Raw genomic sequence first — 144,179 nt, forward strand, 5'->3', positions numbered from 1 at the left:
TAAAAATATATATTAAATACAAAACCCTAAGATCTAAAGCATATAAAAAAATGGATTTAGCAAACCCTAACACTAAAATCAGGTTAGAGTTCACTCAACAAAATCTCGATAACCACCAAGGTGGCATCCCATGTGGTAAGCGGTGTCCTGTGCCAAGTTGAAGGCCGAGTTTGTATCTCTCTGACACCGTTTGCCACGAACTTAAGAGATATCTGGTAGAGGTCGGACTAACCCCAACTTACCTTAAAAAAAAAACAATAGTAGAGAGAGAGATAGAACACCTTTAGTAAGAGACAACCATGCCCCCAGTGGAGAGTAATGTAGAGGGGGAGAGAGCGCAACGCAGGAGGATGGAGAGCACAATTGAGGAGAGCTTTTCTCTCTCTCTCTCTCTCATTAGCGTTCAGATGCCAGCGTTCTAGGGGGCTGAAATGGCGTGGGACTCTCCACGTGCCCATTTAGACACTGCCAAATGTGGTGCCCGCAAGTCACGCATTTGCGTGGGCCCCACGTTTTGCAGGGCGACGAACATTGTCGTCCCCGCAATCAAACACTCCCTAAATGAGACGGACACGAACAAGATTGGGATGCGCGGAATCTTGAGCGGCTCACTTCTTTTGCTAGTCCTGGATGAAAGCCCCGCGTCCAACCCATCCCTGGTTAGGGATGGCAGTGGACCGGGGGACAACGGGTTTTCGCTCTACTCTACCTCGCCCCGTTTGGACCGGGGATGAAGGGTATGAAACAGGGATGGAGGCAGGGATGAAGGTTAAAATCTATCCCTGTGCGAGGATGGAGGCAGGGATGGACTTAAGCATTTCCCCGCCCTGCCCCGTCCCCGTCCCATCCCCAATCCTTTAAGGGATGACTATAGACTAAGGGGAAATGGGGCCCTGCCCCGCCTCGCCCCCATTTGGACCGAGGATGAAGGACATGAAATGGGGGTGGAGGTTGAAATCCATCCCTGTGCGGGGATGGAGGCGGGGATGAAGGTTTGGATTTTGAAACGGGGCGGGGGTGGAGACCTTGTCCCCCGCCTCCGCCCCGGTCCACTGCCATCCCTATCCCTGATTCCCTGGTATGTTAGCTGTCTCGTGCGTGTCAGTAGCGGATCCATGCGGACTCAGACCCGACCCATCCGAAACGTGGATGATCTCGTAATTTATCGTAAAGATGGAGGAGAGCTTCCCAGGTGGGTAAATGTGAAATTAGGGCATTCAGCGGTGGGGGGCGTTCTCTTTTCATTTGCCGCTCTCAGAGAGAGAGAGAGAAGAGAGAGAGAGAGAGAGAGAGAGAGAGGTACGTCTCCCTATTTCTATTTTCCCTCTTCTTCTTCCAAAAAATTTCCATGATTCCTCTTCTTTTGATCTTTCTCTTGTGTTGTTCATGTGAGATTCATCAAGATATGTTATCGGTTCTCTTTTTTCTCTTTCCTTGTGATATGTGGAATAGTAGCTCTGAAAATGTGTGTCCGGACGTCCTTTATTGTTATGGTTTTGATTCGGATGTAATCTAGTGTAAAACCCTTCTCGTGCATCATAAACCCTAATTTCTATGGTACAACACATACGAAGCCCAACCAGCAAGCTGTATTGTGACCCCTCGATTTATGCACTCCTTTTTCTTTTGGATGGAATGATTGATGTGTTCTATTGACGGGGATTACCCGAGCTTTTGGATGCGGTCGATTGTGTTCTGTTGTGAAATATTTGGTGTTGAGATTCTCTTGACCATGTCCATTTTTGTCATTGATGTTTTTTCTAATATATCAATTAGCTTTCTTTAAGTGGATGTTCAAGCTCGTGCTTTTTGGTTTTTAGCACTCAAACAGCTAAATCTTTGCCATGAAACATATCGTGATTGTTGTGTGTAGTAGTCACTTTTGGCAATTATTATTCTTTTTTTCATGTCATGTGACAGAGTATTTTGGTGTATCAGTTGTCTTTTGCTTCAAATTATGGTTCTTCAGCAGTTTTTGATCTTATGTCCCATCCTAAATGATGTGTGTATCACCAGTAGTAGGAGATTGCATATATAATATAGCTAATTTCCTTACTCAAGATAATTTTAAGATGCAGTGCAAGTGCCCAATATCATAAATTTAGAAATGATGGAATAGAATGAGATAGAGAAGCCTATAATATGCCTACCCTTGAATGTTGGTAACATGGCACAAATTGTTGTTTAAAAGTTCAGTAATTGATGCCATTATGAGAAATTGCATTTTTCACAACAAAGTGTATAGCTGGATTTTCAAAATGGGGATACTGTGATGTCATTTTTCCATTTTAAATCGCAACATTATCCTGATTTATTGTGATAATATCTATCAGAATCATTTTTATTTTTCTTAGTTCTGTAATTTAAATATGTTTTATCGTTCCTAATTTCTTTATACTTTTTACTTTTTTACATTTTTGGCAACAAATGTATTATCAACTTTACTCTTTTCTTATCTATTATTTTTATATGTTAATGTTTTCTTTTTAAAATCTTGATATGTTCCAATATTTAAACAAACTACAATATTCCAAGAAACAGGAGAGCTATTGTGTTTCATGTGTTGCATATATTTGGCTTGCAATAAGAATGGATTATGGATAGTATCATTGTGTATGGTGCTATAAAAAAACAGCAACATGAAATGAAGTGATTATGAATTATAGATATACTGTGAGAATATTGTCAATAATTGTTGAACATAACCTGGATTAGTTGATTGTATAATTCAACATATTAAATTGTGATTGGGGAGAAAGTAGTAAATCACTTAGTGTTGGCATGTTTTGTGAAGTTACTAAGGTGAGGTGTAACTATAAGAGTAAGGCTGCTGAGGGATTAGGATTTAGGGCATGTTTGCAATGCCCTGTGATTGTAAATCACAATCACCATACTTTCTCAAGGTTAGTGGAACATGAAAAGTAGTAATGATTGTGATTGCCATCTGTGATTGTTCTTGCCTCTTTTTGCCTTGAAACTTGTGAAAGTAGATAACGAGGTTGGCCTTGTGTTCTACTTTCTCGGCTTCTACTTTCTCACCTGTGACCAAAACAAACATGCCCTTGGTGCAAATCAAATGCATTCTCCTAGCAATCTACTTGCAAAAGCACCATTTATGTTTTCAAGCATTGGTAGGTTTTCTTATGGCAGTAATGCACTAGATAAACTATTATGTGGTGTTTAATTTTTTGTTTGGACAAGGATAGAAACTCAATTCATGAAGAACCTGTATGTTGGGGATACTTTATTTTGGCTGTTTCCATGCTATAAATTTATCACCTCCAGGCATGAACCATGCACCTGATTGTCAGGTATAGGGCCCACATGTCCAAGCAACATGTGAAGGTTGATGCAGAATTTGGACATGCACTCTTCATTAGCCTGAGGTGCATTCCTTGAGTTAAATCTGTAACCAAATATTGTTCAGCAAAGACAGGAGTGACCATGACCATTGGGGGTCCTGGTTCATTGACACCCTCTGCTTCCTGCTGCATTGTCCATCAAAACCTCCATGTTGCAGTGTCAGTGAGCGATGAGTGGCAACAAGCTCCAATGGCTGTGGGCTAAAGGGGCAAGAGTAGAATCCAAGTCCAAAAACACTTAAAAAACATCTGATGATGGCCTGAGACAGATGGTTTTCTGTCATTCATGACTGGGTTTCTTTTGTCTTAAATCAAGGGGCCATGATCAAGGAAAAGTTTCTTAAGCTTACCTTTATCAAAACTGTGTTTGGTCCAAGCTGGAATACAACCTTCACTTGGACCTGCATTAAATAGCATTGTGTCTCAAGTTTAAAAGTCTAAACCCTAGCAGGATTCGTGGCTCATCCATTCTTATAATAGAGTTCTAGATTCTGGTTTAGAGTGCAAAACATTGATGCATGGATCCCACATCCTTACCTTCATATGCATTCTTAGAAAACTATTTTATATCTGGAATGGACACAGAGATATGCTTTCCTACATGATCTTGGCTGTCAATGGATAGGACGGATTTGGGATACACCAGGATGTCATTAAGAAACAATTAGGATCTAGACATGGAAAAGGGAATCTTAGCTCAGTTTGTGTCATTAGGGTCTGACACGTCTCATCTTCTCTTTAAATTCCATATCTTACAAAAATCTTCATGTTCACTTCTATTCAATTCAATCAGAGATGGTATCTTTACTTAGACATGGTGATTAAGGATCTATATCAATTTGGCATGCCATTCATGAGATGGGTCCGGATCTACTTGTCCATGCACCATGTGAACCTATTCACAGCCCTACCCTAATTTGATTAACTCTGATCCCACCCGCTAGGTTAGCTCCAACTATTTTGCTTATTATCTTTGGGTCACTATATGATAGCACTACAGTTGTGTCTAGTTGATCATTTTAAATTTAAATTTTGATTCCATTCTCAGTCCATAATCTTTTCTTATGTTATTTTCCTATATATTACAGTATCATGGAAAATTTTCTCAATTCATAATTTCATTGTGTTTCTTTATTGGCAGTGAGCTATAACAGTTTCACTTTACAGGGCCTTTAGGTAGTCGATCAAGATGAAATATAACCCAAGTAAGTTTCTAGCTATTGTTCATGGTACTTGCTAGTTGAGCTTCTCTTCTGTTATGTTATGGAATGCCGATGCTTATTTTATTTGGGTGCTCAGGAGTCACAAGCTCTAGAAGGAAGTGCCGAAAGGCCCATTTCTCTGCACCTTCAAGTGTCAGACGCATTCTTATGAGTGCACCTTTGTCACCTGATCTTCGTAACAAATATAATGTAAGATCTCTCTCTCTCTCTCTCTCTCTCTTTGTGTTCATAAATGTTTTGTCCTCCAATGTGGCTGAACAGGTTTGTTTTGTTAAAGGTTAGCAAAGTATCCTCCATATATGCGACAATAAATCACTGTGTGTTTCCCTGATGTACATCATAAACACGACTCAGAAAATATTTGAAGTAAAAACATGTGTGTGTACGTGTCATGTTTTATTTTCTGTGCTGTCAAAATCCAAGGCATCTTTTAATATCTGACATATAACATGAAATAATTCTTATCATTTTTGTGTTTCATTAAGTGAAAACTGAAGATGTTTTCAGAAATATTTTTAGGGTATGTTTGGTTGCATCCCAAGTGATTTGGAATCACATGAAATGGAATCAAATGTGATTTGAAGTCATATGATTTCGAATCACATATTCCACCATGTGATTTGGAATCAGGAGATTCACTTCAAATATGATTTCAAATCACATTCCATTTGTTATTTGCATGTGATTCCAAACCGCATGTTTGATTAGCTGTACAAATGAGATTCATTCTCATTTGCATGAGATTTCTTTTCACATGTTTGGTTAGCTGTGTAAATGAGATTCATTCTCTCATTTGCATGAGATTCAAATTCTCATGTAAATGCAACCAAACATACCCTTAGTTTTTCATCTTACATTGAACCAAGAAAGCAAGTACTTTGGAGTTTGTTGTTAAAACCAGTATAGTTCTCTTTATCTTTTATTGTGGTGGCATGCGTTTTTGGTCAATGATATTAACTGGGTTCTTCAAGTTATGGCCAACATTGACTTTTTGTCAAACAGTGTCTGCAAGTAATGTAACTCAGTTTGTGATTGTTGTTCATTAAACCAAGGTAGCTAGTAGTACTTAGATTGAAGGAAGTTCACTTTTTATGCCAAGATGGTTCTCTCTTGTTTTTATTTGTCGAAGTTGATGTCATGCCTTCTTGATCATTTTTTTAACTGGGTTCTTCCAGTTGGTCGGTATTGATTTCTTGTGATTCTGAGTGTACAAGTAAATTTTCACATTTGAGTTATACTTTTTGCATTTAGATGTGCAACCAAGTAGGCTGCCTTTGACTTTTTTTAGTCTTTTTCAAAGATAAAAATAACTGAGTATAGAAAGAAATAAGTAATTAATTATATTCTCGATGATAAAAATATTACCACTATTGAATTGAAAGTGTAATGGCTGCTCCCTCAGATTCTCTAATATTAAATGGATAGTTATTCCATTTTTCTTTCAGGTACGATCTGTTCCTGTCCGAAAAGATGATGAGGTGCAGGTTGTCAGGGGGACATTCAAAGGAAGAGAAGGGAAAATTGTTCAAGTTTATAGAAGAAAGTGGGTTATTCACATCGAGCGCATTACAAGGGAAAAGGTTAATGGTATGCCTAATAAGCCTAGAATTCATGTTTATTTTTTATTGATAAATTTAATTTGTAGTGCAGTCACTCAAAATTCTGGCAAATGTATTTTCTTGGCATATAGTCCTTGAATCTGCTCAACTTCTTTATGTGTAATCCGTTTAAGGTTGATTACTGTAATTGGACATATCCTTCATAACATGAACAAGAGCAGCAGTTGCAGATAAGCTCAAGTTTCCTTTCATACCATTTTGTATGTGAAACCACTTCATCTCTCTTGAGTTTCCAAAGTCTTCTTTTGTTCCATCTCAGTTTGATTGTTGGACCAATTACAACTTGCTGGTACAAGCTTCTTAGAATGCTTTGACTATAATGCCTTAGTGACTCAACTATGTCCAGTCCTTTCAAACAAGGTTGTCTGATCTGAATGGTCCTTATAAAAAGCTTTTCTTCCTGGCTCATGTTCCCATCTAATAGGGCCTTTCAATGCCTATTTGTACTTGGTACTTATGGACACTACAATTGCAATTTTTTAATTTGAAAACTGATCTTCTCTTAGTAGCTGCAGCTGGCAGATTATCACAATCATGCATTTACCTTCTCTCTTGGTAGTCTACTCGTCTATGTCACATAGGTGCGAGTGCGGGTGAGGATGTGGATGTGGATGCGGCACATTAAAAAAAAAAACTTGGGGTGCGGGGAGGGTATATATATATAATTTTTAACAGTTTTAAGTTAACACTAATGAAGTAAAAACAATTATCACATCATCAATTCATCATGCATAAATTCATGCAATAAATCAAATTAACAATCTACAATTTCTATTCCTCATCAATAAAAAAATAACACTACACTGGTGAGGAGGGACAAATATATATATATATATATATATATATATATATATATATATATATATATATATATATATATGTGTGTGTGTGTGTGTGTGTGTGTGTGTATTTATATTATATATGATATAGATAAAACTGGATTTGGTTAGGGTTAACTGAATCTACTTTTGGACAGAAGTGGACCTCAGTGCGGTTGACTTCACCTGATACAAAGAAAGTCATGTCCAAGTGTCACACCCGAATGGGTGCCGGTGTGATGCCGGTGAGGTGCCCTGTTAGAAGTGTTGGCTGCTTTGAGGGGGTAGACTAAATTTCTTACAGAATGAGTATCAACCTTAATATAACATACAGTTTGATAGATTACCAATACTAGTAAAAGAAAATGCTATGATCGGTTTGTTTGTCTCCTCTGTCTGGGGATGTTGACACCCCCATAAGGGCTAAACTCTATAAGGCATGGAACAAGGGAATATTGTAGTTGATTGTTGTCATTTTCGGTATTATGCAGTGTTCGTTAAATATCACAACCTAATTGTGCAAATGTAGGTACTACTGTGAACGTTGGTATTAATCCTTCGAAGGTGATGGTAACAAAGCTGAAGTTGGACAAGGACAGGAAGGCGCTACTGGAGAGGAAGGGGAAGGGCAGGGCTGCAGAGAAGGGAAAAGGCAAATTCACTGCTGAAGATGTTGCCGCATCCCTCCAGGCAGTTGATTAATCTTGGCACAGCCTCCTTTTTTGTCCTTTGATTTTTGCTGTAGCTCTATTGCACAGCAAGAGAGAAACAGTAACTTTTGATAGGTATCGAGTCAAGTTGGGGATGATACTTCTGCTATGCATGCATCGGATGTTTTTGGTACGCTTCTGCTTTTATGTTCTTTTTTGGATGATACGATTTGTGATAGCTTCTTTAAAACAATTTTTTCTTTTGATTGACTTGTTTCCTAGATTACTTTTTCGAATAGTCTTTGGCATTGTGTTCACCAGAAGGAAAGCCATGTGAGGGCCTTTAGTCAAGGTGGCCAGGTGGGTGCAGCTAGGTCGGATGTTCCCATCTTGGCTGGGGCATGCTCCTTCGCCTCATGAAAAGGCTTTCAGAGTTATGAAAATCATCTTGACTGGGTTTCAATATGGCCGGAAGACCTGTGAATTATTTTTCTATGGGAAAAATGTGATATAGGACGACTATTAGGCCCGCTTTACTATATGGTACGGAATGTTGGGCTGCCAAGAGACATCATATTAAAAAAAATGAGTGTAGCAGAGATGTGTATGCTGAGATGGATGTGTGGAAATACAATAAAAGATAAGATTCGGAACAAGGAGATACGTAAGAAGGTAGGCGTGAAAATAAGATAGAGAGAATCGTTTACGGTGGTTTTGGACATATTCGGCGAAGGCCTAATGATGCTCTAGTTAGAAGGATGGAGAAATGGGAAAATATATTAGTTAAAAGAGGTCCGGGTAGGCCTAGGAAGACATGGATGAAGGTGATAGAAAGGATATGAATGCTTTGAAACTCACCGAGGACATGGCATTGGATATAAATGATTGGAGGAGAAGGATTCATGTGGAAGACTCATAATGATTTTCTTTTTTGGTTCATATCGCCGACCCCAATTGTTTTGGGATGAAGGCGTAGTTGTAGTTGTTGTTGTTGGAAAAAATGTGATATGGTTCGAACCCCAATATTAACTTTCCTAGACAATTTTCTGGTGGGAAAAATATTCACATGGTTTAATTTTGGGCGGATAATGTATGTTCACCTACTCGAAAGCTATTCGACCAACTAGGACGTGTGTAACTAGGACGTGTGTAGCGTGGTCTATTTATCACCTGATATGTTTCCAACCACGTATGTTTGAGATTTATTCCTGTTGGATTTCAGCCACTTTGCTTCCGAGATTGCATCTTGATATCTTAGGTACACAAGATCTGAAGCTTATCTGGTACGACATGGGCCATTTAATTTACGTGTATTGTAAGAAGCATTTTAATAAGCTTCATGCTGTGGGGGTGGATCCGTTTGATAGAGGTGGTACAGTATCAGACACGCAGCTTGGTGTTGCAGTTTGATGTAATATTTAGCGAAAATTCCATTTAGGGGCTAACCTTTTGCCCTTAATTTCAAATATGGGTCACACGTTTCACATTTGGGCCAAATTTTTTCTGAAAACTGTCAAACAAGGGCCTGCATTTATTATTGTCCTTTAACTCAGTTATACAACAGTGACTTTCATCATTAAAGGTTCACACAGTTTACTTTTTCTTTTTTTTATGAGCATAATAAGTACATGGGGTCTTTGACCGTTTCCAAGAAAGTTTTGGCTCATATTTTGAAATTTAGAAACAGGTAGCCCATATTTGGAATAATGGGCAAAAGGTTGGACCTTTAAAATGGAATTTTCCAAAATGTTTATTTAGAGACCTACTTTTTAATCATAATTTCAAATACATACCTTTCTTTTCTTAAAACCTCAATATAAACTTGCACTTTTGATAATTTTTCAACAGGGACCTACCAACCTACCATGACCGTCCCTTACCCTCAACCACTTAAGTTCATTTAAATATTTTTAAATAATGAAAATATCCTTTGCTCTTTTTACCCTATCAGTTTACGACTTTACTCTTTTTTCCACTGTCAGTTGACGACGTAAAAGACAAACTTTGGCTGGGTTATTGGACCAGCACGATCATTTAGCAAAATATTTTTCAAGATCTGAAACCTATATTTGTGAGGAGGATATGTGTGCTTGCTTGATTGTACAGCCGACTTCTCCTTAGGACTTAATGTCCAACTATCTAAGTTTGAGAAATCTTAAGATAAGATGGGGTAACTTTTGCTTAATACAACAATTGGGTTCTTTAGAGCTTTGGGTTCTTTAGAGCTACGTGAAAGCCATGCTATACTCATAGTATAATACATGGAATGCACAATGAAAGATACAAAGAAAATTTTGAACATGTATACAAGACTAAAATATGCATAAAATTGCATGGAATATGCATTAAGTTTAATATAGAGCTCATGTGAATAAAGGATTAATGCAAAAAATGGCATGATTTTTTTTAAATGTTGATCCAGAGTTCTTAGGATAATAATATCAAAGATCATGTCCTTTGCTTTTGACTTTTTTTATTTTGATTTTTTAAATATTATTATTTTTTATCTTGATGCTTTTTAGTTTTTGCAAATGGCAAGTATAAGAAGTACAAGAAAAGGTATTCTTCAACATTCTCTCCTTAACAAAGTCTAAAATCGCATTCAAAGTTCAAGAGCTTATCTAGGGTTTTCAAGATACCAGATTTAGCTTGATTTTCTGTCATTAACACAAGAGGTTGGAAAGTGGACAAGTATTGACACTCGAAATGTGATCCATAGCTCTAAGATTCTTGTGATGTATGTTTTATGCTATCGACTCATGATCTTGATGATATGATTGTTTTATTATTATGCATCTATCAGAAAATGCATGCATGTGACTTTTGGGTAATGAGTGAGCGACTTTGAGCGAGAATAAGTGAGCAATGCTTTAAAACTATGTTTCAAACTTATCAAACCCAAAAGTTTAGATTTTTTATTTTTGAAAAATCAAACATGCGTTCCAAAAGTGTGCCACTTTCATCTTGATCCAATGGGCTTTTAGTCTATATTGACTTTGAAATTTAGCTATATTTATATTCTTCCTCCTTTCGAGATTATCACAAGTCAATAGAACTAGCTTACCATCATGCTCCTTGTTGATCTGAATGAAAACTCAAAGATGACTAGTCATAGGTGCTCTAAGTTATAATTCATAGTATTGGATTGCTATAATGAGCCCTACAAAGGTTAAAACTCTACCAGACAAGAAAAGCACCTAGGGAATTTTTCATTGCCCTTGAAAAAGAACAGATAACAAAGATAAGTCCAAGTTCATCCTAAGCCAGATCACTTCTGCATGAATTTTCCAAACCAACAACCTCCTCATCGTTTCACTTTTAAGGCACTTTTTTTCTTTTTTATTTTTTTTACTTTTCTCACATATGACACTTTTGGCTCTTTTCACTATTCAAACCATTGTCATTGATCTTAAGACCTACTAATAACTTACAATCTAAGGGTATGACAATGTTTTTTCTCACTTTTCCCACACTTAGTGCTTTTTGGGTTTTTTCACCTCTATGGTTTGGCTACTATTAAGGTCCACCAAAGGCTAGTGACTTGGAATTCGTTAACCAAAGAAAATTGAGAAGCAAGGTCAAACATGTGTCTTTTCAATGATAACATGTTCATTTGGATTTTGATTTTTATGACATCATTCCTAATCAACCTTCATAAGAGAACATTTTCTTAAGACTTTAGGGTTGTCTTTCAAATTTTCAAAATTGACTCAATCTTAGGGAATAAACCTTTCAAATACATGACATTAATTGAATAAAAAGGGTTTCAAATAAGATATGTCATACAACATATGGTCCTATTAGGATGCCACTTTCCAAGGGATGTGGATTAGTACAGAGATTTCATTAAGAACCAAGGCATTGGCTTAAAATGATTGCCCAATAATATCACTCACCCTTGTATATGCATAGACTCTTCTAGGTTTCTAAAGGCATCTTCAAACAATTTTCAAATATAATATTTAAACTCACAAGGATACTATTGATCATACACTAACTCGAACATAATTACAATGGATGGGTAAGAATGACTATATGCAATGCTTACTATGTAATCATGCAATTTTATTATTTATTTATTTTTTTTAGAAAATCGAACTCATAAAGTGATTCCTTAAATGAAGTTTGAAAGAGAAGCATCAATTTTTTTTTCATATTTTCTCTTTTGTTTTGGATTTTGGATAAAAACCAAAGACCTTAACAAAAAAAGGATTAATTAACACAGTCTCTTAAATCCCCATTCTCAAACACAGAAAAGTTAAAGAAGTTGTGACATCCCAAAAAAGAAAAGTAAAAATATTTTTGGATTTTCACATTTTTCTACTTTTTGAGATTTTTCAAAAATTTTCTTTTTTTGTTTCTCACATAACTATTTACAAGATCTAGGCTTGAGTTAGTTACTTGGGGTTTGGGCATACAAACCCAATTGTTCATCTTTGAGTGATCCATGATATGCCCTGACTGTTAATGAAGATTCTCCGGTTACAGGAAGACATCCAAACCTAGGGCTTAAAGTTCTAAATTGAAAAGATTGGATCAAACTAAAATTTCAAGCTCACTAGACTCTTGGGGTACTATGGGAAAAAAATCCATTATTGGGGATTGATCCAAGTTATTAGGAAGAGAGTTGAGACCATTGGAGACATCAATGAGCCTTTGGCCTTTCATAATCTACAGACGAGGAACCATTAGAACCTTTCAAGTGTGACAAGGCCTTTATGCTCAAATGTCCCATGTGAGGCTTCATTATAATATTTATATTTCTTTTGCTTTTTTTTTATTCCAATGTCATCTCTGTCATGCCATATCTAGATTTTTAAGGGCTTCTAAATCTTTTGCTCAAGGGCTAACCCCATCTTCTTCTTCATCTTTCGTGACCAATCTTGCCCATTTAGAAATTCAATATATGGGTCATTTGGCTTTCTTTTCTTCACTCCTCTTTCGTCAATCAACCATGGATCATTTGAATCAAGAGGTGCCATTTCATAATTCGACTTTAAGAATTAACGATCTCTCAAGTAGCCCAACCTGGCAGAAACTTCGTAATACATCCTCTAAATCTACTCTAGATTTGGCATTTCATAATTCAGACTTTAAAATCTTGATGATTATGACCACAAAAAAGGTTTTGCTGGTTTAGTAGATTATCCTCCAACATTTTGGATCAACTTCCATGACATCTTTCATGGGTTTATCTTCATGTTGATCAAAAAAAGGTTCTTCTTCTAGGTATTGGTCCAATTCTTCTTTCATAATGGAGATACTAGGTATATCTTTTTTTGAAAAGATATTTGATAGATGGGTCATGATCTCTGGTATTGGAGTAGAGTAATTTGAGGATTCTATCAAGAGCATAAGTTGATAGTCAACTCCTTCAAGCATGGTCAAGTTGGAGCAAACAAAGAGAGGTGAAAGAACTTTCTCTTCTTAACCCAGTTGACTTTCCTTTTTCTTTGAATCAACCTTAGTGATAGGTATCATGGTCCACTTTGGAATGACATGCACATATTTCAACTCTACATAGATTTGTGATATAACTACCACATTTCTTCTTGGGCATGGAGTATGTACTTCTTTAAACGCCCCAACAATATTAACTTGTTGATGACCAAGAAAAAGGTTTTGGTATATTCTAATATTCTAATATCCCCATTACCTATCGGTTTATCCTCACTATTGAACTCGAGCTCCCCCTTATCAAGATAATCTTAAAAAATATGCCTCAAGATAATGCATTGTTCTGTTTTATGACCTACAACTATGTGAGATTTACTGAACTTTGAGAGATCCTTGCCCTTAGCTTATGGAGGGTTTTGCATTATTGAAAGTAATCATGCTTGATTGCAATAGAAAATCCAATACTTTTGTCAATGATTGACAAAACTTTGTGAACTTTCTTTCTTGGGTCCAATTTGGATTGTAATGCCCTTCTCAGCTTATTGTGGCTTGTACTGACCTTGTGGTTTTTAGATCAAGTATTGAGACGATTTAGATTGGTTTTGATCCCATCGTGAACCTTTTAATCCAACAATGATTCAAATTTTTTTATTCATTGTCTTTTTCAAACTCAATCTTAGGGATTATACCTTCATAAAGAACCCTCTTAATTTTCATCTCAATCAGACTAGCATGATCAACTAAAATTGAAGAAGCTCTTAATATCTTTAAGGGCCAAAAGGCCTTCAAGATGTTGTGCAAATTTTTTCATGATAATTGTTAAAACATGTGGTTTCATCTTATTGCACATTGATCCGTATCTGTATTTGCTAATGAAATTGTGAGCACTTTCGTCTTTCTTTTACATCAAATCATATAAATGACTTATGGTAAAAAGTGCATCTCTGTTGTACTTGAACCTTATTAAGAATAAAATCATTGCATCATGAAACTTTTGAATCACCCACAGGTTCAAGTTAACAACCAAGCAAGGGCATCACCCTCTAAGCTTCTTGGGAACCAAGATATTGGGATCTAATCATTCTTTCTATGCTCATAGCAATCATTCAAGAACATAGTCAAATGAACCCTTGGATCTCTTGACCCATTAAATAAGATGGATTTTCTTAAGATATTATCAAACATTTTATCATCTCCCTCTAAGATACGATTCTCCAGTGTACTATTTTGATTATCACAAACTTACTGATTTAACTCCCAAGTCATATTCTCCAAGTTTTTCATCTTTTGGTCCTGATTAGAAGGTTCTATTTAGATTTAGTGAGGACTCTCCCTAATGACGTGAGACCTGATATGGCAGGTTTGAGCTTGCACCTCTTGTTTTTCTTTTATTTGTATTTAGGCTTTGCTGTCCACCAGTTTTTGTTGGAGTTCCAACATCAATGTCTTCCTAACATATATTTTACTATTTATATCTCCATTGGTGTTCTTGTTTCAAGATCTAAATCCATCTTGGATTTGTTTTTCCTTTCAGGTTGAGGAATGTGTTGGACCTCCTCTTCTTCTTTATCCTCTGATAATTTGTGAGTTCTTCTAATTGATCATATGGCTCCATTGGGGGAACTACCTCCAACTCTTAACTATTTAGATCTTCTCCTGACTCTTGGATCTTGTGATCCATGGCAACCTAGTGACTAGTCCTGATTGACTCAGTTAACTAGATTCAAACTTAGACTTGGGATCCAGGTTACCCAAACCTGGGTTATGCTTCTTATGGTATGAATTCTTGAGATAATCCACTTGGGGTCTTCATTTAGATTTTTAGTCATAGGTATGGGTTATAGAGCACACGAGTCCAAATAAGATAATCAACACACATCCAATTTTTGAAAAACCATGCTTCTTATGTCTCCTCGAGATCAATGGATATATGAGGCCACTCTACATGGTTCTAATGGGCGAGGTTTCTTCTTTTCAAATCTTTTTCGAATATACCCGAGCTAGTACTCTTGGCATGCATGAACAAAGTATCCAACTTCTTGGATCCACCACAAATATATCCAAGCTAACACTCCTAGTCCAGGTTGAGGGATTCAAATATCCTAATAGTAGGATATAAAAGGACTTTCTGAAAATCTACCCGAGCAAAACAAAGGCTCTTAATAATAGTCTTACAGAGAGAGGATAAATCTAAAAATAGAGCAAAACATAGGCTCTCAATAACAGTTCTAAGAGAGAGGATAAATCCAAAAGAGAGCAACACAATGGCTCTCAATAAGACTCCTAAGAAAGAAGACAAATCCAAAAGAGAACAGGCTTGGATCATACAAGCTCCCAAGAAAGATGATCCCTAAAAACTTATTGGGGGTTTCAAATTTATATCCAAGATCTATGCGACATACAATGCCCCAATGAAAATTTCTAGGTCTAAATAGTAAAGATTCAAATGAACAAGCATGACCCAAAATAAAACTAACCTCATATCTCAAAAAATTTAATATTTCAATGGATCTAAGCTTTTGAGATTTGGACCTTTAAGCTTGAAACCTAAATAGGCCATATGGAAAAATGAGCCTAGCTTTTGGGGTAGTCGAATTTCATGAAAATCTGGATCCCAACAAGAAATAAATGGTTTTAAAACCCAAACCATATTGGGGTTCAAGGTCCAACTCCAAAGACTCTTCTTATTTGGAAATCCAATAAACATACCCAAAAATCAGAACAATGACAACAAGCAAATTGGACCCAAGTAACTGACTTGAGACCTCGAATCAAAGGATAGAACTTGCCCCAAAAATTTCAGCCAAGAGATTGCACCTAACTTTTCTATTCTGACCAGATTTAAGAATGATAATTACATTTTCAGGAAAAGTGGCCATTAGAGAAGATCAAAACAAGAGTTTTTTAACGGTATATGGTATGTTGATGAGGGAGATACGCCACTCGAAAAACTTGCTTTTTTTTTCTTTCTAAAAATAGGACAAAAAATCCAGATCTGATTGTTGATCTGCATATTTGAGAAAGATACATAGCTTTTCTAGAAAAATAATCAGCAGGCTGAATAAACTAGAGGAAAAGACCTTTCTAACGCACCAAAATTTGCAAAGATATGATATCTGATCAGGGAGATATGCCTTCGGAAACTGAAACTATTTGAACAAAATGGATCCCATTTGATTGATGGATCCAATTTTAAGTCTAAGTATGTAAATGGATCCAATTTGATTGGACCCCCATTTCAAATCTAACACATTATTTTTGGATAAGGATCTTAAAATAGGACCTAAAGTCATAACCAGATAGAATATGATTGAACTTTCATATTCACTTGGATCGAGATTTGTGTCCTTTGCTCGGTTCTCTATTTGAATCCAAGTATAGTCCGATTTGTTTGTTGATTTTCATGTGTAGTGTAAGTCTTGATTTCCACATTTTTTTATACGTAGACTAGTATTACAATAGAAAAACTAGGATCCAGATTCAACCGTGCTAGTTCGGATCTGATTCGGAGTTGGATTTGCAGCCTAAACTGGATTTTAATTCGGCTCTCTGATCACGGTGCTTGTACCCGACGTATTTTCGTGGCACGGGAAAATCATTTTACTCTTAATTTCAAATATGAGCCACACTTTTTTAGAATTCTAATTATGAACTAAACTTTTCTAAAAACAATGATTCTTTATTGGTTTCTTGTATTGTCCTTGAAAACTGAAAAATACTCATTATCTTCTTAAAAAGACAAAAAAGTAAACAGTTTAAACTCTTAATTATTCCACAAAAAAAACCTGAGTTAAGGTCACTGATGTAATTGGGCTTGTGATAAAAACCTGAGTTAAAAGACAATATTAAATACAGGCTCTTGATTATTCCACAAAAAAAAAACTATAGGCCCTTGTTTGTCCGTTTTCAGAGAAAGTATGTGTCATAATTGGAAATTGATAAAAGTAAGGTCTATAATTGAATTAAGTACAAATAGTTGGACCTAAATGGAATTTTCCCTATTACTCACTACTAGAACCGAACCTGTCAGACGAACCGGTTTTTTGGTTTCCGTATCTGATTCATAAACAGCATTCCGTACCGTTCCGGATGGGCACCCTTGTCTTGCTGCGATTACTCCGACTCCTCTCTTCCTTCTTAGTTCTTCCCCTTCGTCTTCGCCTCTCTCGCCAAGAATCGTGGTCTTGTTCGTCACCTCAATTAAACGCCATTCCCCCCTCCTCCGATAAACGAAGCGTTTACCCTCTTCGTCGCCGCCGACGAAGAAAATGAACGAGCCGTCGGCGACGTCGGCGTTGCCGCCTCTGCTGCACGCGCGGCGCGAGCCCTTCGAACACGGCCTCCTCCCGCTCTCCAAGCTCATCTTCAGCGACGGCACCCAAACCCTACTCCCCCTCCGTGACGAGCTCCTCCGTCGGTCCTCCCCATCCGACGGCCCCCACGGTCCCTACCGCATCGATGCCGCAGCAGTCGCCGATATCTTCCAGATCCAGCCCGACAACGCTCACCTCGTGCTCGACACCTTGGCCTCCGTCCTGCCCGATCCCGGCAATGTCAAGCCCACTGATCCCCTCGCGACCGCCAAGGCCGACGCCGTCGGCGCCCATGTCTTCGACCTGATCCTGTTCCTCTACATTCAGTCCTACAAGCGGCTTCTTCCCAGGACGCACAAGGATTCGGCGTCGGTGAACGACGTTTGGCCGTCGACCTCTGCCTTCGATGGATACTTGTCTGTGCTTTCACCTCTGCAGGTCGGGAATTCGCCTTTTTTTTTTCTTATTACTTGGCTGCAAGATGCTTCGTTAGGGTTCTTGGATGTTCGATTGGTTTATTCCCTAAACCAATTAATGCTGAAGGTTTTGATTAATATTTCGCTTTCTTTCTTTCTTTCTGTTCCTAGATTTATTGCTAATGACAACAGTTTCAGCACAATTTGCATACTAGAGTTACTCAGTGAAACTACATTCCGATTGTTGAATTTCACCCAAGCATGCGATTTTTGTGAAATTCTTGGCTAAACAGAAACCGATTTTGAGATTAAGAATCGCTGGCCTATTTCGTCACAGAGACATACAAAAATTACAATGCGGCACAAATTCAGGAACTAAGGAAGTTATGATTTTTGGTAACTTAGTTGCACGAATGTGATCTGTAACCGTGTAACGTATACTATTTGCTACCGAGTAACTTGGGCGGTGAATTTTATTTGCCGACCTAAACTCCAATTCAGAAAGCTAATACAGAACTGAATGAAAGATGCATGAAATGTTCGTGAAAGCAACTTACCTTAGAATTCTTGCTTCAACGAGTAATCTACATTGCGTTATTTGTGGACATATGGTTACTGTTCTCATTGCAAATTGACTTGTTATGCATCTTATCAGATATAAAGACAATATGCTGTAAGTTAGAGGGACTTACCTCCCCTTTATCTCAGCTGGTTTTTACATAGTGGAGTCGGGAATTATTTTGACTTATGATGATTAGGGATCACAAGAAATTTACCTATAAAAGGAAAAGAATGAAAATTTTGTTGCCAAAAATACGTGCTTGTTTAGACATTTGAAACACGGAGCATACACACATTACATGTTGCTAATTCTTTGTGCGTGTGCTATTTATTTTTGTTATAAGCATGTGTTCTTTGCACACTTTCATAAGGATTCTTCCATAAGCAAACGGGCAGTGCAAAAGGGAGAGCAAATTGAGTTCATCAAAAGAAAACCCACTGCCCCATTTAGTGCTTAAGCAAAGACCCATTGTGCCTAGGATATCATCGACTGTGTGATCTGTAATTTGCTGATTGTCGTAATTGTCAGTTTGCCCCTATTCTTAGTAAGCCACCGTTAGCACTTGTCACGTGATTGACATCTGGTGGATGTGCACTTGTCTACCAGTATCTCCACATTTTAAACGGCATGCTTCTTTAACATCCTCTAACAAATTGCACGCACTTAGGGCTCCTGATATTCCAAGCAATCAACCAATTCCATAGATCTCTGGTCAACATGTTTTGTCTAGTCATGCAAGAGGCTATGGTGACCACCCCTGAAAGAGAAAGCTGCACTCCAAAATGATCTCTCTATTTTTGATGTTGTAGATGAAGGGCCTTTCATGTGCAATCTAGGAGCTTTAATTATATGTCTGGGTGTCTTTATGGGAAAACTCATTCTTGTATTACTGCAAAATAGAAAAGGAACTAACAGTCATGTTAAACATCACTCAAAACTTTGGGAATTCCTTCCATGAAAGACAAGTTACAAACCAGTAGCTGTTATGGAAACTTTGAATACACTTTTTCTACAGTGACCTATTCTTTCCATAAAAGCATTTCTGAAAAAAGGATCCTAGACTTTATGGAATTTTTGCAGACTATAGATGGATGTTTGTTGAAATTGTTAAATACTGATATGCTTGTTTATTTGCAGCTTGTCAGATCAAGCCGTCGATTTATGCCGTCGCAGGCTGATGAAGAGGCTCATCAGTTATCTTATTTACAGAAACACTTGCCAAATATACTCGCACTTTTGGCAGAGCCTGCTGAAGAAGATGATGATGAACCACTGGTAGCTGCAATTGCAATTCTTTTCTGCTGCTTATGTATTTATTAATTTTCATATCTGCATTGTATTGTTTGAATTTATAAATGCACTTTTTTTCCCATAAAAATCAGTTATTTATGTGTTGATTAAGCTATGTCACTAATCTCATTTTCGGATTTTGCTCGGCAAGGGAAAATGTTAGGAGATGTTGAATATGCAAAAAGAGTGCAGTGCATTTCAATGAGATTAAACCCATTAAGAACTTAGAACTTTACTAGTGCTTGTTTATTCTGTGCCTCTGCTTCTAATATAAAAATAATCTCTATTCATCTAAGATATGTCACATGGACACTTCACATACAATGCATGAAGTCAGCATGACATGGCACACCACAACCCTTCATAAATGCAATTAAACCTGTTTCAGACAGTCAACACAGTGTCATAATTATTCATTAATTTCGTCTATTTTCTTTTACAATCTTGATCCTTTTATTTTGTGATTAATTGCATCACTTCCTTTTGAAATTTGCTTTTGATTGCAATATATTTCTATTTTTGACATGAGTTCATTATTTAGTGTTTATTAATTGTAATAGCTTAGCATTTTAGTTAAAAAAATTGCACTTATTCATGCTTTATTGCTTTAGACTTTACGTATTTATGCAGATGTGCGCACATTATATGTATGTGTGTGTGAGATGTGCGCACATTATATGTATGTGTGTGTGACCAACTGACCATTAGTACCTGCTAATCTTGGAAATCATCACAAACATATAGGAGTATATAAAAACTCTAGTGTCTGCCCCATTTAAAAGTGGGGTTAATACGAGTCAGATAGATTTTTTCCTACTTAGAAAGAGAGATAGGGGTTGTTGCATCGATTGTAAGGTTATACCGGGAGAAAGTGTAGCTACACAACATAGAGTCTTAATTTTAGATCTTAGAATTAGACAATGCCGCAAAAGGGATAGACATAGGATAGATCCTAGAATTAAGTGGTGGGCACTGAAAGGAGCTAAACAAGGAATGTTTGTAGAGCAGGTAGTTAAGGAAGCTGATTGGTGTCTCGAGGAGGATTCAGAATCAATGTGGAATAAGATAGCGGGTGACATGAGAAAAGTGGCTAAGGAGGTATTGGGTGAGTCTAAAGGCGGTGCACCACTAGGTAAGGATACATCATGGTGGAACGAGGATGTCAAATTAGCTATCAAGGTTAAAAGAGAGTGTTATAGAAATCTAAGTAAGAGTCGTGATAATGAGAATTTTGAGAAGTATATGATAGCAAAGAAGGAAGCTAAAAAAGTAGTTCGAAACGCGAGGGCTAAGGTATATAAGGAGGTTTATGACAAGTTGGATACCAAAGAAGGCGAGAAAGATATTTATAGGCTTGCAAAGATGAGAGATAGGAAATCGAGGGATTTGGGTATGGTTAGATGCATCAAAGATGAAACACAAAGGGTTTTAGTCAAAGATAAGGAGATTAAGGAGAGATGGAAAGATTATTTTGATAAGCTATTTAATGATAGTCATACTCAAGATCTTGGAAACTTCTCCTTTCCTTTTCATGAGATAAATCGTGACTTCATGCGCAAGATTCAAAAGAAAGAAATTGCAGAGGCTTTGAAGAAAATGAAATCAAGAAGGGCAGTTGGCCCAGATGGTATACCTATCGAGGCTTGGAAATGCTTGGGAGAGAAAGGTTTAGACTGGTTGACAAATCTTTTTAACTTGATTTGGCGAACAAATAAGATGCCTAATGAGTGGAGGAAGAGTACTTTGGTGCCTTTATATAAGAATAAGGGTGATATACAAGATTGCACAAACTATCGTGGTATAAAACTCATGAGTCATACTATGAAACTTTGGGAGAGGGTGATTGAGTCTAGGTTGAGGAAGGTTGTCATGATAACAGAGAATCAATTTGGTTTTATGCCTGGAAGATCAACTATGGAAGCTATACATCTCCTTAGACAACTTATTGAAAGATATAGAGAGAGGAACAAAGATTTGCATATGGTTTTTATTGATTTAGAGAAGACATACGATAGAGTACCTAGGGACGTTCTCTGGTGGACAATGATGAAGAGAGGTGTTTCTCTCAAGTACATTAGTATAATTAAAGATATGTATTGTAGAATGAGATGGGGTTGTATAGCCACCTGTGAGTGTAGAGAGAGAGAGGGGGAGAGAGAGACGGCTGCACAATAGAACTCGTTAATTGAGATTAGGGCTTCTCTCTATATTAAATAGAGAGAGGCAAAACAGAAAAATTACATCTAAGTCCTTATGAAAATAATATTTCAGAAAACCTCTAATATATGAGAACTTAACCAAAAACCACCTATTCTCAACACTCCCCCTCAAGCTGGAGCATAGATATCTATCATGCTCAGCTTGTCACGACATCTGGAGAAATTTGGCCTAGCAAGAGGCTTTGTAAAGATATTTGCAACTTGGTCTTCAGACTTTAGGTGTTTTGTAGTGATATGACCAGCTTGAATCATATCTCTTACATAGTGGCAATCAACCTCAATGTGCTTTGTTCTCTCATGAAAGACATGATTGTTTGCTATATATGTTGCCGCTTTGTTATCGCACATCATGATCATTGGAGAGGAAACCTTCACCTGGAGATCATTAAGAACAGTGCGAACCCATATCAATTCAGCAGCTGTTTGGGCCATAGCCCGATATTCTGATTCTGCACTTGACCTGGAAACCACATTTTGTTTCTTACTTCTCCATGAGATCAAGTTGTCTCCCAAAAACACACAAAATCCTGTGGTAGACTTTCTATCTACAACAGATCCAGCATAGTCAGCATCAGAATAGGCTACTATCTCCAGAGTTCCACCTTTCCTGAACAGTAACCCCTTTCCAGGAGAGGATTTTAGATATCTGAGAATCATTATGGCTGCATTCCAGTGTACCTCAGTTGGTTTGTCCATGAACTGGCTAACTTTGCTTACTGCTAAAGCAATATCTGGTCTGGTCACAGTTACATATAATAACTTCCCTACTAGGGAGCGATAGCTTTTGCTATCAACAGGTTTTGACCCTTCTTCAAACAACTGAACTTTATGGTCCATGGGAATATTTGTTGGTTTAGCTCCCAACATGCCCGTTTCCTTTAATAAGTCAAGAACATACTTCCGCTGAGACAAAACCATCCCTTCACGGCTTCTAGCAACTTCTATACCCATAAAATACCTGAGTGAACCAAGGTCTTTTGTAACAAAGTGTTTTTGAAGATGAGCCTTTGTGGCTTCAATAGCTTTCACATCATCTCCTGTAAGAATGATGTCATCCATATATACCACCATAACAACTATGCCAAAGCTAGTTTTCTTTATAAAAAGTGTATGATCTGTTGTCGATCTATTAAAGCCAAAGCTTGACATCACTTCAAACAACTTTTGAAACCATGCACGAGGACTTTGTTTCAAGCCATAAATCGCCTTTCTCAATCTGCACACCTTCTGACACTCCCCCTTAACCTCAAAACCTGGAGGTTGTTGCATGTAAACGGTCTCAGATAGATCCCCATAAAGAAATGCATTTTTCACATCTAATTGACACAAGCTCCAACCATGGTACCCATCCGTGCCACAAGAGAAAAAGTTTCAAAGAAGTCAATTCCATATGTCTGAGTATACCCTTTCACGACTAATCTGGCCTTGTACCTGTCAATAGAACCATCTGATTTGTACTTTATTGTATATACCCATTTACATCCAACAATGTCAGCATCTGCTGGGGAATTAACTAGATCCCAGGTATGCTGAGAGACCAAAGCTGTCATTTCTTCTTGCATAGCCAGCTTCCAGCGATTATCGAGTGCTGCCTGGTGATAGTTCAGAGGAATGGTTTCAGCAGACAAGGCTGAAATAAACGACTTCATTTGATGTCCAATTCTGGCATGAGAGACATAATGAGATATGGGATATAAGGTGCATTGTCTTGTCCCCTTTCGTAGAGCAATAGGCCTGCTATCATCATCCTGAAGATCACTATTGTCAGTAGAACTTACCTCAGGAGAAGAAGAAGATGAAGGCTCTTGCGGACATGGAGCTCTACGCACATATACCAATGGCGGATTATTAAATCTGGAGGAGGATAAAGTTTGGTTCGGTCAGGAGGGCACAAATTCCAAAGGAAAAGGAGGGATAGGTAATGGAAAAGATTCAGCTGGATCAACCTGCAGTGGGGAACCAGAACTAGAGTAATATGGAGAAGATTCCAAGAAAGATACATCCGCATTGACATACTCTCGGCGAGAAATAGGATCATAACATCGATAGCCCTTTTGATTTTTTGGATAACCGATAAATATGCATTTTGTAGCTTGAGCGACTAATTTATCACGGTCAGGGCCAAGTTTGTGTACAAAACAAACACATCCAAATATTTTTGGTGAGAAAGAAAAAAGTGGGGCATCAGGTTTTAGGATATGTAATGGAATTTGATCACCCACAGAAGACGAAGGCATGCAGTTGATCAGATAGCAAGCAGTGGTAATCGCATCACCCCAGTATAAGGCAGAAACATTTGATTGAATTATAATGGTCCTGGCAACATCAAGGAGGTGTCGATGTTTTCGCTCAGCCACCCCATTTTGTTGAGATGAATAGGCACAGGAAGTTTGGGGTTGGATGCCATGATCTTGGTAAAATTGTAACAGACCTTTTGATTTAAACTCGAGAGCATTATCAGTGCGAACAATCTTGACAATAGATTCAAACTGAGTTTTTATTTCAAGAATTAGAGATTTGATAAGACTTGGAACTTCAGATCATTCTTTTATTAAAAATACCCAGGATAACTTAGAGAAATCATCAACAATAACAAGGTAATAACGACACTGAGTCCTAGTAGGAATCTTACTAGGACCCCATACATCTGCATGAAGAAGTTCAAAAACTTTATTACTAGACTGACTCTGACTCGAAGGGAACGAGCTTCGATGATGCTTGCCCAACTGACATGCTTCACACTGAAATGATGTGGTGGAAGGAATCTGAGGAAAGACCGACCGAAGCTTTGACAATGAAGGATGACCAAGACGACGATGCCACTGAACAGGACTGAATGAATGTTCCACTGCAGCATGAACAAAACCCATTGGATGATGTAGGTAGTAAAGTCCATTTTCTTCATAGCCTCCACCAATCTTCTTCCCCGTCAGCAAATCCTGAAAATGACAACCCATTGGATCAAATATTACTCTACAGTTTTGTTCTTTTATAAGACAACTAACAAAAAGTAAACTTTGAGGAAAGTTTGGAGCATAAAGAGCATTTTTCAACTGTAATGAGGAGGATATAGAAATATTTCCCTGACCAACAACCGGGGAGGAGCTCCCATCGGCTAATGAGACTCCAAGTTGAGCCTTAATGACCTTTAGATCTGAGAAAACACGTGAATTTCCACACAAATGTCTGGATGCACCAGAGTCAATAACCCACTTACTATCATTCGGATGGAGATGATTTCCGGTTGAAAAGGCAACCCCAACTATAGGAGTGGGGGAACTCAAAGGTCGAAGAGCAATCAACTCATCATATTCCGCACGACTAAGGGTGATACTACTTTCATTTGCAGTGATAGTCTCTGGTGCATTTGTTGCCTCAATAGTAGTAACATTTGCTTTAGGGTTATATGACTTGGATGAAGAAGAGCTTGGCCGACCATGCTTATCCCAGCAACGATCTTCTAAATGTCCAGATTTTCCACAGAATGTACATTGAAGCTTTCCTCTGCCTCCCATACCACGTCCACGTCCTCGTCCTCTGATATTTTGAATATTTCCACGCCCATAACTAGATGGGACAACAAGAGCAGATGACTGAGTCACAGGCGGAGATTGTGGCAGAGAGATCGCAAGCCTACTCAGACGATTGTAAGCATCAACAAGAGTTGGAACATCTGAAGCAGTCAACATTTGAACTTTTGCAACAGAGAAATCTGAAGAAAGACCTGTAAGAAAACGAGCGACCATGGTTTGTTCTTGATGATCCTTTTGCTTCGAGCAACAAAGAGGCATGTGAGCATTAAGTCTTTCAAACACAGCTTTGACAGAGGCATAGTACTGGGCCAAGGTCTGATCTCCCTGTTGCAAGTTATATATTTCCTGTTCAACTTGCAGGATCCGACTCACATTCGTTTCTTGTGAGTATGTATCACGAAGATTGTCCCACATTAGTTTGGCTGTATTATAGTAGATCAATCCATCAGCAATATGGGGTTCGACACTATTCATGATCCATGACATAACTATGTCATTATCTTCATCCCAAGTGACATATTTTCCCAATTTCTCAGTGGGTTTGCCTTCCAACAAAATATGTTTTCGACAATGTCCAGATACCGACATCATAAAAGTTCTGGACCACCTGGCATAGTTGGTTTCATTCAACCTTACAGAAGAGCCATATGAGAAGGGGTTGGCAAAAGCCTTATACTCCCCAATGTGTTCCAGTTTGGAATCACATTTCGAATTTTCAGCCATACTGAAAAAAAACAGAATACCTCACTTGAACAGCAAGTGTTCAAGAGGATTTTTTTCTTCAACTCAGCAGGAAACCACACCTGCTGTTTCCACAGCAAACAACAACCCACACACGAAATAAAATTTAGTCCAGCAGGAAATCACACCTGCTACTTTCCACGACACAGAAACTTAAGCTACCATGTTTCCAAAAAAAAACTCGACACAGCAGCCACATTCTGAAATAAACCAATCCACTGAAACAACTAAATTTCAGTTGATGTTGATAGCACAGACATCACGAACATTGATTGGACCAAACACATCACGATAAATGAGAGACTGCAGTTGCAAACACTTGTTGTTCTCCAACATATAATGCACGACATCCAGTAAGTATCACAAGTAATCAACACAGAAAAGGAAGTTCCATTCACGGCAGAATTCTTGATAACACGCAATCAGCATAGGCGAGAACTCAACAATCACGGCAACACATAAAAAATAATTTCTGCTGCTCCCAAACAGCAAGAACACACCTCGACAAGAACTTCAACACTCACGGCAACACAAAAAAATGTGTAACAGCAGGAACACACCTCGACAACTCACGAACAACAACAAAAAATCACGTCATAGTAGAAACCAGTCTCGGCACCACTCGGTCGCAGTGGATCTTCTCCTTAGATCTGACGACAGATCTGGGTAACATCCCAGATCTGCGATCAGATCTTCCCAGTCAACCCCACCAAACCTGATTTTTAAAAGGCTGTAGGGTTGTTGCTCTTCGTTGATGAAAAAATCAGTCCCTGTTGATGAACATCATGCTCCCACGATCGAAGGCTCTGATACCATGTAGAATGAGATGGGGTTGTACAGCCACCTGTGAGTGTAGAGAGAGAGAGAGGGAGAGAGAGACAACTGCACAATAGAACTCGTTAATTGAGATTAGGGCTTCTCTCTATATTAAATAGAGAGAGGCAAAACAGAAAAATTACATCTAAGTCCTTATGAAAACAATATTTCAGAAAACCTCTAATATATGAGAACTTAACCAAAAACCACCTATTCTCAACATGTATGAAGGAGTAGTAACCAATGTCCGCACTTGTGGAGGGGTGACAACCAATTTTCCGATAACGGTTGGGTTACATCAAGGATCTGCTTTAAGCCCTTTCCTATTTGCGATAGTGATGAATGAGCTTACGAGATCAATTCAAGAAAATGTACCGTGGTGTATGTTGTTTGCTGATGATATTGTTTTGATTGATGAGTCTAGAGCTGGGGTTAATGCTAAGTTAGAATTATGGAGACAGACATTGGAAGCTAGAGGTTTTAAGTTGAGTAAGAGTAAGACTGAATATATGGAATGTCGGTTTAGTAAGCAACAAAGTAGTGATGGGAGTTTAGTGAAGCTTGGTGAGCAAGAAATACCGGTGAATGATTATTTCAAATATTTGGGATCCATGATTCAAAAGTATGGAGAAATTGATGGAGATGTAAATCATAGGATAAAGGTTGGGTGGATGAAATGAAAAAGTGTAACTGGAGTGCTGTGCGATCGTAGAATGCCATTGCGGTTGAAGGGAAAGTTTTATAGGACGACTATTAGACCCGCTTTACTATATGGTACGGAATGTTGGGCTGCCAAGAGACATCATATTCAAAAAATGAGTGTAGCTGAGATGCAGATGCTTAGATGGATGTGTGGAAATACAATAAAAGATAAGATTCGGAACGAGGAGATACGTAAGAAGGTAGGTGTTGCACCCATTGAAAATAAGATGCGAGAGAATCGTTTACGGTGGTTTGGACATATTCGACGAAGGCCTAATGATGCTCCAGTTAGAAGGTTGGAGAAATGGGAAAATATATTAGTTAAAAGAGGTCGGGGTAGGCCTAGGAAGACTTGGATGGAGATGATAGGAAAGGATATGAATGCTTTGAACCTCACCGAGGACATGGCATTGGATAGAAATGATTGGAGGAAAAGGATTCATGTGGAAGACCCAAAATGAATTTCTTTTTTGGTTCATATCGCTGACCCCAATTGTTTTGGGATGAAGGCGTAGTAGCTGTTGTTGTTGTAGTGTCTGCTGCATGATGGTCACCAATATTCTCAGTTGTCAATGTTTGTGTTGGAGAAGACAGATAGACTAAAGGGGGCTAAATGGGCCATCCTTCTAATTGAAATTTATCCCTAATTGGAAGGGAATCTTCCCCCATTGAATATTGTTGTGGCTGTTAGCCATGCTTTTTGGGGTCTTTTGGAGAAAAAATTGCTGGTCATGAAGTTGTCATGATTCATTCGTAGATTGAAGACCATGAAACAATGGATTTTTCAAGCTTCCTCCTAGTATGGGTGAAGAACATTATCTTGTACTCAGTGAGTAATGTGATGGAGGCGACCTTGGCCATTCGGGGTTGCACATCTTGACAAGTTGAAGATGAAAGGCAAATTAAGACCTATACTGGATGCAGTGCCCAAGATTCTTAAAGAGGCTGGAGAGGTACAATGAAAAGGCAAGAAAAAGAGCACATAGATTAGCAGAGTGAAAGAAGGAGAAAAAAAGGAATTAGGCGTGTGGGTTACAGGAAAGGGTGTCTGTGGATAAACTGTCTTGTACTTAGTTCTTCCCGACCTACAAAAGGAGTCCTTATTACCTTACATCCTTCTCTGCCCTTAGAGAAAAACAAACATTCGAAATATGATTTTACACTGGCAATAATCTCTGCTGAACAATTTATCAGTCAATCAAACTTGGCTTTAAATTTACTTGAGAAGCCACATTAGATACGTGTCATGCATGAATCTGAACCATCAGTCTCAAGCTGGGCCTTCTGAGATGTGCAACTCATGACCCTTGTTATTTTGAGATGGAAAATGAGATTTATTAAAGGGTTGTTTAAGTGTGGGAAGTTGTGAACTGAAAATAAAAAAATGAAAAACATCATGTGAGCCAGTCAACATCCAGACTGGGTAAAGATAGAGGAAGAAGGATATGGAAGAGGAAGATGCAGTCAAAAGAGAGGACAGGAAGGGCATGACAGAAGGCAAGAAAAGCACGATGTCAATACCTTAATGGATGAGAGAACCAGGCTCTGGTACCATGAAAACTGGTATCATACATGCATGAAGGTAGGGAAGAAGAAGAAGAATAGAGAAAGTAGTCCAGCCATGCAACCCCTTCTTTTGTTAATGGAGAGGGATAACATTCAAAGCATGTATTTATTGAGTGCTAATTTAGGTCAAGCCATAAATGAGACATACATTTGATGTGATATATTACAAGGATACCGTTAGTGGTGTCTCTTATGACCTAGATACTATTAATATTAAAATGATGCCATTGTTTTAACTTGAAGTACATGTATAACCTTCAACAACTTATCTAATTACTCCTTAACAGTTACTGGGCAGATTCTGGTGCATGCCCTAATGGGTCAAATATTTGATGTGTTGACAGCCCTAGTCCTTGTCTATTATCCTTATGTGCGCTATTTATATTGTATGCTATGTCACATGGACACTTCACTTAGCATGCGTATCTTGTATTGTCACGACACGTAACAATACTTGGACACTTCATGGACACCACACAACTGTTCATGGGCATAGTCAAAACCTCTTTCACACATAGTCAACATTGTGTCATTAATTTTATCTATTTTCTTTTATTCGTATTTACTTGTGTAGTATTCATTTGAGTTCTTTATCCATTTCAATTTCAACTTACTTTCATTATTTGATGTTCCTGATTGCAGTGATTTAGAATTGTAAAACACACGCACACACATACATCTATCTGTGTGTACAGCCATGTCCTAATTTTTGAAAATTATTGAATTGTATCAAGTGCATCCACGTCGAGTCCTGCTCCTGCATCCATATCCATGTGACATAGATTGTATGTGAGACAGTTGTATAATAATGTCAGTAAAAGGGTATATTATGACATTTATTTACAAAGTGTTTGTATATGACTCATGGTCAGATGCAGGGTGTGCATGATTAACGGATCAACACATATAAATAGCATGATAAAGCCATTAACGTTGGAGTCCATATCGCATGATTAACAGACCATCAGTATCGTGCAGAGCCATCCTCATCAGTTTGATAAAAGTCTATCTTCCCCCACCGATATGACAATTTGACAGTGCTGTATATTTTATATTGATAGAATAGAATCATTGTGAAAAATGTGTCCAGTTGTGGTCTTTGTCTTCAAGATACACTCTATCTTGGGCCAGTACTCCTTGGAAAAGCGGAGGTCATAGATCAATTCTTTGATTTTGGTGATCGTTGCAGGCCTGGGGAAGCTAACAATAAAACTCTTTCCCAATGTTATTAAAAATGCGCCTCTGCCCAAGGTGAGGCTCTTTGTGCCTTGAGGTGCATGCAAAAAGTGCAAGGGGGGTAAGGCACATGCCTTATGGGTTATGAGGCGTGCACCTTGGGGCGAGGCGTGCCTCAGTGTGAGGCACACACCTCGGTCAAATGTGTGTCAAAGCCTTCTTTCTCGCCTCTCCTTTCTAGACTTTACCTCTTCTTCTCTCAACTGTCTTTTGATTCTCCTCTTCTCCCTTGTCTCTAGTCTCTCGACTGTCTCTCCTCTCTCTCGTCTCTCGACTCTAAGAACTAGTAGAAGAAGAAGAAAAAAAATTATTCTCTCTCTCCACCGACAAATTCTAAAAAAACTTATGGCATAAGTTTTTTTTTTAATGCTAGCTGTGCTGGAAATGCAAGGATTGAAAAGTACATGAATTTGCATGTTAATCTCATATTTTTCGGTATTTATTTGAGATTTTCTATTTCTTACTGGTTGTTGCTTCATTAATAAATTATTTATTTTATTTATTTGTTTTTGTAGATATTTTTAAAGGTTTTTTTTAAAACAAAAATTTGAGGATTACGCTTTACGCCTCGAGGCTTAAGCCTCGCTTCAGTTTTTGGTGGAGTGCTACGCTACGCCTCAATGCTTCTCACAATATTGCTATTTCCTTCCAAGCTGATACTAGAAGTTCAGGGCACGAGGTAACTCTCACCTCTCAGCGCAATGCATTTTGGCTAAGCCTATTGTAAAGCATAATGCTAGCTAGCATATCTCACCCTTCTCGCCTATCGCAGGCATCCTTCACTTCTCTTGGGAATTCTCTAAACTACAGTGGTAGGACCTCGCAAATTGCGAAAGCAACTAAAGATAGTTTCGAGCAGTGGCATGCACAATTGAAACGAGCAGTGGGATGAAGTTAACACTTGCTTGTTTTGACTCTCCACCTTGACCATGCAGATCCATCTTTCTTTCCTTCTCCCTTTTCTCTTTTCTTTCTCGCTCTTTCTAATTCTGCTGTTTGTTAGTCACTAATTCAACATTGTATCCTATGTAGTCAAAAGCACTAATCGGCTCCTAGTCAATAGACCCATAAAAAAGATAGTCGAGGACTAGGCGGGACTAGTTGTTACAAAAAAATCAGAAAAATACAAAATTTACAATGAATTGCTCAAAATTAATAGCAGAGATGTAACTAATATTAATCAAGAATAAGCAGGTAAACAAAATAAAACATGAATAGAGAACCATAAAATGTCAAAGAATCAAAAGATAATAAATAATAAATAATATATATATATATACATATATATATATATATATATATATATTATGCAATGTATCGTATATTTGTACATACATAACTGATAACAAGTATACATACAAATGCAATACATACAATACAATAAATAGGCCAAACATATGATGTATGTATGTATGTATGTATGTATGTATGTATGCATGCATGCATGCATGCATGTAGTTAAACATACAAGTTTATTGTGCAAAAAATATTTTATACATACACACACACACATATCTTTCTCTCTCTCTCTCTCTATATATATATCAAGAAAGAAAAAAAGAAGAAAAAAAGAAAAGGAAGAAGAAAAATGGAAAAAGAAGACAAAAAAAGGAGGAAAAAGGAAAAAAAAGGAAGAAAAGAAGCAGAGAAAAAGAAAAAAAAGACCCTACTGCCTAGGTGCTTGGGCCTAGGCAGTAGGGCCATGCCTAGGTCGATTAGACCCCTAGTTGGAGCCTAGTCGGTGCTTCTGACTACATAGATTGTAACAAAGTACAAGAATCAGAGAAATGATCCACATGAATGAATTGATTCCTATATTCAACATTAGCACATGATGTTATATCTCTCTCAGCTGAACTTTTCCTTTGATGGCCTATAATAGGTTTCTCTATTTCTGGTTTGAAGGTGTTATTATCTAAATCTTTAGGACAGATTTCATTAAATTGGTCACTTTGGATGGATTAGGATAGATTTCACTCAATTGGTCACTTTGGATGGATTAGGACAGATTTTTCTAAATTGGTCACTTTTGATGGATTTATGAGATTTTAATTGTATTCTTTAATGTTGAGTATTTTTGTGTCAATGTGTTCAATTTGTTTCTGGGAGATTGGCTGAGGATTCCCAACAACATGTGCTTTCTTAATATATTTTTTTCTCTGTAAAAGGTGAATAGCTTCCAACAGGATTGTCCGCATAGCTTATTTTGTTTTATAACTTTGTACTCTGAACTGGTTTGGGGATTTTTAAGGCAGTCCTCTTCTCATTATCTTCTTTCCTTTTCTGCACACATGGACACCACATGTGATGTTATTGATGCAAGTCATTCCAAGTTCAAATTATTCACAATGTTCTGTTTAGTTGTTGGTACTTTCTATCTTATCCAATATCTTGTATTCACTATGATACTTTTCTTATTTATGATTTGGTAACATCAATTGCTATTGGTGGTATATAAATCTCCATTAAATTGGATTTCTAGTCCCAACAACATGCACATTTTCTTCACATTGGTTCACTTTTTCATAATCATATACTAATATGTCTAAAATTTGGAAAACAGGAACTTGCTTTAGATGCAATTGCTGATCATACTTCATACTAGGGTGTTACCGAGAGCGCCATAGGACATGGGGAAACGCGCTTTCCTGAAGCGCATTTCGGAAGCGCGAAACGTGATACTTCCGAAACATGTTGAGAAGCACAAAAAAAATTGAGAAGCGCACTTCCCATTTAGGGGAAACTCTCTTCCCTTTTTTTTTCATTTTTTTTGTTTTTCTTTCTTTTTTCGCTTCCTCCTCGCTGCTGCCTCGTTTCCTAGGTCGCTTTTGGTTCGCTTCCTACGTCGCTTCGGGTTTACTTCTCTTCTCGCTTTCGAGACGATTCCTGGTTCGCTTCTAAGTCGTCCCGTGCTTCCCGCTTCCTAAAATTTTGGAAGTGCCTCGCTTTCTGCTTCCACTTTTCGAATCGCTTTGCGCTCCCGCTTCCCCGATTGGTAACTCTGCTTCATACACAAGCATTGCCTCTTACTTGAAATGAAAACATGACTTCGTGTTCAACAATACTTTTATTGTTTGCTCTAAAAAAGAAATAGTGAAATGAAACTAGGGGAATAGATAGTGGCAAAAGTTGATTTTGACAAGGCAGAGAAATAAGGATGAATGATAATGGTGCACTGAAGATTGTCATCTATCTTATTTTCTGGATTATTGTATGTGGATGGAAGGTTGCCAAGACTAGAAAAAGAGAATAAAAGAACCGATAAGCGACACAAGAAAGAAAGAAAATAAAACAGGAAGATGCTGCCATTGAGAAAAAGGAAAGATCATGTACTTGATAGAAAGTTTCAAGATGGATAGAATATGTTAGGGATCTAGACCATGTCTTAATCCTCAGCAGATAATTAACGTGAATGGAAATGTGACCTCCTCTTCAGTTACATTGTATTCCAATATCAATACTGACGATTGGCATCTTTGTGGGCTTAGTGATTGTTAAGCACAAAGCAATGATAAATTAACAACCTGCCAAAACAGAATACCTTCGATACTTGAGTTCATGAAACAGCATGAAAAAAAATAGCCACCAAAAAGCAATATTGGTCGGTGGTATGGATTTTATGTGGCTGGTGAATGATTATTTTCAGAATAGAAATCAGTGAATTCTACTTGGTTACTCTGCCATGCTTAATACTCTTTTAAGTTCTATATGAGTGGACTTACAAACTAATGTTTTCTCTGCATATTTTTAGATCTCTTGTCATTTCTGATGCTGTTAAAAGATTTTATGCAGGTTTTAAGCTTGGAGAGGTTTGAACACCTTGGCTTGCTCCTTCAATTTGGGGAAAATGGGTCAGAAATCTCGTTGAGCCAAGCTGCACCCTTCTTTGCAAATTCAGATCCAGATATGCCTGCTGTTCCTGTTCCTGCTACACATGTTCATGAATGGATTCTACAGAATATTTGTGCATCTCTGGAACATACTGCTGAGAAGCTTCCAAATAAAGAAAATGGCCCACTAAGTGCCATTGATCTGGATGTTACTATGACTGATGCTTCAACAAATCATCCTAAGGGCAGTCAGAATTCACTTTTAGCTGGAGTGTCCATGAATAACACATCTGCACATTCCAGAGGCCAGACATTTATCGAGGGTATCTCCAAAGCTTCGGTTGTAAAGCAATCATGTGACATTAAAGGCTGCTCAGTCAAGGTGATACAAACTACATTTTCACTAGTTTTCTTAGTATCCTTCTTTTGGTTGGTTTGACTGTGCAGACAAATTCAGACACAACTATATCTAAGTCATTGTTGACACCTGCCTACTGCCAAGAAAATGTTAATGTTCACGTGTCATAATGAATACTTTTAGGATCTGTGTGACTAGCATTAACAGACTAGTGCCAACCATGTTCACAATTTACTGCATTTATCAGTTAATTAGGTCCAGATATATGTAATGTCTCATGTTTAAATGCATATTAATATGTACACATGTACATGCATTTGTACTCCATCCATCACTACATTGACTATGTAAATATGCATGTTTAACCAGCTTTCCATTTGTAATATTTCTGGCATGATGGTCTGGCTATTAATTTCAAGATTCACTTCCAATAGTCTCATCTGTCATTTCTCAGTAACTTCTGTTTTTTCTTTTGTGTTCATTCAAATGGTAAAATATCTGTTTATCTATAAGAAAGAATAGTTCCTGCCAGGCAATCCTTCACCAAAGAGCAATATTATGGCTGTGCAAGTAGTATAGAAGGACTTTTTTTTTCTTTGGATCAGTGTTGTGAAAAGCGTTGAGGCGTAGCGAGGCACTCCACCAAAAACCGAGGTGAGGCGTAAGCCTCAATTTTTTTTTGAAAACTTTAAAAAAATTATAAAAAATATCTAAAAATACAAATAAATAAAGAAATGCTTTATTGATGAAATAACAACCAATAAGAAATAGAAAATCTCAAATAAGTACTAAAAAATATGAGATTAACATATAAAAGTAACTAAAAACTGATTACATAACTGGAAAATATATGAGATTAACCAAAAAAAGTTAAAATATTCTAAGAAACTGATTACATAACTGAAATAACTGGAAAATATATGAGATTAACCTACAAAAGTTAAAATATATGAGATTATTCTAAAAAATATGAGATTAACATATAAAAGTAACTAAAACAATGATTACATAACTGGAAAATATATGAGATTAACCAACAAAAGATAAAATATACTAAGAAACCGATTACATAACTGAAAAATATATGAGATTAACCAACAAAAGTTAAAATATATGAGATTATTCTAAAAGATATGAGATTAACAAAACTATAAAAGTAACTAAAAAACTGATTATATAACTGGAAAATATATGAGATTAACCAACAAAAGTTAAAATATACTAAGAAACTGATTACATAACTGAAATAACTAGAAAATATATGAGATTAACCTACAAAAATCTTGTTGTAAAGAATTTTTTTTTGCGCATCAGGCTTGCGCCTTGAGGCACAGAGGGCCGCACCTCAAGGTGAGGTGCGCCTTTTGCGCCTCAAGGCGCGTTTTTGATAACACTGCTTTGGATATAAAAGGTTTATGTTCATCAGATTATAGGTCTCTCTTTTTGGGTTTCATGGACTCCTTGGCATTATTGAATGGAACGCTCTTTTGTTGTCTGCCTTCTGGAGATGACAGAAATCCAATCATTGATCAACCTTCATATTCCTTTCTTGTCTGGAAAAATTTCTGGAGGATATTTTGTTTCTTTGGCTGGCAGGAATGGACTCTAAACTAGTTGCTTGGGGACACTTGTTGGATTCTGATTAGGATGCCTAATTGTTTTTGCTAGGGCAACATGTTCTCACTCTATTTTCTATTCTCACGTTCATTTTCCTAGCATATGATTTAACTTCAGAGTTGTTTCCAGTTATTTGATGCTCTTCTTTTCTACCCTATGATTCACCTGTTTTTTTTATGACAAGGAACCCTCGCCCGAGAACCGGGTCACTTGATGGGCCTGCCACCCTGCGAGGCAAACCCCGGGTGGGGTCCACGGCCCATGATTCAACTCTTTGTATGCCAGATGCTGTTACTTTGTCTTTTCTATTTAATGAAACAGTTGTCATAATTCACCTATTTCGTTGGCTGAATGATTTAAAACACCTATATATTGTGTAAGGATGCTGAAAGCCTAAATCATGTTGTGGATTGGACTAAGTGGATTCGTGCATTTCCACCTATTTGGTAGAAGTTACCATCAGTGCAAAATGACGCCCATCTTTGAAACCTAGATGTGGTCCTTGGCAATGGGATACGCTCTCCCACTTATTTATCATGGTCAGTGAAGATTTATCTATCTTCATAAGGCAGTCCAAGTATCTTTCTCCCAAGTATAACATCATTTGCACAACTCCTAGATGCAGATGACTTAACCTTTAATCGTGATAACTGCCAAATATGGCACATACAGTAATCAGTCAAATCATTGAATAAATTCCCAAATTCAGGATCAATATTAACAAGTGACAATCAGTCAAACCTTTGAATTGCTTCCCACATTTAGGATCAATATTAACAAGTAGGGGCACAATGTTATGATGCTAGAGTAATAAGTATGTTTTATGCACCTGTTGTCTTGATCTGCATGAATGCCCCTACTTTGCAATGAATGGGTCACTACCTCTAAGCATTTCTCATATAATTTTCTTTTTTCGTTTTTATGTCCCCAAAGGCTGATGATATTAATTTCTTCCTATTTATAATAAGCAAAGCTCTAAATTTGTTAATGTCTTACTCTGGAGAAGTATTGTGCCTTTGCATTTTCTTGATCTAGTACTTAAACATATATCCTTGTCAAAAAATGTTTGTTCTGCATATGATTGAATTGATTCTTGTGCTTGGATAATTGACTAGATTCTTTCACATTAAGTTCATTAGTCAAAGTGTCAATGATTGGATTAACCATTGTTTTCAAATAGTCAATCTATCCATTTTTATACCACCTATCTACTACATGGCAGTTTTTTGTAGGTCCATGAATCATGTGCAGTTATTTATATTCCAGTTCCATTTGTCTTATTCCTTCACCCCTTTGATAATGTAATTGCGATATTCTCCTTAAAATTATAGTGTTGCCTGTGTTTATTGACTTCAATTCCTGCAACAATTCTTGAATTTTTCTATTGCAGGTTTTAAATTGTCATGATTCTGTGATTTACGTACTAGCACCATTAAGATATGCCATTGTTAATGGATGTTCTGATGCTACTATCATTCTCGGAGCCATTGGTAAGGTATGTTTTACTAAATCACGAATTTCTTCTTTTTTTGCTTCCTATTTTTTGTTCCAATTTCTTCACGATGTTCTGCCTGTTATGAGTTAAAAAATATATTAGGGACTTATTTGCTATCCTTTAATATGCTACATTGTTATTTTATAATATTTCATAGCATTCTTAGGCTCATACAGAATTTCTTGAGAAATGAGCATGCACGTGCAGTTCTCATGACCTGTTTGGCATTACCGTAACACTTTTATAATTCCCTCAACTAAATGGATAACATTTTGGTATTAAAGTTGAGACTTGGGATGTTTAGATTTCAGAGAGGGTGTACCTCTAAAATTTGGATCCTTTTCATGCCACCAGGAAGTTGGTTTGAAAATTCTGTTGGACTAGACTTCTTCCAAGTGCTGAAGGTAATAATGATCTTCTATGCCTGAGGCATTTTATGGTGGTATCTTTTGATGAATTGAGTGTCTGCTGGAAGAGTGGGAAGTGGATGGTACCTGATGTCACTATGATACCTTTTCCGAATTTGTTATAAGGGAGGCTTAATGATATAATGGCTTCTCTGTTGATTGTTATAACATCTAGATTGGATGTTTGGCTGCTTCAATCCAGCTTAATGGAAGGAGCTGCTCACAGTTAACTTGTCCTGGCTTGTTTCTTGTCTCATTCAAGCAGGGCTTGAGTTGGTATGGAGATGCTACTTAACAAGCTAAGCTTGTGCATGTCCAGACTCTACTTCATCGAAGCTCTTGCTTATTACAAACACACACATTTACGTGCGCACACACACAAAGGCATATATGTGCAATGTTACAGGCTAAATCACAATACCACCTTGAGAGCACGGGTGATTTGAAGGAGTGGGGATCGACTTGGGCCAACATGCATGTGGGAGTAGGGTGCTCCGGAATGGACGGGTTTGGGGCTGAGCACCAATGCATTTGGATCATGTACATATATGGGTTAGGGACCTGGGAGGTATATTGAATGAAGATTTTATAATGGGAGCATGGGGCATTAATGTAAATAGGTTAGGATGGATCGGTTTATGGGTCCAATTAGGTGAGTCCTAAAGAAGGGCTAAGAGGCTATAAGTAAGCCCCATGTAATTGGCAAAGGCATCAATGAGAATCTTGGCCTTTAGACTTGGAGGTTTCCTCCTTCCTCCTTAGCACACTCAACCATCCATTTCACTCTCGTGTGCCCATCGCTTGGTCGATGTCTCTGTTGTCTCCCTTGCCGTGCATCTTCCATGGCATACACCATCCTCCGTGTGCATTGTCGCCATGTACACTCCACCCACGCACACCTTCACTTGGGTACTGCGTTTTCCCATCATCTGTGCAGCAGTCGATACCCATTCATCCCAATCTAGGTGGCACGTATCAATTGGTATTAGAGCAGTGAATCTTTGGCAACCATGACGAGTGTAGGCTACCAAACATTCATTGTTGGAGATGGAGCTCTGACTGCATGCCATGATTGGGAAGATGATGCAGTTGAAGGTAGATTCTATTAAGGAGGAAATCGACACCATCATTGCTGCTGTTGAGGTGAACTACGCATTTATGGAAAAACTACGGAGCAAGGAGGTCGGGTCATTTGATTGTGTGAAGTTGGACACCATAAATTGTGCGCTCGAATCACTCCATCACACTCTCACGGGTGTGCCGATCATGGAAATGGAGATGGTCATAGAGTGACTACAGGACCATGGAGATCTGGCTGCAAAATTCTGAGTTTGAGTGGAGGATCGCTGCCCACAATGTGTTCGATGAAAGGCTTGAGAAAGAAGAAAGAGGTGGCGTGAAAGGACTCTTGCATTCAGTAGCATCCAGCGATGCTCCTGCGCATCCTGCTCAGCCAAAGTCGAACAACAGTTGTGGAAACCAGGAGCTGAGTGCAACCGCCCTCCAGGCACTCAATGCAATGCCACTGCAGGGAATGAAAGGTGCTGCACTGGACAGAGGTCTAGCTAAGGCAGATCATGAATCAGTGATGATTAATTTGGCTGCTTCCTTGAAACGTCTGCAAGTCGCGATCAGGCTGCTGAGAACATCACGGATGCCATATGGCATGAGAAACACCTTACGTCACAGCCACTTGCTGTGTGGTTGCAGGTGGAGAACTTTTGCAGAGGCAAAACACTTGGAGTGTTTGACCCAGGGGGAATAAAGAGCATATTGGCTTTCCAAGCCCCTACACACAGCACCGTAGGGATCTCACACAAACTGTTCGATGGGATGCTCAAAGCAAGCAGCGAAGAAGCATCTATGTAACTCTCGAATTCTGCTGCCTACTGCAACATTAGAGATTGCTATGCACAACTGATTATGAGTAGTAATTTCAACCCAAAAGGACATTGGGTCACCCACCATGTGTTCGGATTATTGCCCCAGCAGGTGGAGGGATCAGCCAAAAACTGTACTGACCAACGGCCTCTACTGCTAGACTGCCTCCTGCACACACCTTCTGCTAGTGCTTTCTTGGTCCCTACAGATAGCCACCTTTATGTGCACTTTTGTAACAGTGCTGCCTTCTTGCGTTGGGAAGACAAGCCACATACAGGAACAAGGTATGTTTTACTGCAGCATAGCACCTGAAACAGGCTCAACAATGACATCTCAGAGTTGCGCCGAGCTCAACTTGATCAGAACTGAGCTGGATAATACACGGTCTTCCTTGTTCACATGAATCCTAGTGACACTTCTACAGCAAGGGGTGCAGATGACTCTGATAGGGTGCAGTAGAAGCAGGAGTGAATGGCTGTTGCAATTACTATTTCACTGAACCCCGCTCAGGAACTGCCTCACAATGAGGCCACTGACCGCAGGGCACCTGTTCTTGGGATTGAAGTGCCGAACGCCACTTCTTTAGCCCTGGTTCATATTCCAATTGAGAGCAGCACCACTACAAGAGGAAGACCCGAACCAAGCTCCGTCATTGGAATGGCACAAGCAATTAGGCCACCTGCGGCAGAGACCTTGCTGCTATGGCCACCTTTAATGTGGCAGCTTCTGCAGAAGTTTTTACTCCAGTTAGCACAGGGACCACTATCATGTGATGCTCTTAAGTATGCCCAGAGACAACAGCAACTGTCACACTCTCCCATTTAACAGATGCAGTCCCAACCTAACGCCTCACTGAAGATGCTAGCAACTCCACTTGGCATAAGGAACCTCACAAAGCTCATGCTCTGCATCTATTCACCTTGCACCATCACATGCACTGAGAATAACTATGTAACTGGGACCTGCCATTTCAGTCGGCATACCTGTTTCGACATGCGTTGAAATGGGGGTGGGTACCAGGGTGCAGTACAGGTACGCCACGGGTTTGGTTCAACACAGACCCAGAACCTTGTCTTAAAATCTCCCGTGGTCAAACCAAGGTCAAAGATGGCCCCACCCCACCTGATACAATCCCCCCCCCCTCAACTCTCTCTCTCTCTCTCCTTGGTCTCGTCTTCCCCTTCTCTCCCTCTAGTCTCGACTTTCCCCTTCTCTCTTTCTTGATTTGCCTCTCATCTTTATCTCCTCTCTCGATTTATTCGCCTCTTTCCCCTCTCCATCTCCCTCTCGTCTTCTTCCCCCCCCCCCCCCCCCCTCCCCCCCCTCTCTCTTGGCGACAACAAGGTCACTTGAAGGAGCTCACCTCTGGCTGGCGGTGAGAGGTAGGAGCAACATCTGTCTCTTTTTTTTGTTTTAGGCTGTTTTCAGTTTATATTTTCATATATTCAGTTTATATATTCAGTCTATATTTTAGTTTATAATTTACATATTTTCAGTTTATATTCAATTTATAATTTATATTTTCAGTTTATAACTTTATATTCAGTTTCTAATTTTCACTTTATATTTGTAATTTATAATTTAGATATATTCAATTTATATTTTAGATTATTAGATATATTCAGTGATTCAGTTTGTATTCAATATATATTTTAGATAGATTATTTAGATATATTCAGTTTATATTCAATATATAATATATATTTTAGATATAGCATATATATTTAAATTATATTCACTTTGAAATATAGATATATTCAATTTATATTCACTCTTCATTATATATTTTTAGATATATATTTAGATTATTTAAGTTTATATCAGTTTACAAAGGTGAGTTCTTGATTTTGTCATGTATGATTTGTTGATTTATTCTTAGGTGGTATTTTTGCTTTGAATTGTTTGATTGTATGATAGGATGACTGATAAAGGAAGCTGCAAGTACTAGTAGCAATGCGACAACAAGCTCAACTTGTGCTTCTAGTTCGATATCTGAGGTTCAGCCACTGTGGGTCCACGTAACAAAGTTGGGTAAATGTCCTGTAGAGGGGGGGGGGGCGATGTGCAAACTAGGTGTAATTTTTGTAAATTGGAGTTTAGTGGATCAAGCCCATCTCTTAAGTAGTTAGGAAAGAACAAGAAAATGCTAATAAAAGAAAGTTTATGGTGGCATTGAGTTGTATTAAATATCACTATTTAGCCATAAGAGTGATGACGTCACTGATATCAGTACGAAGAGAAGAAAATTAGATGTTAGCCATAAAATAATTAAAGGCTCGTTTAATGAGCATGAAAGGAAGGAAATGTATAAGAAAGGGAGCAGATTCCTTTTTTCAAGTTCCATACCATTCAACCTAACTAGAAATCCTTATTGGAAATATCTAGTTACATCCTTGGCAAATTTTAACTTGATTGGGTATGTGCCTCGCAGTTCTGAGAAGTTAAGAACAATCATTTTGGGAGAGGATAGAGAAAATACAGATAAATTATTGAAATATAAAAAGTTTTCTTGGGCTGAAAGTGATGTTTTTATGGTGTTTGATGGGTGGACAAATATACAAAGGCACCCTTTGATAAATTTCATTGCAGCTTTAATAAATGAGCCAATGTTTTTAAAATCAATAGACACATGGGGGTACAAGTGTAAAACCCGTGTTAAAAAAAAATAAATTTCCTTTTAAAAACACGTGGACCCGGGTCAGACCCGACCCGGATCCGTAACCCGGTAGGGTTTTAAAACCCGAACCCGGGCTGCGCTTTATAAAATAGGGGAAACATGAATCGTGCCTAGGGCACGATTCTTGCAATTATCGAAGGGGAGGAGGGGGGCGGTTACAGAAGGCGTAACCGACCTCGTGTCTCTTAGAAAGAGGGGGAGGGGGTTCAGTGCGATAAAAGGGGAGTGGAGAGGCTCTCACCCTCTTCACTCGACCATCTTCTCTCTCTCTCTCTCTCTCTTCCTCTCGACCCCCCTCCCCCTTTTCACGGCGCCGGAGCAGACGAGGTTGGTGGGAGCAGTGTTCTCTTTGCTGCAGCACAGTCAAGGCTAGGCCTACCTTTCCTCCCGCTGCATCATCCGCCTCCAAAGCGTTGGCTCTAAGGTACGATTCTCCCCTATGAATTTGGTGAGAAATCGAACTCCGGTTCGATCTTATGCCCTTTTTCTTTGGGTGAAATTGGGGAACGACACACAGATCGTCCCCATGTCTGATTTCTCAGGAATTGCATGTTTGGGTGAGGTTGGTTGAATGCCAAACCCAGCCGACTGGGTCGGTTGGGTCATAAAAAAAAGAAGTTTTATGATCCTAGGGCATAGGTCGGCTGGCAGCCAGCTGAGTGATACTCAGCTGACTGCTAGAGACAGGGGATGCGCAGGCTCAGCTTGCACTCTGCTATGCCTTGTCAGGCCCAACCGGCTCAGTCGGCTGGTTCGGGACAACGTAGTACCAAAAAAAAAATTTAGGTTCAAGATCCTAATATTCTTGTTTGGCATTGACATCCTTGACTCGAGTGATATATTAGTCATTCCCTTTTTAGTATGTTTCATAAATTTAATCAGCCTATGTGTGTTTCCAAAGTGGTGATTTCTCTGCAAATGAAAAATCTGAATTTATGGGCTTACGTTAGGAAACTTTCTGTATGTAAAAACAAAAGCTATGGGTTGGGTATAGGTAGTAGGATTCCTTTTGTGTTAGGACACATGGATAAAACCCTGTGTAGTTTCTTGCATCTTCTGAAATAGTCTAAATGGAAGTAGGGGGAAAACTCTACATATTATTATGGACACATCTGTGTTTGGTTCACTGACGAAGTGACTATGCATAGGAAATCCATCGACAGGAAATAATTTTTTGTTGTAAGGTTAATAACTGAATTTAATTATCTGGGTGAGAAAACTTCTTTCCCGAGTATAATCTGAGACGGAATACCCTATGTCTGTGGGGCTACCTGAGGCAACACACATTGACAGAATGTAGTCGGAATCATACCCTGTTAATGATATGATACTTTTCAGCTTATGTAACCAGTGCCTGGTTATGTGACTAGTGAAATCTGGGATTTTAATCTCTCTATGCATGATAAATTTCAAGAACATGTGACTTGCATGCACTTTGATTTCACATGTTAAGATTGTAAGTGCTTATATGTTTGATGTGGCATGTTTAAGCCTTATTCTATGATAAAGTTTGCTTTAAGTGCATGGGCATATATAAAATCTATGTGTGTTTTGTATATACATGCACACTTGTCCAACTTGAGATGATTCGTGGATAGGAGTATGTTTGTGAATTGGTCACATAAAGGTACATGCACATGAGTATCGAGCACATGCACAGGAATGCGACATATCATGTACATGGTTAAATTGACATATACAAATATGCATTTGGAAGCACGTTGACATCATTGCATACATTGTAAGTTATTATGGTGTTTGCATATGGTGCATCGACGATCAAAATGAATCATCGCAGGCCTGGAGAGCCTCGAGCATTGGTTTGCTCTTTCTTTGGTTACTTTTAAAAGCATTACAAAAAAAAATCATATTTACTTTTATTGCATTGTATTGCACTATGCTATGTGTTTACACGGGCTGGAGTCCCGTAAAGGTCCCCACAAGGGAGGATGCGGGTTTTCACTTTACTTTTGCATATGGTATTGCAAACTTAAAGAATTGATTTTAATAAAAATGTAAGAAATAAGAACAATGTAACATATGTTCTGAGATCTTCCATATGGAGAATGAAGATCTTAGAGATTCGGTCTTGGGGAGACTGTGAGGATACAAAAACTCCGTGTGCTTAAATTTGGTCCTCTGAACCTGATATTGATGTTCTTTCTCCTGGCCACGATTTTAGGAAAAGTCTGCCACTTTATCTGGGGGTTGTGTGTTTGTCACAACTGTGATTGTTTTGGTACCAAGGAAGTGACACTTGTGGGCGTGGGGTGTTCATTGTGTCCCCGACATTAGATGTGGAGGTCTAATGTTCCGAAGGTGATTGAGTCGAGGGCTAATTTGGAACCCAGTAATAAAATACAAATTGTGTGCTAAGCTACTTTGAAAACCTAACTTGACTTTGGAGATTTTACCCGTTGTGTGTATCCGCGGGCGATGGTAATTAAAAAGAGGAACTTAAATTGTATGCATTTAATAGGACATTCATATGAAAACATGAACTTAAATGAAAGACAATAAGATGTTCATACATTACACACAAATCATGCATAACCCTGCTATGCATTAGGACATGCATAATTTACTTCTTACCTTAAATGTTATATGTTTTTGGATGGGTGATGGTTAAATTTTAATGCATGTGGAATACCTTGCTTACTTAAATTAAAATACTTGCTGTTGATTAAGGTTCTGATATACTTAATAAATGTTGCATGAATGCTTAAATTAGTTTAAGTAATTGTCAAAATTGCATTCCTCTAAAAATTTGCATAAAGTTGTACCTGTGTTCTTTATGCTCACTTATTTTCATTAGAGGGATCTGTACGCAAAATTTCACGGGTGTCACACACTTGCTAGATAGATCACAGATTCACGTTGTGGCTCTACTTTTGTTTTCTTTTCGTTTCATTTAGTTGTTACTGCACTCTGAATAGTTCTTTATGCAATTGTCTTTAGACTTATTATTAATATTTCAATAAATGATTGATGGTTTGGACGATAAGTGTAACTTTATTGTGGTGTGTTGTTATCCAATTGGGAGTGAAACTGTAAAAACCCCGGGATTTCTGGGATGGTTTCTGCAATGGTTTAAAAAAAATCCGCGTTTTTAAGGGGGTGAGTTGAGGTCGTTACAACAAAGATGCAGAATATATAAAAAGATTTTTTTTAGAATGTATCATAGAAGTTAGAGAAGACAAAGTTGTTCAAGTCATTACTGACAATGCACTAATATGGAGAGCAGATGGTATAGCTATGGAGGTTGAATATCCTCACATATTTTGGACTCCTTGCGTGACACAGTTTAAATTTGGCTCTTAAGAGTACATGCAATCCACAAATTAAGGAACAATATCCTATTGCTTATAAGTTGTGTTCTTGGATTTAAGAGGTAGACAATGACATTAAATTTATTAAAAACATTAGATATTTTGTTGTAAACCACCAGAGGGCACTAACTAATTTATAATAAACATTATGATATAAAGTTGTTGATGGTTGTCGAGACTTGTTTTGCATCCGTCATTGTTATATTTAAAAGAATTAAAGAAATAAATGATGCACTATGTAACGCCCCAAAATTTTAACCCAAAGTTTGAGGATTTTTTATAACAGCGGAAACAACTAATAATATGAGGTTAAACATTCCAAAACATTACAGTGGAGAGCACGCCAAAACGTTTATTGCATTTCACTATCAATGAATAATAACATCAGAGTCTGAATGACATAAAAATGAACTCAAACTATCCCGGGAACAGTAAATCCAAAATCTCGATCAAAGCCTCATCCCGCAATCGCTTATAAACTCTATTCTTCACCTGAAAAACGGTAAATTTATAGGAATTAGACTACAACTGTCTAAGTAGGAATTACTGTAATTTTTCTTGTAGGTATATCATGTGTGAAGTATGTGATGTGGGCGCTGTGTGTGATTTTCAGCATATACAAGAACAAGTAAAGAATCACGACAGTTTATGAACACTAACTAACAGGTAACAACATTAGCAAAATTTAACATCTCATAACCACAAATTTCATTGCATGCTAAAGTAAATGCCCACATGTCAAAAGTAATTGTTTACGTGTACAATTGTAAATCTGTCACTACCTACTCACATGTGATACCTAAGATGATCTAATTCAAATGTTTATCTTTAATTATCCCGCGGGTACACGTGGGCCAAAACAACCATTTCAGAAGAGAACATTTAGGGGTTTATTATTCATTGGTGTTTTATTAACCCGAATATTCTAACTGAAACTATAAATCATAAGGGAGCGGTCAGTGACCGAGAGAACCTCCCAAAGGCCCAAAACCAAAACATGATGTATCCCTAACTTCTGTAGAAGAACAATGAGCTACCACCTAGGACACGCTGGTAGTCCGGGTTCCCCAACTTCGAGGACTGGGGACCAATGAGTTATTTTCGCTCGAAACAATAAAACACATGTCCCCAGAGTTTTGTACCACCTACCCTTTCCAAGGTAAGCCCGAATCTGAGTAGGTTGATTTTTTCATTTAATTAAATTTTCCGAAGTACATGGGCGTTACTTCAAAATTTACTGCTATAGTAGTAGATCCCCACCCTTTGTGATTTTACAAGGGTATACAAGCCAATTTTTGTCTATTTGATTGCACACACCCACTCATAGTGCTCCGGTACATTTAAACCAGTCAAGCACGGATGCCACAGTACCTTTAAACCAGTCAGACTTACAAAATTTAAATTTAAGTTTTTCACCGGTGTTATTTACATTGAGTGCAAGCTCATCAACCCAAGTACCCACATCAGGTACTCAACCCATAATGCCCATTAGGCAAGATTTCCCAAACACCCACTATTTGTAGTTCATTAAGTCCATTCTTGGTTCTATTTCAGTATAATATGCCAGTTCTAGTTAACATAATTGAGCATCCCCAAATCAGAACATGCAACACAGTTGCTCGGGTTAGAGAACACCCGTAGAACCAGGTTCTGCGTTTGCACAATCCTAACCCCATACCAATGGAATATGATGTAGGACTCGCATGCTTGAAACCATTACCTCCCCCTTCCCCCCATCAACAATCCGAAATCCCCAAAAGCAAAATCACTACCCTTACCGTCAGAAGGTAGCGATTTAGGGCCTACTCAGTACTTAAAACCCAAATCGCTCCTTTTCTGGGGTTTTTTCAGCCATCCACAACCCATGCTCGACCCACCGCATACCCGAAAGAAAAAGCACAGAAAACCTACCTCGTTCAACGCTCTGCAGGTGGCTGTCACGAGGCGATGGTCGTCGGTTCCGGTGGCCCTACCGCTTCCGACGATGGAAGGAAAGGTGGTTGCCGCGGGTGGGTCACGCGAGAAGTCGAGAGGAAGAAGGGGAGACAGAGGGTAGAGGCGAGAACGAGAGAGAGAGAGATAAGAGATGAGAGGCAGAGGAGAGTGAGAGAGACAAACTCAGGGTCCACCTTTGTAGGGGAAAGCTCGAGAAGAGAGGAGCTCTCCTCTGGCTGCTGTGCTCCGCCCCTCCCTCTTTCAATTACTTGGGCGTGTGTTAGGGTTCTGAACCCTAACACACCCTCTTATCGGGCAGCCCGTATCGGGCCATACGTTTTTTTTTTCTATGGGGCTCGGCCCGGGTTCAGACCCGAAACCCGGAAGCCCCTTTAAATTGGATCCGCGCCACCCCTTGTGATGTGGATCCACAAATTGGATTCAAATGGATCCAACTGTGGATCCTCGAGTTCGTTGTGTATATATCTTTATTATATGCACGTTTATATATGGATCCTGGATCCGAAATACGAATCCCACACCCAATTTAGAATATATATATGCTTTTACGGTAATATTTAAGTAAATAATAATAAAAAAATGAGGTTATTACACACTATTTCAAATGGTCACTGGTAATGATTGGATTTTCTATCATCCTGATGATGTTGCAAAACCCCAAGCTATCAAGAGATGCATTGTTGATGACATGTGGTACGACAATGCGATTTATTTTCTTGAGTTCACATAGCTCATTTGGAAGATGTTGAGGGTTGTTGATCAAGATGTTTCTATCTTTCATAGGGTTTACGAGATGTGGGATACCATGATTGAGACAATGAGAACTATAATTTTTAAGCATAAAAAAAATCTTGCCCTTGAAGACTCAACTTTTTATGATCATGTGTACAAAATATTGATAGCACGATGAGACAAAAGCAACACTCATCTGCAGTGGATGGCTTATTCATTGAATCCAAAGTACTATGAAAAAAAGTGACCAAGTGAAGGTGTTGGTCGAGTGACACCACATAAGAATTCAGAGCTATGTCACATGGGTGCGGGGATTCGACACTTCCAAAAAACCCAGGTGCGGGGGTGCGACAGGGGCAAAAATGTAATATATATATATATATATATATATATATATATATAAGGGGGGTCCGGGGGTTCCCCCTAGCGCGGGTCCCGCTGCGAGGTCAGCGGGCGGGGGTCCAGGGAAGCAGCGCCACCCCCCCCCCCGCAAGATTTTTTTTTAATTCCGCAGCCCATTTCATAGGGCAATTTTTTTTTTTTTAAAATCCAAAAAAAAGGAACGAAATGACCCTGGGTGCGGTCAACGCATCCAGGGTCAGGTTGACCGTCGAGTCACGTCGACGCGGGTGCGACACTCTGCTAGTCGAATCTCTGTTACATAGATTCAGAGTTCACAAGAAATAAGGTTTTATGTTTTAATAGGATCTTTCGAAATGCAGAAAAAAATATGAAAGTGCATAGTGAGTTTTCAAAGTTTTCTATGAGACTATTTGATGGTTTAGAGGGGTTGATAGATAAAATTGATGATTATCCTCTTACATGGTAGGTCACATATGGATGTGACTACCTTTTACTTCAGCATCTTACTTTCAAACTACTAGCAAAGCCTATTACATCTTATTGTTGTGCAAAAATTATAGCACATATGCATAAATTAACAACATTAAAAGAAACAAGCTTACTAGCAAGCAAGCAAAAGATTTGGTGTTCGTGCATTCTAACCTCTAATTGCTTTCACGAAGCAAAGAAGAACATAGGTATCCAAATTATAAATTTTCGTGTTTACTTTTTACATTATGTATATCAAGTTTTATACTTTTATTTTAATTTTTTTGCAGACGAGGAAGCAACAAGTTTTGTGATGTTAATGCTAAAGATTTTGATTTAGAAGGGGATCATAATTTTAAAACTCTGAACATAGAATTAAATTATTGTAACGACCCCAACTCGTGCCCCTTAATTACCTCGCAAACGGCAGGAAAATACTTCCCGCAAGATGAGGATGCACTCATAGGTGACATCACATCGAGAGCCTTCTCAATGCTAGATAGAACTAAATCAAGTAAACTCGCAAACGATGAGGATATAAAACTGTGGGTCGCACTCGAATCAAACATTACACGTGCAAAATTATCGACAACTAAAAAGATACCTTCGATCAGGTCAGTCTGATCACCTTGCGTGGCTGCGGTAGCAGCGTAAACTCGCCCGTTGGTCTTACGCTGACCATGCTGCTGCGGCGCTTGCTGCTGTTGTCTTCCCCGAAATCGTTGGCCTGTTCGGGCAGTAAATTGTAATGTGCCCAAGCTGCTGGCACAAGTAGCATACTCCCTTGAACATCGGACAAAAGCCCAGAGGATGGCTCTTGCTGCACTGTCGGCACACAAGTTGGGCCTTCTTTTGTTGCTGCTGCCTTTGCTGGGGTCGACTCTGTTGGGTCCGCTGCCTCTTACCTCCTTGAGTCTTGCTGCCCGCAGAACCACCTCTATTGCCGCCTCTCCGCTGCGACCCATCCCTAAACCACTCCCACTCCTCGTTCAGGACTGTTGTAGACTCTATTGCGTCGCTGAGGGTAGTAGGTCGACTCATCATCACGCAGACTCTAAGTCCGTCCTTCAGCCTGCGAACGTATTTGCTCGCCCTCGCCTTGTCATCCGCAAAAAGGTTCGGGCAATATCGCTCTAGGCTCCTGAATTTGGTGGTATAGTCCACCACAGAGTTACCGAAAGCGCCTAGGATAATGGGGAAGCGCGCTTCCCCGATACGCGCTTCGAAAGCGCGAAACGTCGGGCAAAATATTTGCCCTAATCCTCTTCGCAACCCTTTTCATCGGGCAAAATATTTTTTTTAAAGTCTAAAAACTGGACAAAAATGACCCTGGGTGCGTTGACCTCACCCAGGGTCGGGTTGATCGCACCAGGTGCCGCAGCGGCACGTGCACCCGCGTTGTGTCGCGTCGATGCAGGTGCGGCACCTGGTTGGCCGAATCCCTGTGACAGCCTTTCAAGAATTTCTCAGATAGAAATTGCATTTTTTTAGGGACATAAACTGTACAGGTTTGGGTTGGATGGTCAACCAACCTGAATCTGTTTAATTGGATTTGTTGACTCTCAAAAGTGATAAGTTAATCCCGCTGGACTAGGTGCCCTGATGTTCACATTCATATTTTAATAAAGCTAGATCTAGCTATGTTTACATGTAAAATTATGTCTGATTATGATAAATAGATAATAGGATACAGGTTCAGTAAAATCTTTCTTCATCTGACTTTGAGTATGAATGTGTGTTTCATCAAGCTACATTCAATTATGTCTGACCAAAAATCCATCAAAATTCCACCCATGTACTTTCTTGTCAATGGTTTTTGCAAGGCCTCCATGACTGCTAGAAACTTGCTTATGTAGTGTTTGAATGATGAAAAGATTTGAGATATCGTTAATTGAAACCTCAGTTGAAATGATTGGTTTGGTTATCCATGTACCAACTGACCATCATCCTAAGATCATCTTGTTATTGTTCTAATCCTATAAATAGAGTTCATTGATCTGTTGGTTCTGTATTTCTTTGAAATCTGGGGCTACTGCACCTATTGTTAAACAAGGACGTAAGAAGTGTCATTGCAACTTAAAAATGTTGTTCTTTTCCCATTGTCATTCTTCACGATGCACAATGTTTTGGGTGCATTTTTAGTTTCTTTACTCCCAGTTTAATGATGATATTAAACTGGAGTTCTGCCTTTTTCTATCAATTTGATCAAACTACTGGTCTATATTCTTGAGAAAAAAAACTGTTCAAGGCATCTGAGTCCTGAAAAAATGTTGTTCTATATAGATTTAATGAACACCCTGTCTCATTGAATGCTCGGCCTTGTTTCAAACTTTACAGTTTACACATGTTTCATTTGCTTCTTCCCCTTATTGTTTGGATGGTATATTTGCGGCTCAAATTAGTATTTAGGCCTGCATTTTATTTCTTTCCAGGCTGTAAGAGTGGAGCACTGTGAGAGGGTACAAGTGATTACAGCTGCAAGGCGCGTGTGCATTGCCAATTGCCGTGAATGTGTGTTCTTTCTAGGAGTCAGTCAACAGCCTCTTATCCTTGGGGATAACCATAAGCTGCAGGTAGAAACACCTCTGACTTGGTATTTATGCTAAGCTCATCCTTTGTTAGTTTTATCTAGTTCTGATGGATTATCCTCTTACAGCTCTAGTTTCTGAAATTAAGATTTTAATGTTTGCCATTTCTTCTGGGAAGCATTACAAATTATCTTGCATACCACATCTATGCTCATGTCCTTACAGCCAATCTAAGTGGGCATCTGCGTTGTCTGATTTGTTAATTTTATACATAGCTATTATCTGTATTTGTTAATGTTCTAGTAACCAGACTGGACCAGACAGTGAACCTGTTTAACTGTGAACAGGCCTTAAATCTAGAGAAGTCATGTGTTAACCTTTTTCTCGTAGAAGCCTATGTCCGTCTTGTTGAATCTTTGAAATAGTGAACCATCCAAACCTAGGGCTGGGAAACGAGATGAGCTGGTTGCTGTTCAGCTTGGCTCGACTTGTGAAAAGCTTGACTCATATAGGCTTGTTTTATATATTATATATCATAGTCACATATATAGGTGATATTTTGAAAATATAGCGATAGTATAACTGTAAATTCATAAAACGATATTAGAGATAAAATCTTGCGATATTTCGAAAATATCAGAAATGTTATATACATCGTGATAATATCATGATATTATCAATTACTTTTACTGTTTTTACTACATTTTATATCTTAAATATGTTTTTTATTTTATATTTTATATTTTATATTTTATATTTTATATTTTATATTTTTTACTTATCTCTTTCATTACTTTTTTACTACTTTTCTATATCTTAAATATGTTTTTTTTTAAATTTTTTCTTTTATATTTTTTACTTATCACTTTTATTCTATGCATATTCTCTTATCTAAACATGGCATTTTCTTACTTATTTATGATATTTTTATATTTTTAAAAAATTTAAGCATGAAATTTTTTCTGATATTTATCAACTAAACCTATATTATCATGAGAAATTTCCTTGTTGAGATTGATATTTCTGACTATGTATTATATATTTTATACATATATTATATATTTTATCACTAGAATATGAGAACTGGAAATATGAGAACTAATGTGTGAACCACAATTTTTATGAATTTTTTATTCTTCTCTTGAATCTAACCGTACGGATGTGATCTACATGCTTGGTTTCATAAAAACACGCTCTTGAATCATCCAATTTTGATGCATAAATGAGATTTTGTTAAGGCTTTAAAATCAATGGCTCATATTCTTCATAAATATTCAAGCATTCAAAAATCATATTTTTTCATCGAAAATGCACGATCCAGTGATTGATTCCTAGCAAATTCATCATGCCAAGCACATCCACATGGTTGGATTTGCAAAAAAAAGTGTTGGAAATGCCCATATTTCCAGTTCTCGTATTTTGGTTCTCATATTCTAGTGATTATATTATACCTATTATATAGGTTTTATATATGTATTATATATAATGTATATTATGCATATATTATATATAATATCTATGTTACATGGGTGCGGGTGCGGGGGTATAGCACTTTCAAAAACCTTGGGTGTGGGGGTGCGGCAAAATAAATAAATAAATAAATAAATAAATAAATATATATATATATATATTATATAATTTAAAAGTTTTATCAGTTAACAACATTAACACTAATGAAATAAAAAATAATGATCACAATATCTGATTTAACTGAGCCATTTGCAGTTTCACAGTCTGAATTAGTTCATACTTACACATGCATGACTTAATCTTTGAGACAAGCATATGACTAATGGCAGGATCAACCAGGTAGCATCCTTCGTAAACGTCATAGCAGTGGCCCGAAAGCCGCGCAACTGCGAAGCGTCATCCGTCGATTTCGACATTGAAAACATCAGTGCAGGAAGGAGAGCTGTTTCGACTCCCCCCCCACCTGAGCCAACACATACCAAACATTTGAAAGCCCACATAGTGGCAAGGGAACCAACAACGACAGAACGCTGCAGCCACGCCGACGTCGGGCCCCTCCCCGACATTCTAAGAGGGAGAGAGGGAAGACGGAGAGGAGAGGAGGCGAGCAGAGGGAGTTAGAGAGGAGAGGGAGTCGGGGGCATACCTGAAGAGGTCCGACGGAGCGGTTGGTGGCGGCGGCGGAGAGCAGAGGGAGTCGGAGAGGAGACAAAGGGAGGATTAGGGCAAAAAATTTTTGCCCTAATCCTTCCCTTTGCAGCCCATTTCATCGGGCAGATTTTTTTTTTAAAAAAAAATCTAAAAACTGGACCAAAATAACCCTGGGTGCATTTACCGCACCCAGGGTCGGGTTGACCGCACCGGGTGCCGCACCTGCACATGCACCCGCATCGTGTCGACGTGGGTGCGGCACCTGGTTGGCCGAATCCCTGTGACATAGTATAATATATATTATGCATATATTATATACATTATATATATTAGCAGATCTTAAAAAAACAATTAAACAAACAATCTTTTTAGAAAATGAGCCAGCTCCTGATTAGGGATGGCAGTGGACCTGGGGGAACAGGGCCCTGCCCCGCCTTGCCTCGTTTGGACCGGGGATGGAAGTTAAAATCAAAACGCGTGCGGGGATGGAAGGCAGAATTTTTAGACAGGGCAGGGGTGGAGACCTTGTCTCTCCCCCCCCGCCCCGGTCCACTGCCATCCTTACTCTTGATGGCCTTGTAAAGCTTGGCTCATTAACGAGCTCGAGCTTGGCTTGACTTGTGATAAGCTTCATAGCTGAGCCCGAGCAGGGGTGTACCCTTAACGAGCCAAGCTTGACTAATTCGGCCCGTTTACCAGCTCTATCCAAACCTTATGAATTGAATTTGGGGGGGGGGGTTGATACATAAACATAAGAAATTAAGTTTTTTTTCTTTTCATTTGGAGACTGGAACAAACCAAACTTTTCTCATAAGAGGACTGTGCAAGATAAAAAACCCTGAAATTGGGAAGCAGTAGAATACCATGAAAGCTGAGAAAACCTTAACTCGGTCAAGAGAATAGGCTTTTTCTTAACATCAGAGGGTTCAGATGGATAGAATCAGTATTTTTGAAAGAAATTTGAAACTTGTTCTTGAAAATCTGAGTTGCAGCCCTTGGCAATGGTGGTTACAACAAAGAATGGCCCTAAACAGTCTATCATAGGTGAGGGGGCCACTTCATTTATATAAAACACCCTTAAAGGGTAATTACATGAGGCATGAATTGCAACCTTCCATCAATAAGAAACATTACCAAAACAAAATACAAGAAACTTAAACTGCTACTCATAAGTGAAAACCAGGGAGAGAAGACCAAAATACCCTTATGACAAGTAAAGTTACAACCCTTCCATCAATCTTAACACTCTTCCTCAAGTTGTTTATCATTTTTAAACATGTATAACATGTCTTTTATATAATTATGATGTTCCTTTGACAATTCTTTGGTGAAATGTTTGCAATGTGTTCTGTTGTGATGAATCTAAACTCTAGTGCTTTTTTTTTTTGAAAAGAAAACCAAGGAATATTGTTAATAAACAAGGAAGCTGATGCAGGAGCATCAGGATCTGCACCCCACATTTAAGGAGTGGGAGCGTGATCCAAATCCAAATTTTTGATCCAAAATGCAATACCAAAGTTACCCATTCCATTTTGGGACCTAAGGGTATTTTAGTAATTTTACCCACAGTAATTTTCTGAGGATTTTGTATAATATATCTCAGAAAATTTATTTTTGTATTTGGTTCCTATTTTGCGAATTTTAGAACCTCAAACAATACTGTAATAATTTTATTTTGTTTTATTTTATTTTTTTCAGAAATAAAACACTAACTATGCTAAACTCACTAAGACTATATATATATATATATATATATATATATATATAGGGATACGCAAACTGAAAGAACTAAGGGCAGTTTGTGGAATATATATATATATATATATATATATATATATATATATATATATATATATATATATATATTGGTTCGGACGGTAGAATTGGTTCTCAATGACGAACAATGTCGCTACCCACGCTAATGCTGATGCAACCACAACACTGTTGAAGACAAACAGCCACTAACGGTGTTAAAATGTAAAATGTAATATATATATATATATATATTATATTATTATTATGTATATTTTTTGCATTTTTATTTTATTTATTTTTCTGTTTTTTATTATCTAGTTCAATTAGAACTAGATTTAATAAACTGGTCAAGTCCCAACTAGGACTTGACTAGCTCATAGTTGTTGGACCCTAGTCCAACGGCTATATTTAGAGCCGTTGGACCCCCAACGACTCTATGGAGAGCTCTAAATGAGCTCTCCTCCTCTTCTTCTCAAATGTGTATAAATAGGGGTCATTCCCTTCACTCTTGTATCAATGCTTTTTAAGTATTTTGTGTATGAATAAAATATTATTTATTTTTTGAGTGTTCTTTCGTTTATACCCTTTCAAGGGTCCATCTTGTAATGTCTCCAATCAACACCTCTTTGTGTGTTCTTCGTGCATTTATAGAAGACCATCATTTCATTACATGGTATCAAAGTCGTGGAATCCTTAGATCTTGAAGTGCTTTTACCTTGATTTCCGCGCCTCATTTGCAAAAGGTGTTTCATCACCTTGTTCTTGGCTCAAGAAGATTAATTTGAAGAAAGGAGGACTTGTGCTACAAAAATTTGTATTTTACCGTCATTCTTATTCTCTTATCTACTCTTTTCTCTCATCTATCCCTTTCTTACCCTTGTAAAACATGGATGACAATTATAAGATCACCATCATACTCGTTAAGCTAAATGATACTAATTATATAATGTGGTTTTCAATTATGAAGCACCACATTTGGGGAAAAGGGTTATGGGGCATAGTGGATGATTCCGATTCGAAACCTAAACTATCTTTCACCAAAAAAGGTGATAAAGAGGTTCTTCTAACGGAAGAGGAAAAGAGCAAGGCGTTAGCCACTTATGAAAAAAAATGAAAAGAGTAAAGGATAGGGCATGCAAAACATGCTTTAGTCTTGCCAAGTTCGAACATGCCGATAAGGCTTGAGAATATCTTAAAAATATGTATTCCCTTAAAGATATTGTGCATGTGTGCAAGCTACAAGACAAAATTCGGACAATGACTCAAAAAGATAAAACCCTTCGAGAATATTACAATGAGTTGTCCGAACTTTAGGAAGAATTGACTCTTTTATAGCCAAAATGACATTGTCCCGAAGACATTGAGCTCCGTAAAAAACAACTTGATATAGAGCATTTTTATTAATTTATAAACGGTTTAAGACCAGAATTTGAGTTGACTAAATCGTCTTTTCTTCATTCAGGAAAAGTTCTTTCTATTGTTGATACTATAGAGGAACTAACTATGGAGGAAAACGAAATTAAAAAGAATACTCCGAAACCGGAAGATGATTCTATTCAAGCTGTGTCTAGATCGGGTAATCATGTGCGCTTTTACTGACCACCTCACTTCAATAGACAAAATGATGACTTTGACAAGAGAAAAGTCATTTGCCACCATTGTCCTGAACTAGGGCACTATAGGCCTTAGTGTCCTAAACTTATAGAATTGAGAGAAAAGAGAGCAACAATTGTTGGATCGAAACCCAAAGATCAAGATGCACCAGTTTTTATGGTTCAATTAATGGAGATTCTCCAATCTCTTATCAAAGGAGCTTCCTCCTCATCTGAAGCCTCAACTGAAGCAACAGTTTTGTCCTTCTCCGATCCAGTTAACTTTCCTTGGCTTCTTGATTTCGGTGCTTCCTTTCATATGACCCTAAATGATAATAGCTTATTCGAATGTTTTAAAAATAAGTCAAGTGTGTCAAAAGTTTTTACAGCTGATGAAACCTCTCTTGAAATAGAAGGAATAGGAAATTTTGAAAGGGTCCATAAAACTAAGAAATTTTTTATTGCAGAAGTTAGATATATTCCTAAACTAAATTTAAATCTTTTATCTGTTTTTCAAATAACTGATTAGGGATGTAATGTCTTCTTTTCGTTTCATGGTTGTTGGGTACATGATCACCAGTCAGAAAAGCTGATTGGGGAAGGCCATAGAGAAGGAGGACTCTATTACATGGGTTTTTTGGAATTGCCTAAGAATGATTTTTGTTATAATATTCAGAAAATAGAGTTGGATTTGTGGCAGAAAAGACTTGGTCATCTTTATATGGCCAAAATCCAATATTTTCTTAATCTTGAAAAACTTTGTAATTATGAAAATTTTACTTGTAAAGATTATATTCTTGGCAAAATGAAAATATAACCATTTTTTTATAGAACCTTTATTTCTTCTAGACCACTTAAATTAGTATATTCGAATGTTTGGGGTCCTCCACCAATTATTTTGAAAGGTAGATTTGTATATTATGTCATTTTTGTTGATGATTTTTTTAGACATACTTGGATTTACTTCCTTAAACATAAATAAGAAGTCTTTTCGTACTTTCAAACATTTCATAACATGGTTAAAAATAAATTTTAAAACGATGTATCCATTTTTCGCACATTGCGAAATAATTTATCTCCCAAGAATTCAAAAACTATCTAAGTTTACATGGCATTACACATCAAAGGTCTTGTCCATACACACCGCAACAAAAATGGATTGGCCGAACGTAAACATCATCATATCATGGAAACAACTAGGACTTTATTAATAACTAATCATGTTCCAAAGGAATTTTGGGCAGAAGCGGTCCTAACTGCTACCTATCTTATTAATCGAATGCCATCTTCTTCCTTGAAAATTTTACTTCAATTGAAAAAATAGTGAATCTTTTTCCAGATTACTCTAGATTAAGAGTATTTGGATGCAAGTGCTTTGTTTTCACTAACAAAAATGACAAACTCTCTCTTCGTGTGATTCCCTATGTAACGCCCCAAAATTTTAAACTTACGAACCTTTCAGAAAACAGGCAAGAGACTAGAAAAAATCTCTTTCCTTTAAGAGTTTATTTATATAATCAGCGGAAGATAATTCTTTTGTTTAATTTAGAAAGGCAAGCTGATAACTTTGGGCACGTTAGCTAAAAGAACCAAAACTCACTACACATGATACTTGCAAAACACTTGGAAAAACCACTTTCATTTAAAGTTCCCAAATAGTACAAAATTTGGATATCCAAAAGAAAATCCGTAACAAAACCCAAAAATGTCCAAGACGCGAGCTAAGAGTAGGAAAAAGAAAATCTTGAAGCCATCTTGCCATCGCCCGTGGTGTACCTAATCATCACCTGTACCCATAGAATGAGTTAGTTTCGCAAAAAACTAGTAGGTGCACAAGAGAGACTACAAGAAACTGAATTAAGAGCATTTAATTTAGCATGTTAAGCAGTTTAAAGCAGATCAACAAGTAAGCAGTTCAAAGCAGGTAAGCAGTGCAACTGTCAAACGCAATATGACGATTCATTTGATCGTAAGTTGTGAACTACCACGCAACTAGCAAGTCTTATGGCCCATCAACCAGTGTGAACAGACTTATGTTTCGATATTACTGGCCTGCGGGTACGCGCAGACAAATCGTAGAAACAACCGAGACTAGTTCAGACGTCTATTATTATATGTATTTTCAATAACCCGAATAGCTAGTTGAGTCCGCTCCTAAGGGGACGACTTTAGCCGAGAGAGGATTCCTCAAAGGCAGGTACTTGGCAACGGATGCATCCAACTTCTGCAGAAGTCTATGTGATCTACCACCTAGGATAATGTCTGATAGTCCCTTCCCCTAACTCCAATGACTGGGGAGGCCAGATCTTTGCCCGTAGGGTGGTTATTAACAACCTGTCCATTGGAGTGTGTACCGCTCTGTCCTCTCCATTGACAGACTACAAGAAGCGAATGAGTGCGTCAGGGGTAAATTAACTGACGACTCATTCTATATGCTTTGGTCTTTTGACCAAATGAGCATCTTACCTGTGAAGGCGATCCCATTTTTATGTTTTTACAGCATTATGCATTTAGCACTGTTCGAGGTCGTACGACCGTCTCATCCGATCATCACAGTACTAGTACTAGCGTCTAGTGCACGATTACAAGTACTCTAGGATGAAAAGGTTATAGTTCCTCAATAGGAGCCTCAACAAAAGTGTTTCATAAAGATGTAATGTTTCTCAAACTTTATTTTTGACATTATTTATCTTTTGAAACAACCAACAGCTTCTGCCAACATTTGGCATGTGATTTTCTAGAATCTCATCCGCTATCGTGGTATCTACATGCCTCGCATCACTCGATACCGGCCTCGATGAATGGGATACAAGTTTCTCAACAGAACTCTGGCTAAGAAGTTCGCTCAAGCCCCAATTCGGGGTTACCCGAGATATGTTGAATAGACGAACAGAATCAGCCAATCACATCCTTTCAAATACTTCGATTTGGGCAGTCTTTGATGCTTTTGCGCAGCTCCTTAAATTCTCAAGTCTACTTTTCAGGACTGCTCACTCGAAAAGCCAGGATCCCTACTAGGGATCCCTCTCCTTAGACGATAATGCATCGTTAAGCTCCCGACTCAACTCTTGTCGCAAGAGGGAGAGTGGTAAATGCCTTTTGCATCCTCCACGATGATGTCTTTTATAGAACATGCAATGAGCGAAAACCTGAGCATCATCTACAATGGCAAGACAGTAACAAAACATTTGCAAAAGCAAGAGCCTGGGCGCAAAGCGCGACGACAAAGAAAGACTGCAAGTTGGAGTGCAAACGCAAAGCATGAGTGAAAAGCGCGACGACAAAAGAAAGACATGACAGAAAGTAAAGGACAAGGATCGTGAAACTGCGTCATTGAGTTAAATGCGTACTCGTATAAATATATATATATATATGCATATATATTTATTTAATTATCCTTTTTAGTTAATTGAACTCAATTCAATTGTCCAAGTCCTCCGTACAATTTTTCCCTACCTTGGGGAGTTGCGAGCTTGTTGGCGTTTGCGGGTGTAAGTGATTAACGGGTCAGGTTGCGGGCGGGATCCGTCGTACGAGCTGCAAAAGCATGACGTCAACATGCTATCTCAATCAGAAAGGTAGAGACAACAGGGGCGTTGCCGCTGTCCTGACGTGAAAGAAGCAGAGGCAGGAGCATCGTGCCCCTGCGAACCTGCTGAACGCGAAAGAAGTAGGGGCAGGGGCCACGAGCCCCTGCTGTCAGCAAACAATGGGAAGGCAGGGGGCTGCACCCCTACCTATCGACGGTTCAGGCAGAGGCAGGGGTTGCGCCCCTGCCTTCCGAAAAATCGGACAGAGGCAGGAGCTGTGCCCCTGCCTTCCGAAAATGAGAGTAGGCAGGGGTTGTGCCCCTTCCTGGCAAGGTGGAAGAGAGGCAGGGGTAAAGCCCCTGCGTAACCAAAAACAAGGGAGGCAGGGGGCTTCACCCCTGCTTGCCGAAATTAGCGGAGGCAGGGGCGACACCCCTGCCTACTAGAAGGAGAAGGCACAGGGAGGAGGCTCGACCCCTCCCCCGCCAAACTGAGGGTGCAGGGAGGGGCTCAACCCCTCCCCTGCAAAACGAGTGCACAGGGAGGGGCTTGGCCCCATCCCTGCCAAAGGGTACGCAGGGAAGGGGCTCAGCCCCTCCCTTGCATACAGGGGGTACAGGGAGGGGCTCCGCCCCTTCCCTGTCGCTGGAAGGTGTAGGGAGGGTCACAACTCCTCCCCTAAACAACGAGGGTGCATGGAGGGTTTTCGACCCCTCCCTTGCCGGAAAAAGGGAGCAAGGAGGGGCTCAACCCCCTCCTCTGCCGTAAAAGGGTGCATGGAGGAGGCTGGGCCCCTCCCCTGCTAAAGATGGTGCAGGGAGGGGGTTCGACCCCTCCCTTGGCCGTAGGGAGCACAGGGAGGGCTTGCCCCGACGGGGCTCGACCCCTCCCTCGCCAAATATGGCACGCAGGGAGGGGCTCGACCCCTACCCTGCAAACAGAGGCATCGGGAGGGGGCTGGGCCCCTCCCTTGCAAAACACATCGCAGGGAGGGGGATCTGCCCCTCTCCTACGATTTAACGCAGCAAGGAGGGGGCTTTGCCCCTCCCTTGCGATTGAGGGAGGCAGGGAGGTGGTTCAGCCCCTCCTTACGCAAACGGAGAAGTGAGGGAGAGAGAGACGGAAGGAAAAGGAGAAGACGAACGAGGGGAGCGTACCTGGGGGTTGCCGGAAGAAGCTCGCCGGAAAGGAGCCTGCCAGAGGAAGGGGAGTCGCCGGTGGCCGCTACTCGGCAGATGCGAGGAGAGGGGCGGTCAGGTAGAGAGAGAGATGAGAGAGCGAGAGGGGAAATGGGGTTTCTATTTGAATCCCCTCCCCTGCCTCGTTGTCTTTAGAAAGCACGAGAGAGGCGGTGGCCTCAGGTTGGGTTCGTGTCCGGGTCCGGATATCGAACCAGATATCCAAAATTCGCCACAACGTATTAAATATTTTACTGTTTATGCAGCTACGTCCCACAGATTTTTGGATCTAAACTTCAAACAGCAATTTCTAATATTGAACCTCTAAACAGAATCACAAATATCAGATTGTATTGTGCCACCAAATTTAGTCGGAGTAGATTTTCCAAGAACACATGGAATACTAAAATTTAATCAACATAAACCTTTTGTTTCTTAGGATTAGAACTCACACAAGTGACAATGCACAAAAAAATTGTCAAGGAACCCAGGAAAATGACTGATATATGACTTAGATTCGGTTCCTATCAGTCCTAAGCATGCAATCACAAGAAATAGGAAAAGAAATGGTTTAGCTCCCACACCCAGCCACAAGTTTGTCTTCATCAACGATGAGTTGTGGTTGTTCCAAAACAAACGACCCAACGAGAGACAATGTAGCAACAATGGAACACAGCAAGAGGATGGCACCCTTTATTAGAATATGGATTGGATATGGATCCGATAAAGGATCCATATCCATTCATGAGTTTTGTTTTGTATTCTAATGTAACATGTGTTACTAATGCAGGGCACTTTTGTCTTTGTAAAATGATTGTAACCCTATTAAGACTAATGTAGCATTACTGCAGCCATTAAGTTAATGGTGGCTGCCGATTTCTGAAATCCATGTAAACAAATATTTATTTAGTTGTCACCTAGAGACCCACAAAACAATATAATTATTTAAAATAAAAAGATGAAAAATTGATAACATTGACAAACTTAAATGTTTCAAAATACACAGTCAAAACATGATTATAATATTTTAAACATTTAAAAAAACAACATAATTTATCAACCTTGGTGTCTCACCACCTAGGTACTCGCTAGGCACCTAGGCACTCCTAGGCGGTGGCACCTAGGAACTCCTAGGCGGTAGACTTGTGCCCAGGTAGCCTAGGCAGGATTTTAACTACATAGGCATTACCCCAGCATCAACATATATTTGTCTCTAAAATCAGTAGGAGATCATAACCAGCATGTTGGTTATTAAAACCACCTTGATTTTCCCTAGCAAATCCATGATTTGCATTCCATTTGTTTCAACTAAGGTTTTTATGAACCCTATACCCATATCTTCCAATAATCAGCTTCTACTGTGGTGTATTGTAGTTATTCCTCTAGTGGCCATGATTACCATGGCTAAAGTCATTGCAAATGTTATTATTATTATTATTCGCCATAAGCACTTCATGGTCATTGAAATGAAATAAGGTATCATATTTCTTCTTAGCTGAGAACAATGATTCATATTGAAGCAGCATAGTTCTCAACTCTACAAAAGGCTGCTAGCATGGAGGTTTCATGGTCATACTGATTACAAAACTTCTATACTCATCTCCAGGTTCTTAAATGACATAATATACTTGAATTTGAAATTGACTATTAAATTAAGGCAAGCTGATCACAAATAGATTTATATTGAGCCATATACATAGATATAGAGTTGTCTCCCTTTTGGGAGTGTTCAACTAGTCTCTAAGATTCATCGTATTTGTTTGTGATACTTAAGCACATGATGCGTTGTGCAATTCAGTCCATTACTCATAGATAATGAGAATGTCTACCACTTGGCTTTGCGGAGGATCACAAATTGCAACAAGGGACAAACCAAGCACTTGTGTGAACAAAGAAGCAAGTCAATTAGAATAGAGACAAGGAGGAGAGGTGAAAGAGGGTGAACCCCACTTGGATTGGTTTACATCGCACTGCTGCAGAAAGATCTACTAGACTGGATGAGCAACCATCTCTAGAAAGGGATAGTGCCAAGCCACGTTACTTGGACTTGAAACTCCACTCCCTTTTGTATTTTAGTTAGATCATTACCTTACCAAAAGTAATTGGCCTTCATAAGCTTTCCTTTTTATTCGTGATTGGAGCATGATTGCAACCTTCCTTTGCTTTGTTATTTTCTTAATTTCCATCATTGGTGAAAGAAGAAGCAAGCTTCTATCTGGCCTTTGTACCATTAGTGGAGTGGCTTTTTTCAATCAAAAAAGGAAGATGGAACAAGGCAAGGGAGTAATCATCCCCTAGCCAGTCATATAGAGTGTGGAGCCTGCCACTGCGTAGATAGAGGCAAGGACACATTCAAATAGTATGGAATTCAACCAACTAATCAATCCTTAGTCTTTTGCCAGGAAATCATCATACTTTGGGTTTTCCATGATCACATTGCTTCTTTTTGCTTGCTAAAGAATTGATGTGGAGTTGGGGTCCCACTAATGTGACTCTTGAGCTTAAGATACTATATGTGAGGGATGATGATTGCCTTACATCCAAAGAAATTGAAGAAGTTGACTTGATTTCCACCTTGGGAAATGGTGGGTTTTGAACATTAAGGGCTGAGTTTGGAGCTGGAACATGTAGGTTAAGGGCATTAATGTTGAATTGGTTATCGTACTTGATGATAATGGGTCCATCTCAGAATAAGATATAGAAACAAGTCAAGTGTATGAAATCAAGAACACCAAACAAGATAATCTATTAGAATATAGAAAAGGAACATAAAAGAAAAGCAATCAGCTGCCAGAGATGGTAAAACAAGGTGTTGTCAACAGTTGGCCAAACAAGAGAGAGAAAAGAAGGGAGAATAAGAACAGAAGATATGACAACACAAAAAAGGAACAAAAAGGAGGAGAAAGAGAAAAGAAGAAGCAAAGAAAATGGAGAAGAATATAGAGATGATGGATGGACCCATAGCTGTCAAGAAGAAGAACCAAGCTCTGATACCATAAAAACCAAAGTTGAAGACATTGGCAATGGTGGTAACAACAAGAAATGACACCAATTGATCTATCGTAGTTTTTTTTTTGGAGGGGGGTGGTGATTTGGGTGGGGAGCGGGGGACCTATTGATATCATTTATGTGACAAAAAGATAATTACAATGAGGTTACAAATGTAAATGATAAACTACCGCCTGACACCAGTAAGTAACTTGACCAAAACAAATACAAAAAACAAAAATAGCAAAACCACCACTCATAATCGGCAAACAATAGAAATGACCGAAATTCCCTTAAGACAGAAGTGGATTTTTAATAATGCCGTTCATCAATCTTAACAATTTTCAACAGAAATTAGTGGGGATTTCACAAAAAGAGACTGCCTTTGTGGTAGATGGCTACTCTCTCTCTCTCTCTCTCTATATATATATATATATATATATATATATATATAGCATAGCTGTACGCTAATTTCTCACTATGTCTCATGGATCAATCCAGATCGACCTTGTTGGACCATATTTCAACTGAACTTTCAGCTACAATACTTCCCTTCATTTTCTGCTTTTTAATAAATTGTTATTTATCCTTCCTTTCTTCCTTTGTTCCTTAAGATCAAGGCCATGCTAAGCAATTGTTTCATTTTGTAGGTTGTGCATTTATGGTTCCTTGCCATGTTAGTGAACTCCTCTGTCTTTCATTTGAGTTATTCTTTATGTAGAGCAATTTGACTACATGTTTTAGTGTTAAACACTCTTAACATCTCTTTTTGTTATTTATGATAATTTCTGCTATTCTATTTACTAGCATCTTCTAGTTGAAAGCACTTGTTTGTAGTTTCTGAAGTTATGTGGAGAGTTAGTTATATTTGTGTTGTTTAAATGGATACTTGGTGACCTCCTTTTGTGCTGAAGGTGTCTTTAGAAATAAGAGTTTGGTGTTTATGAATGTTGTGTAATTGTTGCGTCTTCCTGAATATCAGGTGGCTCCGTACAATACATTTTATTCTCAGTTGGAAGAGCACATGACTGAAGTTGGCATCGATTCAAGTATTAACAGATGGGATGAACCTCTAACACTTGGAATGGTTGATCCACATGATTCACTATCTCATCCAGCGGGGGTTTCAGATGTTCAGGCTGAGTCTGCCACCTGCCTTGATCCATATCAGTTTACAAATTTCTTGGTATGTTGGTTTAACATTTTTTTGCATCAGTGGTTGATAAAAGATCACCTTAGTAATAGAACAACAGGTTTCCAAACACCAAAGTAATCCTACTCTTAATTGAGACTGTTATTTGAACATTCCCTCTGTTTTGGGGAAAAATGACTATTTAACCTCATGATGTATCTTATTTGCTTCCACACACACAGACGACTACACTCTTCTGGCAGGTCCATATTTCATAATATGATAAATTACTTTGCTTCTAGTGTTTTCTTTCTGCTCCTGCAGTTCCTAATCTGACCCTCCATGTAGTTCATTGGATGTTTCCTGATGTGAATCTATTTCTCAACCATGACAAATTGACAAAGTAAATAAGGGTTTAGGGCTTAGGAGTTTTGTGGTTTGATGCCTGACACTCTAATGCCAACAACGTAGAAATGTGCTGTCAAGTGCCAAAGTCTAGTTCAACTGCTTCTTGTATCATATCCCATTTTTTTGGGCCTCTGGCTGATGGGTTCTTGGCATTAGTTAACCTTTGCAGAATCTTAAAGCTTCTGAAGAAGCTGTACTTAGAAATATGCATAATTTTATATTTTGCATAACTGCTCACTTATCTGTGGATCCAGTTTTTTATCATACCGTAATATATGTATTGTGATAATTATCATATAATATCAGGACAAATCTGATTTGTACAAAATCCTGGAAATTTCCTGGGCATCAGGGTCAGTCTGATTGTATCCACTCCTGAATTCTATCCTACTTGGTTTGGAGTCAATCCAATTAATTGGATCCTTGATTGCAATCAACTATTGTTACCATAGTTTATTTACTTATTCAATATTGAGGTAATTTAGTTTCTAGCAACCACAGTGAAAAATGTTGCAATATTTTTTATATCAATGTGCTACTTACAGGACATTTTAAACTCCAATAAAATTGTGATATAATTGAAAATATTGCAATTTTGTTGCTAATACAAATAATTTGGACGAAAAATGCAGTATATTCTTTTCTATTGGTAATTTATCTGGAAAATCCCATTCATATGTTTCTGTTATTTATTGCTTTATCTTGTATTTTTATTTTGGCAAATTTTCTGCAATAAAAACCCAAGAAAAATTATACGTTTTGGATATCTCTTGAGAAATTCATGAATCATGGCCAATAAATTGCCGTTCAAGGTGGCTTCTACATAAGCTGTAGGATTTCGTTCCAGTTAACTTTCAGTTGCACCTGTGTGTATGCCTTTTTTTCAAATTAAAGAAGGATTTGATTATTTTGGTATTTGTTCAACTTTATTCTGTCAGATTCCTAGATGGTTTGAAGGTGAATTGCCACGATCTACAAAGCAAAACCCATTTCCATTGCCAGAGACTTATTTGTCATCACAGAAGAAAAAGGTGAATTTGCTGGTTTATTGTCAACCAGGGTTTGCTAACGTTTGACTGATTCTTGTTCAGTTTGGTTATCGATTTTCATGTGTATGTGTGTGTGTAGAGTAAGGGGTGGGTGTGCACGCCCATTTTCCATCTGAGTTTTCAGATGTTCTACATGGTCAATTTAGTGGGAATTGTCTTTTGGATTGTCTGATTCGGAAATGCAAGCAGGTTTTTTGAGGGGTTTAAAAAATCAACAGCCCATAATTTTTTTTTAAATTTCAAGCCTTAAAATATTTTATTTTTTCATCGAAAGAACACAATCTAGGGGTCAGATCCCAGCAAATGGGCCATGCTGAACACATCCATGCAGTTGGGATCAGTGCACTTGAGGCATATATATATATATATATATATATATATATATATATATATATATATATATATATATATATAGAGAGAGAGAGAGAGAGAGAGAGAGAGAGAGAGAGAGAGAGAGAGAGAGAGAGAGAGGTGGTTGCTGCTAACCACTTTTCTCGCTAACCACCATGCTAACACGGATTTCAAAGGGATTTTCCATGTTTCTCTTAGATCTGTCTGTACATATGCAGTCTACATGCTTTATTTTATAGGAATCATCTCTTGGATCATCCGATTCCGATACAAGATAGATCGACGGTTTAAGATTTGTCCTAAATATTCAAGGTTTAAAAAATCATGTTTTTCATTGAAAAAGCATGATCCAACTGTTGTCTTCTAGTAAATTGACCATGCTGAACACATCTGTACGGTCAGATTTAAGTAATACATGGGGAAAGCACTTTGAAAGCCCGGTTAGCATGGTAGTTAGCAGCTACCACCTTCTCTCTCTTTATATGTATATATGGGGCAAATATCTGGTACTAATAAAGATACAAAACTATTGAGTGCAAATCACCCTTTCTTTTCAATTTTTTTAAAATAAAACCTTACAAATGTGATCTACATGGTCTGTTTAGTAGGAAATGAGTTTTGAATCACGTGATTTTGGCATGTAAGCTGGTTTTTGAAGGGATAAAAAAAATCAATGGCCCACAATGTACCAAACTTCATGACTCAAAAAGTCATGTTCTTATGTCAGAAAAACATGATCCAAGGTCTGATCCTTATCAAACAAACCATGCTGAACACATCTATGTGATTAGATGGAGTTGATATCGCTTACCTATGATTTCTACCTCAATAGTTCTGGACCTTACTTAGAACAAAATATTTTCTATACATATTTACATATCTGTACAGAGACACACATAGACATACACACCAACACCCACCCACCCACATACACACATGCAACACAGATACTGGTAAACTTCTACTAGAAATGTTTTATTAATTAATATGTTATTCTCACTGGAAAAAGCCTCTTTTTTTTTTTAAAAAAAATTCGTATTCTCGTTAAAACCATTTAGTCCAGACAATCGTCAATCCATAATACTATTGTTTCTTTTAACTAAGTGTGAAAGTTGTGCCTCAATCAATAGTGGGATAGTAGATTGTTGCATCAACGAGTTTTCCTGGACTGAAATGTCAGACTATTGAATCAAATCTCAAGATTGTTGATGGATGGAATAATTTTAAAAGAGATTCTATTAAAATTATTAAAAGGTTGGGCTAACTTTTGGATGTTTTGAAAGAATTATCCATTTCTTCAAGATTACCTTTTCTTGTTTTCAAGAACAATAGAGATTGAAATTGTTGCCACAAACTTCTTAGAAAAGTTAAACTAAATAGAAACAAGAAAGAGGAAGAAAGTATTAATTGTGAACTAGTGTTTCCTTCTCCTAGTGTGTTATTGACATGCGTTTCCTATTTCATATTATATGCCTTGCTTTATGTGATTCCATAATGCTTTAATATTATGAATGCATGCTTTGTATTGTTATGTTGCTGATTTGATAAATATTTTTTCCCAGTTTCTTGTTTTAGATGATATCAAACACGCCTTAAGAAATTCCCAACTTGAGGACAGCCGGAAACGAGAACTAGCGAATGCCCTTCACATATACTTCAAGGATTGGCTCTACTGTAACCGTTCCATTCTCTTTTATTCTTTAAGCTTACAAGTAGATAGCTTTTACTTAATGATGTTTATACATTAAAGTATCAAATGTCGTTTTGCAAAGTTGCATGTTAAATTCAATGTCAGTGAGATGGAATGGTTGAAACAATGGAAAGGGCATGGTTATGTATCAGTTCTATTTATCTTTTCTCCATTTCTCTTACACTGCACTTACCATTTCAAATTTGGTGCACACCAACAAATACTTTTATATGCATCTTTGGATGTCTCTGACTCTGGTCCTGTTAGTGCCTTTTCATCACTGTTTCAACCGCTTTGCTGGATATTGTTCTTGCTGCTATTTAATCAGGAATATGGTCAAATTTCAAAGGTGATGGGTGTATCGCGGCTTTAAATTTATCTTTTATCAGCCACTAATGAGATGGAATTACTAATAAGTGTGAAGAAAATATGCAAATGAACTTCAAAATAGCCATTTTGAACTGGAGAACTTTGTCCAGTACAGTTATATGAAGTTCAAGCAGGAGTTACAAGGGATTGTTTCACACAGAGTGGTCGCATGTGTTTATTACTTTGGGATCATGGTTTCTCCTTCTGTATGCTTTCTATTTGATGGTCTGTGAGCTGGTTGCTTGATGCTGTAGTCACCAATATTACTGACTTTAAATTTTCTTATGTTAGTATTATGAGAGCTTCAAAAGCTTTAAAGATATTTTTTGCAGGAAAAATCAGAATACAACAAATTGAATTTCCCAAACATTATTGCAAATTATTGTGAGGGATTTGCAAGATTCATTTTGTTTACAGCAGCAGAAGAAACTCATAGTCATTGCAAAATTTTCTAATTTTCTAAAAAGTAGATCTGTTTTCATTTTTTTGGAGAAAGTACCCATGTTTCAATATTTCTCTTGAGAAATTGCCTCCCCTATGTTATCTCAATGTTGATTCTGTAATGAATTAATGGTGCACGAATACAATGCCAACAAAGGGCTACACAAGTGCACAACAAAACAGTGGTCTCTAATGGACCGATCACAATCTCATAAAAGAGATAAGGAATATGAACTACACAATAACACAAAGGCACAAAAGCCTATAAGAATAAAAAGATCTTTATAAACTTCACATAAAATGCTTCTAAGAGCATTTCCTACAAGAGTAGAGTGAGGCTCTATTTATAGAGCTTCACTTTAAGGGAGGGTGGCAGTCCAACAGTCGTTGGACTGCCTTCCAACGGTCATATTTATGATCGTTGGAGGGCAGTCCAATTACTAGTTGGACTGCCTCCCAACAGTCATATTAGCATTTAATACAAAAAGTAAAAATAAAAAAGAGAAAAAGTACAGTTTAGTCCCTAATGGACTGTACTAAATACATGTTCTTAAAAAGACTAAAATACCCTTAATTGATATACGTATATCAGTCAGGTATATACATTATTTTAACACTCCCCCTCAAACTTATGGTAAAATCACCGAAAGTTTGTTAAGAAGATACAAGAATATGGGTAGAGAGAGAGAGAGAGAGAGCTTTGGTGAAGAAGTCCGTAATCTGAAACTCAGACTGAACATATGTCAAAGTAATTGTTCCCTTCAAATATTCTTCGCGAACATAGTGGTAATCCATCTCAATATGTTTCGTTCACGAAATATGTGATTGCTAGCTATATATATGATGCTTTTGTTATCACAACATAGTTTTGAAGGTTCTGACATATCAACACCCATATCTGAAAGTAGTGTTGTCATCCACACGACTTCAGTGGTTGTTGTAGCCATCGCCTTATACTCAACTTCTGTGGAAGATAAAGACACTTTCTGTTGCTTTTTGCATCGCCAAGAGATGAGGGAATCACCTACAAACACACAAAAACCTGTAGTTAAGTGATGATTATTGGGATCACCTCCCCAGTCAGAATCAATATAAGCAATAAGATTTAGAGATGATGAAAATGATAAGAATAACCCTTTAGATATAGTTTTCTTGATGTATCGAACTATTCTTAATACTACACTCATGTGAATCGATGTGGGTGCATATTGAAATTGATTTGCAGTGTGCACAACATGCACAATGTCTGACCTGATAATGGATAAACACATTAATGATCCGATAAGTTGTCTATAAGGAGTTGGATCATCTAATAACACCCCATCTTCAGCTCTTATTTTTTGCATTTATTACTTCAGGAATATCAACATATTTTGTGTCAGTGATTCTTGTGCGCACAATAATATCAGCTGTAAACTTGATTTGAGACAAAATGTACCCTTTTGGCGAGTAGACTACTTCAATTCTTAAAAAATAACTCAAAAAATCAAGGTCAGTCATATCAAAAGACTTTTTAAGCATAATTTTAATTTCTTCAATTTCCTTCTGATCATTTCCAATGATGATCATATCATTAACATATAACAGGAGAATGATAAGTGAGGTACCTGTAGATCTTACAAAAAAGGGCAATGTCAGTGTAACAAGTTCTAAATCCAAGATTCAACACAGTACCACTAAATCGATCATATCATGCTTTAGGGGCTTGTTTAAGTTCATATAAAGCTTTTTGAAGATGAAGAACCATACTATTTTCAATAGTCAAACTTGGGGGAGGATCCATGTACACTTGTTAATTTAAATTTTAATTTAAGAATTCATTTTTAACATGTAACTGATATATAGGTTATTTTCTAATGGACGCTACTGTAATTAGAGCCCTAACTGTGGTCATACGAGCTATTGGGACAAAAGTTTTCTCATAATCTATTCCATATTCCTGAGAGTATCCTTTTACAACTAATCTTGCTTTATATCTTTCTAGGGACCCGTCACTTTTTGTTTAGATTTTAAAAACCCATTTATACCGTATTGTTTTCTTTCTTTTGGAGAGAAGTTGAATTGTCCAAGTATGAGCCTTATGTAATGCATCTAATTATATTTCCATGGCTTCAACCCATTCTTTTATGTTTTTAGTTTAGTTGTAGTTAGAGGGTTCATGATATGAATGAACTGTTAGAAGACAAGTCCTATAGTTTGGAGAAAATGATTCATAAGAAACAAATCTATTTAGAAGCTTATGCAACTGTTCAGATTTTCTAACACTAGTTTCTTCAACATTTGTTTGATTATATCTTTGAAGCGCATATGGATGCTCCCCATTATCTCGTCTAGAGTATTATAGGAGATTATGAAATGATTCTCTTTCTTCACTTGAGTCATTAATAGACTCAAAATTATCAATATCATTATCAATAATTTCATTATTTGATTTAGGTAACAAATCAAATAAGAAAGCTTATTCAGATTCTTTTTTAGGTTTTTCAAAAGCAAATCCTTTTTCATTTTCAAGAAAAATAGCATTTCTAGAAACATAAAGTTTATCATTTGTTTAATCATAACATCGATAGCCTTTTTTATTTTCGGCATATCCAAGAAAAACACATTTTATAGCTTTAGGAGAGAGTTTGTTATATTTTTCAAGAAGCACAAAACATTTACATCCAAATACCCTTAACCTTTTCAAGTCAGGAGGAATTTTAAAAAGTTTTTCAATAGCAGATTTGTTTTCCAATGTTTGAGAAAACATTCTATTTATTAGAAATACTGTGGTTAGAGCAGCTTCGGCCCAATTTTTTTTTGGAATTTCTTTTGAAATAAGTAAGGTCCTAGTAGTTTTAATATTGTAATGATTCTTTCTTTTAAAAATGCCATTTTGTTGAGGGGTCTTAAGGCAAGATTTTTGGTGTACAATTCCATGTGTTTTTAGATATAATTGAAATTCATTTGAAAAAAGCTCTCCCCCTGAGTCGGAGCGGAAGACTTTAATATTTGTTTCAAATTGATTTTTAACAAGATTATGAAAGTTTTTAAAACACGAAAAAACTTTAGATTTGAGTTTTAGGAAGTATATCCAAGTATGTCTACTAAAATCATCTATGAATGTAACATAATATGAATAATCACCTTTTGACATAATAGGAGCGGGACTCATACATCCGAATGCACTAATTCAAAAATGTCATTAGACACGGAGGTTCTCGATCCAAAATGTGTCATTTGCATTTTTTCAAGTATACAATCTTCACATACAAAATCTTTATCTTTACAAAAAAATTTCAAATATAGAAAATGAGATAATTTGGATATACTTGAATGTCTTAATCTTTTATGCTAAAGATCTAAATGAATGTCTTTGACATGATTACAAAAGGAGTTTTTAGGTAAACACAAGGAATCTATATAGTAAATATCTCCTCTTCTATGGCCTTGCTTAGTCAGCTTCTTTGACTGGAGATCCTGCAGCCAACAAGCCTTAAATGAGAAGAATATTTTACATCCACAATAAAAAATTTGAGATACTGAAAAAGGATTTAAATCCAATTTTGGAATAACCCTCACTTTTGGGACAAAGATTTTTTTTGAGATATTGTTGAGGTTTCCTATGCTTTTAATTTTTAAAAAAGTACCATTGGCGGTTGATATATATGAAAAATATGAATTAGTGTAATCAGATAATAAAGACTCATTCTGAGTCATGTGAAAAGAGGCACCCAAATCCAAAATCCAAGAAGACTTACCTGGAGGAGGACATGGCAGTGCCGGATATAGGAGTGACCTTAAGAATTTATGAGACAACCTCTGCTATTTGGGCAATAGTCAAATCATTGAAGTTGCCTCCTTTCTTTGATTTTTGAGGTTCTTCACTTGGCCACTTTCTTAAATTTGGGACAATCCAGTTTTATATGTCCTGGTTCCTTACAATGATGGCAAATGATTTTACCTTTGTATCATCTTCTATTATGTCCTTCTCCATTGAATTTCTTCTCAAAATGAGGTGGTTTATATGTTTTTACAATTTTTTTGGGTCTTGCCATGGCAAGTACCTCATCATTAGACTTGTGCATTACAAGTCTTGTTTCTTCTTGGCAAATTTGAGCAAGAGCCTCACTTATAGAAGTAGGCGAGGTCTTATGAAGCGAAAAAGACCTAACTTGCTTAAATTCCGACAAGTGGCCATAAAGGATTTTTTTTTCTCTTTCTATTTGGGATCTTTGTAATGAAAAGAGGCGGAAACATCAATAGAACAAAAGGCACTCTTTAAGAGTGACCACTAGAGCCAAGCACACAAACACCAAATGTGCACACACAAAACTCTCAAAAATAGAAAATGACTTAAAGTCATAAGTTGGATATTATTGAAGAAAAGAAGAGAAGGGTGAAAAACCCATACCTTTACAAGGGGGAACCTCCTCTTTATATAGAGGAGGAAAGCAATAAAGGAGGACCATAAAGGGGGCTCCCTTCTAGTCGTTGGGAGCCCCAACGGTCATAAATATGACAGTTGGGGCCCCAACGACTAAATAGGTGGGGCCCCTTTATGGTTCCAAAAAGTAAAAACAGAAAAATTAAAAAGGAAAAAGAAAAAGGGGAAAAAAGAAAAAAGGTAAAAAAGAAAAAAGTACATGTGGAATTACCAAAACACCCCTATCAGGTTTTTGGTTTATACAAAACAGGAAAAAGCTATATTATTATGTATATATACATATATACGTATATATACTTATATATATACGAATGTATATATATATATATAAGTATATGTATATATATATATTTATATATACATAATTTAACATGCCCCCTCAAACTTTATGGGGAGAAGACCGAAAGTTTGCCAAGAAGAAACATGAATCGTGGAGTTGGGAGCGCCTTGGTGAAGAAGTCAGCCAGTTGATACTCTCAAGTGACATATGGCAATGTGATGGTCCCTTTGAGATATTCGTCTCGAACATAATGGCAATCCATTTCGATATGCTTGGTCCGCTCATAAAAGGTGTGATTGCTGACAATGTATATCGCTCTCTTGTTATCACAACAGAGCTTGGTGGGAGTGGAAATGGGAACGCTCATGTCACCAAGGAGACTTCTGAGCCACACAATTTCCATAGTTGTCATCGCCATAGCCCGATATTCAGCTTCAGTAGATGATAATGAGACCTTCTGCTGCTTCTTGCATCTCCACGAGATGAGAGATTCTCTTAAAAAAATGCAAAGACCCGTAATTGAGGTACGATCATTGGGATTTCTTCCCCAGTCAGCATCAGTAAAAGCAATCAATTCAAGAGATGAGGAAGAGGATAAGAAGAGTCCCTTAGAGATGGTATTTTTGATATATCGCACAATTCTCATTATGGCCGCCATATGAACCGTAGTAGGTGCGTGCTGAAACTGGCTCGCTGCATGAACTGCATGAGCTATGTCTAGACGTGTGATGGATAGATAGGTGAGGGATCCAATTAATTGACGGTAGGGGGTTGGATCTTCAAGAAGAACACCATCTCCAAGTCTTAGTTTCGAATTGATAACTTCGGGAGTCTCAACTTTCTTTTCATCAGATATTCCTGATTTGGTACAAATTTCTGCAGCTAACTTCATTTGAGATAAGATGTATCCTCGCACGGAATAAGCCACTTCAATTCCTAAAAAATATCTCAAATAACCAAGATCAGACATATCAAAAGTATCTTTTAACATAGACTTAACATCACTTACTCCCTTTTTGTCATTCCCGGTGATGATCATATCATCAACATACAACAGAAGCATAATAATGAAGTCACCTGTCCTTTTAACAAAAAGAGCAGTGTCAGTATAGCAAGAAGAAAAACCTAATTTGATTAATACATTACTAAACTTGTCATACCAAGCTTTAGGAGCTTGCTTAAGTCCATATAAAGCCTTTTTTAATTTTAAAACTTTTCCATCTAAATTCATACCTGGAGGCGGTTCCATATAAACTTCTTTATTTAAATTACCATTCAAAAAGGCATTTTTAACATCAAGTTGAAAGATTGGCCATTTTTTAATAGAGGCGATAGCAATAAGGGCTCAAACACTAGTCATTCGAGCAACTGGGGCAAAAGTTTCATCATAATCTACCCCATACTCTTGGGCATATCCTTTGGCTACCAACCTAGCCTTATATCTTTCTAATGAACCATCACTCTTAGTTTTTACCTTAAACACCCATCTACATCCAATGTGTTTCTTGCCATTGAGAGGATCAATGATTTCCCAAGTTTGCGCCTTTTTAAGGGCATTAAGTTCAAGTTCCATAGCTTCATTCCAATGAGCATATTGTTTAGCATCATTGTAATGAGATGGTTCATGAAAGGAGTGAAGAACAAGTAGGCATGTTCGGAAGTTAGGAGAAAAAGAGTCATAAGAAACAAATCTATTTGGTATCTTGGGAATACGATTTGATCTTCTTTGAGAGGTCTCTTCTATGGACTCACTTTGAGAGAATTTTTCAAGGGCACAAGGAGGATTTCTTTCATTCCTTATAGAGTAGACTTGTATTTGTCTTGAAGCATTTTCTTCTAAGTTTTGATCATTATTTGGATGTTTAAAAAGATCTTCATTAAGAGATTCACTAGGATCAACATGATCATCTATGATGTTTTCTTGAGGTAACAAGTCAAATAAAAAGGAATAGTCAATATTTTCATTTGGTTGGTGCGAAAAACCATTTTCTTCTTCGAGGAATGTGACATCTTTTGAGATATAAAGTTTATTCTTAAGCATGTCAAAACATCGATATCCTTTTTTTTTTTCGCCATATCCCCAAAAAATACATTCAATAGCCCTAGGAGAAAGTTTATCATTTTTGTGAGTTAAAACAAAGCATTTACATCCAAAAATTCTTAATCTTTTATAATCGGGAGACATATTGTAAAGTTTTTCAAATGGAGAAAGATTTTTCAAAGAGGATGAAGGGATTCTATTGATGAGATATGTTGAGGTTAATACCGCTTCGGCCCAAAAGGATTTTGGGATATTTTTTGAAATCAATAACGTTTTTGTAGTTTCTATTATGTGCCTATGCTTTCTTTCCGCAAGACCATTTTGTTGCAGAGTGTTGGGACAAGAACGTTGATGACAAATACCATTTTCTTTTAAGTAATTTTCAAAATCATTAGACATATATTCACCTCCCGAATCGGACCTAAGAATAGACAAATTTCTCAAAAATTGATTTTTAACCATTGCATGAAATTCTTTAAAGAAGGAGAAGACTTCGGATTTGCGACTTAGGAAGTATATCCACGTAAATCGAGTGAAGTCATCAATAAAGACCACATAATACGAAAAACCTCCTTTAGATAAAATAGGGGAGGGTCCCCACACATCGGAATGAACAAGTTCAAATGGCCGAGTGGTAAAGTAACTTCTTTGAGGAAATGGAGTAGCTTTAGATTTCTCAAAAATGCAATCTTTACAAGTCATGTGATTGTCTTTACAAGTATTGTTCAAAAAAGGAAAAAAAGACATTTTTACAAAATTTGGATGACCAAGTCTCTCATGCCAAATTCCAATACTTTTGTCTTTTACAAGATTGCAAGATGACTTAGATGGAAGCGTCAAAAAATCCATAAAATAGAGATCACCCCTTCTATGGCCTTGCCCAATCAGCTTTCCTGACTGGAGATCCTGCACGGTGCAATCTTTAGGTGAGAAAGAGACTTGACATCCATGATCGGTGATTTGGGAAACGGAAAAAAGATTTAAATTAATTTTTGGAACGATTTTTACTTTAGGAACGAAAAAGTTTTGAGAATTTTTGAAGTCAAGTGTTCCAATACTTTCAATTTTCAATGATGTTCCATCGGCCGTTGAAACATAGGAGGACATGGGTTCGGAAAAAACATTTGAAAGAGAGTTTTTATGAGATGTCATATGAAAAGAAGCACCGGAGTCTAGTATCCACATACCTAGAGGTGATGAAGAGTAGGTGATGGCGGCTCCGGATGTTGAAGGAGAAGTCTTGAGAAGGTGTTGGAGAACTTTGGAGATATGATTAAGAGTTTCTTTGATATCTCCTTCTTTGATACTTTCTTCCTTCTTTGGAGAATTTTCTCCAACCGCGGCAACCTTTCCTTTAAGTTTTGGACAAGCCGGTCTAATGTGCCCCGGTTCATTACAATAATGGCATATAATTCCCTTTCTAGGCCCATTATTATTTTTGTTAAAGTGGGGAGGTCTATATGCTTTAATATTTGATCCGGGCCTCGTAACGGCCAAAACATCATCACTCTTAAAGCTCAAGCCAAGTCGAGTTTCTTCTTGACATATCTCGGCGAGGGCATCTTCAATAGGTAGGGCTTTGCTTCTATGGAGAAGAGATGCCCTAACTTGTTCAAATTCCGGGCGAAGTCCATGAAGGAATTGAAAAAAGTGCTCCTTTTCAATTTGTTCCCTTCTTAGCTCAATATCTTGCGGAGCAACCCATTTAGGCTCAAGAAGGGCAAGCTCATCCCAAAGAGAGGTTAGAGAGCTAAAATAGTCCCGGACACTCATATCCATTTGCTTGGTGGAACGGATTTTTTCTTGACAAAAAAATTGTCGAGCAAGATTCTTTTGGGTATACATACCCTTAAGGAAAAACCAAGCCTCATTGGCCCTTATAAATTTGGCAATATTCACACAATTTTTAAGGTCAACATTGTTCATAAACCATGCCAAAATTGAGGCATGGTTACTTTCCCAATCCTCAATTTTGGATTGATGGTCATTAATGGCTTTGATGCGCTCATCGCCATCTAAAGCTTTTTCAACCTCATTTTCGATTTTGGTGAGAACAAGAGAGGGTTCGAGAGTAGTTCCCATAACAAAACCCCAAAGTTTCTTACCTCTTAGATGATTTTCCATAGCGGAGGCCCACATGAGATAGTTGGACCCATTTAGCTTAAAAGAAAGCTCCACTTTAGAGTCACGTTCCATCGGCACCAAATATACTTCCTTTCTTCAAAACTTTGAGAGGCACACGTTCCAAGATGACAAAAGAAAAGCCCAATCACTAACCGAGCTCTGATACCATGTAATGAAAAGAGGCGGAAGCACCAATAGAACAAAAGGCACTCTTTAAGAGTGACCACTAGAGCCAAGCACACAAACACCAAATGTGCACACACAAAACTCTCAAAAATAGAAAATGACTTAAAGTCATAAGTTGGATATTATTGAAGAAAAGAAGAGAAGGGTGAAAAACCCATACCTTTACAAGGGGGAACCTCCTCTTTATATAGAGGAGGAAAGCAATAAAGGAGGACCATAAAGGGGGCTCCCTTCTAGTCGTTGGGAGCCCCAACGGTCATAAATATGACTGTTGGGGCCCCAACGACTAGATAGGTGGGGCCCCTTTATGGTTCCAAAAAGTAAAAACAGAAAAATTAAAAAGGAAAAAGAAAAGGGGGAAAAAGGAAAAAAGGTAAAAAAGAAAAAAGTACATGTGCAATTACCAAAACACCCCTATCGGGTTTTTGGTTTATACAAAACAGGAAAAAGCTATATTATTATGTATATATACATATATACGTATATATACTTATATATATATATATACGAATGTATATATATAAGTATATGTATATATGTATTTATATATACATAATTTAACAGATCTTCTCATTTTAATAGCCAAACCTTCCCATTTCGGTTCTAACATGGCTAGTTTATCCAAAATAAGAGATAAAATACCGTAAAAGTCTCTTACACTTTTATCTCCTTGTTTTGCATTACGTACCTTGTCTTGAAGATAATATAGCCTAGCCTTATCTTTTTGGATGAAGGTACTCTTTAAAAAAATCTATGCATCACATGCTTTTTTGAACTTGATAATGTTGGTGGCGATTTTGAATTCCATGGTATTCATAAACCATGAGAGAATTTGAGCATTGTTCGCTTCCCAATCTTCCAACTTGTTTTGATAATCTTGCAAAGCTTTCTCCTTTTCTTTTTCATACAAAGCTTTGACTTGATATCCTTCTCTTCTTGTCAATTTGAGTTGCGGTTTATTAGTAGTACCACTAACAAAACCCCATAGCTTTTTACTTTTGATGTGATTCTCCATTGCCATCACCCATATCAAATAATTGTTTTCATTTAGCATGTAGGAGATGACGGAGGCAGAGTCTCTTTTTCCCATAATGATTTCAATAATTTTCAGTAGAGGAGTTAGAAGATGACCAAGAGTTGAGAAGCACCACCAGAAGTAGAATAATCCCGAAATAACTTTTCACGTCTTCAAGAGCCAAGCTCTGATACCATGTAATGAATCAATGGTGCACAAATACAATGCCAACAAAGGGCTACACAAGTGCACAACAAAACTATGGTCTCCATTGAACTTATTACAATCTCATAAAAAAGATAAGGAATATGAACTACAAAAAGGCACAAAAGCCTATAAGAATAAAAAGATCTTTATAAACTTCACATAAAATTCTTCTAAGAGCATTGCCTACAAGACTAGAGTGAGGCTCTATTTATAGAGCCTCACTTGAAGCGAGGGAGGGACTGCCTCCCAACAGTCATATTAGCATTTAATACAAAAGGGTAAAAATAAAAAAGAGAAAAAGTACATTTCAGTCCCTAATGGACTGTATTAATACATGTTCTTAAAAAGACAAAAATACCCCTGACTGATATACGTATATCAGTCAGGTATATACAGTATTTTAACATATTCCAGTGGCTATATGCTTATTTTATGTTCTGCATAGTTTCATTTTCCTAGTTGTGAATCAGTGCTAGGAGACAAGATTTGCCGAATTTGCCTCTGAAATTAATGAACCTTTTTCTATTGGTATCTTTAAAGGGAGAAAGCTTGCTATGTTTTGCACTATACAAATTTTGTAATTCTAATCCTATTAATAAATAAGATAGTACAATCTAATATAGTTTCACACTTCTAGCTGCATAATACATATTTGCCCCTTCCTTTTTCTCTGTCTAGATCTAAGTCACACGGACTCGGCTATAAGGTCGACGCACCCGCGTTGACACGCCTCGACACGGGTGCGGTTTTGGACACGGGGCGGACATGGTCAACCAAGTGTCAGACTCAGTCAACGCACCGGGGCAGAGTCCGTCCACATTTTGGATTCGGTCAACTTTGACCGAGTCTATTTTTGTCCATTTTAGGGCAAAAGACGTATAAAAACTAAAAAAAAATGATCTTTATATATATATATATATATATATATATATATATACAACAACAACAACAACAACTACTCCTTCATCCCAAAACAATTGGGGTCAGCGATAGGAACCAAAAACGAAATTCATTTTGGGTCTTCCACATGAATCCTTTTCCTCCAATCATTTCTATCCAATGCCATGTCCTCGGTGAGGTTCAAAGCATTCATATCCTTTCCTATCATCTCCATCCAAGTCTTCCTAGGCCTACCCCGACCTCTTTTAACTAATATATTTTCCCATTTCTCCAACCTTCTAACTGGAGCATCATTAGGCCTTCGCCGCATATGTCCAAACCACCGTAAACGATTCTCTCGCATCTTATTCTCAATGGGTGCAACACCTACCTTCTTACGTATCTCCTCGTTCCGAATCTTATCTTTTATTGTATTTCCACACATCCATCTAAGCATCCGCATCTCAGCTACACTCATTTTTTGAATATGATGTCTCTTGGCAGCCCAACATTCCGTACCATATAGTAAAGCGGGCATAATAGTCGTCCTATAAAACTTTCCCTTCAACCGCAATGGCATTCTACGATCGCACAACACTCCAGTTGCACTTTTCTATTTCATCCACCCAACCTTTATCCTATGATTTACATCTCCATCAATTTCTCCATACTTTTGAATGATGGATCCCAAATATTTGAAATAATCATTCACCGGTATTTCTTGCTCACCAAGCTTCACTACACTCTCATCACTACTTCGTTGCTTACTAAACCGACATTCCATATATTCAGTCTTACTCTTACTCAACTTAAAACCTCTAGCTTCCAATGTCTGTCTCCATAATTCTAACTTAGCATTAACCCCAGCTCTAGACTCATCAATCAAAACAATATCATCAGCAAACAACATACACCACGGTACATTTTCTTGAATTGATCTCGTAAGCTCATCCATCACTATCGCAAATAGAAAAGGGCTTAAAGCAGATCCTTGATGTAACCCAACCGTTATCGGAAAATTGGTTGTCACCCCTCCACAAGTGCGGACATTGGTTACTACTCCGTCATACATATCTTTAATTATACTAATGTACTTGAGAGAAATCGATCTTTAATTAGGGGACACGGCTATATATATATATATATATATATATATATATATATATATATATATATATATATATATATATATATATATATATATATATAGCCGTGTCCCCTTTTGACCGAGTCTTATTATTGTTATATATATATGTTTTTAAAAATATATATACATATATATAGCCGTGTCTCCGTGTCCAAAATTTTTGAAATTGCTCCGCACCCGTGTCGCCCGTACCCGCACCCATGTGACATAGGTCTAGAAAGATATAAACACACACTCACAAATACAAATACATATATACATACACATACATATGGATGATTTACATATATAGCATGTATAGTGAAGCTAAGTAGCATATTGGGATATCCAGGCACTTAGAAAACCACGAACTAGTGACCCTGTGACCATGGTTGATGCTGACCGAGCCTGATTTGTTTCTTTAGATGATTAATTAAACTAGAAAAAATGTCAGCTAGGATATTGTCAAGTATGAAGGGATAGTTGGGATTACAGTTGGTTGAGTACTGAAAATATAGGAAACTAATATTTAGGGATAGATATGAAGGTAGGAGACTTTTTGGATATAGTATTCTATTGTCTTTGTTGTGGTTTTATGAATGACGTTTATCAAACTTGAATTTGAATTTCCTATCATTTTGCTCTGGGATTTTTATGTTGGTGTCCATCAATTTAGCAGCAGAGCTGGGACTAGCATTCAGGGAATTGTGTCAAGAGCATGCATTTTGTGAAATGCTGTCTCCATTGCTTCATGTACAGGACATCGAAGAAGTCTTTGTGAAAATCCATGTGCATGATGTTAGAAATTTTGAAATCAATGATCTTATGAGGTAAGTTCACTAGCTAACTTCGTTGCATGTTTTCAACAGTGAATTGCAATTTTGCAGAAGTATTTGAAAACTCTTTATTGGACTATGCTTCATAATGTGCTGGAAGAGAAGATGGGTTACAGTTGCCAATATGCAGATTTTTCTCAAAATTCCTTCATACAGGAGGTGTACCTTCAGATTTAATTAGTTGAGGTAACCTAACATTTATGAAGCATATTGAAATGTCGTATATATGGCATGCACAGAAGATGATGATTGCCTTGACAACTTCTTCAATATCAGGTCATGACTTGTGGGAAAATATGGAATCAAATGATAGATGGTAGGAGTTGATAAAACATGCTATTAAATGATGGTGTGCAAGCAACAATATGAAGATGGAGGAAACAACCATCAAGTTACAACTTTTGTGGTTTGAAACAGTCAATGAGTCAAGTGTTATACAACATTACTTTAGTGTCTTTTTTTCATTTGAAAACCTTATTAAGGTAAATTTTGTTCTCTTGGCATATGTTACACCTATTACATGGGAATGATATTAATGTGTACTTCATTTTGGATCTTCAAAAAGGCATAATGATTTAACAAACTTTATTGAAGTTTTAGTTGACATATTTTCAGAGTTGGGCTATTTTAGTGCTGCACTATCATAACCTAGGGGCCTTGGATTCGTTTCCCCCTTCCGTTTTTTAGTTTGGCAACCTTTGTTCTAGTGATTAAGAATGTTTGTGAAGTTTTTTAACTGGTGACAATGAGAGCATTGGAATCATTAGATGTGAAGAGGAAAAATTTCCTACAAACAGTTCAACAATGGATGCACTGATAAACGACTCTTTTAAAGTTGTGTATGGAGGAAAGCCCCTCCAGTAAGGAAATTTCCCCCATTTACTGATCAGTTTGCTGGCAATTTAGAAGTCAGGTTATTGAGGAATTTCATTCTCATGCTTGTAGAAGAGGTTGATAAGAAAAAAAATCTAAGCATCGGATACTTGGTGAATACAGGTTGACCTGGTGTGGATCAAAGAAAAGGTTTCCCTAAGCATGGAAAATTGAAATACCACACCAATAGGCTATACATATTTTGAAGTAGGTGAGTGGACATCATATAGGGCTATGAGTTTGAGCATTCTGGCTGCTTTCTAGCTTTCGAAAAAACAGCAAATTAAGATGTTAGGAGTAAATGAGAGAAGACAATACTTCACCCACCTGGGTACCCTGAGGCATATATTACGGCCACAATGCTTCATTTAAAGAAGGCTATATATGGTTTGAAATAGGCATCTCATGCGTGGTTTGAAACTTTTAGTGATGTTCGCGTCCATCTTGAAGCTTAATTCTCCTAGAGATTTCTTATCCTTTTAAGATCGGTTAGATTATTGAGAAACATTCTTAATTTATATTAAAATGTTTTTATCCTAATTTTTTTCTTTTGGAAAAGGGATAGGTATGTGGTTTATTTGTAACGACCCCAATTGACCCTCGTAAAAATAGTGGATTTTTCTTTTTAAACAATTGTGGAAATTAACCCAAGGATTCAAGGCATCACAGATTTAATATACCAAACCACTAACCATAACATGCATTGAATCAAATAAAGAATAAATCAAACTTTATTAATTCAATAAAAATGTTAAGTAGTTTAGGACAACAAAAATCGTCTATCTCATTTGAGCCACCCTGTCAGAACCCAAAAACCAGTCACAAGACTCACAGTCTCCAGCCCGTTAGTCAGAACATCACTGAGCATCCGTGCCTGTAAAACAGTTTTAAAAAAATAGGTAAGAACTAAAGTCCTTTGTACGGACTCTAAAAAATTTATACAGTAAAGAAATAGCATAAACCAAATCATGCATAAATTTCAGAGGAATATCACAATTAAACAACTTACCACAATTAACTTACCATTCAGGCATTTAAACAAAATATCATGCCGAAACAAGTATTATGCAAAGCCAAATATACATAAATGCATGAACTAATGCAAAACAATAAATATGCATGATTCAATGCACATGCATAAATGACATATTAAGTTATTTATCAGAGTTGCTTTTGCATGTATGTTCCTATTAAATGCACACAAATTTAATTTTCGCTTTTCCTTAAACACGCAGATACTCAAAATGGTTACAAATTCTTGAAGTCCAAGTTAGGTTTCCAGTTGTAGCGTAACATACAATTTGTATTTTATTACTGGGTTCTACACTTGTTCTTCGATCAATATTAGAAATCAACACCATCTATCAGAACATTAAAAAACATTTAATGCTGAAACATCAGGAAAATCAACATCTACTGACAACTTTTTTGGTATACCAATAACTAAAACTGAGTCAACACCACCACTCCTAGGCAAAGTGGCTGAATCTTCCTAAAATCGTGGTCGGGAAGTGAACCGCCATATTGTGTTCAGAGGCACAATCGTGCACGGAGTTTTAGTATCCTCATGGTCTCCGAAGACCGCTATCCAAAATTCACACACTGTGGAAGGTACATCAAGAAAGCGGTTAATTACATTGTTTGGTCTCTTTTACCTTTTTAAACAATTTCAAGTTTTTTACAGAAGAACCGTTTTGCAAATCAACATGCAAAACCAATTTCGGGCCCTGACCCGCATAATTTAACAATGCAATTAGTTTTTGGAAAACCATTAAATTTTCAGAAATAAATTTTGCAATGTATAAATAAAATCAACAAGTGGAGCAGTACATGCTCTTGGCCTACACGGCTTGTAGTGGTTCACATCTGACCAGCAACACATCTTAAAAGTGATGTATGTATCTTTGCAAATTTCAGTGAACATGCAATACACTCATTGTTTCAAAACTTGCTCACAACGCACATTCAAACACATAAAATGAATGCACATGAAGCCAAACACATACACATGCGAATAGATGCTTGCAGAACATATTATCATGATCAATTCCTTGCATAAACAAGCAAACATGTATATGATCACAATTATGCAAACATCAAATAAATTTTAGATTCACGCGTATGATATCTACAACTGCAAGTTGATCAAATCAAACCTTAAGCAGGTACATGACCCATTCCATATATTCAAACAACTATGCAAATTTTTTTACCAATTCGACAACTGGGGCTGATCCATGTACATAATCAAATTCATGTACATGGGTTGACCAATGCTGAAAAATACGCATTTTCAGTATGCTGGCTGATCCATATACATGATCATAATCGTGTATATGGGTCGGCCAGACCACATAAACTATGTATATAACATGTACAGTATGCTGGCTGCATAATAGATAAAGCTGAAAGATATAGTTATTTACAAATGCATAAATGATGCAACTTTTTGATAAAGTATTTTTAAAGGATATTTTTTCAAGAAAATCGTTTGTGTAAGCCGTGCATCAAATTATAAACTCCGGTTCACACAAGTGGTGAATCCGAGTCGAACTCAGGGAACGAGTTTAATAACTTTTTTACCCCAAACAATAATAATCTTTATTGCCTTTCAATAAAATAAAAAGAATAATTAACTAATTACAAGGGTTACCCTTTGCAGAGGGTTCAAAAAAATAAAAAGGCTTTATTACAACCCAACTTAATTAAACGGCCCTCTGGACCCCCCCCCCCACACACACACACCCAAAAAAAAAATAAAGAAAAGTAAAAATTTGCAGGGCTTTTTTTTCTCGCGATCTAGCTTTCTTTTCATAAAGTATGCACGGTCCTTTCGCTATCGCGCTTGTGTCCTTTCACGTGAACCCTCCTGCAAACACAAAACAAAATACGCCACAAAGAAAACAAAGTGGACAAATATCTAAAGAAAAGAGGGTTAGTTATATGAAAGAAAAACAAGAACAAGAATCAAAACAGGCTATTCTAAACTAACTAATTCAAAGTAACTAGTAGCAACTTAAATCTAACGACTACTGTAAAATATAAACACACTAAATTCCTTACTACTAAGTATCTATGGAAAATTAAAAATCTAGACTAAATGCAAGAAATATTAACAGAACTAGCTAAGAAAATGTTGAATGCATCAATTTAATATGGATAACTATTGTCATAGTGAATGCATTCTTGCAGGTCTGAAGAGGAGAAACAACGTCAATCACGCTGATGGCTGGAAACACACAATGGATTAGCGTGTGCTCTTGTGGCAGTAACTGGGCATCACAAGCTCAGCATGATCAGCCTTGACAGTTGACTGGATCGTACAGTTCGTGCTAAAAATTATGTTGCTAGTAAATGGAACACTGCATGCTCTAAAATAGATCGAAATACCATGCAACAGGCAGCCAATACTGCGCAGCTCACTCGTATACAGATCTGTGTGATCTGAACAGTGCAGTCTGCTTCAATCAAACCACGATCTGCAATCGACAGATCAAGAAATTGACAAACCCGGGTTTTCACTTAACTGTTGCAGCCAAATCTAGATTTCACAGAAACATAAGACGCACAGGCTGCAGATCTAACAAATCAGCCAATTGCTATTTCAGAACTCATGGTGAATCCAATGCGATGTGTCTGGCTCTTCACGTAGAACTGAATACACACATTAACCGTATGATCTAGTTTAACGTGAGACTGGACTCCACAAGAAAATGACTCATGTGACTCTGGGTTTCCAAATTAATCTATCACGGTTCTGCAGACCAGTAAACCGTGATCTATGAATCACACAATTCTACGAGATTTATAGATCACGTTTCTCTATTATATAATTTTTTTCTTTTTAAATTAGAAAGATAAATTGAACTAAACTAAACTATATGCTGAAATAACGGAAATGAGTCAACTAACCTATATGCAATGACCGTGAAACTAAAACTTAAACTATGATGCAAAATTTCAGCAAGCTAATCTACATGTATGCCGCAAGGAAATGAAATAACTATGAGTAAAAAGAGAAGGGGGAGATGAAGTGTACTTGAGAGTTGCTTCCGACGGAGGGGTTGAGAAAAAGATCGGTCTTCCGTTGCAACCACACACATGCCACCGTCTCTGATGATGGGGATAAAAAGGACTGACGAGGACGAGGGCAAGAAGAGAGAAGAAAAAGAAGAAAGCAGAAAAGAGAAAGGAGCCGGTTAGAGAAGAAAGAGAGGGAAAAAGAAGAGAGAGAGAAAGAGAGGGGGGGCATGAGTTTCAATATGAGAAAGACGCCCTCCTCTCTTCTAATGAGCCTATTTATAAAACAAATTAGGGTTAAAAACGATTTTAAGAAATTTTCTAAACAACCCCAGAAATTTTCAAGAAATTTCAAAAGATCATTTTCTAAAATTATTTCCTAAAAATTTATTAAATTTTACTAAAAACTCAAATGGGCACAAATTTGCTCAATTTTTCCTTTTTGATTGAAATCAATAAATCTTCTAATAAACAAGCAGTATTAGTCACTTTCACACTTAATCATGCTTAATCATGCACATAAACATGTGAAGAATATGTATAAAATTATGCATGATCAAATTTTCTCATGCTTATCGTTTGCTAGTTTTCGAGCAAACTGATCTTAACAAAACAAAACAAAAACCTAATTCACTTTTGTAAGAATCATGATTGCATTTAGCGTATGCAACAAGCCTTTTAAACCCCTAGATTACCCCAGTGGACGAGTAAGGTCTCGTGAGGGTTTGCAGTGATGCTACCCACAAACATGTCTGTCATGTATGCATAAGATTCAAATTCAACAAATATTATGCAGTTAAGGAGTTTGTCTAACGATTATTTCATGCCATTACACTTTCACAACATATTTAGAGCCTTTACATGCCACCACAGAATAAAAACTTTTTCGTTTACTTTTTTAAGAAACATTATAATCATTTATGCTTTATTCTCTGAAAATTAGGTACACCCATGTCATTGCTTATTTCTCCTCGCTTATATGTTTTCTGCACAGGTTTCTCAAGAATTATTTCTAAGCAGTGAACTTTATCTTTATGCTCTTGATTTTTTTCTTTTTCTTTTTCAAATTTTTTAATTTTTTCACACTTTATCAAATTTTCAGGTTTTTGGGACCCGTGTAATGAGCTTTGGGTCAGTGACTCTCAGGCCAGACGACCTTAAGGCACCATAAATTTTTTTACCTCGAACTTAATTGCTCGAGTCACTAGATCTTCGATTTTCATAGTTTTACTTATAGTTTTTTTCTTGTCTTGTGCCTTGTCAACATCTATTAGGCTCTCTATAAAGTCCATGTAACGGGATTTCGGGCCGGTGACTCTCAAACTAGATGACTTTAGGGCACCAAGTGTAAACACCCCTCAGACTCTACTTGCTCGAACCAAATAGGCTACAGATATCAACTTAGACAAAGAAGTGATTTCCTTTATTTTTTTTAAACATGAGAATCAAAGACTTCAACTTGTGTCTGAGCCAAGCTATTAGGGAACGATGAAAACATCAAACAACTAAACATATGCTCTTTTTTCACTTTTGAGCTCTTATTTCTGATATTGTTCATTTGCTTAGTTTTAAAAAAATAAAGCTGTGCATATTCATACTTGTGGTTCAAAATAAACTCTAACATGCATCTACCATCATTTCTTTGAAATCTACATAATGACCACATTTTTTCAGATTAGTGTCAGGAAAAAAATTTCCGTAGAGCTTAAAAATTCTCTAAAACATTAGATGATGTAAAGCGTTCATATAAGATTAAACTCATGCCTTAAAAGACTAATTTTTATGAGTTTTCATCAGTGCAAATACATGGACAGAAAGAAAAAAATTTGGGTGTGCAAACTACACCCTCCCCCATGCTTGAATGACACTGTCCTCATTGGCACTCTCCAATGCTTAGATGCAACTAGATGAATGCACACTAAGAAACAAAAACATAGAAGGGAAGGGATGGATGTCACCTGATCAACGCTTTGGAACCTTGCCTGATGATGCACATTGTACTGGCTCCTGAAGAAATTTCTTCTGTCTGATTACCTCCAACTCATCATAACTCACAAAATACAATACTATGCATACATGATCTATCTTTCATGCACAAGATCTGAAAAGAAAGAAAATTGCAACCAAACATGAAAACTAACTGTGTAATGATACACATATATACATTGTGCATTGCCTCACACATCTACGGGGTCAATGACCTCGATGTCCTGACTAGTCGTGGTATAAAAAATACAAGGCTTCAGCCGTTGCCTATTGACCTTGAAGTTGTTGCCCGTTCGTGGGTCCAAAATATCAATAGCACCATGTAGAACAACTTTCTGGATGATGAACGGGCCATCCCATCTAGACTTCAATTTTTCTGAAAATAGCTGGAGTCGCGAATTGAAAAGCCAAACCTTTTCACCAGACTCGAACCGTTTCTTCAAAATATGCTTGTCGTGAAAATGCTCAGTTCGAGCCTTGTAGATTTTGGCTCTCTCATATGCCTCATTTCGCAACTCCTCGAGCTCACTCATCTGCAGCTTTCGCTATGCACCAGCTTGGGCCATATCAAAATTAAATTTCTTAATCACCCAATACGTCTATGTTCCAATTCAATAGGGAGATGACATGGCTTCCTAAAAACCAATCGATAAGGGGACATGCCAATCATAGTCTTGAAAGCAATCCTATATGCCCATAATGCATCGTCTAGGTATTGGGACCAGTCCTTTTGGTCTGGTCGGACTCTCTTTTCAAGAATTTGTTTGATCTCTCTGGTGGAGACCTCGACCTAGCTACTCGTTTGTGGATGATATGGTATAACAATCCGATGATGTGCAAAATACTTCTTGAGTAAGGAAGCAACATGCACATTTTTGAAGTGCTTATCTCGGTTCTTACTTGGTTTCTTAAAACTGTTTTACAGGTACAAATGCTCAGTAATGTCTTGGACTAACTAGCTGGAGGCTACGAGACTTGAAAAGTTTGGGTTTTGCCTGGATGGCATGAATTTGACATAGTCAATTTTGTGTTCTTATACATTTTGACTTATTGATTAAATTAATGAAGTTGATTCAATGTATGAAATGGTTTGTGGTTTGGTATATTAAATCTGTGATGTGCCTCGGATCTTTGGGAGGTTTTTTGCAAATGCTTTAAAAAAAATTCCACTATTTTTCTTGGGTCAGTTGGGGTTGTTACAAGATTGAATTTGGTTGGATCTCCGATCTGAATCCATACATATATTTGGACATGAATCCCGAGATAGAAACTCCATTGTGATTTTGGTTTGGGTCCAAACCAGAGTTACCAGTCAAGGAAGCAGGAGCGGGAAGCGGGAGCGGGAAGCGAGGCACTTTCAAAAATTTAGGAAGCGGGGAAGCGTGGGACCACTTAGAAGAAAATTACGAAGCATCTCGGAAGCGAACCGAAAGCGAGGGAGAAGCGAAAAAATGGAGAAGCGTGGGGGAAACATGGGGGAAGCGCGCTTCCCATAAAAGGGGACGCTTCCCCACGCATTTGGGAAGCGCGACATTTCGCGCTTCCGAAGCACGACATTTCGCGCTTTCGAAGCACACTTCCCCGTTTACCTAGGCGCTTCCGGTAACTCTGGTCCAAACCTATGTTCAAACGGATCTGAATATGCCTCAGGTCTAAATGAACCCAAATAAGACTTGGGTCTATTTAGACCGTATCATAACACCTGGTTTGCGACAAGTGGAGAGAGAGAGAGCTCCATCGGGTATCTCGTTGCTGCTGCCTATGAAGGAGGATATCTACCTCCAGCACTGACAAAAGAAGAGGAAGAGAAGAAGCCTGGTACACATCCCCCCTCCTCCTCTCTCTCTCTCTCTCTTAGGGATGGCAGTGGACCGAGACGGGTTCGGGGGACAAGGTCTCCACCTCGCCCTATCTCAAAATTTTGCCCTCCATCTTCGCACAAGTTTTGATTTTAACCTCCATCCCCGATCTAAATGGGGCGAGGCAGGGCTGGGCCCCGTTTCTCTGGTCCTTCTGTCGTTGCCACCTTCAGCCGTTAGAAAAATGGGAGATCGCGCGATTCGTTAAAGGAAGAAGAGAGGAGAGATTCAAGAAAGGGTTTTACGTTAGGGTTAGGAATATATATATATATATATAAAAGATTTTATAATATGTATAAGGGTATAATAGTAATTTCCTTAACAGTGATCAGGGACAAGGTGGGACAAGGCAAGGTAGGGGCAAGAGTAAGTCCATCTCCGCCTCCATCCCCGCACGAGTTTTGATTTTAACTTCCATCTTTGGTCAATTCCCCATTTCATGTCCTCCATCCTCGATCCAAACGGGGCGAGGCGGGGCTCCGTTTCCCCCCGATCCACTGCCATCCCTACTCTCTCTCCACCACTTTCTTCTTCTATTTCTTCTTGTCCTTTTTCTTCTCCTTGTATTTCTGGTTTCGTTTCCCCCCCCTCTCTATCTCTTGTTTCCCCTATCTCTATTTCCCTCTCTTTGGTTTTTCCTCTAGTCTTCCAAACCTGCGAAAAGGGGAAAAGGGGAACAAAGAGAGAGAGAGAGAGAGAGAGAGAGAGAGAGAGAGAGAGAGAGAGAGATGGGGGTTTGGGGAGCAAGACTAGGGAGAGAGAGTAGAGGGTTTCGATGGGGGGTATTTTTCTTTTTTTCTCTCTGATGTATTTGTCGCATCGGGTGTGTTACCTGCATCGCATCGCGTCGGGTGCCATGGCCCTTTTGCTGAGTTTTTGTGACATAGATGACAATCCATCTCAATATGCTTGGTTTTCTTATTTAACATGTGATTGCCAACAATTTTTTATTGTCACATCACAATTTCGAAGGCGATACTCCCATATCTTCAAGTAAACTTGTGAACCACACAATTTTCGACATCATGGTTGTCATGACTTGATACTCAACTTCAATTGATGACAAAAAAACTTGCTGCTTTTTGCACTTCCACGACACCATGTAGTTAAAAAGATAAAAAAATTTGTGGTTGGGTGGCGGTTATTAGGATTGTTAAAATGTATCTCCTAAATTCATTGATGTAAATATAAATATATATACTTATATACATAGAGATACATATACATATAATATGTATATGTATCTCTATTTATATAAATATATATATTTATATATTTTTCTTTTTAATTATCCGATAAGGGTATAATTGTAATTTCACCTCTTGCGCATATTCCATTCGGAATATGCTGTATTTTTTTTCCTTTTTATTTTTCGTACCTTTTTTATTTTTTATTCTTTTCACCTTTTTCAAAAAGGTACATTGGGGGGTCCCCCAATAGAGTCGTTGGGGGCTCCCCAACGACTCCTTTGGGAGCCCCCTTGCACCTCCTTCTTCTTGTATAAATAGGGGTGTTCCCCTCTTGTTTTCCCTAAGCTTGAGAGTCTCAACCGTTCGGTTCTTTCTATGAAATACATGCCATAGTGCATGTTTATTATTTTTACGCTTTTGCGTACTTTGTTCAAGTGTTGTGAGAGTGCCTTCGTGCACATCTTTTCTATATTATTTGTGTTCGTATGCGTTTTGTCTTATCATAGACATTTTCACATGGTATCAGAGCAAGGTTGATTATTGAAGATCGTGGGATTCTCCATTTTCGAGTGCCTCGAAAAACGCGCCTTCCGATCTTTGAAGTTTGAAGTGGTGGATCTTTCTTCTCAAATATTTTAGAAGAATCTTGTGCCAAGTTGGTGTTGGAAATATTGTGTTGGTACGCTTTTTCCTCTACCTCTTTACTCTCTAATGGGCGAAAAAGAGTCCCATTTTGCTCTTGGTTTCAAATTGAATGGGTCCAACTATCATGTTTGGGCCGGAAATATGGAGGCTCATATAAAAGGGAAGGGCCTATGGGGATATGTACTTGGTACAATTCCGGAACCGGAACCCAAGATTACCGTGGTAAATGGAAGCGAAATCAAGGTTCTTGAGGGAGAAGAAAGAACCAAATCCCTTGAAGAATACTCCAAGAAGCACGATGAATGGGAAATGAAGAATTTCAAGATTCTTTCATGGTTTTTCTCATCCGTGGAGACTAAGATCAATGCCAACATTATTAAATTCAAAAAGGCATCGGAAGCTTGGCATTATCTTGAAAAAATGTACACATCAAGGGATCTCTCTCATAAATACTACCTTCAAAAGAAGGCTATTTCCCTTACCCAAGGTGAAATGACGATTAGGGAATACTTTGCCGATCTTTCCTCTATTTGGGATGAGCTTGCAATGCTTGAACCAAAATGGAGTGGAGAGGCAATTGAGCTTCGTCACAAGCAACTTGAAGAAGATCAGTTCTTCAACTTTTTGAATGGGCTAAGGCCCAAATTTGAGCAAATAAGGTCATCTCTTCTTTCCTCCTCTTGAAGATGTTCTCACCAAATTAAGTGGTGAAGAGACTCGTATGAATTTATGTAAACAAGGACCAAATGTTCTTGCGGTTCCTTGTAGTATTGAAGAAAATAGTGAGGTTAATGCCGTATCAAGACCCAGAAACAATATAAGAACCTATCGTCCCCTCACTTTAAATTTCAAAATCAAGGAGAAAATGGTGGACAAAGAGGGAAAAGGGACTATAGCAAAACTATTTGTCATTTTTGTAAAGAACCGGGGTCATATCAAACCCGTTTGTCCCAAATGGAAGAAGCTCCTAGCCATGGCTACCACTGGTGTACCACAGAAAGAGGAGGCATCTTCAAGTGGGACCCTCTCTATAAATCAAATAGTGGAAGCTCTTCAACCTTTCCTCAATGGATCTACCTTCGGTGCGGCCGTGTCCACTTCTTCTTCTCCAGGTAAAATCTCTTGGCTTTTGGACTCCGGTGCATCTTTTCATATGTCCCCAAACTTTTTTTCACTCTCCAATTACTCAAAAAATGGTTCCCCATCTTATGTCTCCACTGCGGATGAAACCTCTTTTGAAATTAAAGGAATAGGTAATTTTGAAACTCAAGAGTTCTTTATTCCAAAAATCAGATTTATACCTAAACTAAACTTAAATCTCCTCTCTGTTTCTCAACTCACGGACCATGGCTGTGATATTAAATTCTCTTGTGATAAATGTTTAATACAGGATCGCCAGTCCGGGAAATTGATTGGGGAAGACTTTAGAAGAGGAGATTTATATTATATGGAATCTCTTCAAGTTCCAAAAATTTTGTGTAATGTTTCCCGACATAAAGATATAAATGTGTGGCACAAAAGACTTGGTCATCCTAATATCACCAAGTTATCATACTTACATTTTGCAAAAGACCTATGTAAAAGCTCCTTTTCTTGTAATGACTGTATTCTTAGAAAAATGCGAAGTTTACTTTTTGAGCAAAGAACTATGTTCTCTTCTAAAACTTTCGAAATTGTTCATTCGGATGTTTGGGGACCTGCACCTGTTGTTTCAAAAGGAGGATTTTCTTATTACGTAATATTTGTGGATGATTTTTCCAGATATTTGTGGATATATTTTCTTAAGTTTAAACATGAAGTGTTTTCATGTTTTAAAAATTTTCATTCAATGATTAAGAACCAATTCAACAATAACATAAAGATTTTTAGAAGTGACTCTGGAGGAGAATATCTCTCCAATCAGTTTAAGGTATATCTTGAGGATCAGGGTATTGTTCACCAAAGGTCCTGTCCTAAGACACCTCAACAGAATGGGTTAGCTGAAAGAAAACATAGGCACATTATCAAGACTACTAGGACTCTCCTTATATCTCAAAATATTCCTAAATTTTTTTGGGCTGAAGCTGCTCTTGCTTCTGTTTATTTGATAAATCGCTTACCATCTAGGTTATTAGGTAAAATATCTCCCTTCGAGGTATTACATAAGATCGAACCTGATTATAATAGGTTAAGAGTCTTTGGATGTAAGTGTTTCATACTTACGGATAAGAATGACAAACTCTCTCCCAAGGCTATTCCTTGTGCCTTTCTTGGTTATTCCGAAACTCAAAAAGGTTTTCGTTGTTATGAACTTCGAGACGATAAACTATATGTCTCTAGAAATGTAACTTTTTTAGAAAATGAAAGTGGTTTTGAAAAAAATGTTTCTCAACAAGAAAATTTTGATTACTCCTTATTCGATTTATTGTCTAGTAATGATGACATATCTAGTGATGATGTATCATTAAACCATGATGAGGAAAATGATGGAGACATTGGTGAACATAATTCACCCAATGAACCAGAAAGTAGAGTTCCAAGTGATCCTATAACCTACTCTCGTAGAAACCAAGACACCTTTAGAAGTGCCATTAATCAATATAGTGAGCTTTCCATCCCTCTTGACCATAGAAGATCTGAAAGGAATAGAAGACCTCCAACTCGTTTTGTCTCTTTTGATTCTTTTTCACCCCGATATAGGGCTTGTCTAAGTGTCATTCACTCTTATTTTGAGCCAAGAAATTTTGAAGAAGCTAAAAAATGTATAGAATGGCAAGAGGCCATGCAAAGTGAACTTGATGCTCTTAAAAAGGCCGAAACTTGGGATTTTCAAACTCTACCTATAGGAAAGAAAACTATAGGTTGTCGATGGGTCTTTAAAGTTAAAACTAAGAGCGATGGTTCCCTAGAAAGGTATAAAGCTCGCTTAGTTGCTAAAGGGTATGGGCAAGAGTATGAAATTGATTACGAAGAAACCTTTGCCCTTGTAGCTCGGATGGTTACAGTTAGGTGTCTCATTACTATTGCATCTATTAAAAATTGGAACATCTTTCAAATGGATGTTAAAAATGCCTTCTTAAATGGTGATGTCAACGAAGAAGTTTATATGGATGCCCCACCAGGCATGATAATTCCTAAAGGTAAAGTTCTTCGTCTTCGAAAGGCTCTCTATGGTTTAAAGCAGGCACCCAAAGCCTGGTATGATAGGTTTACCAGTGTAATGCTGAAAAATGGATTTTCCTCATGTTATACTGACACTGCTTTGTTTACTAGAAAATCTAATGCAGGGATTGTAATTTTGTTGCTCTATGTTGATGATATGTTAATCACAGGTGATGATATTCAAGGAGTCAAGGGTATTAAGTCCGTCTTGACTTCAAAATTTGAGATGTCAGACTTAGGTTTTCTGACATATTTTCTTGGAATTGAGGTTGCCTATTCGCAACGTGGATATTTTCTATCTCAGTCTAAACTTGCCTGCGAGATTATTGACAGGTCAGGTATTTCCGATAACAAGGTGTGTGAAACTCCTGAAGTTGTGGGAGCAAAAATGAAGATTGATGACGGTGTTCCTCTAACCGATCCTACTCCTTACAGGCAGTTGGTAGGTTCTTTAATGTATCTTAGCATCACTCGACCTGATTTGTCACATGCTATACACATCGCCAGTCAGTTTCAACACGCTCCTACAACCGTTCATATGAGTGTTGTGCTTTGCATCATCAGATATTTAAAGGGAACTGTGAATAAGGGAGTATTCCTATGTTCGTCTTCTGAATTGAAATTGCTTGCTTATACTGACTCAGATTGTGGAGGTGACCCTAGTAACCGTCACTCCACCACTGGTTTTTGTGTTTTCTTAGGTGAGTCTTTGATCTCATGGCGATGTAAAAAGCAACAGAAGGTCTCTCTGTCATCCACTGAAGCCGAATATAGAGCCATGGCACCTACCACCATGGAAATTGTATGGATTCGACGCCTTCTGAAAGATATGGGAGTATTTATCAAAGAACCAACAAAGTTGTGACAACAAAAGTGCAATTTATATTGCCAAGAATCACACCTTTCACGAGCGAACAAAGCATATAGAGATGAATTTCCATTATGTCAGAGAAGAATACTTGAAGAAGGTCATTGATCTACCATACGTAACGTCTGAGTATCAGCTTGCCGACTTCTTCACCAAAGCTCTATGTTCGCCCAGATTTCATTTCCTCCTTGGCAAACTTGCGGTTATCACACCGTAAGTTTGAGGGGGGGTGTTAAAATGTATTTCCTAAATTCATTGATGTAAATATAAATATATATACTTATATACATAGAGATACATATACATATAATATTTATATGTATATGTATCTCTATTTATATAAATATATATATTTATATATTTTTCTTTTTAATTACCCGATAAGGGTATAATTGTAATTTCACCTCTTGCGCATATTCCGAATATGCTGTATTTTTTTTCCTTTTTATTTTTTTTACCTTTTTTATTTTTATTTTTTATTCTTTTCACCTTTTTCAAAAAGGTACATTGGGGGGTCCCCCAATAGAGTCGTTGGGGGCCCCCAACGGTCACAAATGTGACCATTGGGGGCTCCCCAACGACTCCTTTGGGAGCCCCCTTGCACCTCCTTCTTCTTGTATAAATAGGGGTGTTCCCCTCTTGTTTTTCCTAAGCTTGAGAGTCTCAAGCGTTTGGTTCTTTCTATGAAATACATGCCATAGTGCATGTTTATTATTTTTACGCTTTTGCGTACTTTGTTCAAGTGTTGTGAGAGTGCCTTCGTGCACATCTTTTCTATATTATTTGTGTTCGTATGCGTTTTGTCTTATCATAGACATTTTCACAAGGATCTCCCCTCCAATTTTAATAGACTACTCCATTATATCTGGAGGAGAAGAATAAAAATACTTTAAAAATGAAATGAGATGATGATCTTCCAAACACGAACTGAGATTCAAAATGATGTCTTAACAAGACATTTAAGCTATGTTTTTTTCAATGAGAGTGATATTTTGTAAAGAAGAGGATGTCATCCTATTAATCAGATAGGTAACAGTTAAGGCAACTTCTGCCCAAAAGTCTTTCGGAACTTGATTTGCTATTAATAAAGTCCTAGTGGTTTCCATAATATGGCGATGTTTACGTTCTGCCAGCCCATTTTGTTGAGGTGTATAAGGACAAGATATTTGATGTGTGATGCCATGTGACTTAAGATAATTTTTAAAATTTGTGGATAAAAACTCTCCCCCTGAATCTGTGCGAAAAATGGTAATATCATTTTGAAACTTCTTTTTAACCATATTATGAAATGTTTGAAAGTATGAAAATACTTTAGACTTATGTTTAATACAGTAAATCCACGTATGTCGAGAGAAATCATCAACAAAAATAACATAGTAAGCAAATCCTCCTTTAGAAATTACTGGTGCAGGACCCCAAACATCCGAGTGTAATAATTCAAGTGGTCTTGAAGAGAAAAAAGTTATGTTCTGAAATGGTAATCTTTTCATTTTGCCAAGAATACAATCTTTACAGTCAAATGATTCAGAGTTACAAAATTTTCCTAGATTTGGAAAAAGTTGGATTTTGGCTATATGTGGGTGACCAAGTCTCTTATGCCACAGTTCCAACTCAATTTTCTGAATATTATAGCAAAAAGCATTCTTCGGCATTTCCAAAAAATCCATGTAATAGAGTCCTCCTTCTCTATGGCCTTTCCCAATCAGCTTACCTGACTGACGATCCTGTATCCAACAACCATGAGAAGAAAAGAAAATATTACATCCATAGTCAGAAATTTTAAAGATTTAAATTCAATTTGGGAACATATCTAATTTCTGGAATAGAAAATTTCTTTGTTTTATAAATTTTTTCAAAATTTCCTATTCCTTCTATTTCAAGAGAAGTCCCATCGGCTGTAAAGACCTTTGACACACTTGTTTTGTTTTTAACACATTCGGATAAACTTTGATTATTTGTGGTCATATTAAAAGATGCACTCGAGTCAAGAAGCCAAGAAATTTTACCTGGATCGAAAAAAGATGAGGGTGCTGCACCGGTTGAAGCTTCAGATGAAGAAGATGCACTTTTGATGAGAGGCTGAAGAATCTCCATTAGTTGGGCCATGGAAACTGGTGCATCTTGATCTTTGGGCTCCGATCCAGCAATTGCAGCTTTTTTCTCTCTCAGTTTCTTAAGTTTGGGACATTGTGGCCTGTAATGTCCCGGTTTATGACAATGATGACAAATAACTTTCTTATTGTCATAGTCACCATTTTGACGATTAAAGTGAGGAGGTTTATAAGATCGAATATGATTCTCTGGTCTAGACACAGCTAGAACATAATCATCTTCAGTTTTAGAAGAACCTTTCCGAAGACGATTTTCTTCCATTGTTAATTCTTCAATAGTTTCAACAATAGAAGGAATTTTTCTCCGGTGAAGGAGGGTCAATTTAGTGGTTTCAAATTTCGGCCTCAATCCAGTTATAAACTGGTAAAAATGTTCAGCATCGAGTTGTTTCTGACGAATCTCGATGTCTTCGGCACAATGCCACTTAGGTTCTAAAAGGGAAAGTTCTTCCCAAAGTTCGGACAAACCATTGTAATATTCATGAATTGTTTTGTTTCCTTGAGTCATCATTCAAACGTTTTCTTGGAGATTGCACACGTGTGCAATATCTTTAAGGGAATACATATTTTTATGGTATTCTCATGCTTTATCGACATGATCAAACTTAGCAAGACTTGAGCATTTTTTAATATCAACGCTATTGATAAGCCATGACATTATCTTCGCATGAGATATCTTCCACTCTTTCCATTTTTTCTCATAAGAGGCTAGAGCCTTGATTTTCTTTTCTTCCGATAAATGAACCTCTTTATCTCCCTCTTTTTAGTAAGAGATAGCTTAGGTTTTGAATCGGAATCCCCCATAGGCATTTTTCCGATATATGGTGCTTCATGATTGAAGCCCATGTTACATAGTTTGTATTGCTCAATTTCATAGGCATGATGGTGACTTTATCATTGTCATCCATCGATTACAAGGAGAGAGAAAAAATAGGGATAGAAGAGAAACAAGGAGAGAAGTGAGAAAAAGAAAGAGATACAATACAAGAAGATGTGAAATCTTTCCCAACAAAGTGATAGAATACTTCTCTTCAAGTGGCGAACACTTTTGCAAACGGGCACAGAAACCGATGCAGCTTTTCTTCAAGGTCTAATACTTCCGTGGCTCTGATACCATGAAATAAGATGATCTTCCAAACACGAACTGAGATTCAAAATGATGTCTTAACAAGACATTTAAGCATAACCCTTAAGAAGGGTATAAAAGGAAAAAAGGAATAAAAATATTCTTTTATTGAACAAGGAGAAAGCAATGCTTAAGAAGCATTTTACATACATTACAAGAGGGGTTGTACCCCTATATATACACAGTATGAGAGAGGGAGAGAATGAGGGACTCAATAGAGTTGTTGGACTCAGTCCAACGACTCTATTGCTAGTAAGACTTGACTAGTTATGTCATTCTAGTTCAAATTGAACTAGATGACAAAATACAAAAAACAGAAAAAGAAAAAATACAAAAAAAGGAAAAATATTATTTATATATCTATAATAATATAATAATATTATTATTATATATATATATGTTTACAAGTTTACATTTTAACAAAAAACAGAATTTTGAATATATCTAACTATTTTAATTACAACATTCATACGTACTGTGGTGGGAGAATGTTGGAATTGACTCGGCGTATAGACTGCATGAGTTAAGTGCTCCAATCATTTGACAATAAGGTGTGGGATCCTCCAGGGGTGTTCCATCATCAAATTTTCAGCTTTGCATTAATGAAAGTGTTCACTCTCTTTTCATGTGAAATTCTAGACCTGTTAATAAACTTAGTAGCAAACTCTTCAAGAGAGCAATAGTACAAAGTCACAAAAGCAAAAATACAGCAGCCACTAAAGGACTAATAGTTCACTCACAAAGCCACAAACGGGAAATCACAAGCACATGAAAAAATAATATTTTTATTAATAAATACACAGTTTTACAAAGGGGCCAAATGGCCCATATATAGAAACATAAAGGATACTAGCCGGTAATTATTCCTAATGACTACCTAAGTGTACACAGCTTATGACCAAACCAAATAAGTAAAAGAAAAAAGAAAAATATATATACAAACCTAAGATAAAAAAGAAAAAGTACAAAAATGTACATATTTTAACAGGTAGGGAACAATTGTTCACATGCATGCAGATTTTGATGTATGAAAGCTGCAAGTGCATATCAAGAGCAGCGTTAACAACTAAGAAAAGTAAAGCTGCAAAAGAAGAGATGGGCGAGAAATCCTAGAAAAAAAAATCTGATAATTGACAAACCAAAATGGCGAAAGACCTACATGACTCATGTCATAGCAACAGCAGCAGTCATACCCAAGATTTGCACAGTGCAAGAATCATGGAGGGAGTTATTGCATGGTTTTGAAATTAACTTGTATTTTACCTATCAAAAAGCATGAATATGAGGAAAACTAAGTTGACTGCAAAAATTAGAATAGACTGATAAGGATCAAATGCCTGCAAAGGAGGCCATTAAATTGATGTTGGAATAAGATATTCCTCCATGGTGTCATAATCTGGAGTTGGGAGTTTCTTGATTGAGTTATAATGTGATAGGCCCTGAGACTTTTGCTTCTTGGATCCATGGATTTTGACAAGTATCACATGTAACAGGGAATAAAATAGACCCTAAATTGGAAATAACCAACTGAAAGACTGAATTTGGACATGGAAAATTTGGTATCTCTGTGTTCTGCAACATGTTGCTTGTCTAACATTCATGAGTAAATTACATTCTGCCCTGCTGCTCCTTACCTTTATTCTTTTGTGTTTGTGGCACCAGCTCGTTTCATCCAATTACTAAAAACTTTGTTCCATGGCCCACAGATGGTTTCCTAGGAAGCTACTGATAATTATTTTTCCTTATCATTCTTGCAGGTCAAAATAGTATTTCCACTTAGTAGAAACGTAATACACTACATTGAGCACAATTCTGAAAGCAATTATGCAGCACTGGATTTATAGCTGAATCTGTCTAATTCATGTACCATTTTCTGTTTCTTTGCAGCCTCGGGGAATATCCGGCAGCTCTACTGCCTTCAGGGCGATTGATATGCAGGAAGTTACAAAAGCCAGATATGACTATTTGGGAGCTTGTAAGTTTAGCTTCTGATTTCCCTCAATCTTTGACTCCCTTTGGTCTAAGCTATCAGTCTACACTTGTTTGTAATATTTTTAGATTCATACTCTGACAATGGATTGTATTTGGGAATAGAGTCATAAAATCCTTGCAAAACCCAGACGCTGCCATGTTTACTTTGAGCTTTGTTGTAAATATGTCTCAGGAATTTGCAGGCAATAACAGCCTTGTGGCTGGGTAAAACACCAATATGATTTTTTATGCTGATGCAAATTACTGTTTTTTTTAGTCTTTTGTATCAAAACTTGCAATTGCTCTATGTCTATTACAAGCTTTAATGTAAATGTATTTCAAGAATTGCACACAGATGAGAACAATGACATTGTCGAACACCAATGTGAACTTTTGTGCTGAAGCAAATTTTAGTGTTTTGTTTTCCGAATTGCATGGTGAGGTTTTCATTTTCCTTCATAAACTTGTTCCGCTGTTTGAGTGTTTCTGGATGTATGGTTTCAACCTTAGAAAGGCCAACATTCTCTCTTTGATCCACAGTGTAGTGCCTGATACATGGGGAATTGCACACAGAGAGAGGGCGGGAGGGAAGTTTCTTCTCCTCTAATTTCTAAGGCTAAATTTCTATTTCTCCAACACTTTCATATTTCATTTTCTGCGTCCTGTTCATTTTCTCTTCTCCTATTTGCTTTAACTCATGTCACTGTTCTTGATCAAATCTGTTTTACCTTGACTAGTGATACAGCTGAAGTTTCTCTTTTATTATTATTATTATTTTGAAAGGCAAAAAAAATAATAACAATTATTATTATTATTATTATTATTGATGGGGAACCCTTGCCGAAGACTGGGTCGCTTGATGGGCCCACCCCCTGTGAGGTAAACCATGGGTGGAGACACGACCACCTTGCCTTACATGCAGAATTATTCTTTTTTTGACGATGAGGAATCTTCGCCGAGAACCAGATCACTTAATGGGCCCACCTGTGAAAGCCATGGATACACCCCCATGCCAGCAGGGTTCGAACCAGACTTTTCATCTCAATGCCTTCACGCCCACCCTGCTGGCCACACGGCCAACCCCTTTGGTGATAGAATTATTCTTTTATTCTCACCAAAAGGGGTTCATGCCACTCAAATTTGTTGTGCTACTACAATTTTATAAAAACTTCCCTTCTATAAAAAAGAAATATGCTTGTGAAAAATGCATCGTTAGCTTCTCTCCATTGCATGCACTAAATGCCTATTTCGTAGGTTTTGCTGGCACAAAAATGTCATGTTTCTTGAAATTTCTTACAATTTCCAAAATCTGCCCCATGTTTAAATTCACAAACGCCTAACTTTTTTAGGACCTTTTTACCTTTCTCATAAGTGAACCTCTTGAGGTTCGTGTGATATATAGCTGTGTTGTCTTGATCTCGCAACCTTTTATTAAAGAGTACATTCCGACGATTTTGCAAATCTCATGAAGTTCACATAACTAAATTTGCAAACCTCCGAGAACTGAAATCTATAGACCTTCACAAATACTGTGTGGAATTCACATATATAGTATGATAGTTGCAAGCTACCATGTGAATTGTCTTCAAGTAACCTATCCTCAAGGAGGTTCACAAATGTATAACGATACTCACATATTAATGTTTGTGAATGTCCTTGACATTTGCACTCTAGTCGATCTCTAAATAAGGTATTACCTTTGCATATATAATATGACATTCGTGAGCTACAATGTAAATCTCTTTTAAGTAATTGATCTTCAAGGAGATCGGCAAATGTGTGACCACATTCACATATTAATGTTTGCAAATGTCCTAAATCTGATCTCTGTAAATAAGGTACTTGTCCTAAATCTGATCTCTGTAAATAAGGTACTACCTTTGTATATATAGTACACCATTAATGAGCTACTATGCAAATCACCTTTAAGTAAATGATAGTCAAGGAGGTCCACAAATGTGTGAAGACATTCACATATAATTTTTTAGAATGTTCACTACCTTCACATTTTGTCTTTGCAAATTCTTTGTATATGAAGAAGTTTTGACTCATTTGTAAACTTTTTGAACATTCATGAATTTGAGGAATGACTTGATTGTGAAATTTCATGTTTTTGTGAATGTCTACATGAGTATTAAATGCAATGATCGTCAATATAAAAGTGATGGTTCACATGTCAGAGCTATTTTCACATAAACTAGAGTTTTTATGGTCTCCAACCAGTGATCCCCAACATTCTTTCCCTAGCACAATTTTCCTGTGATTCATTGGCAGTGGCACTTTGTTGGTGACATTTCATCACTGACTTTTTTAGAATCATCGATGATGAGTTTTCTCTGTAAGCACATCTTTAATGATTGAATAAGTTATTTTTTGAAACAACATGAATCAGTAACTAACTAAAACATTGGCATGAGTCAGTTATTTTGTGGAAGAATTACATGGTTTTCAAGTTATTTTTGCATGGTCAATAACATACTTTTTCCTTTGTTTAAATAATTTGCTAGTGAGTGTCAATTTGTCACTTTGTTTTCTTAATGATTGATATGCCTCTATACTCGAATTTGATTGTTTATTTGTTGTGTATCTTGTATTATAAATATTAGTATAGAACACTTACGTCATTTTTTAGTTTTTTTCATCTTCAATAGCTTATTATGTTTGTTTTTGTAATATTTTTTTCAATAACTTATTCTCTATTTTTGTTGCCTGTCTATTTACCTTTATTCTCAATTTTATTATTGTAGAAAATTATGAATTTGTTTATTATATAATAATGATTGAAGAGACTCTCTTAGATGAGTCCACACTCACCATGTGCTATTGTTAGAATACGATGAAAAAAGGTAAAAAAAAGAATTACATACTAGGGGGTACTTTTTACTATGAAGTACAAATTTGGCTTGACAAGTGGGTAAAGAGGGACCCTGTTTCGTGGCCAAAACCCTAGGTATCTGATATTTTTTTTAAAAAAGGCAGCTTCAATAAGTTGAAACCTAGAAATCTATGCTCAAACAAGCAACAATTAATATCTTCAATCTAACCCAAATCTACTCTTGAAACTAAAAACAACGGTTGAGTTTGTGGCTACTTTCATGTCTCACATCCAGTAAGCATCGAAGGAGGGGGAAGGGGACTCATGTGTAGTTGGTGGTAAAAAAGTCTGAGTCATTGGATCAATTTGAAGTTGTTACTAACCTTAATGCTCGGTTAAAGAAAGCTGGAGATGCAACCACCTGCAACGACAATGATGAGATAAACAATGAGAGTGTGAAAACCTGTACAAGGGCAAATAAAGTGCCTTAGCAAAAGGAGGATGCGAATCCTGAGGTTGAGGTGATGGTGGATAATAGATAAGTTGAAGATGATGAGGTGAAGATTGATGCTGAGAGTCCTCAAGAAGTGGAGGAGATTGATGATCCTTTCACTGGATCGGATGCTCAGTCAAGGGTTGAGGTTGGGCTGGAGAGTGTACTGGAGGATCTTGAGGAAGATCATTTGGAGGGATCAAAGAAAGATCCTTAGGAGTTTAAGGATCCTTCTCTAATCCCTCCAAATGACCTTCCTCATGAACCTCCTGTACAATCTTAATAAAGTGGTAGATCAACCCTTAGAGGAGCAAGTGCATGCTCCAAGGGAGAGACCGCAACAACAAACAAGGTCCAATGTTGGTGGACAGGTACTTTCTTCATTTGTTATTTTGTATATATATATATATATATATATATATATATATATATATATATATATATATATATATATATATGTGTGTGTGTGTGTGTGTGTTTGAAGCATATTTGTATGATAACTGCATTGAGTATTACAATTTTATTGAATAAATTATCATATATATATGTATATATATATATATATATATTTGTAGCATGTTTTTAGGATAACTAGTTTGAATATATACATTCATAAATTGTTATATATATGTATGTATGTGAATCATGTTTTTATGATAACTAGTTTGATTGTTGTAGTTCAATATTTAAACTGCTATATATTTATGTGTGTCTAAATCATGTTCGTAGGGATACTATGTTGAGTATTATAATTTATTTATTAAATTATTATTATATATATATATGTTTGAAGCATATTTTTAAGATAACTAGTTTGAATATATGCATCCACTAAATTATCATATATATATATATATATATGTGTGTGTGTGTGTGTGTGTGTGTGTGTGTTTAGGATAACTGGTATGTTTCTTGTAGTTAAATGTTTAAAATACTATATATACGTGTATGTCTAAAGCTTGTTTGTAAGATCATTATGTTAATTATTATAATTCATTGATTAAATTATTATATATATATATATATACATATATATATTTGAAGTATATTTTTGGGGTAACTAATTTAAATATATATATTCATTAAATTGTCATATACATATATATGTGTGTATAAAACATGTTTTTAGGATAACTAGTTTGAATGTTGTAGTTTAATGTTTAAAATGCTACATATATGTTTGTGTTTGAATCATGTTTGCAAGATAATTATATTCAATATTGTAATAATTAAACTATCATATATAAAGCATACTTTTAGGATGACTAGTTTGAATATATGCATTCATTAAATTGTCATGTATATATACATGTGTATGAAATATGTTTTATGATAACTAGTTTGATTATTGCAATTCAATGCTTAAAATGCTATATATATATATATATGTGTGTGTGTGTGTGTGTGTTAACTATGTTGAGTATTGCAATTATAATATCCCAAGATTTTAAACTCGAAAAATATGTAAAATTTTGTTATTTGTATAACAACAAAATACCTTTTTAACTAGTTAAAAACCACATACAGGTTACAGATCGATCAATCACAACAATACTGAATCCTTAAAGAAGATGACATTTCTAAAATGATTCAGATCTAGGAATTAGTGTATTTTCATTCCAAAATAAACCATAAGGTCTTTACAAAAAACCAGTACTAGCAAATACTCCAAAATTTAGTTCATGAGAAAGAAAAATGACTAACTCTTGATGTCGTCACATCTTTCCGCAACTGCTCCAGTAGACTATTCACTACCTGTAATTTTGTAGGAGGCCAATATCCATAAGCCTCCAGTAGAAATACAATAACAAAACATATATGCATAGAAACATACACACATGAAATGATATTCTTTTTAAGCAATTATCAGTGCAAACAAGTAATTGTAACATAACAATTCAATATCATATACAATAATTTTACCCATGCATGATCATTCAATTCATGCATGACTTATTGGTATAAGTGAAACGTTCACAATTGGTATATATAACTTACAATTTTTTTATTTATATTATTTTTCTTAGATGATGCATGTTGTGCTTCACTATATGCATAATATACTTTTGTTTCTCTTTGACAATACTTTGCATGTACGACGCAAACAATATCTAAATCAAGGGTTCGACTCAATAGGTTCATTCAATCAATCATTGGCTTATTACGTTGGCCTTGCTCTTCTTTTCTGATTCTAGGTGAGGGACGATCGTGTCGAGAGAGATCTCACCACCCTCAACCTGATATATTAGAATTTACTTTCAGCTAAAACAATCTCACTACTACTTGCATCATCGGTGTCACTTATCCCCTATTTTTATGGCTGAAAAAATAACCCTTCGTGCTTAACAATATCCCACAGAGCCATATGGTCGTTTATCCTGTCATTGTAAGCCCCAAGGAAATTATCATGCACACATTTCATTATTAATTCTCTTGACATACATGCTTAAACGTAATTAATCACTTATACGATTAATGACCTCTACCCGGCATAGACATATTATTTCAAATTAAACCATTATATGGTTCTCGGCCACCCATTTGGGGCACTAACACATATTGGGCCAGTTGACCATGCATAAGATCAAGCGCCACCTATTTATTTAATACCTCAAATTTTTAACCCAAAAATTCTGGAGATTTTTTTTTTCTTTTTAAAACAGGAGAAACAACATTTTTCTTTGAGTTAAACATTCTAGGCAGGTTACAGTACAATTAATCATCACAACTTAATGAAAATGTAAATAACATTCACTATTAAAATTTAATTTAGTTCTAATAATTTACATCAGAGTCTTTTCAATCCAAAATAGCAAAATTATTTTTCCAAAATTATTCTCAGGAACATAAAAGACTAGCTCTTGACGCCATTTAAGCATTCCGCATTTGTTTCACAATTGGACATTATAATTTACCTGAAACCTCATAAAATAGGTCAAACTCGTGAAAACCTGTTAGGAATTACCAATACAGTTAAATTAAAACTAATATACATGAAGCATACTATTATACATTCAAATAGATAAACATCTAACTCAGGTAAATCAAAACCAATATACATGATCATATTGCAATACACACATGCAATAATTCAAATAATTATCCATTCAAATACGCATATCATCATATTTTATCACAAGAATATCATTAATAGACCATTTAAATCTTATTCATGAGCAAATAAACACACATGCACTTACCACTGCAGAACAGGAGGCTAGTTATACATGTGTAACTTAATTATCTTTAATTAGGTTTCTTTTTTAAATTATACATGTCATGACTATCTACATGCACAATCAATTTATGTTTCACTTCTTAGTCTCGTGGGTACGACAGAGGCAATAACCTGGATTAGGGCCATAGCGTAGAGAGTATTTATATAATTTGTGACTTTATACCTAGTCGATCACCTTTCACCAATCCTTGGATGAGAGACGATTATATTAAGAGAGCGCTTCCAACACCATCGTCCTGATGCATTAGTTTTTCGTCGATGAGTTTTTAACCATCTACCCCGCGACTACCGTGGATGCTTCATTTATCTTCATGGGTGAGGAGGAGCAACCTTTTGTGCTTAAAAATAGTATTCACAAAACTAATATATATTGCTTACCCTCTCTTTATAAGCATCAATAGCTTAGTGTCACATGGTTAGCCTTTTTAATTCATTAAGTCCATGCAGTTCACAATACAAATCTAAATAAAGATTCGAACTCATAGATCCACAATTTCAAGTATCGATCAATAGTCATGCACCATTGCATATTTTTACATTTGAGATTTTAACATCCGTTCATCAATAAACATTGGTCATACACAATTAGATGCATTCATATACATTCTCATTCAATGTATATTTCATTTAATTTGATAGCAATTTACAATAAAATCAATTTGCGTAATGAGCACCTTATTCATTTCATGACCCTATTTGGGTACTCAACACCTGCACAAAAACAGTGTTGAAATTGTATTTATACTATCAATAATTTCAAAACAAATAAAATTTGAAAACCAATAATGTATTGCATTCACTATTGTCTCGATCCTTAGCCGGTTCAGGACTCGCTGGGCCCCAAACTGACCTGTTGTACAACTGTCATAGTATTGTGTACAGTTTGAGAACAGCGCTCAATTTTTTACAAAATATAAAAAAATTTGTCAACTTTCTAATGTCATAAATCACTCATAAAATTTTCTTTGAATGAGGAAGATACGACCGGTTTAGTGTTCACCTGTGCATTTATGTTCCGATCATTATTGTTTTGTGTATTATGAGAACAAAGCTAAAAATTTCACAGATTATGTGAAATTTTGTTAGCTTTTCAATGCAGCAAACCGTTCATAAAAACTCCTTCGAACGAAGGAGACAAGATCGATTTGTCGGATGTGTGTCAAGCCGGTGTGAGTAAAGTGCATTCGGGTGAGCAAAAAAAAAAAACAAACCGAATTGAGTTTTTTTATTGTTTTCACTAAAACATGTCATACATGATCAAAAGAAATTTGAATACTAACATTACTATTTTTTTTACAAATAAACCATATTTTTAGAGCCATTAAATTAAGAAAATGATCCGTCATCCCGGAAACTATTTCCTCATAAAAGTTTTTGGTAGTTTTCATAACCATATGCATTTATTTTGCACAATAACTATTTTATATTTTTAATTTTCTTTTACTGATAGCATAATCCACAATTGAGAGAAATAACATGTTATGAAAAATATGTACACCGCCCACACTGAGTCTGAAATCTCTAACTTACCAGTTTTCCCAAAAATCAGACAGTATAAACCCATTAATCTTATTTTTTGTTGTTGTTGGGATTGCAGTTGAATCTTATTTTTTTTGTTGTTGAGATTGCAGTTGAGTTGCGGCAAGCCAGGTAGGCCTGCAGCTTGCTGCAGTCAAGCCTTAGTGCACCAGTAAGGTTGCACCTTGCCCATTACTCGGGCTGGTAAGCGAGCTGGGGTTGGGTTGACCTCAGCCGGTTGCACCTTCACAGGTGCAGCAACTGTTGCCAATGCTCAACATAACTGGGTGTTTCAGCTGTGTGCAGCAAGGCCGCAATAGCTGCAGTAAGTTCAGGGCAGCCAGCTGGGCGTTGGCAGACCCCCGCCACTCTGCGTTAATATACACATTTCTTTTGTTTTAGTTACACTTCAGATGCAGCACTACGTGAACAACAAATATGAAAGTGGGCAGGTGTGCCTTTTTAACAAATGCTATTAGTAAACAATAAGGTTTAGGCCATCCAAAATTTTCATAAAACAGAATCTAAATTTAATTTGAACATGAAAATCACATTCATAGTTTGCTTTTAGTGTTTTGTATACAATTCAAAATGAATCCGATTGGTAGATTTGCGTTAACATCTAAACCGAAATAGTTGGTTGAGTAGGGCGCAATAGGCTTAGACAACATAAAAATTTCATTTTTCTAAACCCGATCAGTGCCAGCCTATTCAGGGACTGGTCTGAACCACTGTCAAGCACAATTCATGACTGGTCCACGAGTGGATCAGTCCTTCAAACCAAATTTGAAATTGTGCTTAAAATAATGGTCATATTGGGGCATTAATACCGGTAGCGTTTTGTTATGTATATAGATATTTATTTTTTTCTTGAAATCGTCCAGTCCCAGCCCAATTAGGGACTAGTCTGAACCGTTTCTAAGTACTGTCCAGAACGGAGCAACACTTTACAAAAAAACTGATGCTTATCCCTGATGCCCATATGGTTAGTGTTTTGCACTATTTTTTTTTTTTGGAACCAATGAGTCCCAGCCAGTTAGAGACTGATCTGAACAGTTCATAGGCATGGTCCATAACCGATCCATGAGTGGATCAGTTCCTCGATTCTGATCCATAAATCATTAGGAAAACAAATGCCCCTACCTGATGCTTGTACCGGTAGCGTTTCACTTTTCTTTCTTTTCTTACTATTATATTTTATTTTATTTTTTGGTTCGCATCATGGGGTTCAAAACATGTCCAGGTCTAGTATGCCGTTGTTTTTTTCTTTTGAATCATTTTTGGGAAAAACCTTGCTTCCCAAAACTGATTTCTTTTGAATCATTTATGATAACTAGTTTGATTTTTGAATCATTTTCTTTTGAATCATTTTTTGGTTTTCTCTCAAAACTGATTTCGGTATTTAGGAAATCGAAACCTATATCAATACCAACAATGTAAGGACTAATATACAGGTTTTTGCCCAAAGTATGCCCATGCACACAGATTCCAATCCACCCATATCAATTTAGAATCCCTACCTTGAAAAAGCTAAAAACCAATAGTGAAATCGTACACGCACGCTGTCCACATGAGCTAGCCCGATTCCACGGTAGGTTCCTCCTCTTGCAGCCTCACCTTATCCTTCAATGGAGATCGACCCTCCCTTAGGAAGAAGAGCGAGAGAGAGAGAGAGAGAGAATCAAGGCAAATAATAAGGGGGGAATGAACACCTTTCTTATTTATAACTTTTGTTTGAGGCTACTCAAAAGGTGTAAACATTTATTTTATGTAGCTTTAATCCTATATCATATATGATCTATCAATATATGTCTTCATATAGATAATGGCTTGCCTCCTAAGGAGGTTTCAGCCATGTCAGCCATGTCAATGGGCCCACTAGGGTGGTCTTCTTGCTTAAATGAATAATTTTATAAAATGTCTAAGTTTAGGTATTAAGGTAGTTTCCAAATTTTATTTTGGAAACCATACAAAATCTCTTTGAACTTGACTTAGGAAAGTTTTTTTCAAGGTAGGTATATTATTATTTATTTTCCTAAGTTTCATAATTTGGAATATAGAGATCCAGGCATTTATGAGTGGTCCACTAGGGTGGAACGTCCCACCTTACCAAAAACTCAACTTAGAAAATAAATTATCTAAGTTTATGTACAAGGAGTCTTCTAAGTTTTATTTTAGAAAATTCTAAAAAATTCCTTTGACTTTTGGGTTTGAGTAGACCCTAAACAAAATTTTCCAGATTTTATTCAATGTAAGAGACTCCATTCAGGCTTGACCCACATAGGGGGCGTCCAACCTATTGGACTCTTACAATTTTCTATTAATAGTAGTTAAGTCTCATTTTTTTTATTCTGTTAACTTACTAAAATGAACTCTCATATAAATTTTTCTTTGGATTTCAAATGCAACCAATGTCAAATTCTAATTTAGTAAGACCCCATTTATCCAAATTTGACTTCCTAAAATCCAAATTCAATCCTATATCCAAATTCACCTAAAATCTAATTCAAATTAAATTAAATTCTAAATACAAATTTGCTTAAATTAAACTAAATTCTAATTATAATTTAAATTCAATTTCAAATCTTAATTATATTTTGATTCTTTTTATCATGTGAATTAACTCTTAAGTTAGAATGAACTAAAAAAAATTCTCCTAATTTAAATATAAATTTATATTTAAATTATTTACTAATTACCAAAAAAATTACAGGTGTTATATTAAAAATTCAAATTCAAAGTCAAGTCAAAATTTAATTTCAACAAAGATTCAAATTAATAAATAATTCAAACTCATATTGACATTCAATTAAGTCCTAATTTAGATTTGAATCAAACCCAAATACAATTATAATACTCGAGATATTTTTATTAAATCTAAATTAAATTTAAATTTAGTCTGAATTCAAATTCCCAATTCGATAAAACTCCAAATTCAAATTCACACTCAATACGAATCTTGATTAAATAAAGTTTAAATTGAATTTCAATCAAGTCCAATTAAAAATAAAGAACTCGATTCAAAATAAATTCTCAATTTAAAAATTTATTATGAATCCAAATTAAAGCTTGAATTACAACTTAAATCTCATCTTAATTTCCAATAATATTTTAAGATTTGTCTTTATTTTTTGTAAAATATCAAAAATTTGCAGGTTTTACAATTTGGGGCTTGAGCCTTCATAAAATAATAATTGCCTAGCACGTTTTTCATCACGAGTAAAATGCAATACATACATTCATCATTCAATATGCTTTCATCATTCATCATGTCATAAGCATAAACATCAAGCTAATATATTTCATAAATTCAGATTATATTCATGCATTAAAAAAATAATTTTTCATTCATACAGTAACAATTCAAAAACATGCATATTCAAAAGTATGGACCACATACATGTATGTATTCATAAAATTATGAAATAAACTCGTATGTGCATGTTCATAAAATCCAAAATACATATGTATGAATATGCTCGCAAAACTTGAACATATCTGTATTTTTATTTGAAACATTCAAAATACTCATGTGTGGACATTTGCGAAACTTCCTAAACACATACATATTTTTACTCGTAAAAATCTAATGTTTGTGTAAATATCTATTTTTCTCATAAAGTGTGCAACATAAATAATTTTTGAATATATATATATATATATATATATATATATATATATATATATATATATATATATATATATATATATATATATATATATATATATATAAACTACAAAAGTATAAAAATCTCAAGCATTTCAAATAACCTAAATCTATGCATGTACATTATCGTAAACTTACCTTGTAATGCGTGCGATCTCATGAGAAATAAAAAAATTTCAAAAATTTCCTATGTGGGTTAGAGGGAACGACGATCTTAGAGTGGAGAAGGAGGTGAGAAAATTCTTGTTCTACTTCTTTAGTATATGTATATTCATTGATGCTAGTGAGAGGTCGATCCATGATTTGTACATGCAACTGTTGCAAGTTCTAAATCACGTCGATGAATACACATGAAGATCAGCCTCACTTGCACACATATACACAAGTTTGAGTAACATGAGGTATAAAAAAAAATATCATCGTCATGTTGATGGTGTTGGAGGTATTTATTCATTTATTATACTTTCACTTTTGATTTATACTCAAACATTATTTAACATTATTGATACACTCTATGGTGTATTAATATATGTATTGATCCTTGTAGGTTTGGATATGGGAGCACATGTCTATTAAAAGGTCTCTGAGACATGATTGTGTCCTTAAATTTTTATGTGTTGTAATATGGAATCGGTCACACAACAAATAGGAGGGAAATGATCAAAGAGCACTGGGTCATCAGATGAGAAGGGTCATATCCATTGCAAAGTTATGCGGGCTAACCAGGACATATGTAAGTATGCATGAAAAATAATTTTCTATATTGTTATCAATAATGCGATATAGGACTAACCATGAATAAAACTTTATTTTGTAGATAACTTGGTGCTCATACAAAGACATGTGACGTGAATCATTCTTTGTCATCGGGTTCCGGTTTGACGATAATGGCGGTGACGAAGAAGGTCGTAATGAATGCGGCCATTTTTTGACGTGAAGCGACATAAGTGATATGATAGTTTTCACCGCCATACGAAGGTGGTGACAGTGGCCATAGTCGGTACTGTAGTGGACGACACCACCAGTAGGAGCAACAATAGAAGTTGTTTCTTATTGTTGGCGGAAAATAGGGAACAACAGGTGGCAGCCTGCCAAAAAATCAAAGGGAAGAAGAAGAAACAGTCGCAGGCAGGTGGAGGTTCAAATTTTTTTTGTTTGAATTTCCTTTAAATTTTAAGGGGTGAAAAATGGGTAGGTTGGATTTGGATTTTGGTAAGACTCACTTGGGTCTTATTAAATCCAAATCCAATCCACTGCCTAATATATCTATCTATCTATCTATCTATCTATCTATATATATATATATATATATATATATATATATATATATATATATATATATATATATATATATATATATATATATATTCATTTGGATCCCAAGTGGTCCCAAATCCTATTTACTTTAATGGGATCCATTTGTGCCTCAAATGGATTCAAAAATCTTATTTTCTTAGTGGGATCCATTTGGGTCTCCAAATGGATCTAAATATTATTTTACTTAGTGAGATCCATTTGTGTTTTCAAATGGATCTCAAAATGCTTTTTACTTTATGAGATCCATTTGGATCTCCAAATAGATCCAAAATACTTTTTACTTCAGAGGGATCTATTTGGGTTCTAAATAGATCTAAATCCTTTCCGTATCTAGTTTAAACCTCATTATGGGTCTAAACCCTACCCAAACCCTTTTGAGTTGATTCAAATCATTCAAAGATCCAAACTAAATAACTTAAGATCCAGTGGATCCTTCGTGTTCATTCTTATAGTTTAAACTCACGTTTGCGTGGGTTGATCCTCTTGGACCTTTACTGAAGTCTAGATCCAAATACTTCATACAAAACCTCGTAAACCCATAATTAAATATCAAATAAATTAAATAGATGCCATAATACTATCAATAACTATTTGCTAATAAATCGATCAATAATGGCTAATTTATTAGTCAAAAAATGATAATTTAACTAATTACTTGAATAATTACCCAAAAATCTCTTTTTATTTATTTAAAATTCTAAAAAAATTGCAAACTTTACAACAAATCATTGATTAAATTATCACACACACACACACACATATATATATATATATATATATGTGTGTGTGTGTGTGTGTGTGTGTGTGTGTGTGTGTGTGTGTGTGTGTGTGTACATTTGAAGTATGTATTTAGGATAACTAGTTTAACTTTTGCATTTGATTGATTAGTTTTTCATGTTTGTATTAAGTATGTTCTTCAGACAACTACATTGATTTTTGCAATTCAATCATTAAAATGTCATATTTGTATGTGTAAGCATGTTTGTAAAATAAGTTTTTTGAATATTATAATTTGATAATGCGTAAATTACTCATAATCATAATATATTTTTATTGCATAAACACATTATTTATAGGTTTAAAACCTACACTTAGATGCATATACATGTCATTGAGCTACGGTTCGAATTTCGTTCGAATCAGACTTAAAACGAAAGAGATATTGCATTATTAGTGAAATAGGTCGGCCCTTAGGACGATACGGGTCATTTCGGATCCAAAAGGGCCATTTGGAGCTTGGATCTGGGCCAAAACTCCACTATCCAACAAATCTAATCCCATTCATGATTTTTTTAAAACATTTGCTAAATACCCTCTCCAAAAAGGTGCCTAGCAATAATATATTTTTGTAATCCTCTTTTTTAAAATACCAAAAAGAGGGGCTTTACCTATAAACACTAAGAGACACCCTAATACCTGCATTTTTTGCCCTTGGAAGTGCATCTCCCAGTCCCCATTCTCACTCCTCCAGCCTTCTCCTTCATCCCCAAAGTCGCCCCACCTTCTTCACCTTGGGTTTTTAGGCTTTGCCAAGCTCCCATGGTCGTCGTCTTCCTCCTCTTTCATTCCTCTTCTTCTCCATATGTGCCTTCTCTTCTCATCCTTGCTGAAACTAACCTTCCTTGCTGTGTTTTGCAGGTTGCAGCAGTCATGGTGGTGGTTCAGCTGTGTAAGGGGTGTTGTATGCCCCTTCACAGCCAGCCAGCTCTACCTCCATCCGGCTCTCTACCCCATCTGTGCAATCAGAGCTTCACGCTACCATCGAAGCGCCATCAGCTGTGGTTTCCAGCACCTTGCAACAAAGGTGAAGTGGACAACACCATTGAGGGTGTTGGCACACAACTTGGGTGAATTTCCACCTCCTCTCTACCATCCCACTCCTCGGACTACCGGAATAGGCCACGGTAGGCCTCTCACCCCATTCTTCTAGTGTAAAACCCCTATGTGTGTATGCTTGTTTTAATTTTCATTGCCTACGTTTTTGTGATTCTGTTTTCAGCCTTAGCATAAGTGGGTCAAGGCTTAAACCAGCCTGGTAGATCGAGTCTAGCTCTTAATTGTTGTTTTTGATTTTATGTTTTGTTGCCATTGGAATCAGTTTTCTCTATTTGTGCCTAAATCGACTGGATTGCCGATTGTTTAGTACAAAGTTTAGTTCAATTGAATAACAAAAATCTAATGTGTTTAATTAGTTTTTTTTATGTTGTTTACTTGTCATGTGCTGTGTTTGTTTTAGAAAGAATGCAAAAAGCCCAAAATCGGGTGGACTTCCTTCACCCGATTTAGGCATCATAGTGTGCATAATGCTAATTGTGATTTTCTGTGTTAACAACATTTAGGTAGTTTTTCATTGTTAATTAGTGGTTAATTAGGTTGCTTTGGTTTAGATTTGAATGTGTGTTACTTTGAATCACAATGTAGTATTGCTTATATTCTTTGCACAATATCCGATTTGTGCATTTTGATATAGTGGACGATTAGCCCTGTTTTATGTAGTTGTTAATAGTAGCTGGAGTGCGGATTGTAGATGATATTAGGTTTGCTTACCATGTCTAACTCCTAGCATAAGGTTGCAATGTTTCTTTAGAATCAATTAGTTGCATTCCCCTTCTACCCAATTTTAGTGTTTTGCATTTTGAAGTAATTAGAATAGGTAATTAATTAGGTTACACTATGTACTTGCATTAGGTTAGTTAATGTTAGTAAGTTAATTAGTCTAATCCACATTTGTATGCTAGTTTCATTTAGCTTATCATTTGCATGCATATTAGCATTTTACTCTAGCATTAATGTATATTTTTCACATGTAATGTAGGTAGTTGATTTAGATTTTATTTTCTTAGTATAATTAGGTGTATTTTCTGTTACTAGTCAGTATTAAGCTGTGAATGACTGTAATTATATATGTTCTAAGCAAAAGTGTAGGCATGGATATAGTTAGGTGAATAGTGCATTGAATTTGAAAACTGGGTTTTGCACTAACTTGCAATTATCATTTGCCTTGCGATCTGTCTGAGTTTTCTCGAACTTACTATTCTATGCTATTCATTAGAGTGTTAACTGTGTACAAACCAAAAATCAACTCATTTCGAGTTGATTTAGTTTAATGTTTAAGTGTTCTGCATAATCAGGTTTTTTCTCGTAATTAAAGATTTCGGGACAAAGGATTTTCAACTATTCTACGAACTTGAAATGCTTATATCCGGAGCTTCCAGATGATTTTTCAAATCCGTAAAGTTTGGCAGATTCTTGAATTTGTTAGAAAGAAAACACAAGAAAAATCTTTAAAATCAGATTTTGTTTGTCCCTTCAAATTCATTGTTTGTGAAAACCTGTGAGACTTCCATTTTGCACTACATAAGGGTAAAACTGTTTTTTCCTTCCTTACTTGATTTTCCTTAGTTTTTAGTGTTTCCTAACATATAGTTAATGAACTAAGAGTAGTTAGACTAGTTAGAATTAATTGATTAGTTAGTCTAGTTGATTTTTCATTTTCTTTTATTTCTAGTTAATTGTAATTTAGTTTAGTAATTAGTTCAGAATTAGTGTTAGTCTAATTTTTAGAATTACTTCTGGAATTGTTACTAACTTTTGATTTTCTTTTGTTTAGGTTTATAAGTTAGAAACATATCAACAAGTGTATTTGAAATGCGAGTGCATTCATTTTTTAATGAATGTATGTCTGAGCATGTTCATTTTGTAATGAATGAAATGAATGTATGTATAAGAAAATTCTTTTTTTAATGTGTGCATATGTATTCAGTTTGAGATCCATATTTGAGAAAAAATTCATGATTTTTTGACATACATTCCTAATTGGATCCAGTATGATACCAATTATAACATTTGTATATTAAAAATATGGTTGTGTATTTCTTTTACTTAAGTTTTATATTATTTTGGTATTTATATCCAATTCAAGATCCATATTTGAGAAAAAAATCCTTGATTTTTAACAAACGTTCATAATTGGATTCAATATGATACCAATTATAACATTTCTATATCAAAAATATGGTTTGTGTATTTGTTTTACATAAGTTTTATACTTTTTTCATATTGAATCCGATTCAAAATCGATATCCAATGCTAAAATCCATAATAAACATGTCAAAACATAGATAATGGTGTGGTGGATTGGGTTGTATGATCCAAAACGAAGTTATCCAACTTATTATCCATGTGTGTCCAAGTTGTTTGCACAACATAAATCAAACAACAGACATAAAGAACACAACTTCTATGTGTGGTCGAAACAAACGTTAGACGAAGTACACTTGTTATAGAACAAACATAATGTGTGTTTTGTCTATTTTGTTTGTTCATTCCATCCAATTTTGGATAAAGTATTAAACATGCCCTAAGGGTCACGTGAGTTAATGTTCGAATGGGATTGGGTCAGATGCATGGTTGGGCCATGCATGACCAAGACCTTAACCTGCATAAAATACGTTATCAAGGTTAGTCTCCCAAGTGGCCAACACCAATGCAGTTTTTTTTTTCATGAAGGACGGGAAAACCACCTTCAAGATCAGACTGACTATGCTATACTTACAGTCGTTGTCCCGATAGTGTAAACATGGTTTTAAAACTTGTTGACTCGTCACTCAACTCATCCTTGAATGACCCGTGACTCAGCTGGGTCATGTTAATATTTTATTAATATATTATATATAATATACATTATATGATATTTAATGTATAATTTTATTAATATATACATAATCATTTTTTATATATAATAAACATGATATTTATATTATATTCCATATAATATATATAATTATAGATATAATATTTTATATAAGAATATATATGCATGACTCACCCATGACTCGGCTGATTCGCCCGTGACTCAGTTGGGTCAACTCGGCTGGCTTTTATTCAAAACGAGTTTGTACTCATTTTTGACCCAGTGATCCGGGCAGAGTCAACCCAAACACCGGGTTGACCCAATGAGTTTTTAAACTATGGTGTAAACTCATGCCGCACTATCCCTTGCTGCCAGGGAGTTTCAAGCTTTCTCTGATTTAGAGTTTATCCCTTGCACTCTCATTAATGCAAGGGGTTGGCGGTCATGGGAATGGAATCTTGACCACCCACCTAGTGGCCAAGCAACCTCGAGCACCCAAACCCCTTGGGGCTCACCACCAATGTAATTTGACCAAGTCTCTACGAAATTCCTAAGCTCTTATCCCAGCTACAAGTTCTCAAATAAATCCTTAGTGGAGTTGGATCTAGATAAGTTTTTAGCATATAATATGATGAAAGATCACTGAAATACGTGAACCATGAATGATGTGAACTGGGTATTTCTAATACTTTGGATATGTTTGACATTGGTTCATTAGCTAGGAATTGATTAAGGGGCATTGGTTCATTAGCTATTGATTTTTTTTTTTAAATCTTGCTTAAATGTTGTAATTAGAGGTTCGAAGAGCCCATTATTATAAAAATAAAGCATGTAGATTACATAAAAAAAAACAATGAAATTCCCAGTTATTATGAAATTTCACATATTTCTAGTTTACACGGTTGAGTAATATAATGAATATGAAAAACTAAATATAATGGGGAAAACAAGGGTTTTACAAGGAAGACGTCAGATCCTATGAATCCAAATTTGGCATCGGTTAGTCATTAAGGGCGCGTTTGTGTGCCGTGGAAGAGAGCTCCACCTCAATTTTTTTGCGGAGCTCTCTTGGGAGGAAAAAAGGGGTGGACGAGTTCCTGTTTCCGCGGCAAAAGATGAGCTGGTGTTTGCGTCACAGCGGTGGGACTGGAAGAAACCCAAAGGCTTCCGTGGCGTACATTCTTGATTCAGACATGAGATGCGATAGAACAGGACCCTCCATCAATGATAGACCGAGTCTCACGCAGATGGGAAATATGAACTGGACGCTGCTGAGCCACACGATGATCCAATCAAGTTGCACCTAACCCAGCCACAGATGATCCCCACTCGGTCAAGCTAGAAAACTCAGATAAAAGTGTCTTTATTGTGTTAATAATGGGTAAAAAAACGCGATGTCTTGGCTGTAATCGGGAATATAATAGGGAATATGATTCCAACAGAAAAAAGAAAAAAGAGGGAGAGGAAATTTGTGATGGGAAGACAGGAAGAGAGGGAGGGGCCCATAGGTGTCCAACTGTATGGCGCCAATTGTCAGACACCCTGTCAACGTTTCACAGCGGGCAGGCTGCCCGTTGCATTCGGCCCTCTTCCTCCGGGCAGCGTCCAACACTATAAAAACCCCGCCCGGGCAACGCTTCTCTTCCACAAGGTGGTAGCTGTTCTCTCCTGCAATTCCTCTCTTCCCTGCCGTCTCGCTCAGGGTGTGAGAGAGGAATTCGTCAGATCCCTGCTTCTTGTCACCTCTCTCTTATCTCGCCCAGAGATGGAGTCATCCAGGTTCGCTGTTGCTGCCATTGCCGCCTTCTTCGTCGCCGCCGCCATGATCGGCACGGCCTCCGCCGCTAGTGCCCCGGCACCTGCCCCGGCCTCCGACGCTTCCACCTACGCTCCCGCCGTGGCCGTCGGGATCTTGGGGTCTCTCGCTGCATTCGTCTTCGGGAACCTCCTCTGCTAGTGTGTCGGCGATTCCTTCCCCATCTTCTTCCTTTCTGTTGATCCGAACGTCGTTCGTTCTTGATCTGCCAAATGGGGAAGCAATAAAAGAATAAATTTTGTTTTGGGTCCATGTGAAGCAATGACGACACAGAATCAGATTAACAAATTATGGAAAACATAGAATATATGTGAACTGATAGTCGTGCAATTTAAATAAATTTTCTTATTCTTCTCACCATATGATCATAACATTTGTCTATGTTGTCCACTATAATGGTTCAAATTGCACAGCTTATGTTCTACGCACATGCGAAACCAACAACGTTGAGGAGTGTCCGCCACAAGCGTACGAAAACAACAAATTTGAACCATTCATATTAGCCTCGCAAGCTCAACAAGTTTATTATACTTTATTTCCGAGTACAAAAAAGTCAGATAGAAATGAATGGTGGAAAGTTTGCAAGGTGAAGTCCAAACTGTACCCTGAGTATGATCAATTACAAGAAGCCAAGTTAACTGAAGAGAGTGATTACTATCAATCGGATGATATCTATGACTTCTTTTATGGTCACGATATTGCGCATGATATGCATGTCATATCACCATTGGTCGATGAAACATTTATAGAAGAATGTGATCCAAATGATATACCAAGTGGATGGGCAAACAATGAAGAAGAAGAATATGATGAAGAAGAAGAATATGAAAGTCAAACAAGTGATGAGGAAGAATTCCCGACCTAGTGAGCAAAATCTTGTAATACAAACCTCTATATGAATGTATTACAATGTTTTTAATGTATTGCAATACTTAATGTGAATGATTTGAATGTATAGAAATGTATTGCAGTGATTTGAATGTTTTGAATGTATTATTGCAATACTTGATGTGAATGATTTGAATGTATAGAAATGTATTGCAATGATTTGAATGTTTTGAATGTATTATTGCAATACTTGATGTGAATGATTTGAATGTATAGAAATATATTGCAATGATTTGAATGTTTTGAATGTATTATTACAATACTTGATGTGAATGATTTGAATGTATTATTGTAATACTTGATGTGAATGATTTGAATGTATAGAAATGTATTGCAATGATTTGAATGTTTTGAATGTATTATTGCAATACTTGATTTGAATGTTTTGAATGTATTATTGCAATACATGATATGAATGATTTGAATGTTTTGAATATATTATTGCAATACTTGATGCGAATAATTTGAATGTATTACAATACTTGATTTAAATTATTTGAATATATTGAAATACTTGATGTGAATGATTTGAAACAATTTGAATGTATTGCATGACATTTTTTATTTGTTAGAATATGGTTCATGGAGGTTACAGTGGTTGTTCATCTAGTGATAGCCAGTCTCAGCCTTTATCTGCACGGGCTCCTTTGATAGGTATATCATTTAACTAATTGGATACTTGATTAGTTGAAATGTGCATTCTGAGAATTTCTAACATATTTTTTTGCAGATGATGTTTCGCCTGTACATGACCCACCTACACCAGTTGATCATATAAGTCAAGAGCCAACACAGAACGCAGGGTCTTCTCAGTCTGGCACAAGAAGACTCATTCAAATAGTGTATATCGATAATCGACCGTAAGTATTTCATTTTCATTTATTGCATATCTTATAAATATTGTATATTGATATTCACTGTGTACCAATTCATGTGCAACACAAGGTTTGAGCCACAAGAAGTAGTACGCGATATTAGAAATTCACTACTTCAACATCTACCAGGACCGGTCGCTCAATGAAAAGATTATCCAAAAGAGGTGATAGACAGATTGTGGTTCTCATTCACGGTATACAGTTGTTTGTCATAGTTAATGTGTTTCATATTTAATTTTTTGTTATAGTCATGTCTACTAACTTTCTGAAAATATATATAAGTTTTGAATCGCTTCGCGACTACGATGAAGAAACATGATGCAAGAAAGGTGTGACAGAATGTGGCTGCCAATCGATTTGCAGACATGCTGCACAATATGAAGACTGCAGCAAAAAAAGCATTTGGCGGAATAGATGATCCACTACAATGGAAGGGCCATGCCCCTATTACTACCGGGAGAGATTATTGGGAGGGAATGTGCGACAAGTGGGAGGGGGATGCATTTTGAAACCGCTTAGCGAAGGCTGCACAAAATTGAGCGAAAATGCCCGAAGCCCATCTACACACAGGTGGATCTAGAACTTTTGGGAGCCACCAGAAGAAAATGGTAACTCATCAATATATATATATATATATATATATATATATATATATATATTGTCAATTTGATAAGTATTGTTGCAAACCTGTTAACTAAATCTTTTATCATTTCACTTTGCAGAAAGCAGAAAAAGGATGCATTGTGCCATATAAGGATGTGTTTGTTGAAACACATAAACGCAAGACTACGAGAGAGTTCATATAAGAGAAGACGAGAGCGACATCAGTATGTATTTATTTTATTAATAAACATTGTAATAGACAAGTTACTATGAATTACTTTATCACAAATATTATAATTCTTAATTATTAATTCATATTCTAATCATTACATTATAAGAGTCATATGAGCAGCAAATGGTACAACGATATGGCGATGACTCCACTCAGCATCCGCCTTTTGATCCTATAGCATGGGTGACTGCAACCGGTGAACGCAAAAAGGGTCGTGTGTTTGATTTTGGGAGTAACATGAACACCACACCAGTCGTTGCCTCCTGCAGCCCGGGCCCACAGAGTTCTCCCACCAGCATCAACTCGCAACGTCCTAATGACCCTGTTATGTCTTGGGATGGTGTCTGTCAACGTCTTGAGGATAAAATGGAGTACTTTTTAAGTGAAGTCATTCCCAACATTGTCCGTAATGAGTTGTGTAACTTTTTTCAAGATAGAGAAACTTCGTCTGCATTCAACATGAGCTTCGGTGCCCATCAGGTATACAGTTTTTTTACTGCCTTAGAACACATATGAGCATGATAGAGTCACATATGAAGTTTTTTTACTGCTTTATAACACATATGAGCATGATAGAATCATGTATAAAGTTATTTTACTGCCTTAGAAAACATATTAGCATGATAAAATCACATATAAAGTTTTTTACTGCCTTAGAACACATATGAGCATGATAGAATCACATATGAAGTTTTTTTACTGCCTTAGAACACATATGAGCATGATAGAATCACATATAAAGTTTTTTTATTGCTTTATAACACATATGAGCATGATAGAATCACGCATGAAGTGTTTTTATTGCTTTATAACACATATGAGCATGATAGAATCACGTATAAAGTTTTTTACTGCCTTAGAACACATATGAGCATGATAGAATCACATATAAAGTTTTTTTACTGCCTTAGAGCATATATGAGTATGATAGAATCACATATAAAGTTTTTTTACTACCTTATAACACATATAAGCATGATAGAATCACATATACAGTTTTTTTAGTGCCTTAGAGCACATATGAGCATAGTAGAATCACATATACAGTTTTTTTACTGCCTTAGAGTATATATGAGCATGATAAAATCATATATACAATTTTTTGCGTGCCTTAGAACACATATGAGCATGGTAGAATCACATATACAACTTTTTGACTGCCTTAGAACACATATGGGCATGGTAGAATCACATATACAGTTTTTTTACTGCCTTAGAACACATATGAGTATGATAGAATCACATATAAAGTATTTTTGTTGCCTTAGAACACATATGAGCATGGTAGAATCATATATACAACTTTTTTACTGTCTCAGAGCACATATGAGCATGATAGAATCACATATACAATTTTTTTTACTGCCTTAGAACACATATGACATTATAGAATCACATATGAAGTTTTTTACTGCTTTATAACACATATGAGCATGATAGAATCATGTATAAAGTTATTTTACTGCCTTAGAACACATTAGCATGATAGAATCACATATAAAGTTTTTTTACTGCCTTAGAACACATATGTGCATGATAGAATCACGTATGAATTTTTTTTACTGCCTTAGAACACATATGCGCATGATAGAATCATATATGAATTTTTTTTACTGCCTTAGAACACATATGAGTATGATAGAATCACATATATAGTTTTTTTATTGCTTTATAACACATATGAGCATGATAGAATCACGCATGAAGTTTTTTTATTGCTTTATAACACATATGAGCATGATAGAATCACGTATAAAATTTTTTTACTGCCTTAGAACACATATGAGCATGATAAAATCACATATAAAGTTTTTTTACTGCCTTAGAGCACATATGAGCATGATAGAATCACATATAAAGTTTTTTTACCACCTTATAACACATATAAGCATGATAAAATCACATATATCGTTGTTTTAGTGCCTTAGAGCACATATGAGCATGATAGAATCACATATAAAGTTTTTTTTACTACCTTATAACACATATAAGCATGATAGAATCACATATACAGGTTTTTTAGTGCCTTAGAGCACATATGAGCATAGTAGAATCACATATATAATTTTTTTACTGCCTTAGAGTACATATGAGCATGATAAAATCATATATACAATTTTTTGCCTGCCTTAGAACACATATGAGCATAGTAGAATCACATATACAGTTTTTTGATTGCCTTTGAGCACATATGAGGATGGTAGAATCGCATATACAGTTTTTTTACTGCCTTAGAACACATATGAGTATGATAGAATCACATATAAAGTTTTTTTGCTGCCTTAGAACACATATGAGCATGGTAGAATCACATATACAACTTTTTTATTGTCTCAAAGCACATATGAGCATGATAGAATCACATACACAATTTTTTTATTGCCTTAGAACATATATGCGCATGATAGAATCACATATGAAGTTTTTTTACTGCTTTATAACATATATGAGCATGATAGAATCATGTACAAAGTTTTTTTATTGCCTTAGAACATATATGCGCATGATAGAATCACATATAGAGTAGGCTATATTTCAGTATATTTTGTTTATCAATACTGACATTTTTTTTCTCGTGTAGGTTGTTGACGATAATCAGCGTAGTAGAGCTGAAAAGACAGATTGAGACACTAAACAAGAAGAGACACAAAATCTTGGCAATGATTAGATTTATGTGTTGAATTTGTTCTACCTTTATTTTTTGTTTCAAAAATGTAAATGTTAAATTATAAATAATTAGAACTTGCGAATTCTATGGTGGATCGATTAATTGTTTCAGTTTCCTTTTATATGTATTTTGATGTGTACTTTGTTTTTTATTCAAAGGAAATATAAATTGTATCATGAGAAATTTTTTCTCGATATTTAATTTTCAAATATTTTTTTCCTTTTTTTGCGATGGATTAGCGATGTATATATCCGTCGCTAATTACTATAGGCATTGAATTTAGCGACGGATATATACATCGGGTTGACCCAGTGATTGGGTGATCCGGGCAGAGTAAACCGAAACACCGGGTTGACCCAATGAGTTTTTAAACTATGGTCTAAACTCATGCCGCACTACCCCTTGCTGCCAGGGAGTTTCAAGCTTTCTCTGATTTAGAGTTTATCCCTTGCACTCATTAATGCAAGGGGTTGGCGGTCATGGGAATGGAATCTTGACCACCCACCTAGTGGCCAAGCACCCAAACCCCTTGGGGCTCACCACCAATGTAATTTGACCAAGTCTCTACGAAATTCCTATGCTCTTATCCCAGCTACAAGTTCTCAAATAAATCCTTAGTGGAGTTGGATCTAGATAAGTTTTTAGCATATAACATGATGAAAGATCACTGAAGTATATACGTGAACCATGAATGATGTGAACTGGGTATTTCCAATACTTTTTTCACAAATCCAGCCTTTGGATATGTTTGACATTGGTTCATTAGCTAGGAATTGATTAAGGGGCATTGGTTCATTAGCTATTGATTTTTTTTTTTTAAATCTTGCTTAAATGTTGTAATTAGAGGTTCGAAGAGCCCATTATTATAAAAATAAAGCATGTAGATTACATAAAAAAAAAACAATGAAATTCCCAGTTATTATGAAATTTCACATATTTCTAGTTTGAGTAATATAATGAATATGAAAAACTAAATATAATGGGGAAAACAAGGGTTTTACAAGGAAGACGTCAGATCCGATGAATCCAAATTTGGCATCGGTTAGTCATTAAGGGCGCGTTTGTGTGCCGTGGAAGAGAGCTCCACCTCAATTTTTTTGCGGAGCTCTCTTGGGAGGAAAAAAGGGGTGGACGAGTTCCTGTTTCCGCGGCAAAAGATGAGCTGGTGTTTGCGTCACAGCGGTGGGACTGGAAGAAACCCAAAGGCTTCCGTGGCGTACATTCTTGATTCAGACATGAGATGCGATAGAACAGGACCCTCCATCAATGATAGACCGAGTCTCACGCAGATGGGAAGTATGAACTGGACGCTGCTGAGCCACACGATGATCCAATCAAGTTGCACCTAACCCAGCCACAGATGATCCCCACTCGGTCAAGCTACAAAACTCAGATAAAAGTGTCTTTATTGTGTTAATAATGGGTAAAAAAACACGATGTCTTGGCTGTAATCGGGAATATAATAGGGAATATGATTCCAACAGAAAAAAAAAAAAAAGAGGGAGAGGAAATTTGTGATGGGAAGACAGGAAGAGAGGGAATAGTGGTTAAGGCAGTGAGGGGCCCATAGGTGTCCAACTGTATGGCGCCAATTGTCAGACACCCTGTCAACGTTTCACAGCGGGCAGGCTGCCCGTTGCATTCGGCCCTCTTCCTCCGGGCAGCGTCCAACACTATAAAAACCCCGCCCGGGCAACGCTTCTCTTCCACAAGGTGGTAGCTGTTCTCTCCTGCAATTCCTCTCTTCCCTGCCGTCTCGCTCAGGGTGTGAGAGAGGAATTCGTCAGATCCCTGCTTCTTGTCACCTCTCTCTTATCTCGCCCAGAGATGGAGTCATCCAGGTTCGCTGTTGCTGCCATTGCCGCCTTCTTCGTCGCCGCCGCCATGATCGGCACGGCCTCCGCCGCTAGTGCCCCGGCACCTGCCCCGGCCTCCGACGCTTCCACCTACGCTCCCGCCGTGGCCGTCGAGATCTTGGGGTCTCTCGCTGCATTCGTCTTCGGGAACCTCCTCTGCTAGTGTGTCGGCGATTCCTTCCCCATCTTCTTCCTTTCTGTTGATCCGAACGTCGTTCGTTCTTGATCTGCCAAATGGGGAAGCAATAAAAGAATAAATTTTGTTTTGGGTCCATGTGAAGCAATGACGACACAGATACAGATTAACAAATTATGAAAAACATAGAATATATGTGAACTGATAGTCGTGCAATTCAAAGAAATTTTCTTATTCTTCTCACTATATGATCATAACATTTGTCTATGTTGTCGACCAGAATGGTTCAAATCGTCGACCAGAATGGTTCAAATCGCACACTACTCACATGCGAAACCAACAACGTTGAGGAGTGTCCGCCACAAGCGTACGAAAACAACAAATTTCAACGAACGTCAGTAATACTGGATCAAGGAAATATTTGCATGAGCGTCGCACATGATAGCAATATTAGGTCAACAATCAGTATAGATTTAAACGATAAATGGATGTCAAGAAACTTAAGGCATTAATAATACAAACCAGAGTTACCGAAAGCTTCTTAGCTAGGTGGGAAGCTCTTCACCCAAAAAGAGGCGACCAACCAGACATAGTCAATCTCAGCTGTCTGCCCTTTTTAAACTCATATATATATATATATATATATATATATATATATATATTCAAGTCCTACTGGCAGTGACCAGCAGCACACCCGCAGTACCAGTAGGGTGCAACGTGCCCTGCTGCGTCAAGTACATGGCCAGCCTAACTCGGGTCACACCAAGGCAACCCAGATCAGGATAGGAGCAGGTCGACCAATACGGTCAGGTATGTCCATGGTCGTGAAGGCACCAAGAAAATGAGGTTGGGGTCAAGCTGACCCCTACCCATTCTCCATTTCCATCACATCTTCCAATAGATACTCACATTTTTTTTTGCAAGAATATATGAATAAATTGAAGTTTTAGATTTAATTTGAACGTATCCCGTTCCTTGAAGATTCGACCCGTACTCGCCACGAAAGAGAGAAGTCATTTTTTATTATTACTTGATTGGTGATTTTCCAAAACGCTTTCAACAATAAAATAATGTTTTAAAATAACACTTACAAAAATCCCATCAAGTTTTTGGCATCGTTGCTGGGGAACGACGATTATATTCTGTTACTTTTGAAATTTTAGTTTATTAATATGTGTTTAGTTAGTTGTTTGTTTTAGTTAGTAGGATCAAATATAGTTAGCAAATATAGGATTCACATGCTATTTTTCTTAGGATTCACTTAATCACATGATTCAAGGAGCGAATAGACATGTGAGTTTAGAGAACATAGCTTGTGTTTTTCTGTATTTGATAAATTTACTGATTTAAATCTAGATTTATGTTTGCTATTTTAATCGCATAGAGTAATTATGACATAGTTTAGTTGCTTAATGTGTTAGTGCTTTTATTTTGTTCGTTGTTTTTCTTTGTATATCAAATATAGGTATATTAGAAATAAAATTGTTATTTGTTTTCTGTTTGGTTTTGATCTTTGTTTTGGATTCATTGTTGTCATGCATGAACACTGTTCAAACTGAGTCCAAGTTACCAGACATAGAGCACGCCTCCTGAAGCAGACCATTGACCAGATCAGCAGAAAACTATGTATTCGTATATGCATTGTGGTGGTGTGAAGTCAAGTCAATCATCAGCTTCAGAGGCTTGGGCATATCAGGTTGTATCTATCATTTCTCCTGTATCTATATTACTGTTTTAGTGTGCATCTATATTGCATTTTTATATCTCTGCATGCCACTAGGGATAGTGTCATTCAAGCATGGGGGGGGGGGTCAGTAGATACACACTACTTTGTCCTGTTTATCATGTTTCAGTAACTAAAACTCATAAATTAGGCATTTCAGAAAAAATTTTAGCACATATGAATGTTTTTGACATAATCTGACATGTTAAAACTTTTTAGAAGCCCCATGAGAAAATTTTTTTCTAAACAAAGCTAAAAAGAGAGTATTTATGTGAAGTTTAAAGAAAAGACTGTATTTGAATGTGAAAAGATAATTTTGAATCACAAAGTATAAGTATGCACAGTTTGAAATAAACTACTAGGTAAATGAAAAATATAAAGAAAAAGCTTGAGTTCAAAAGAAAAGCGCCTCGTTAGGTTGTTTGGATGATTTCACAATCTTGAGTAAGATGAGTTCAGATATTAGTTAAAGCATTTGAATTCCACCCGAAAATGAGAGTGAAAACTTTGTGAGCCTCAGAAGCTAAAACCAGACACAAGTTGAAGTGTCTGAATCTCATGTCAGAAGGGTAAATGAAGGAAGTCACTTTAGGGGTCTAGTTAATGTCTTTAACATACAAATAGTGATATAAGAAGGCGTTAACATTGCATAAGGCACAAAAGCATACCCACACGCAAGTTATCAAAAAGAAAAGAAAAGAAAAGAACTGAAAAATTTGAAATATTGAAAATCCAATGAAAAAGAAAATGAGAGCTTAAATGAAAAGAAAACAAAATCATTGCTTAGAAGTAGAATAAAAGACTGCAAAAGAAAAAAAATACAAGTGATGAAAAATGAGCAATAGCATGACAATACACAATTTTCTGAGAAACAATCATAGATAAATGCGATTTTTGGAAGAGTGAAAGAAAGATTTTATCGTGGAGGCAGAGAATCTCTAATCATGTTCTGAGAATGAAAACTACAGAAAATGTCTCCTAAAATTGATTTCTGGAATTGTCTAGCCTTTTAAAAGAAAATTTTGAATTTCTGCATGATTCTTGATGTTTGTGGGTAGCATCTCTGCAAACCCTCACGAGACCTTGCTCGTCCACTGGGGTAACCCAGGGGTTCAAAAAAGGCTTGTTGCATAAGCTAAATGCAACTATGATTCCTACGAAAGTGAGTTAGTTAGTTGTTTAATAAAGTTTGCATTTTATTTGGGTAGTCCATATCTTCATTACAAGGGTAGAGTGTATTGCTAGGGACTAGCAATTATTCCAGCATGGGGGTATTTGATGATGTGTAAATTACTTGTAATTATAATATATTTTTATTACATAAACGCATTATTTATAGGTTTAAAACTCACACTTAGATGCATATAAATGTCATTGAGCTATGATTCGAATTTCGTTCGAATCAAACTTAAAACGAAAGAGATATTGTATTTTTAGTGAAACGGGTTGGACCTCAAGGCGATACGGGTCATTTCGGATCCAAAAGGACCATTTGGGCCTTGGATCTGGGCCAAAACTCCACTACCCAACCCAATCTAATCCCATTCATGATTTTTTGAAAACATTTTCTAAATACACCCTCCAAAAAGGTGCCTAGTAATAATATATTTTTTAATCCTCTTTTTGAAAATACCCAAAAGAGGGGCTTTACCTATAAACACTAAGAGACACCCGAATGCCTGCATTTTTTGCCCTTGGAAGTGCGCCTCCCAGTCCCAATTCTCACTCCTCCAGCCTTCTCCCTCATCCCCAAAGCCACCCCACCTTCTTCACCTTGGGTTTCTAGGCTTTGCCAAGCTCCCATGGTCGTCGTCTTCCTCCTCTTTCATTCCTCTTCTTCTCCATACGTGCCTTCTCTTCTCATCCTTGCTGAAATTAACCTTTATTTCTGTGTTTTGCAGGTTGTAGCAATCATGGTGGTGGTCCAGCTGTGTAAGGGGTGTTGTCTGCCCCTTCACAGCCAGCCGACTTTACCTTCATCCGACTATCTACCCCATCCGTGCCATCGGAGCTTCACGCCACCATCGGAGCACCATCAGTCGTGGTTTCCAGCACCTTGCAGCAAAGGCAAAGTGGACAACACCATTGAGGGTTTTGGCACACAACTTGGGCGAATTTCTACTTCCTCTCTACCATCCCACTCCTCGGACTACCGGAATAGGCCACGGTAGGCCTCTCACCCCATTCTTCTAGTGTAAAACCCCTATGAGTGTATGCTTGTTTTAATTTTCATTGCCTTCGTTTTTGTGATTCTGTTTTCAGCCTTAGCATAAGTGGGTCAAGGCTTAAACCAGTCTGGTAGGTCGAGTATAGCTCTTAATTGTTGTTTTTGATTTTATGGTTTGTTGCCATTAGAATCAGTTTTCTCTATCTGTGCCTAAATCGATTGGAGTGCTTCCAGCTGGTTGTGGTTGTTTAGTACAGAGTTTAGTTCGATTGAATAACATAAATCCGATGTGTTTAATTAGTTTTTTTTTATGTTGTTTACTTATCATGCGTTGTGTTTGTTTTAGAAAAAATGCAAAAAGCCCAAAATCGGGTGGACTTCCTCCACCCAATTTAGGCATCATAGTGTGCATAATGCTAATTGTGATTTTCTGTGTTAACAACATTTAGGTAGTTTTTCATTGTTAATTAGTGGTTAATTAGGTTGCTTTGGTTTAGATTTGAATGTGTGTTACTTTGAATCACAATGTAGTATTGCTTATAGTCTTTGCACAATATCCGATTTGTGCATTTTGATATAGTGGACGATTAACCCTGTTTTATGTAGTTGTTAATAGTAGTTGGAGTGCAAATTGTAGATGCTATTAGGTTTGCTTACCATGTCTAACTCCTAGCATAAGGTTGCAATGTTTCTTTAGAATCAATTAGTTGCATTCCCCTTCTACCCAATTTTAGTGTTTTGCATTTTGAAGTAATTAGAATAGGTAATTAATTAGGTTACACTATGTACTTGCATTAGGTTAGTTAATGTTAGTAAGTTAATTAGTCTAATCCACATTTGTATGCTAGTTTCATTTAGCTTATCATTTGCATGCATATTAGCATTTTACTCTAGCATTAATGTATATTTCTCACAGGTAATGTAGGTAGTTGATTTAGATTATATTTTCTTAGTATAATTAGGTGTATTTTCTGTTACTAGTTAGTATTAGGCTGTGAATGACTGTAATTATATATGTTTTAAGCAATAGTGTAGGCATGAAATTAGTTAGGTGAATAGTGCATTGAATTTGAAAATTGGTTTTTGCACTAACTTGCAATTGTCATTTGCCTTACGATCTGTCTGAGTTTTCTCAAACTTACTATTTTATGCTATTCATTAGAGTGTTAACTATGTACAAACCAAAAATCAACTCATTTCGAGTTGATTTAGTTTGATGTTTAAGTGTTCTGCATAATCAGGTTTTTCGCAATTAAAGATTTCGGGACAAAGGATTTTCAACTATTCTACGAACTTGAAAAACTTATATCCAGAGCTTCCGAATGATTTTTTCAAATTCGTAAAGTTTGTCAGATTCTTGAATCTGTTAGAAAGAAAACACAAGAAAAATCTTTAAGATCGGATTTTGTTTGTCCCTTCAAATTCACTGTTTGTGAAAACCTGTCAGACTTCCATTTTGCACTACATAAGGGTAAAACTGTTTTTTCCTTCCTTACTTGATTTTCCATAGTTTTTAGTGTTTCCTAACATTTAGTTAATGAACTAACAGTAGTTAGACTAGTTAGAATTAATATGATTAGTTAGTCTAGTTGATTTTTCATTTTCTTTTATTTCTAGTTAATTATAATTTAGTTTAGTAATTAGTTTAGAATTAGTGTTAGTCTAATTTTTAAGATTACTTCTGGAATTGTTACTAACTTTTGATACTATTTTGTTTAGGTTGATAAGTTAGAAACATATCAACAGGTGTATTTGAAATGCGAGTGCAGATGCACGTGTGGCAAAAAAACAAATTTACCTCTGGCGATCTGGAGAAGACTTAGCAATCTATTTCAGTTCATTTTCATTTTTTGTTTGTAAATTAATTAGGCTTATACTGTTAATTTAGTTGTAAACATTTGTGATATTAATAAATTGAAGTTTTAGATTTAATTTGAATATATCTCATTCCCTGAGGATTCGACCCATACTCACCACGAAAGTGGGCAGTCGGTTTTTATTATTACTTGATTGGTGATTTTTCAAAACGCTTTCAACGCTAAAATAATGTTTTAAAATAACACTTACAAAAATCTCATCATAATTCAATGATTAATTTTTGATATATGTGTGCGATTTGAATTAGAGTTTTAATAACTATACTGTGATATTTGATTGATTTCAGCAAACTCAATTGTGATTGTAGAATCTACAACCAAAGGGCTAAGAAGATCCAAAAGTTCACATGCACTGGTTCTACTGGTTTCAAGCACAAGAGTGGTTCCTAATACTAATGTAGGAAGAAAATGATTGATTGGATTGAATGCATTTTTTAAAATTCTTGAAGGCCACACCATGCAACATCAATCATAGTCGCTTACAGTCCATTGTGTAGTTCTAAAATTTGACAACCAACACATTCAAGTTTGGAGTTATTGAGATGACCGTCATGTTAGAAGACATAACACGAATCACTAGATTTAAATGTCACGGGAAGCCGATGAGTGCACAGCGGTGGGGATATTTCAAGCACATGTGTAGTCTTTATTTGGGAGCGAAGGATAATGTGTTCTAAGGTGAAAGGTGAAGTTATCATTGTTGAAGAGCCACTATGATCCCAACAAATTGCATTATCATTTCATGGTTGCTCGAGCAACGTTCCACCAAAGTTCACTAAGTGGCGAACTCAATTTCTTAGCAAAGTTATCCAAAGTACTTTATGTAATATCCAACATGACATTTAGGTCATGTGTGGGGGAGATTATACTTTATCCCTCGGTCCCTATATGAGATAACTGCCAACTCTTTTCTCTCTTAAAAAACTACACCCGTGAATTATTTGACTTGTTATCTACATTTGCAAATGCCACCAGAAACATCCCCAAAAAATGATCAATACTATTAGCCGACATCAATATACCCATGTATTTTTCTTTTAGGAATGTGCTATCTGTCATAAGAACTGAAGGACATCTTTTTAAAAACCTATTGATGCATGAACAAAATGATAATAAGAAATATTTAAATCGATTTTTATTATCGATCTTACTGTATTCTAGAGTTCCAAGATTTTTTTTAATCAATAATCTAAATAGATAAAAAATATCTTGAAGGAATCTTTTAATGAACCATAGAGCTCTTCCTTCATGCGTTCCCATCCACACCTTGCTTGTTTATAAGTAATCTTCACACCTTCCTTGTGACTAATATCATTCATGATTTCTCTTGAAGTGATCTTCAAGTCATCCCGTAGGCGTTTGTGAATAATACATAAAATCCACTTAAAAGACATTTTTCAACTTAAAGGTTGCCCAATGATCCACCATATCTATGTTTTGTTTCATACTTTTTCACTTAAAAGAACATTGCTACACACACTTTCGTATAATGAATATTTTAACATAAATCACCCATAGTCAGCAGGTTTTTTTTGTGTGCATACAATACTAAAGATCATTAAACCTTTCACAAACAACAATGTCTCCATCTTTTGAGCTTGTTGTTAGGTATTAGAAAGCTTCCCAATTATAAAGTTTTTCGTTAAAAAACTTGCCACACAACTGAGATGCCTCCACTTCAATCATTTTCAATTGCTCTTCATTGTATGATAATTCATTGAATTAGAACCCATTCAACCACCTCTTATTAGTGTAAAAACATTAAACAATTATAATGCCAAACAAATAATTGTATAACTTATAAAACATACCAAGAGTTTGATTTCTTAATTGTCATTGGTGCATCATTTTCATCCACCATTATTTATCCCATGTCATCAGTGTCTTGGTCGTTTTCTCTTATTTATAAGTCATCCTAAGCCGACATGTTATAGTTATCATTATTATCATTTGATCCTTCATTGTCAATGTGATCGTTGATACCACTAATTGTCTATTTGAATGCACAAACTAAATCAAAATTCATCATATATGTCTCTTCATCTGCTTTCATACAAGCAACATTTCTGCATTTTCAACTTTCATGATTAAATATAAAAATAACACCTCCATCATCACACCTATATCTCAAGTATAAATTAGAAAGTCCAACAAATTGTACCAAGTTATGCCATCTGCCCTGAAAGGTTAGATGTCATCCAATTTACTGCGTAAAAGATCACTAGCGTTGGTTTGCTGATGTAGTTCCACAACTTGTGATCATGTACAACATTAATTATTCATAAAAGTTTTTCATTGCCTGCATGTCATACATTTATACCCCTAACTGGTTTGGCTAACTCCATGTCCTTTACATGAATATTAAGAACATCAATATCGCTTATTGTTTGGGATAATTGGATGCTCACCAAAAGATTGAGCTCAATAAATAGTGCTTGAGATAGATGCACATTCTCTACAAGATTCTCATTATTCACATCATCAGTTATTTTTTATATACTTCTAACTGCTTATTTATCAGCTCCTTGTTTAACTTTGTGAGCAACTAAGTAAACATCACCATTAAATAATATTGATTCTAAATCATCATCCAAAATATCTATCCATTTTTGTTGGCTATTTACGTTTGAAGGATAACTATATCAGAGGCTCAATAACTCTTTCACATATCCGGTTTTATAAGACATCAAAGCATTAAATTCTTTAAAGATACTATTTTTTGAAACCACTATAGATCTCCAAGTATGGTGATCAATGTTACAATAGCGTACTTTAACTTTTTCAGAGGCCATCATTAACGGTCTATACCTCCCATACAATATATTATTCATTTAATAAAAATAACATATGAGAAAATGCCATTTATATACCTTTCATATATTCAATTTATAAAAACTATTTGTAACAACTACTTTGAAACTCAACTACTCATAATAACCCTTAACCTCTATTCATTGCTTGTGCACAGTCAACCCAAACCCCATCACACTAATTGAATGCTTTTACGCAGTCAACCCGAACCCCTTTACACAAAGACAAAACTATCGAATATTAAATAAAAGAAAAGCAAACAAATATAAATCATCTACACTACCAACAATATATATATATATATATATATATATATATATATATATATATATATATATATATATACCCTAAACATGCCAAATATTAAATAAAACACATGAAAACATATATAAGACATTCACAACAACCACCAAACGCACATACTACAAGTCTATTAAATGCTCATATCTAAAAATAATTGAAAGAAAATATATATATATATATATATCATTTATGTGAAACTTATCTTTTGACTTAACCGGAGAAGTCAATGAGAATGTTACTGCAACTTCATCGGAACGAAAAAAAAAATATTTCATGAAAATCGCAATGAGAGAGGGAAAATGATTAGAGTTCTTAAAAATAAAAAAAAATAAAAATGAGTTTATATATGATTCAACAAGCATGCTAGTGTATGAAAATCCATATGTTAAAAATGTGTGCATGTCAACACATATATGTGGATCTCATTGAAGAAAATTTTGTCCAAGGAGATTTGCAGGCACTCTTCGCAAAGGTCATACGTTATTTGTAAAAGTAACACTATATTTGAGATCTTTGTATAAGAGTGCGAAGGTCGAGAACATTCACAAAAATTATATGAGAATATTGCCATACGTTTGCGGACCTCCTTGTGGATCATTTATTTAAAGTAAATTTACATGGAAGCTCGTGAATGTCATACTATATATGCGAAGGTGGTACCTTATTTTTGAAGATCAACTAGAGTGTGAAGGTAGAAGATATTCACAAATATTAATATGCAAATGTTACCACACATTTGCGGACCTTCTTAAAGATTAGTTACTTAAAGAAGATTCACATGATAGCTCGCGAATGTCAGACTATACATGTCAATTTCGTACGGTATTTGTGAATGTACGACAACAATAAACCATTTTTAATTAAAAGACCAAAGAAGTTTGCTCTCTCTCAAAAAAAAAAAAGAGGCCAAAGAGGTTGGCATGTAACTTAAAATTGACAATACCAGTGATGGATGTTATAAAAACTTTTTCATCCAAATCCCAATCTGAAACTGGTAAGTTCAGATCCGTCTATGTAGGATTCAGTAATGCATATTCATAAAAGCTAGGGATGTCAATGAATCGGATTTCATCCGTATCCCACCGAATTCAATTTGGTTTATTTGCATTCGGTAAGCCAAGACTATATCAGATGTAAAAAAAGTGGATCTGGTACGAGTTTTCACCATCCCAATCCTAATCTGAATTCAAAACCATTTAGCCAAAATATGGTATTCGCCACATCTGATCCGAATCCGAACCGTTTACATCTCAGAATGCTTTGAAATGGATATGGATCGGTTGGATACCCGATCCGCATTCCTCCACTGTTCATGGCTTCATTCCTTCTTCTCCTCTTCAGTCTTCACTCTGTACTAGAAACGATTTCTCACACTCTGCTTCAGTTGGCTGCCCTCCATCCACCACAGAGTGACGGAGAAATGACGAACCTTTGCTCTTCCCTATCCCTAATTCCTTCTTCTTCTTCCTTCAGAACCCAACCAGAAGGCCCTAGATTCCCCTCCATCTCCTCCTCGGGGAGGGTGGGTTTCTCTGCGATCCTCCCACTTTCGGGTGGGTCTCTTCGCTCCGCCAACCGCAGGAGGGCCCTTTCACTGAGAGTCTCCGCGGTGGCGGAGGCACCGGAGGCTTCGAGGAGGCTTTACGTGGGCAACATCCCCAGGAACGTCGACAACGGCGAGCTCACTCAGTTGTTTGCAGAGCACGGCTCCGTTGAGAAGTCTGAGGTCGAGAATTTTGTTCTTGTTTCTTTCCTGTTTTCCTCTTCTGTTGTTTGGGAAATGGATTAGAAGGTCTCGAAATTTTTGGTGAAAATGCTGGGGATCTCGTGGTATTGTTGAACGGAAATGCTTTCATTTCATGAATACAACAATCTGGCAGAATTCTATAACGATAATGTAGCTGGAAATCTCCCGGAAATCTTATAGAAATGGTAGAAACAATGGTATTCCAGTTTACGTGACATGAGCTGTGTGGCGGAATTCACAACTAGTTAAATTGGCTGTACTTTTCGTTAGCTGTAAGTGAGTTTCTGTAGAACCCAATTTCTCCACTAAGGAAAATCATTTTCGCGCCACATGTATGTTTGTAATTGAATTGATGGATTTAGAACGAGTGCTACTTTCGTTGCTTATGGAGGCACTGAGTATTACCGTCATTTGCTTCTGTGCCTTTACGTAGATGTCTGTTATAATTCCTAGGGAAACAGGAAATCCCTCTTCTTGATAGCTAATTGTTTCGCCCATTTTATCGGCATCGCTGCAAGGTTGTAGCGTGTAATCTTTTATTCAGAAATATTTCCTTAGAATTGATTTCTTGTTCCAGAGAGCGAATTGATTGTGTGTTCTGCTCTTACTTGTGACATGGTGATTCTCAGAGACTTATTATGGTGCCATCGATGTTGAGAACTAAATGGTCCCCATGTAAAAGATTTTTTTGAAAGAAATCTATGATTTGTCTGTTATTTCAAATACTTGTATTGCCAGTCATTCTCTCTTCATTATTAGTTTCTTGGCACATAAAGGGTGAGTTACCCTCACTCAGTATTTGGGAATTAGGCTAGTTTCTCCTCTTCTGAACATCTCAGTATTTGAGAAACACGCTTTCTCTCTCCCTCCTTCCTTCCCATGCCTATTTATTTATTTTTATGTTTTTCTTCTGTATGTTAACAGGTCATGTATGATAAATACTCTGGAAGGAGTCGCCATTTTGCCTTTGTAACTATGAGTTCCATAGAGGATGCAAATGCAGTTATTGAGAAGATTAATGGAACAGTAAGATGTGAAATATGTTCTGATTGATGTCTTGTGATGATTGGGCATACTCTACCTTTGTAACTGTGAGTTCCATAGAGGATGCAAATGTCGCTACTTAGAAGACAAATAAACCAGTATGCCATAAAATATGTTTTGATTGAGCATATTCTAACTTCAGGGCTTGCATTCATGAGACGTATTTTATTTTAGTATCCAAGCCGTTGGTACCACTTTCAAATATATTCAAAGATAATTAAAAATATTCAGTATCTTTTTTGCCATCAATGATATCCTCATTTCCTTGCCTTTGATTGAGAACATCATGATACTATTATGAGAGTAATATCACTATGTTTAAAACTTCAAATATTTTCCTGTGAAGTTACCTCATGCAAATAGAACAAGATAGCCATTGTTGTGATATTGCCATATTTAGAACAGATATTTTCCTGTAAATGAAAATCTAACAAGATGGCTCTTTGGCTGAGGGTTCTCAACGATGAAGTTTATGGCCTATTGAGGTTGATGTTTACTTTAGGAGTTACATATGAGTTGAGATCAAAGGGGCGTTTAAGTGACATGGCTAAGTGCCATAGCCAATCACATGACAGCATTGCATGGGGCCCACAGTTACAGAGTACGGGCCCACATGAAATGCTGTCATGTGATTGGCTATGGCACTTAGCTGTTCCCTGGATTCCTGCTCGTTACATATGCCCGAATGTTCCTTGTCATGATGGGAAGAATAAATGCATAGATCAGATAACTACATAGCTCGAACTACAACTGATATGTATACCTTACTGATCACATAAATTTTCCTGTGCACGTTTAAGAAGAGATGAAACTTACCAAACAATTGGTGTGTGAAAGAATAGAACCAGTATGATATACACAGTCTATGTCAATGGAAAGTTACACGAAAATAACACTGTATACTTTTAGCTGTGTCCGTGTGACATGGTACACAGTTGAGGCATGAAAAGTAACATCCAGTGTTGTGAAAAGCGTTGAGGCGTAGCAAGGCGCTCCACCAAAAACCGAGGCGAGGCGTAAAGAGTAAGCCTCAAATTTTTTTTTTTGAAAACTTTAAAAAAATTACAAAAAATATCTAAAAATACAAATAAATAAAGAAATGCTTTATTGATGAAATAACAACCAATAAGAAATAGAAAATCTCAAATAAGTACTAAAAAATATGAGATTAACATATAAAAGTAACTAAAAACTGATTATATAATTGGAAAATATATGAGATTAACCAAAAAAAGTTAAAATATACTAAGAAACTTATTACATAACTGAAATAACTGTAAAATATATGAGATTAACCTACAAAAGTTAAAATATATGAGATTATTCTAAAAAATATGAGATTAACATGTAAAAGTAACTAAAAAACTGATTACATAACTGGAAAATATATGAGATTAACCAATAAAAGAAAAAATATACTGAGAAACCGTTTACATAACTGGAAAATATATGAGATTAACCAACAAAAGTTAAAATATATGAGATTATTCTAAAAAATATGAGACTAACATATAAAAGTAATTAAAAAACTGATTACATAACTGGAAAATATATGAGATTAACCAACAAATGTTAAAATATACTAAGAAAGTGATTACATAACTGAAATAACTGGAAAATATATGAGATTAACCTACAAAAGTTAAAATATATGAGATTATTCTAAAAAATATGAGATTAACATATAAAAGTAACTAAAAACTGATTACATAACTGGAAAATATATGAGATTAACCAACAAAAGTTAAAATATACTAAGAAACTGATTACATAACTGAAAAATATATGAGATTAACCTACAAAAGTTAAAATATATGAGATTATTCTAAAAAATATGAGATTAACATGTAAAAGTAACTAAAAAACTGATTACATAACTGAAAAATATATGAGATTAACCAATAAAAGTTTAAATATATTAAAAAACTAATTACATGACTGAAATAATTGAAAAATATACGAGATTAACCAACAAAAGTTAAAATATAGTAATATACTAAAAAACTGATTACATAACTGAAAAGTATATGAGATTAACCTACAAAAATCTTTTTGATTACTTCTCAGAAGTCTTGTTGTAAAAAAAAAAATTGCGCCTTGAAGCACAGAGGGCAGCGCCTCAAGGCAAGGCGCA

General features: G+C 36.6%; 2 protein-coding genes across 4 annotated transcripts; both read left to right on the top strand.

Annotated features, from left to right (window-relative positions):
• Positions 1-1,190: 1,190 nt before the first annotated feature.
• On the top strand, positions 1,191-7,953 carry LOC149815879 (large ribosomal subunit protein uL24z-like). 3 transcript variants are annotated; one of them, XM_089989999.1, is made up of 5 exons: positions 1,191-1,299; positions 4,530-4,567; positions 4,662-4,774; positions 6,031-6,172; positions 7,552-7,953. In XM_089989999.1, the coding sequence occupies exons 2-5, from the start codon at positions 4,552-4,554 to the stop codon at positions 7,722-7,724; spliced, it is 444 nt and encodes a 147-aa protein (XP_089846125.1). In that variant the 5' UTR covers positions 1,191-1,299; positions 4,530-4,551; the 3' UTR covers positions 7,725-7,953. The 3 variants fall into 3 exon arrangements, with proteins under 3 accessions (XP_089846125.1, XP_089846124.1, XP_089846126.1); XM_089989998.1 differs by having other exon boundaries at positions 1,218-1,299; positions 4,504-4,567; XM_089990000.1 differs by having other exon boundaries at positions 1,251-1,287; positions 4,502-4,567.
• Positions 7,954-17,220: 9,267 nt separating this feature from the next.
• Positions 17,221-103,879, top strand: LOC149815880 (uncharacterized). The gene is made up of 9 exons (XM_089990001.1): positions 17,221-17,820; positions 19,498-19,635; positions 34,256-34,675; positions 37,659-37,763; positions 52,009-52,149; positions 66,251-66,454; positions 67,747-67,839; positions 69,771-69,882; positions 103,535-103,879. Exons 1-9 carry the CDS (start codon positions 17,338-17,340, stop codon positions 103,576-103,578), a joined length of 1,740 nt encoding a protein of 579 aa, XP_089846127.1. The 5' UTR covers positions 17,221-17,337; the 3' UTR covers positions 103,579-103,879.
• Positions 103,880-144,179: the final 40,300 nt, after the last annotated feature.

This window comes from Nuphar pumila, chromosome 15 (assembly GCF_984573655.1).
Source record: "Nuphar pumila chromosome 15, dmNupPumi1.hap1.1, whole genome shotgun sequence".
Classification (NCBI taxonomy): Eukaryota; Viridiplantae; Streptophyta; class Magnoliopsida; order Nymphaeales; family Nymphaeaceae; genus Nuphar; species Nuphar pumila.

Bases quoted from the DNA above. Each gene is read 5' to 3' on its own strand.
- LOC149815879 (XM_089989999.1), top strand. The intron at 4,775-6,030 runs GTAAGATCTCTC...TTTTTCTTTCAG, and splicing joins ATCTTCGTAACAAATATAAT to GTACGATCTGTTCCTGTCCG. The intron at 6,173-7,551 runs GTATGCCTAATA...GTGCAAATGTAG, and splicing joins TACAAGGGAAAAGGTTAATG to GTACTACTGTGAACGTTGGT.
- LOC149815880 (XM_089990001.1), top strand. From the start codon at position 17,338: ATGAACGAGCCGTCGGCGACGTCGGCGTTGCCGCCTCTGCTGCACGCG. The intron at 17,821-19,497 runs GTCGGGAATTCG...GTTTATTTGCAG, and splicing joins CTGTGCTTTCACCTCTGCAG to CTTGTCAGATCAAGCCGTCG. The intron at 66,455-67,746 runs GTATGTTGGTTT...TTATTCTGTCAG, and splicing joins ATCAGTTTACAAATTTCTTG to ATTCCTAGATGGTTTGAAGG.